The 138,403-nt window shown below is 51.9% G+C and overlaps 12 protein-coding genes across 12 annotated transcripts in view; 4 read left to right on the plus strand and 8 right to left on the minus strand.

Moving 5' to 3' along the window:
• The first annotated feature begins 268 nt into the window (after positions 1-268).
• On the plus strand, positions 269-4,747 carry LOC108863855 (sn1-specific diacylglycerol lipase beta). Its single transcript, XM_018638505.2, has 14 exons — positions 269-363; positions 1,082-1,193; positions 1,302-1,431; positions 1,569-1,848; positions 1,945-2,117; positions 2,209-2,338; positions 2,437-2,665; positions 2,836-3,023; positions 3,123-3,190; positions 3,332-3,424; positions 3,611-3,783; positions 3,876-4,070; positions 4,187-4,311; positions 4,493-4,747. The coding sequence occupies exons 1-14, from the start codon at positions 269-271 to the stop codon at positions 4,668-4,670; spliced, it is 2,169 nt and encodes a 722-aa protein (XP_018494021.2). The 3' UTR covers positions 4,671-4,747.
• A 17,564-nt stretch (positions 4,748-22,311) lies between these two features.
• LOC100905375 (electroneutral sodium bicarbonate exchanger 1) lies at positions 22,312-28,400 on the plus strand. The gene is made up of 13 exons (XM_029110738.1): positions 22,312-22,505; positions 22,798-23,023; positions 23,127-23,288; positions 23,388-23,574; positions 24,255-24,317; positions 24,798-24,910; positions 25,053-25,239; positions 25,355-25,661; positions 25,788-25,962; positions 26,098-26,304; positions 26,409-27,618; positions 27,773-28,085; positions 28,187-28,400. Exons 1-13 carry the CDS (start codon positions 22,321-22,323, stop codon positions 28,398-28,400), a joined length of 3,549 nt encoding a protein of 1,182 aa, XP_028966571.1. The 5' UTR covers positions 22,312-22,320.
• A 5,276-nt stretch (positions 28,401-33,676) lies between these two features.
• On the minus strand, positions 33,677-36,576 carry LOC100906295 (uncharacterized). The gene is made up of 12 exons (XM_003740739.1): positions 36,508-36,576; positions 36,253-36,418; positions 35,976-36,127; positions 35,810-35,895; positions 35,381-35,486; positions 35,155-35,253; positions 34,863-35,062; positions 34,674-34,765; positions 34,478-34,583; positions 34,201-34,365; positions 33,938-34,097; positions 33,677-33,836 (listed from the first exon to the last, which is right to left on the minus strand). The coding sequence occupies exons 1-12, from the start codon at positions 36,551-36,553 to the stop codon at positions 33,754-33,756; spliced, it is 1,461 nt and encodes a 486-aa protein (XP_003740787.1). The 5' UTR covers positions 36,554-36,576; the 3' UTR covers positions 33,677-33,753.
• A 1,279-nt stretch (positions 36,577-37,855) lies between these two features.
• On the minus strand, positions 37,856-38,215 carry LOC108863856 (uncharacterized). Its single transcript, XM_018638508.1, has one exon. It carries the CDS (start codon positions 38,213-38,215, stop codon positions 37,856-37,858), a length of 360 nt encoding a protein of 119 aa, XP_018494024.1.
• Positions 38,216-39,825: 1,610 nt separating this feature from the next.
• On the minus strand, positions 39,826-40,387 carry LOC100906438 (cysteine-rich PDZ-binding protein). The gene is made up of 2 exons (XM_003740740.1): positions 40,120-40,387; positions 39,826-39,939 (listed from the first exon to the last, which is right to left on the minus strand). Exons 1-2 carry the CDS (start codon positions 40,303-40,305, stop codon positions 39,826-39,828), a joined length of 300 nt encoding a protein of 99 aa, XP_003740788.1. The 5' UTR covers positions 40,306-40,387.
• Positions 40,388-41,546: 1,159 nt separating this feature from the next.
• On the plus strand, positions 41,547-43,539 carry LOC108863857 (uncharacterized). Its single transcript, XM_018638509.1, has 7 exons — positions 41,547-41,594; positions 41,726-41,911; positions 42,013-42,127; positions 42,302-42,515; positions 42,610-42,772; positions 42,846-43,125; positions 43,238-43,539. Exons 1-7 carry the CDS (start codon positions 41,547-41,549, stop codon positions 43,537-43,539), a joined length of 1,308 nt encoding a protein of 435 aa, XP_018494025.1.
• A 1,207-nt stretch (positions 43,540-44,746) lies between these two features.
• On the plus strand, positions 44,747-45,564 carry LOC100905521 (uncharacterized). The gene is made up of 2 exons (XM_003740817.2): positions 44,747-45,012; positions 45,169-45,564. The coding sequence occupies exons 1-2, from the start codon at positions 44,809-44,811 to the stop codon at positions 45,325-45,327; spliced, it is 363 nt and encodes a 120-aa protein (XP_003740865.1). The 5' UTR covers positions 44,747-44,808; the 3' UTR covers positions 45,328-45,564.
• Positions 45,557-65,195, minus strand: IntS14 (integrator complex subunit 14). Its single transcript, XM_029110713.1, has 9 exons — positions 65,177-65,195; positions 49,761-49,947; positions 47,643-47,813; positions 47,300-47,518; positions 46,950-47,208; positions 46,628-46,778; positions 46,342-46,480; positions 46,082-46,231; positions 45,557-45,957 (listed from the first exon to the last, which is right to left on the minus strand). Exons 2-9 carry the CDS (start codon positions 49,920-49,922, stop codon positions 45,721-45,723), a joined length of 1,488 nt encoding a protein of 495 aa, XP_028966546.1. The 5' UTR covers positions 49,923-49,947; positions 65,177-65,195; the 3' UTR covers positions 45,557-45,720.
• rdx (BTB/POZ and MATH domain-containing protein rdx) lies at positions 61,970-63,399 on the minus strand. Its single transcript, XM_003740819.2, has one exon. The coding sequence runs from the start codon at positions 63,182-63,184 to the stop codon at positions 61,970-61,972; it is 1,215 nt and encodes a 404-aa protein (XP_003740867.1). The 5' UTR covers positions 63,185-63,399.
• A 6,149-nt stretch (positions 65,196-71,344) lies between the features above and the next one.
• RasGAP1 (Ras GTPase activating protein 1) lies at positions 71,345-83,459 on the minus strand. Its single transcript, XM_029110712.1, has 10 exons — positions 83,402-83,459; positions 80,773-80,896; positions 74,976-75,153; positions 74,504-74,839; positions 74,052-74,354; positions 72,918-73,946; positions 72,462-72,804; positions 72,187-72,346; positions 71,844-72,020; positions 71,345-71,724 (listed from the first exon to the last, which is right to left on the minus strand). The coding sequence occupies exons 1-10, from the start codon at positions 83,457-83,459 to the stop codon at positions 71,646-71,648; spliced, it is 2,787 nt and encodes a 928-aa protein (XP_028966545.1). The 3' UTR covers positions 71,345-71,645.
• Positions 83,460-91,983: 8,524 nt separating this feature from the next.
• SPARC (secreted protein, acidic, cysteine-rich) lies at positions 91,984-98,681 on the minus strand. The gene is made up of 7 exons (XM_029110744.1): positions 98,622-98,681; positions 95,559-95,698; positions 95,315-95,430; positions 94,795-94,976; positions 92,559-92,726; position 92,327; positions 91,984-92,229 (listed from the first exon to the last, which is right to left on the minus strand). The coding sequence occupies exons 2-7, from the start codon at positions 95,674-95,676 to the stop codon at positions 92,137-92,139; spliced, it is 678 nt and encodes a 225-aa protein (XP_028966577.1). The 5' UTR covers positions 95,677-95,698; positions 98,622-98,681; the 3' UTR covers positions 91,984-92,136.
• Positions 98,682-124,056: 25,375 nt separating this feature from the next.
• The window catches only part of LOC100906110 (hemicentin-1), a 15,507-nt gene continuing 1,160 nt past the window's right edge, over positions 124,057-138,403 (minus strand). Inside the window, exons 2-15 of the mRNA XM_029110739.1 lie at positions 134,222-134,422; positions 133,973-134,098; positions 133,392-133,502; positions 132,404-132,622; positions 130,722-130,892; positions 129,762-129,893; positions 129,352-129,521; positions 127,599-127,716; positions 127,323-127,464; positions 126,864-127,030; positions 125,710-125,822; positions 125,406-125,598; positions 124,757-124,961; positions 124,057-124,298 (exon numbers count right to left, since the gene is read on the minus strand). Coding sequence (XP_028966572.1) covers positions 124,882-124,961; positions 125,406-125,598; positions 125,710-125,822; positions 126,864-127,030; positions 127,323-127,464; positions 127,599-127,716; positions 129,352-129,521; positions 129,762-129,893; positions 130,722-130,892; positions 132,404-132,622; positions 133,392-133,502; positions 133,973-134,098; positions 134,222-134,422 — 1,943 coding nt within the window. The 3' untranslated portion in view covers positions 124,057-124,298; positions 124,757-124,881. The remainder of the gene's footprint in view (positions 124,299-124,756; positions 124,962-125,405; positions 125,599-125,709; positions 125,823-126,863; positions 127,031-127,322; positions 127,465-127,598; positions 127,717-129,351; positions 129,522-129,761; positions 129,894-130,721; positions 130,893-132,403; positions 132,623-133,391; positions 133,503-133,972; positions 134,099-134,221; positions 134,423-138,403) is intronic.

Here is a 138,403-nt window from a genome sequence, read left to right on the forward strand (position 1 = left end):
CGTCCTCTGGTTGACTGACGCTCCATCGGACCCGCGAACCTCCGTTGATTTTGGTCCCTGTAACATCAAGGCAGCCTTCACTGTCGGTAGCCTGCTAACTTTCCTTCCACACCGTGAATACTACGCTAGAACCCCAGGTCCGCACATCCGGATCGTCCTATCCGCTGGGGGATACAGACACTTCTTTCGGGGAGACGAACTCTGACTTGTCATCCTCCTCCTACAGGTTCGCTTTCCAGACCTGCATAGCCTCTGATGAAAGGGTTCGATGCCAGGGATTTTGTTCGCAGGGCGCCGTTGGAATTTATCCAGTGACGATCTCCCGATTCCCGCGCTTATAGAGAGCCTGCTCAGGACCGCATGGTAAGCTTCGAGAGAGGCCGATTCCTAAAACTTTCAGAACTTGGAAAAAGCCAGACGATGCACCCGCTTCCCGATTGCGTGACTTCGTTGACGCATCCCCTCCGGAGGCAAAGCAAGCCCCCCCCCCCCAAACAGATCTCGCGAAGCCCTTCCCTCAGGAGGACTTTTCCGCATTCCTGCCGGAGCTGCGGTTGTCCCATGCGCCGACGTCGGTCGCCTCGACGTTCCCACAGAAGTAGTGACACGACGCTACAAGAGGAGTCCCAAGGCAGAATATCTCGCAACAATCTTTAACAGCGGGCCTGTGCGATGCTTGGATCACGGAAGAAGCCGTATTCTGGACACGCACTTGGGTATCTCCAGCTTTATAGAGTTCTGAGCAAAATATTCACGACCGTGCGCGATGTACTCACCGCGAGAAGCAGCCGAGAATGATTGTTTTAGATTCAGCGAGATGATGCAAATATCTCGTCGTGCAGCGTACGGAAGTGCCAACCCGCTGTGCTGGATCAGTACTGAGGATCGCAGTACTATCACTAGCTAACGAACCTGAAGTTCCGACAGATCTCCCATCTTCTCGCTCTCATCTGAGAGACTTTGCGAGGGCAAATAGAGAATGCCCTGCGGGTAAATCCTGACAAGACGCCGCTCTGATCTCTAGACTGAGGCAGGTTTCTGAGAGTTAGACCTCGCCTAATAGTAACGGTAATGTTCGCAGGTTGATCGTGGCGTGCGTATCCTGCTTTACAGTGCCACTGACGTTTGATTCCCGATGCGCGGTCCGATGCCGTCTCCTCTTCGGTTACCTAGTCGGTTTGCTGCTGCTTCAAGTAAGTCAATCAATTCTATTAATCTGGATGTGTTCTGAGAACTGCAATCGGCGACGGGGTATATAATGCGAGTAATTAATCTGTGGTATGTACTATTTATGTTCGCAGATTGCCACGCTGACCATAAATGCCTTGATTACCCATCGATCGATGCAGGGTACAGTTCTGCGGGAGCGCCCGCGGGAAGGGGTCACTCGGCTCATCTCGATCCGGGCTGCTCTTTTCATCCCAGAGATAGGTACGTACGGCGTCCCGCCATCTCGATTAGCGAATTCATGATATTTCATTGAAAAAGTTTAGGATGTAAAAAAATCATGGAAGAATTCGTTGATTCCTCGGAGTTATCAGTTTTAGATAATGGCGCACCTATTCAAGGTTGGCATCTAACCGGAGCTGTATGGTCTGGGATCTTGCGTGTGGACGAAATTCCCCCGGTCTGCGTCGTTCATCCCCTCTACCGTTCGGCGCAAAGTATGGTTTATTTGGGGCTGGCTATGACAGTTTTGATCCTCCTCGGAGTATATTCTGTGTTCGATCCAGCCGGCTCTATAAAACATTTTCCATCGAACGAGAATATCGACGACGAATTCGGCAGATTGTTCATTATTCCCACCGAGAAAGGACGGCAAAAACTCCATCGGAGTTGGCTCCGGCGGTGAGTTCCCGTGGCTCGTGATGAGTTTCCGACTTTTCAAGCCTCCTCTTCGACTGAGTCCCGAAATAGCATCGAGCATTAGTAATTTCATTTCAGAATCCAGCTTCTGTTCTGCTGCGTCTCATTCGACACAGGGTCCCGAGACGCGTACCAGGATGTTGCGGAGCTTTTCAGTGGCTGGTTCAACGACATTGACGTAGTGCCAAGCGATCTCCTCTGTGCGCTCGTTCTTCTCCGCAAGAAACAGAACAGGCTGAGGAAGGTCACCGGTAAGTTGTGCGATCTGTTGCTGAGTGAGCTCTGCTGCGTTTTGCGGCTCCGTGAAGGGCTTGAGCGCAAAAATCAATTGTCTCGTTCAAGGTCACACTGCTGGCGGCCAGAAGTACCCGCTGACTGCTTATCACAACCGTTCGATTCCGATCACCATCCAGCCTACGATGCTGCCTCCTGTTGACTGGATGACTCCCGAGAACGCTCTGCATTTCATGAGGTCGGAATTTTCGCCGAAAATAAAAACGCGATCTCTGGATACAGTTCGATCGGGATCGTATCGTATGCACGCCTGAGGTTCGAAGTTTTTCCCCGTAGGTTCGCTTGGGGTTCATATGGCTGGCCGGCCTTCATGCTGACGCATCTCTGCACGGGACTCTGTATAATTTGGAAAGGATTGAGATGCTTCTCGTGCTTTAGATCCCCCCTGGGGTTGCGCATGCGGGGAGACAACTGTTGCGAGTGTCATACGGCGACCGTGAGGACCTTGGCGAAGGTCTCCAAGCAAGATATTTTGATGATCTCATTCAAAGACTCCTTGTACAAGGTGGGCCCTGTTTTGAGAGGGACTCATTAACTTACGATTCATTCAATGCCAGCGATACGGGGAGGGAGCTCGTTTCACTCCGAGCTCTGAGGGCAACTGGCGGAACCGAGCTAGACTGGACCGAATTTTCGGATCGAAGTGACTCGGTGGTTTCCGCTTCACTCTTCCAGATACCGTTTTTTGTTTGTTACGATCACAGTACACGCTCAGTCCTGCTTGTGGTCAGAGGTACTTTGAGCGTAAATGATATTCTCACTGATTTCACCGGTGATTCCACCCGTATCGGAGTCAGAGGAGTTCCTCCTGACTCGAGGTGCCACAAAGGAATACTCAAGTGTGCCAAATACATCATGGAGCAGTGAGTTGACGACAATTCCTGATGAGTACTCTGAAAACTTCGCATAAACACAATTCGATTTCCGTCTTTCGAAACCTGATGTGAGACTCGGTTTTCCAGACTTTCGGAGAATTGCATTCTCGAACAAGCTTTCAAAAGGAATCCGACGTATAGACTGGTCCTAGCTGGTGAGTCGGAGAGACTGCCCCGGGGGAGAACAGCAAGTCGTAAGAGCGCGTCCCATGCTCGCGCCTAGGTCCCCTGACCTTGACGCTCTGCCTCGAGCTGATCACGTGCTCGAATTAAAAGATGAATAACCCTCGTTCCAGGGCATTCACTGGGAGCCGGGGTCGCGGCAACGCTTGGGATACTCTTGCGCGACAAGTTCCCGGAACTCATCGTTTTCTCTTTTTCCCCTCCTGGTACATTTCCCCTCGAGTCATGCTCTGGATGGCCGATGAGAGCCATCTTAAAGGCGGGGAAGACCTCTGATCCGAGTTCCACCGTCTCTCCATATTTGAATCGAAAGAATTTTCCCACATTACGGGGAGAGGATCAAGCTTGAGCCCGGGCGAATATCCCCTGAGTCCCCATCTGCGCTTTTCCAGGCGGGACGTTCAGCCGTGAGCTTTGCCGGTACACAGAATCATTCGTGTTCAGCGTCATCGTAGGAGACGACGTTGTGCCGCGATTGGGTCTCGCGCAACTTGACGAACTCAAAAAACAGATGCTGATATGTTTGATGGAGGCGGATCGGCCGAAGCACGAAATCATCATCGGGGTAGGAAATTTCCTCGCAGCCGTTCGGTAGCTCGGGTTTCACTCTCTGGCTCACCTCGGAGGACCATAAATCTCAAACGGCCGGAATTTCAGGGTCTGAACTCATTTTTCTTCAATTCGAGAAGTCGGAGGAACACCCCCCGCATGAGCGGCTCGCCGACGGCAAAGTACGAGGAGAAACAAAAGAAGAAATTCGAGGCAATCATCAGGAAACTCGATGTCATATCGAAGAAGAATAATGAAAGAACATCGTCGAGTTCTTATTACGGCCCACATCCTACTCCACAAGTACGTACGACGCTCCATCGACAGATCGTAAATTCTGATTATTATATTTGATCCCAATCAAAGACCGCTGCAGCGGTTGGACATAGAGGGAGGATCACGTTCGCCCATGTTGCTAGGATTCATTGCAGAACACGAACAACTTGTGTCTCACGACGGTAGTGAATGTTGGAGTTGGCAGTCTTTCCAAGCACAAGCTCTACCCGCCGGGGAGGATATTGTATCTGACAGAAGCCGACGAAGGGTAATGCCACTTCCACACCTATTTCGATACGTAATCAGAATATCGACGACGAATTCGGCAGATTGTTCATTATTCCCACCGAGAAAGGACGGCAGAATAATAATCAGAATATTGATACGATCTCGCTCTCGGCGTGCGGGTAAAAATTAACGCGGTGAAAAAATATTCCTGGTTCTTCTAGCTTTGAGACTTGGTGGTCTCCACCAGAGTATTTCGACCATGTGATCATCTCGGCCCATATGCTAACGGATCACCTCCCTGACGTCACTTACCGAGCGCTGAAGACGGTGGTAGATCGGCGTGACGTGAGAGCTGACAGCTTTGAGCTAAAAGGCAACAGACGGCGGACAGACGTTTAGTCGATATTAGCCCCGACGAGTCAACGTTGACATGTAACAAAAACCTTGTCGAATAAATTCATACAGGTACTTGAATGCGAGAGCTCTGCCCCCCGTCATTCTACCCTTTCAATGAAGAGAGGGTCTTTTTTCCGGAGCGGGATAGTCCATTTCGTTCAGTGTTTTCTTCTGGACGCGAACAGACGGCGATACTTCGCTCTCTCGTGACGGCCCAGCGGATCAGACTTGCTTAACCGTCTCATGGGAAGTGCAACTCGAACGAGGGTCTCAGGAGGTAGAAGCTGGTCCTCGGCCGCACTCAACAAGCTTCGACCGGGAGGAAAAATCGTTTTGCAGTTTATCTAATTCCCGAATATGAAAAATAGATGCTGTGAGCAGCGATCGGGCTAGGCCATCAATCCCGCATGATAGAGCCGACGTGGGAGATAGGAAGCATAAACAAGAGTATTTTAGTAAGTTCTCTCAGAACAGACAGGCTATTTGTAGAACAGCACCGGTCATGAGGTTCCCGGCCGCTCGAATTGAAGCTACTGAGCTTTCTCGACATACTGCATTCACTATACGGGCTGACTGACTGACTGACAAACAAACGAAGGAACGAGGCAGCCGCGTGGGGAAGGGAGGACTCCGCCGAACATGAGGATGTAGTGAGCATATAATCCGTACGTTTCGGTCGAGCTCCAGGTCTCCCCCAGCAGAGCTTGGACCTCAGCCGGTGCGCTGGCGGGCTGCTTGGCTTGGTGGTAAGCTCGTGAGACGGCAAATTGGCTTCAGCTGTGCATTGCGTCCGACGGCATTCGCAGTTACTCGCGACGGAGACACCAGTACAATTCCAAGTCGGCCCTGATCGGAACCCCCTCCGCTTTCCGCGGCCGTCTGAGTCGCCGGTTGGCTTCCGAGAGTGTGCCTCGGTCGCTGAGGCCTCGGAAAGCGAGGGGCCCTACGAAAACCCCAGGACGCTCTCTCGTCTTCCTCAAATCGAAGGGAATTCGCACAGCCACCTCTGACGGGGCCTGGATGGGAGGTCGTTCCTGGGAGATGAACGAATCTTTGCTTTCCCTCAGACGGAGTCAGCGACCCGGAGTTCGAGCTATGCTCTCGGATTGCGGCCCCTACTCTCTCGTCGCAGCCTCTCCCCCTCAGAGCTCTTACCCATACCGGTGACCTTCTTTCCCTCAAACAGACATCTCGGCCATCTTACCAACACCACCCCTACCACAAGCGAGCTACGAAAAATAAAACCTGCCTAGAAAACCTCTCGACGTGTCTCCTACAATCCAGATAGCTGCACCGTAGTGTGTTGTGATTGTGTTTGTGTTCGGGCGTTAGACTCTTCGTTCTGTTCTGACGATCTCGCGACTTTTACGCGCAGAGGCAGACCAGCTCTCCTCCGAAACCATGGAACAGGATAGCATTGACGAAGAGCTACTCTAGAAAGACTGCTGTTTAAGGGTAAGTTCCATGTCTTTCAGTGCGGTACGGTGCCTGATTGTCTCGGGCAGGATTTCGGGAACGCTCCCGAGATCTTCGAGACGAAAGACGGCGTGGGGGTTCAGGCGAACGGAAATTCCCTTTCCTGACACTACTGGACGGCATGAGAACGTGGAGTAAGTGCTCGAGCTCGCCGGAAACCGACTCCAGAAACGGAGTCTCCGCAGATGCCGATCTTGAATTCGATGTGAACCGGTGGGGAGAGCATAGTGACTGGGAAGGAATTTACTCGAGTTCGGAGGACGAAAAAAAACCGAGAAACACGGTTGCCAGTCGCGATGAGATGCTGCTATGGATGTTTGCGAGCATCTCTGAGAGCATCCTTCGGTTTCTCAGCTGCCCGAGTCGGATTACATGTTGCGTTCGCTGGAACCTCTTTTCCGAAGAATTTCGGAAGCCTCCGAATGTTCCGTGGCCCCCGAGCCCCGGGCCATCGTCTGGCTTCACGACGCGGATGCCGTACCACAGAGTGGATCGATGAGAAGAATCACGTGGGTGTTAGGCTGGAGCGCCGGGAACCCTTCGGATGGTGCGGAAACCTGTCTCCGCGCGAGGTTGATCCGCTCGTTGCGTGGCAGCCAGGTCCCTCGGAGCAATTATCTGCTTTCCAGTACAGCAGCCGATTTTCCTTCAATTCAATGAGGATGATTCGAATGGCTGAGCGAACAAATGAGTGAATTTATGTCAGCGGGGAAAAACGGGCTGAATCCGATTTGCATCCGATGAAGCTCGATGAAAGCAGCGCGGCTTGTCACTGTTGGTCTGGGCGAAACCGATTATTAACATTAAGTGAATTCAGTAACAACACACACTGAAAGCTATCGAGGCATGACGCTCTCGGCGAGGAAGAGTGTCTTCTCCGTTTGATAATGATCCCGGACATGCGAACGGGTTCGAAAGGCTTCGTGCTATGCATTCCAAGCAACGACCTTCAGAATCAAGAAAGCTGGACTCCTCTTCATTCAGGGACGGATCCGCCCGCATCGGGGCGACAGGAAAGCAAACAAGCTCGCTCCCACAGAAATTCACGTCACAACTTCAGTCTGATACGGTTAGATGAATTCGTTCCGTGCCGGAGTCCTTCTCCCTCCCTTGAATAAATGAGTGGAGAGATCGGTTCTGTGTTAAGTCGAGTGCCACGCATCAGATTGATCGAAATCGGAATTGGTTTTCCTCGATTGCGTCCCCGAATCCGGCGTGAGGGGAAAAGCCCACGACTTGCCAAAGAATCTGCTCCCGTAGATCGTTGTGATGACTTGTTGTCAACGCCGCCGCGCCGTACATCAGAGAGTCACTTTCAGACAAGGCCCGCCTTTCGCCTCGATCTTCCGGAATAATTTTTGCACATCGAACTCCGGCTCGCTATCTGTGACGCTTCCCCATTCGACAATCAGGGTCTGGTCCATTGCTGGATGAGAGTGCGACGCGATCATTTAGCGACTGCCATGCAATGACCGGGCTTCTTGCTTAACCAACCGCCCTCTGTGACAACGCGTAGTTCGAATCGCCTCCGAGTCAGACTAGAGGGTGAATGAACGACCGAGAGTCTTGCGAACCGTTTCTGCGCATTCAACATAACACCGGCCCACTACCTATAAGTCACGGCGATCTGCCCACAACGAGGGTACGGGGCGGTGCTCGCTGCGCGGGTTTCCATGCCTAAATGGATATTAGGCGTAATATGCGGAGAACCTCACATCGCAGATGCGAGCTCGGAGATCCGAGACGAATGCCGACCGACCGAAATCACCAATTCGAGGTCGCTCCTACAGACGAGCAACAAGCCCGAGAGCCGTCCTTCAAGATGATCCGCTCTCGTGTCCGTAAAATCCTTTCTCTCAAGATCGGGAGCATGGCAACGTGTTCTTCAGCTGAGTCCATCCGTCTGCCCGAGAATCATTGGGAGACCTCGCGCAGAATTGACAGCAAACCTAACGAAATTGCCGAGTCCCGCCTCCGCAGTCGAGCCCGACTCCGGCTGCTGAACGGCCTTCTCGATTTTGACATCAAGCAGACACATCGACGGAGAGGATGGAAACTCTCCCGCTCTTTCATTAAGAATGAGAAGCCCTACGCAGCCCGGAGGGACTCGGCGTTTGCCGTTGTCCCATGACGGCCCCGGCGTGGACGCTTTCCTTATGCCGATGTCTCAGTTCATTGTAATTCACTCAGAAGGGAATTAGATCCTCGGCGCAAGCAGCGATTACCACTAAGAGAACTCGATGAATACTCGTCGCATCCGGCGGCACGCTCCGACCATAAGTATTCACACGGCACGTCGTCGGCCGCCGATCTGCACAGAGAGCACGGGATACCCGCAGCGTTTATTTATCTTGCTCTGAAGAGTCAATCGCACCATAAAATAAGCGCCGTCACTGAGAAACGTAAAGCTAACCATAAAACGTTCCTATCGGTGCTTCTAGCTTCGGCTGCTCACTCGTACCCTTCTCGCCGACAAAACAGCCGACTGCGAGATTTGATTTATGTGAGTCCCTCTGCGCAATGTCCAGCTGGCTTCATAGGTTGCTAAGAGCTGAAAAGATTCAACTCCCCGGCGAGCTCAGGTTTCTACAGCTTCTCGGTTTCTCGCGTCCGCAGCGCGGTGTCGTGTTGCAAGCAGCTGTAGAGCAATTTCCAATTTCGAGACTAGGAAACAGTAGACGGAAGAGCGACTCCTGAGCTCCGGGGACCGTTGTTTCTCTGCGCGCTGAAAAAGGTTTGGATTGAGTTTCTTCTGCTCCAGCTCGTCATTGATGTATCGCGTAAATCGACGGTCCGCGTATTCATCCCCTGTCGTTAGGTCTTCGACGGCTCTCCATGACGATTTCAACCCTGCTGTCCATCGGTACCATGGTGTATCGTATGACCCGATTTTGTTCGTGGCCGTCCCCTCGTAGACAAGGAATGTTTCCCGACGTCGATGGTCAACTCTGGAAATTATGCGATTCCGCGAAGGGTCACGGGGAATAAGGACTTTGACAAACGTCGTGGTTTGATAAGTGTAGTTTTGTCGAGGGTGAAGACAGAGCTCATTCTGAGGTCGGATAGCTTCTAAGAACTAGCTAATCCGGCTTCTGAGTATTGTAGCTTAGCGGGAAAGAGCTCTCAGCAATAAATGTCAACAGCATTCGCTCTTGTTCCTTCTGCACGATTTGTTTCCGAATTGGTCATGACTCGCTCGAGAGCTTCTCTTCACACGATCCGGGATGAGCTTCCAATCCGGTGGACTGAGTGATTCCTGTCCTGTTCGGTCTCAGGTTCAGGGGAGACAGCGAAAACTTTGGAGCATAGGGAAGTAGATTCGATCGTCCTCATTTGGAGTTTGAGTGTGGCTCGACTGAGATGATCGTCCCACTCGAATGCTCCGATCGATGTATTTAATTCATGCATCGAGAATGAGAGCGAACTTGCTGAGGGATTCCAGCGGATCGGACGACGATGTTGGAGGATCCGAAGAGATTTTATTCTATCTCACAACGGACATCTCGGGACAGAGACGAGCGCGAATCTCACATTCGAATGAAACAGCTTGCCCGCGGAAACGTCCTCAATCAGGATTCTCCGCAGAAGCTATATGTATGCCTGATCCGCTCCCGAGCTTCGAAAGCCGAACAAAGGGCGAGGACAGAGAACGATCAGGGTCGCCGCTCGTTAGCAAGGGTCGTAACTCAACGAGGAGCCTCAATCTATCTAAGATGCTGAGTGACAGGAGGCTCATCTGAGACAAATTTCAAGCTCTTGGGATGCAAGTCTCGCTCGCTCGTGAAAGGGTCATTCTTCTCGCACCGCGGTGATACCTACTGCGATCACGGTAGTTTAGCCCGACTGTCATGCCGCACACCCCACCGCCCCCGACGAGCATTCGCCCTAGATGCAGCGCTGTATGGGTTTATGGGGGAGGGTCGAGAAGGATATGAACATCAAGTTTATGTACCTCGACTGACTGTGAGCCCGGAACTGAATGGGTCGTGTTGGTTCCATTATTTTCCTGAAGAGCGTACAGGGAACAGTTTACGGTCTACGGGGGTCACATCCCTGTCAAATGGCTAGTGAATTTGGCTCCAATCTCAGAATACTCTCCGAATGTCAGGAGCTTCCGGATTCCTCTCCGTGAGCGTCGAGAGTCTGGGCTTCTGCGATGTTTTCATATGAACCATTCATCACCGAAATTATAGGTCATGGGTCGAAACTCCGGGGACCAGGTTTCGCAGCGTATCGCGTTCCCCGAGAAATAATGCCCAAACGCTTTAGTCGACAGATTCATTCAAATCCCTGTTGCTCCGCGCCATCAACGGCTCCTCTGGAGTCGCCGCCGTCTCCTCACCCATCCGTACTGATTCCTCTCGACGTAAATGATCTACTGTGAGTCTGTGTGAGACTAAGAGAAGTTTGAGAAAGCTTCCCTGCTCCCTCAAGACTCTCCATCAGCGAAAACAAACACGGATTCCGTGGCCGTTCCTCGAATGGGAAGAACGAGCACGTTTAAAACTGATTGATGGAGTATTCGCCCCGATCTGAGGGAGCAGTCTGTTCATTCTGTTTCTGTTTGTCTCGTTCTTCTTCTCCGGCTCCCAGCGATACTTCCGCTTCCAATCGCTTCATCTTCAGCTACATCCATAATTGTTTAAATTATACGGAAAGGTTGAATGACGTAGCGTAGCCTTGGAAATCCCGTCGCATTTCGCGCATTCTCAGACTAACTAAATTCTAGTCTTCTTAAGCATCCGATCGGAGCTGTACCGTTCATTTTGCCCCTTCAAGTGCAAAACTCACCTCTGGGGCTCGATCCAAGTGCCAGTGGACGTTATCACCGCCGCAGACATTAGTGCTAAACTACGGCAAAGTATAATATTGAAGTCGTGGGTGCTGCTACGGCAGCATAAATCTTCAATACGGTGATACATCAGATTCCACACTCCCGAGGAACAGGTAGAACAAGTTGCGGCAATAGTGGTTCTCAGCATAACCCTAAAGGTCAGTTGAACTAAAATTGGTCAGAGCAATCGGTCTATAATGGAACGTTGGCAGGCTTGAACAATTTTGCCGGGCGGCGATTTCCGCGGTAGTTAAACGTCTCAACGTACGTAGCGTGTGTCGGGGGAGGCTGAATCGTTGCCCTCCCTTCAACACAGTACACTGCGCGACGCCGCCACCGCAGTCGGTCAGAAAGTGAGCTTTCTCAAAGCGAAGAGTTAGAAGAAGAAAAATAAAGTGCTGTCCATCAGTTTTGTCACAGCGCTACCCGGGTACGCAACGGAAATACCGAGTGTTCTATGCCTCACTCTTTGTCGCGCTCTCTCGTCAGAAAATGCGAATTGTTCTTCGCTGGTAAAGTTTTCGTATTCGCCTCTCTCTCTCGTGAAGTCAGGGAATCGCAGATCCAAATCACACCAGGGGGATGATTCGATGAACGTGAAATGAGCGCTCATTCGGTCTCGAGTTTGTGGTGGAACGTTCCGTGAGAGATCACTCAATCAACTCATTCATGTGATGTTCGTGCTCTTGTTGTGACGGGATTCTTTGTTGTGAAGTTCTGTTTCGATATGAGCCACTGAGCCAATACACCGATTGGCTAGAATATTCATCGGGGAAAAGCGCCACCACTCGTTGTTGACAGCGTGGAAAAGAGAGGAGAAACTCAACTCTGATCCCCTCTGAGGAACTTTTAATCTCGAGATGGTTGGCTCATGGAGACAAATTCGTCCGAAGTCCCGCAAGTGAGTACGACTTAGTTCACATTAGGACAAGGGATATGTCGAAGTTCGAGCTGAGCTGCGCGACGATTCTTTTTGCGAAAGGACTGCTTCGTGAGGTCCGATGACCTCCCGCGTTCAGTGCGTTGTTCGATCTGAGCTCACCATGAAGATTCGATTCGGAGAGCTCTCTAGACAGAGTTATCCTCAGATAGTGCTACTCCGGTCTCCAGGTATGTTCCGATTACCTCCATCTTTTCTTATGGAGGGTAGCCGTAAGAGATATTGATGGCAATGAGTCGAAGTCTTTATCAGCTCGCGTAACCAAGGAGTGCTAGTCCGAGCATAGTTTGGCCCTAATCGATCGGCTGTAATACGTCATATAGAATGATTCCGCCGTTGTAAAAGTCAGAAAATTATGATTGTGGGCGAATCCCGAGATGCTGTTGGGTTAGACTTCGTACTGAAATCCTCACCACGATCTTTAAAAACTTGAATGGAAGCTGCGCTGCGTGCTCCGGAGATCAGGAAGTAACCAAAAAATTGAACAGGAAATTGTTTCGGGGAAACTCAGTATCCTTCGAACAACAAGAGTGGCCGTTGTGACGCCAGCGGGAGCTCAGAGAGGGATTAAAATTTATTTCACACCTCGTCGCGGGCGAGACTCGCTCCTCAGGGGAAGGAATCGATGCTCCAATGAGGAGATCAAGGATTCTGGTCCTCGTTTAGCCCTCGAGACTCCCGGTCATCGTTTGGTTTCTGAGCCCCTCGCGAGTCACCCATCCGCGGAAGATTCAACCCTTGCCCCTATCGCAATGTCAGCGTGACCATAAATCCGAACACGAAGGCGGTGCGGACAGATCATCGGGAATAGCTGACATGAAGGATTGCGCGAGCCCGACTAACGGCGCGGATCCGCAGTGAGCTGTTTGCCCACGCCGCTGTAGAAGCGCTGACGCTTTTCTGGAGTTATTCTTTTCCTTTCGCACTAAAACTCCTCGCCTTTTTAAGAATGAAATCACTCCACGTGGACAGCAGAAACAGGTATATCATGTTCTAAAAGGCGGCAGGGAGTTCGACGAACGGTCGAGCGCGATCCGTTCGGCAAGGGTGGAGCAGAAACGAACAATTCGGTGGCCGGCTCGCGGTGGTCAGCGCTGAGCGGGACACCGGCTGGAATCGATTGTCTTCGACGCGAGGGTGTCAAACGCATAGTATCCCCGATCGGCTGCTAGCCACCATGCTGAAACGGCGAAATATATGTCGACCAAGAGCATGATGAATGAAATGAATGGGTGCGAACGACGTCAGCAGCAGCAGTCGATGCGGCGACAGGCCTGCTGCACTGTGATGAGTTCAGTCATCGAGTTTGCCATGAATACGTCGCCGATGGTGTCAAGCTGGACAGACTTTCTGGCTGTCGATGCGTCCACGGCAGTCAGTGCGTCTGTCTGTCGGTCGGTCGATCGGTCGGTCCGACCATCCATCCATCTGCGTATCTGTCACCTTCTGTGTGGCTAGTAGAAGCCGTGGCGCTCGAAGAGCAACAGTTCCAACGCCCTCTTGTGGCAGCAGTCGGAGTAGAACTGGCCAGACCGAAAGGGACCATAAGTACTCAACAGAAGGGAGCCAATTCCATGTGCTAGCCTTGTGTTCGATTGTTCCCAACTCATTCGATCAGCCAGTGATTCCGATAAAGTCGTAAAGCTGTTTAGTGAACGTGTAGCGAGAAATGGAAAAAGACGAGGACTCCAAGGAACCCTTGCTCCTCAATGGAAAATCAAAGAAACCAAAGTGAGTTTCGAACGAGCTGAAGAAATCCCCTCCCAAGCCCCAACCCGACCGGTGGGTGGCTAGTCCTCACTCGAGCGGGATTGATTTGCATTGACAACGCTGTCCATGTCGCTGATGGAGCGTCGTCAAGTCGGTGTGGCAGTCGAGTGGAACGCTATTTTCTGTGTGATATCATCTCACATAGAAATAAATATTATTTGAAAGTACCGCGCCTCCATCACCGCGTGGCACAGATCGCATATGTGGAAGAAGCCAAGCGATACCGGCGCGCGATGCGGGGCCCTCGAGGCAATCAAGCGGCATAGGGCGCCATGCTCGGGCCGACCAAAGCAGAGTGGCACCGGTTTCGCGCCAAACTTCTCCGCATGCTCACGAAACGAGGCTGTTCTTTGGCGATTTCGAGCTCTGCGCTCGTTCAACGTTTGACGAGACCGCGGAGATTCTCGTGAGGCAGAGAATAAAGCACGGATGAACGTCCAAAGTCGAGAGTCTGAAAGGCTCATTTAGCTCTCGGAACGACTGCCGCTCGTCGAGAGAAAAAGACAGAGCTCCTCTGGCTCCGGACAGGCGGCAGGACTCGAGGAGAAGCCGTGCTGTCGTAGTCTACGTTTTTTTATATCGTAGCGCCGTATCAAGCCCCGCACAGATAGCAGCAGAAAATCTCCAGAAATTCCAGCCGAACGATCACGCTGCTCAGTTCGAAGCGCACCCGAGGGAAGTTCAGGAGAGACCTATCGAGCAGAGCATCTGTTCGAGTTTCCGAATACCAGGACAGATCCTACGTTTCATTGACTCGGATTCTGCGCGCGGAGTCAGGCGCATTCCCATGCTTTGCATCAACGATTCATATCCTGTACGGAGATTGGTCGGAGATAGCGCTGAATATTAGGATCGAGAATAAATCACCCCGACCTGTTCCGGAAACGTAAAGACTGCAAGAAGCGAAAGGTGGTACGAGAGGGAACGTGTCTGCGATAGTTGTCCGCAGACTCTCGAGCGAGTAATCGATTGCAATGTCTGGAAATTAACCTCGAGCTCCGAGATCGATGGTCTGAAATCGCTGAGACGCTGGGAGCGTCAGACTGCTCGAGTTCCAGCGTGCGTTCCAGTTTCAAGAGACTTTCGCACTCTGACTATGGACAGTGACATTGAGTACGTGTGAGGCAAGCAGAGGATTCCCGCCGGTCATCCGTCGCCCACAAGCGTTTATTGCTACAAATGTGAATGCCGTGGAATGAGTCTTGAATCGCGGCGCTCCTACGAACAGTGTTGGATACATTTCGCAGATTCGACGACGTGGGCTGGGCATGCGTCCTTTCGGTCTGCTCGCCGATGCTGCCACATAATCAGCTGGTGTCAGGAATCGCTTTCCGCCCGAAACGAGAGCGTTGTTGCTGCTGATAAGAGCGGATGCGGTAGCGACCGGTATACAAGGGCGAAGCGCATACGTTCGAACTTCACCAAGAATCGCGATAAGCCAGAGATTCGGTCCGGAACGCACGAGTCGATAGAGTCGGGGAGGAAATTTCCGCGTTTTTCGGGGATATCCCCGATAAGCTCGTTGAGCTGGTATGTGCGATGTGCTCCGCTCGGCACGTGAGGTCTGCCCGGGGATTTTCCGGACTGGCTCCCGATGCCGAGCGATCTGCATGACCACACAGCCACGAATGACACACATGGATCAACCTCGGTGCTAATGAGCAAGAACTTGGCCCACCCTGACAATCATGGGCGGTCAGTGATGTCGAAGCCGACACCGATAATTATAATCGCGGATACGGTGATAAGATTGTCTCTGTCTGTCGAGTAGGGTTGTGCCGGAATCGACTCGACATAGTACACATATGTATGAATTCGAAATCATGCGCGGGGAGAGCACGAATGGCCCCCGATACTTCTTCGGAGCAAAACGCGAACCATGTCTAAATTCGACGAAATCGAATCCCGGGTCCAGCGGATACTCGCAGCCTTCACGTGTCCCCCCGCTCACCGCATTCGAATAAAAATATCCTTTAATCGATGATAGCTCAACCTCGAAAGGTCAGATTTCGGTCAGTGTGGTATCGCATCGACATGGTCGTTTTTTTTTCCGAATGGCTCTCGGAGATCCTGATGTTTCCTCAGAAAGTTGTGCGGGGCTTCATGGGGCCCTGTCATGTCTGAAATCCAGGACGCGGAATCAGATCGCTGTCACGTGGCTTACCGACACCTTTGCTCAGAACTCGGGGACCAATCATTCGGACAGAATAATTCTTCGCATAATCGTCCGGGGGCATCTCGTCCTGATCGTTTCGGTATGACGAAAACTTCGCCATGGATAGTCCAAACCATGATGATGCAGCTCCCGATGACGCAGAGCCGACCCGTGGATACCGCTGTCAAGGATTTCGAGAGATTGACTCTTTCGATTTTGGAGAGTTCCCTCTCATTGAACAGATGGATGTCATCCGCAACTCAAGAATAATGCCGCTCGAGAAGGCCGGCAAAGCCTCGGCTCACTAAGGCACATGAAGCGGAATACCAGAGACGCGCGTGCGTGATCGATAAGAGCGTCACGTTCTCTGAGGTGTGCCCGACGAACTCGGAATTCGCCTTTTCTGCTGCGTTTTCCAGATCCGTGTTCATCTCCTGCGGGACACTCGCGTCAGTCGTACGCATGTGAGGCGTTTACTTATATAGAGCTGGTGAAAGACGCAGTGAGAGTTCCCGTCCTCATACGGGGAGAAGCGTTTAATAATTGCCTCAATAAAATAAATACTCTTAAAGTCTCCATTCAGAACTCGGTGAGCGATGGCGGTCAAGTGCTGATTCCGCTCGGGATCTAGCGGTGGACTTGAAGGAACGTAGACCGAGTAGAATGGAGCGAGTTTATTCAACGAGCCGCTGCTGTTCAGCAGCTCGTTTCTCCATAGGAAACATTTCATGTCAATCCGCAGCTTCATCTGCCGTCACCCATCCCTATGGACAGCGGTGGGTCCAATGAACTGCTTCTCTGATTCCAAAGAGACTTTGATGTTGAGCTCACACATCGAACACTCGCTGGACTACGTAGACGCGTCATGACGGTCGGCTTGCGGTCGCGAGGCCGCTGTTTCGAGGAGTCGAGCCACGCGCGAACCTTACTCCCCGGCTCCCGGGTCCTTGAGGGAGAATGGTTTCCGAGTGCCCAACCGGATATGGAGGAGCGGCTACTTCGCTGTTGAGACTTCAATTTGGTTTCATGCAGTACTTTAACAATGCAGAATAAACTCGCCTTGCGGCGGGTTGGACATTTCAAGAAGAAGCGGTGTCAGCTTGCACCGGGTTCCGCATTGCTTGACCGAGCGATAAATTGAAAAAATGTTCCTCCTTTGTCCGGGCTTATCTTTGAAGTTGATTGGATTCTTGAAATACCCGCTCCCGCACGGGAGGTCCTTACCATGGTCTGGTATTCCTGACGTTTCCGACTAAGTGACTGAGCGGAACGAAGTTCCGACAGCCCTCCACGGCGGTTCTACAATTTCGAAAATTCGTCCCGACATGTTTCCGGGAGAATTCAATTGTTAGACATGCTTGATATTTAATTCTACTCGGTCGACGCACTGACCAACGTAGCGAATAATGAGTCAGAAATCATGCAGCCGCAGTTCTCATGTTTAGAGGTTGCGGCTTGAGCAACAGTATCCGCTGAGAGTAGAGCCGATGTATAAAACATCTTATTCAAACCTAGCTCGCGTGGCTGTGGTCGCAGCTGAGAGGGTTCGGATTCTTTCGTGGGAGCTCGAGCGGTTTGCATCGTGAATTCCTAGAATGGCCACGATCCGGAGAGGTTTGCTGATTCTTTGCCAGGCAATGGTTCTCACCGATGAGCTCCACGCAGCCTCGCCTAATTTGATGGAGACGCCGCGCGCGCCAGTGATGCGTCTCCCTACCTCCCAACAGCGTATTGAGTTTCTGAATCCGCTCCGAACTTATTTCGCGGAACGTGCCTTCCATGTTGGCATCTTTGATAATGCGAATAGATCACGCATTGAGCTCATCGCTCGGGCAAGGGATGTGATTTCCCGCAAGATTCCGTGGATGATTCCTGCAATCCGGCCGCATCGGCTCTCTCTCTCTAATACCCGAGGGAGATCTTGCACGAGCCAGCTGACCTCTTCCCGACGAACACAAAATATTCCGCGGGAAATATCCACGGGGCTCATTTATTCCCTGGATTTTCCTCTTCGATCGAGATTTCGCCCTTTGGACTCAGCAGGCTGCCGACACGAAGACAATTTACCCATGGCTCGCGTCGTCGACGGGAACGACGCTTGCCATTGATTGAATACTAAAGACCTCACCAATACGCAAGCATCGAGATCATTCTCGTCGGAGATACATTTCAGCTCCGATGTCGTCTTGACTATATCCTGCTGCCACGGGGAGAGCCTGGCAGAATCGAGAGCGTTTCCTCTTGATCGGTCAGGGTTAGAAACGATAGCGATCCGGAGATCGTCATATGCGGACGTAAGCGATTAGAAAGAACGTGGAGCGAGTTGATAGTCCATAGTTGAAAGTCGCAGTGTCCCGTTCGAGACAAGCTGACCGCTTCTGTGGTTTCTCCCCTGTGCCCTACGGGCCGCTCCGCGCACTTTTGCCTTTCTCCGTGATCCCTTGCTTGACAAGATTTCTTCCTTCCCCGCTTTCGGACATGTCAGGCTTCGAGATGATGATCTCTCTCGTTTTTTTCTAACGCTCTTGACTAGAATTATGGAGACTGATGACTTTTTGGAGAGTATACTGTCACGGCTCCAGGTTTTTTCGCTCGCGAAACACGAGATCTCCTAGTATCCGGCGGATTCTGTGCCGAGAAGCGTCTCGAGTGATTCGGGATTCGAGACTCTACTACCACGTAACAAACAACAAGGAGCATCGGCTGAAACTACACCTCCAGAGAACAGGTCGTCGGTCGACATTCTGTTGACCACCCACGTTGAAATCCAACTCACAGTGACCCGTGACCACGAACAGCCGGCATTCCGTGGACCGCGAAGTGTCGAGCAACAGCTTGAGAACCCGAGGTGAAAGGAAGTGAACTCTCCGACGGCTTTTGAATCTCGCTTAGGGTAAAGGTAGTGGCCGAAACCATATCGCTCTGAGATTTTCTCCAGCCAGTCTAGTGCAGGCGGCACGGACTGGATTTCACTCAATATTTCAGTCCGTGCCCTTGTGAGGATGCGCTCCTCCAGTGATTGTCTAGGTGTCTCGAGATGTAATCTAACTAAGCAAGGCACGACCCAAGTGTTGACCTGATTTTCGGATCGAAAAAAACCGGCCGAGTCCTCCCATTCCGATCAGATGACAATGGCTCTTCTTCTCTTGTAACCCTGATTAGCTTCTTCTGCATCCAACTTGATCACTGCGATCACTGCGGCCTGAGAATCCATGTTGTCAAATTGTATCAAATGCTCGACAGATCGAGACGTTGTACTGGTCGAGTACGAATTCACATTCCCTCCGGACCTCCACCAGATTGACCTCTCGCCGACGATAGTCTGGTCGGCCACAGACGGAGAGGTGCCCGAGCGTGTCTCTGGCGGCGTCCAGGACGACTGTGCTCCGCTTGTCAGATCGCTCAAGTCGTGCGTTTGACATTGCATTCGTTGTTCCCCCTATTCAGAGACGTACCGCCAATTGTTTGTTCGGCCTGCGCCGAAATTCTCGGTTAGAGGATCCATCAAGCAACGTGTCTTGATATTCTGCAGCCCTTTCCATGGAACAGGGCTCCCGAAGTCTCCTGGCTTCCAAAACGCACAAGCCTGTCGCACCGTGTCCCCATTTGGAGCGATTCCTCACGGCGCGATTCGACTGACAGAAAAAAGAAGTCGTCGTGAAATCTCCGGCTGTATCCAAAATTTCGCGATCCATTAATCTTTTGATAAAGGTTTTGCGGCTCGATTGAGAATTCCGAGTCGAGAATTCGTGAAAGATGCTTATCTGGTTCTGCTGCCTGAGCCGAAGGCGATTCTCAGGGTTCGCATCCGTGCACCCATTAGGGAGGCCTAGCATGTCTGACGAGAGTAGGCCACCGTACTCCTCGATTTGCTCCCACGGTACTCGGGATGGAAAAACGCACTCCAACCTTGTTATGCAGTGGAACTGAAATCGACGTGATGAGGAGAAGGTGTCTCTAGCTGCGCAGCAGCCTCTTCGAACGATGTGTACACCAGCTCGATTTTCGAATCCCGAAGGCCGAACACGGTAAAGATAACGGCGTTCGACGAGAGCCGGAACACTTGAAAGGCTGAAGCAACTAAGTGGCCTCTTGGTAACTCTGATAAAACTCATGTATTTCGAAGCCTGCATGAGAGTGAATAGAACGCATGCTCACCGGATGAGTGGCAGAACATCTTTCGAACAAGCGAGGCGCAGCAGGAATAATAATTATTCCGGTCGCAATATTCGACTCAGGAACGTCGGGATCGAACGGCGTCGAGGGAAGGGGTGACTTGAAAGGATCTCGAATAAAGGGCTTGTTTCTCAATCGAAGCGTCGATATCAACAACGGCAGCTATGACAACAGCGGGATATCCGGAATTCTTCAGGCTCTTGAGCTCTTTCAGCATCGCTGGGAGAGCTGATTTTTCGGTTTTGATCGGATCGGGGCAACGGGAGCGCTCGTCGCCGACAGAAAAACAGAAGCTGTCAAGCAGATATCGTTTCTCTCTGAAGACTCGGGGGAATACACGAGATCGTTTCGTGTCGCTGGAATGTTGCGAGAATATCCAGAATGTCACATGACATCGCGCGGATCATCCAGTCTCTTGAGACGCTTGGTCTACGTAGTTTGTCCTCGAGATGACTCATCGGCAGAGTTTGAGAGAATATCGGTCTCGTTGCGTCATCGTGTATGAGTACGGGACCTACCCTCTCGAACTTCACGCTCTGACATGCTCTCAAAGAGAAAATGATTCAAAACCTCCAGAGAATAAACGACATGCACCGTAGAGCTGGGGTCCAGTCCTCAAATTGTGGTTGATATCGACACTGCTTATTGACTTCGTACGAATATCGGAACTTTCCCAGATATTGAATACGGCACAGCTCCGACAGGCGCTTGTCAGCGGAGGTGCGTATCACCGTACCGGTCTGAGGAGATTATCCTTATCAAAACAAAGCGTGGAAGAAGTAGCTATTAGTTATCTTGTAACACCGGCTGCTGACGGAAAGACAGTGACAGTTCCGCGGTCACGCTCCCGCGTGCACGGAATGTGCCTTGCCGCATCGTGATAAAGCACGGATGCGACAGCGAGCGTCCCCTCAATCCTTGTTGCTCATCCATAATCCTCTGGCTTCTAGTCCAATCTCAGACCAGCGTGTCAGCAATCGGCGGAAGTGATTTCCGCCGCCGGCTGCAATCCTTTCGTTCCGCGGTCTTCTTGTCGAGATCGAACTCCTTATTTTCCCTCCTCTCCACGTTTTTTTTTCGGTCCCGGTCTTTCCTCCGTCGGAGATCGAGCCTATCGGGAGCGGTCTATCAATCCGTAGATTGTTTTTCCTCGCCCCGGATTAGAGCGTTTTTTTCTCGCCCGATGTTTTCCTCGATTGTAAAGTATCCAATACCGATTGCCACCCGACGGGACGCATTCAGCGTCGGTGGGGGCGACGGCTCTCACTTATGACGTCCGGGTCTGTGAGAGGACAAGACTTGTTGGTGGCGCTCGAACGTGCTCCCCGTCTAGCGTTGTCATCGGCGGCGCCGGGTAGACTTGGTCACGCTCGTTCGACGAAGCACTTTCTCCTTTCTTCTCCTGACACGCACGTTGGGTTTCCCTAATCTAATCGTGGTCGGCCGATCCTCTGTATCGCTGGTGCAGTGTGCATCTTGCATCGTTATTCAGCTTTTCGTGGCAGTTGGAGCTGGTGGCCGGCGATCTCTGCGGAGAACCGAGCGAGATTCGTTCGACCCACCGGCTGACCGACCGTTCGTCAGAGCGAGCTCGAGACCTCTCCGCAGTGTCTCACGAGCCCATGGCACCGTCAAGTCTCACTAGCAAGCTTCACGTGTGAGCCAGCCGCCAAATCTGCCAGCCTCTCAGCCGACCAGTCATCCCGCCAATCGTCCGGAACCCGACCAATCTCCTAGAGAGCTAGCGAACGCTTCGCTCGGTTTTTCCATGGAAACTCGAGAAGCGTCGTTTGTATAGAACAGAGTGTTTTTGCCCTGCTCGTTCCTCCGAGGTCGCGTGGGAGTGGAAACATCGACCGAGTCGGAGCCAAGTGTTGCGCAATCGACGTTCAATCGGAACCCCTCAGTGGCGACGGTGCCGCTCCGATAACTGAGAGGCGATGCTGTGGATGTGATAACCTGATATGAGGTTTTTGGATACAGTGTATGAATTGGGAGAAGACGACGTCGATCGCATCGATCACGTCAACCATGAGCCCCAGTGGATTCGGAACGTTTGGTGTACAAAGTGCGTGACGTCTTATGCGAAGCATCGTTACAAGTGTATCGGTTTTCGCGTCATCACTCGCATGACCGGGAATTCGATAGAGATGGAAGCTGACAATCGAAGAGTAGATCCGCGTTTCTCCACGATGGCGTCAACGCGTCGGAGACTCTATGGGGATCTCGGCCCGCGAACAAAGCCCTGACTCCGCTCTCCATTTTTTTCAGTGTGCTGTCAGGCCATAGTTGGGTTGCCGACATGGAGCGGGTCACAGACAATCAGGACGGGGCAGAGGCGCCGCGCGATCCTGGAGCTCTTACGTCGCACCCCAGCTACACGGATAAGGATTTCGAAGGACATCGAGGCCAGACGGTCTATGTCGGGCTTCATGTGCCCGGATATAGACGTCGGGCCAGCGCTTCGGGACCTTCAGGACACCACAGGTGGGTACTGCAGGAACTTCAGCTTTCAGTGATCTCCAGCTGGGAAAAAATCATCATTCTTGGAGGCGGAATCATCTTCACATCAAACGATGGGAGCAGAGTATACGGGGGGGGAGGGGTGCGCCGGGGGTTTCTTGAATCTCCTCATTAGGCACTCATTTTTCGGATCCCACCGTTTTTCCCCGTTCGGACGATCACAGGCATATCGCAATCTTGTAGTGAAGTTCAGGGGATGCCCAATCCAGTCAGCGAAACGGTGATCATGTTCACTTAGACTTTCGGATTCCCACAGACGTCACCGCCATCATGGCAAAAAAGGCTCGCCTCAAGGAAGCGGTGCCCCTGTTCAGGAAGACAGGATTCAAGCTCCGGCAGAACGAATCCATTTTCTCTTGGGCGAAGAGGATGAGGCTCACGAATCGCATCCCCTCTTCTCTGAAATGGAAGTTCTCACCCAAAGCCAAGAGACCGGAGATTACGAATGGAGGGAGGCCGCCCGCTGGATCAAATTCGAGGAGGTCTGTGCAAGCACGACTTTTCGGTTTCTTCTTCCCGTCTCATATCGGAAAACCCCGTAGATTTTCTCCCGTATGTATTGACCTTTCCCCCTCTTTGATTCAGAACGTAGAAGAAGGCGGCGACCGTTGGTCGAAACCACACGTATCGACAATCTCCCTCCACGCGCTGATGGACCTTCGTAGCTTTTTGCTCAACGGAACAGTCTTACTAGACATGGAAGCCTCCAGCCTAGAGAGCATCGCGGAACTAATCCTCGAGAACATGGTGAGTTCAGGTCTCATGTTCAGAGACAAGTGTTTATCACCTTGGATTCATCAGCTCCCTTCCCTTCAAGCAAATTCTGACGAATGTCATTGTCGCCAGGTCAATTCGAAACAGCTTCCTATGACGGCTCTGGACTGTCGCGATCGCATCAAAGAAATTCTTCTGAAGCGACATCGTCATCAACACGAGAAGCGACAGACAGACGCCAAGCGCCTTCCTTTAATTCGCTCCCTAGCTGATATTGGACGCAACAGCTCCAAGTCAATGTTCGGCAATGCCAACAACAGTACGTATCCCTTTCGATCCGCCAGATCGATGTTGTATCGAGCGAGATATTCCTCCTATGTACATACGTCGCCATATATCGATCGTAAGGAAAACTTGACAACGATCGCTACTCGGAGGAATCTTGAGTCGCGCCCGAACCTAACTTCGTAAGCACCCACGCACCGAGCACGGTCAATTCAACTGCAAAAATCACCCGAGCACCCCCTACGATAAATCGAAAAGTGATCCTAAGCGGGGAACCCCTTCCGTTTGTTCTCTTTCTACCCGACATCGTATCATCAGGCAGCCTGTAGAGAGGTCTCAAGAACAATATCCAGCAGAATCGTTTCGATCGGGATATTCTCCGATATGCAAAAGATATAAATCCTCTTTTTCATTCTGCGCGTTGTCTGATGATTGGTCAAAATCCTCTTCAAACTCTCCGTCTCGATTCGGTCTCCGGAACAACGACGACGCCGACAACAACCATTCGGGGTTCTCCGCGTCCCGGCCGTATGCGAGGATATCGCGGCTCTTGTCGCTCCGATCGATGATGCCCTCGCTGTCGTCGTCGTTGTTGTTGTTGATGTTGTTGCGTTCGTTGTCGATCTGCCCGATGATTTTTCTTTTGATTTTAACAAAACTATTCGTTTCCTCTCCCTTGTGCCTCCCATCGATCGTTGATGACGATATCAACAGGTGAAATGGATGCAGGGGCTACTCCCGCTCCGGCTCATGCAGGTCCTCTGCTAAGTGTTCCAGGTACAGCCAAAGTGGGCGTCCAGAGTGTGCGCTTGGACACCTCCTAGATTTAGCTCGGTCGTTCGCTCGGTCGAGGAAGAGAGCGGCCTTTACGCGACCCGCAGCTAAAGCTAGTCCGATAAATGTTGCAATGAGCGTTCCCTTGCGTTCGCGTAGTGGTTGGATGACCCGCACCGGTTGACGTTCGAGTTTCCTCAAGTAGCTGCATTTCTTTGGCCCTGTAGATGTTTTATTGCGTAGTGCTGTTTTCAACGGAGGCTCCGATGCTGTCCTTCACTGAAAACTCAATGGAGACACCGTATTCCCGACCATGGTGTAGGCTGTCGGAAGACCTGTTTTGCTCTTACCGCATTGTTTCTAGTTTATTCATACGCATTCTTCTCGGAAGTGCCTTTCATCAAGCTCTAGTAGTGTATCGGTCGCTCTAGCTCTGATCCTACATAGAGAACTTCTACTGACTGTCTATTTCCGTACGAACAGGTGCATCTGTGCCGGCGTGCACTGACCAGTTGCACGGTAGTCCCAGCTCCAATTCACTGCATGCGGGGCAGCATGCCAACAACGACAGCTCTTCCCCCGATCTTCAACACAGGGTAACTATCTTCAGTGATTTGTGTGAAGACCATATTTCGAAAATCTGGTGACTGGACTGACAGAAATCTCGTGACGACTACTCTGGAGAACTATGTAGAGCGAGAAGAGGAACTAAAGGAACCACTGACTTTATTTTTCTAGTTGAATCAAGCTTTCATGCGCAAAGTTCCGTCAGGTTCCGAGGCTGTGAACATTTTAGTAGGGGAAGTGGACTTCCTCGAACGACCTATTATGGCGTTCGTCCGTCTCAACCAAGCCATGTCGTTGGGGGACCTCACGGAGGTTCCTGTGCCGACCAGATTCTTCTTCCTACTGCTCGGCCCCACCGGTTCGTGCTGTCTCTTCTTTGATGTCCCAATTTTCCAATCGATCGCAGATCAAAGAGTATGGGTACTTGATAAACTTCGCCACAATGATCTCTTCCCCTGAATCGACGAAAACAGGTGAGATGGTCCGCTACCATGAAGTAGGCCGCTCCATGGGCATTTTAATGACTGACGACGTGTTCCACGACGTGGCTTTCAAAGCCAAAAACCGAGACCATCTTTTGGTCGGTATCGATGAATTCCTCGACGCAGCCGTCGTGCTGCCCCCTGGTGCGTGGGACCCGGCCACCAGGATTGAACCTCCTCAACACGCACCCTCGCAAGAAGCGAGAAAGAAGCAGGAATCAGATCTCACTCCCAAACTCAATCCTGAAGAGGAAGAAGAGAGAGAACGTGAAGAGAGCGGTTTAAAACGGACCGGAAAGTGAGTTCGCGGTGAATCACATGAGAATCTCTAGCTCCTCGGGACCAGGGGCCCGCTGCCTGAGACCTAAGGAAACTTGCCCTGTGTCGGATGCCTCGTAGACCTAACCCGTCTTTCATGTTGCAGATTGTGGGGTGGTTTGATGAATGATATCCGCCGAAAGAAGCCCTGGTATATCTCAGACTTCACCGACGCGTTCTCGCTACAATCGATCGCGTCAATCTTCTTCTTGTATTTCGCCTGTTTGACTCCGATCATAACTTTCGGTGGTCTACTCGGCGCGGCGACAGATAATCGAATTGTAAGTTCGACACTCTGACCCGAGCCAAGGAGCACATTCTTTTTCCTCTCATTCTTGAACTTGCGGAGTGATGCGCCCTCCGAAACTTGACTACTTATCTGAAGATGATTCTAAAGATTTTAATACTTTCGGCAGGCCGCTATGGAATCTCTCATGTCGGGCGTGATCTGCGGAGTGGTTTACGGTCTCTTTGCTGGCCAACCACTGACCATTCTCGGATCGACCGGGCCCGTGCTTGTGTTCGAAACGATCATGTACGACTTCTGTGAAGATCACAACTTAGATTACCTTTCGTTGAGGTTCTGGGTCGGAATCTGGACAATGATAATTTTAATTTACTTGGTGAGTTCCCGAAAATGATCATGCTCTTCTTATGGAGTCTTTATGGAGCGATGTATCAATCCAATCGGATATGAATATCTACATATCGTCTCTCTCTCTCTCAGGTGGCATTGGATGCCAGCGCTCTGGTGTGCTACATCACGCGTTTCACTGAAGAAAACTTCGCCACTTTGATTTCGTTGATTTTCATAATCGAAGCATTTAAAAACGTGGGGAAAATCGGCAAAGACAGCCCATTGAATCGGGACCTATCGGTCCGCTTCAATTGCGAGTGCCGACCGGGAAATAGATCTTCTAACTTCAGCGTCGATTTCCTGCGGGATCTCAGCCAAAGCGACTGTCGACGCTACGGCGGCGATTGGGTTGGGGAGGGCTGCGCTTACGTACCCGACGTGTTCCTGCTGTCGGTGGTGCTTTTTGCAGCGACATTCCTCCTGGCAACGTCACTCAAGAGCTTCAAAGTCACCAACTATTTCCCAACATGGGTTCGAAGCATCGTTTCGGATTTCGCGGTCGTCATCGCTATCTCATCAGTGAGCTTCATCGACCTCGCCATCGGACTCGACACCCCAAAACTCGAAGTTCCTGAGAAGTTCCAACCCACATGGTCCGGCCGAGGATGGCTCATTCCGCCATTCAACAACAATCCATGGTGGACGGTCCTCTTAGCGATTCCGCCCGCCCTGTTGGCTTGCATCCTGATTTTCATGGATCAGCAAATCACAGCTGTCATCATCAACCGAAAAGAGTATAAACTCAAGAAAGGATGCGGCTACCATCTCGATCTCCTCGTGCTCGCCATCCTCATCGGAATCTGTTCCGTATTCGGTCTTCCCTGGTTCGTGGCCGCCACCGTTTTGGCCATGACCCACGTAAACTCCCTCAAAAGAGAGTCTGAGTCATCCGCTCCGGGAGAGAAACCACAGTTCCTTGGAGTCAGAGAACAGCGTGTCACCCAAATCGTGATTTTCATTCTGGTCGGTCTCTCGGTGTTCTTCACGAAATTGTTGAGACACATTCCTATGCCAGTGCTGTACGGCGTGTTCTTGTACATGGGGGTCAGCTCATTGCAAGGCTCGCAGCTCTTCTCGAGGATTCTCATCGTGTTCATGCCGCAAAAATACCAACCGGACTACATGTTCCTGCGGAGCGTTCCCACACTACGGGTGCACATGTTCACTTGCATCCAGGTCCTCTGCCTGGCATCGTTGTGGCTTGTGAAAAGCTACAAACAGACTTCGATTGGCTTCCCACTCATGCTTGTGGTCATGATCGGAATTCGAAAATGTCTCGACTTTATATTCACTAGAAAAGGTCAGTAGCCGTGTCGACGTTCGGATAGGTCGTGACTCGGTGAACTCATTCAATAATCATCATCGACTCCTGACGGGGGACATTCTTGCAACAGACGAGGAGACAAGCCCTTGAAGCCCGATTCTGAATTTCGTACTCTTCTCTCTCTTTTCAGAACTTAAAGTGTTGGACGACATCATGCCAGAACACAAGCGATTAGAGGAAGCCGCGAAGAATACATCTGACCCTAGTCTCGCCGGTGGGACCGGCGGCGGCGCCCTTGAAATGAAAGCCACGGGCGGAGGCCTCGGTGGCGTTTCAATTCAACTCGTGAACGGCGACATAATGGAATGCAAAGAACCCGTCCCCGGCATCAATATCAGCGAGCAGATCCAGAAAACAACGCTCTGGAAGTCGATAGACCAACAGAACGCGGTTGAGAAAGAAAAACCGATATCCATCATCGTGACCGAATCCAGCGGCGGAAAGTAAGTTCTCTCGTACCGGTCTCGAGGGCATCCGACCCGATGAATTTGTTCCACTAGGCAGCGATCTCGGTGCTCACGCTGATCATCGATGCTCCTTCCAGGAAGAAGAAACGAGGCTCAAAGAAAGACGCTGTCTCCGAAGAAGAGCGGAGACGGCTGTCGACAATGACAGAAGAAAACAACGATGAGGACGAAGATTGCGGGATAACAATCAATGTCCAGTCGGCCACCCCAATTCCTCAGAGTTCGCCCCAGGAGGCCAAGAAGTCCTTCAGCAGCCCGGAGTCTCCAAGAGGCTCTGAGACCACTGTATGACAATAAGTTCCTTCAACCACCTCCCTTGTCCTCCAAAACGAGCTCCTTTAACTCCTAACCCACAACTACAGCCACCACCTTGTTCTATCAAAATGAAGCAGAATGATTCCATCCTGACAGCGATGATAGCAAAACAGCAACAACAACAACGATAGCGAGAGCATCAACAGAAGCTACTCAGCATGTTGCAACACGAACAGATTTGTTCAACGCACTGCAATTCGAATCTCAGCGCAATCGCTATCTTTTCTCCTTTTCATGAAAGCCCAACTCGAGCCATGATATTTCATGGAAACATCCGTCGTCAAGACCCCTCAACTCCAGCTTTCAGTTACCTACATGCAACGTCTCATATGAGTGGAATACTTAGGAAACTCGATTACTAATGCTCATCGTTTGCTATGTTGGCCCTGTGAATTCTTAACGCAAGCGCTAATCCCACTCGCAGGATATAGCCACCTGAGCAATCATTCATGAACACTCGTTTTTCGATCCGATTGGTTCGGCGCTCAGAGTTGGAATTGATTGAGGAAGGCTCCAGTCCGTTTCGCAGCTGCGGCGGCCGCGGGAGCGATTTTCGGATCTCGAGTCGCCGACCAATCGGAGATCACCCGAGTATACACTTCGAATGTGGTGTAGGCTGGATTAGCATCGTTCATCTCGATGTTGGAGCTTCCTCATCGGTCATTTGTGAAGCATTTGACCAGTGTCTACTTGCTAGGGTAAAGCTCGTTTCTCGTCTTGTCATCGAGTGATAGTGGCCGTGTGATAAGCGTGGCTCCTCAATCCAGTGGTTAACGACTCTTGGAGAGAGCCAGGTCATTCAAGGAATAATTCTCGTACGACTCACACGGGGTGCGTACCCGCGCTTCAGAACCAGATAGAGCGTATGGGGTCGCGATATCACATGCGCTGCGAGTTTTAGTCGCGTTGAATGACAACATGCGCACTTCGAAGCAGTATTAGCGCGGCTTCTCGGTCTATGTGAGCCCGTATGCGACAGAGTCCGTACGCGTCGCGTTAATCAACTCCAGGAGTTCTCTAGTGCTCTCGGCTCAAAGTAAATAACCATTGATTATAATCGTAATTCTAAGGAATCTACTTGCCGGGAGATCGCCTAACTGATCGAATAATTGGATACGCGCAGCAACGGAAGTCGTCTGGCAAGGCCCCGATTTGACCTCCTGGCTCGCGAAGTCGCCTTGCGAATCTCGGGATCGTGCAGAAACAACAAGAGCAGCCTTCCCCTGAATCCTGTTAGTGCCTTGACAGTTGCAGGCGATAAATCCAATCACTGAGAACTCCAGATGCCGTTTTATATAGCCAAGAGTTAGCAACAAGAGGTTCTTTTCATACTACGTGACGATTGTAACAGTTATTACAGACAAAAACAACAGTGATATTATCGACATGAAATATTTTCCGTCGAATCAATCGATTGTAGATACACGATAGACGAACGAGAAGACTGGAACCAATCTCAGCAGCCGTTCAATCCATCTAGATATTTTCTCGCCGTCAGCCGCGGTCGGGTGACGACAGACGCACGACCAGATCGCGCCCCGAGAGTTGAATGTGGACTCATGATCGATATACGTTCCTCGATTCCGGAGGCGTGCCAACAAGCTGGAATTTTTGTGAAGCTGTCTGCAGGGAGGGAGTCCTTGTGAATCCATCTCGAGAGTTCTCGCAGAGCTATGCTTCTGTAGTTGGGTTGAGACAAGTTTTCCGAACTTCTTGCTTGTGTATCATAAAGATCAAGGTTTTGTAAAATGGATTAATTGGAAGCCTGACGCTTCGCCGCTCGACCCGAACCTCGCTCCAGACACCAAATCCTTTTTATGGCATTATTCTGATCGTGGTGACGGTGTGACTGTTTGATTTCTCGATGGTTGATTAATTTAGTGACCAGAGAGTTTGCCGAACAAATCGATCATTAATTTTTCTTTCCTTTTCCGTTTAGGTCGGTGATGAGCCCCCGGCAGTGTAGCGAATGGCATGCACCTCCATTCAGCCTTCACCTCGGCCCTAGTTCGCAGTCGACTGTTGATTGACGGCTTTGACAGGCATCACTGAGAACGCATTACCACCTTCACTCGCTCAAACGAAAATCATCACCACCACTGAGCGCCCTAATCCGATGGATCTGATAGATCTTAATCTAAATTCAAACCGAGTTGACAAGGAGACAGCCAAAAAGGAATGACGGGAAATCGGCTTGTCGAGTGGTGATGATGCGGGCGTCTCCCCTTTCGTTCGTCAGCGATCCGACGTTGCCGGAGAGCAGCGCAGGCATTCGAGCACGTTTTGGTTTCTGATCTTTGGAGTGATCGACTGGAGGTTGATTGATTGATTGACCGATTGATTACTTATCTGCAACTATTCATGTTCTGGACCGCATATGAAGCCGTGTATCCATGTAGCCTATAGACAGACTAGTCATTATGAGAGACGCTCAGTCAATGGTTTTGAAGTAATTTCGTTTCACCATTTCGGTCGTTGTTGATTGCACTTCCCTTGTACCCAACACTCTCAGTTCTCGAAGATGAGTTCTCACCGACTTACACAGAACGTTTCAAGGAACCTCGAGCTCTATTGACCTGGCCTCATAACACCGCTCACATCGTCGCTTGTTTGGCTAAATGGGACAAAGATGAAAAGGAGAATCAGCATTTGATGCAGGAGTCGGAAAGAATCCGGCTCGACTCCAAAAAGGGTTGGTGGCGGACGCAATCCACGCACCGTCCTGGATTTCGTTGCGAGACACAAGAGAGTGCCCCCTCGGGCTGACTCGGGATAACGGGAAGTCGATCGCTTCTATTGCACCCCGCAACAAACCTTCCTGAGCTGATACCAACTCGACTCGGAAGCATCGGCCATCGGCCTTTTGAGAGCGATTATCGTCTATTCGAGAGGTCCTCGAATAGATTCCGCAAAGCTGACCTCGTCGAACGAATCCACCACGCTGAAGCTCGCAATTCGAGAGCGAATACCTAAGCGAGGGCTAGCACATAGCAGAGCGACTCATTGATTTCTGGAAGAGAGAGGATCAGCAGAACAGCAGTCTGGTGCGGACTGTCATAGCCAAAGCCTCAACCTACCCATTCGCTTTCAACAGAGTTCGCTGCCTCTCGGAGGACCAAGAGGCAGAGTCTCTGCTTAGCAGCATGTCGTTGCGTTCTGGATTGAATTATCTACACGAAATTGACGATAATGATAAGGATAAAAGGAAGTAGGCGAAGAAGTTGATCCACGACGAAGACCACGAGAACGATCAAGTTAACTCGGTAGCTCGTACCAGTCTCGGTGGATCATCGAGAAGCGGAACGATGAGCGAACTCGTCGTCGTCTAGGATGTGGTTATAGTGCAATCGTCCTTCATAGGGCTCGTCGTTGTTGACTTTCCACCCGAGTGGAGAGGAAGCGATACATATGTGTTTATCGGCATTCGAAGATTTGAGTGAAATTTGAGCTGTAGCGTGGCAAGCTTGGGGGGCGCGCGGAAATTCGCGACATGATCCTGTCGAGTTATTGAGCGGTTCATGGTTTGCCCCACTCTTCAGTCGATCGGACGAGCTATTCTCAAAGGAAGCGATTGTAATTGTAGTCAAAGTCCCCCATACTAGGCTGGGTTGGCAGTTAATCAACTAAGAATCGATAGAAGCTCTGCGTCGAAGGATGAACTCCGCAGACAGAATATTTGTGCGGGATAGCAGACACAGGGAGAATCTGTTCAAGTCCGGGAATCAATCTCGTCTCGTCAGATAAAAGCGACGACCGTGCAGCGATAGAACTGTCGGAAAAAGAAGAAGCGCGCTGTAAAACAGAAACGAGGCGACAATTTTGTAAATAAGTGTAGATTTCTAATTTCTTCTAATTGCGAAGGGGGACATGGACAGCTGGTGTTTCCTATCGACCTCCTGAACCACGGAGAAATTCCAAAACATGAATCGCGACCAAATTCTCAACACGTTGGATGCCGACCAAGGGAGATATTTCTTCAAGGATTCTGAGCTCCGTTCGGAGAGAAAGAAGCGAAAAAGCCCACCTGTCCAAGAGGGGATGACACGATGCCAAAAACTCATTTTCGAGCTAGTGTCTCAGAATGCTCCGTGCTGCGTTCTGAGAATGAATATCCAACCCGAGTCTCGATCCGGCTCGCCCTGAATTTTTCGAGTCCGACTCCCGACTTATCGGCGGCGTGCGATCCACGTGAGTGTTAGGAAAGAATCGGAAAAAACTAATTTCTCACTAGAACACCAGACTATCTTACCCCGCTCTGAACGAGCCCTGGGAGATGTCGATGGAGGAGTTGAGACGAAAGGAACGTTTTCTTTCGAGACGAGCAATAGCCGTTATCAATTCTAAAAAATACATGTCCCGAGAGCGACGAAGGATGACGTCTCTCACTAACATAAAATGGCGATGCTTTCTCGCGAGCTTTCTTCCGGACTTTTGTCTAGACTTGAGATTTTAGTCCTTAGCATATTGGGTGGTGCCATCGACCGAAAATACAATGGTTGATCGATTAGTCTTCATGGTGTTCTTTCATATACTTCGAATACAGTTTTCCTCATGAGGCGGCCCATGTCCCGGGTTCCTCACCAGCCAAAAGCGATCGAAGATGGAAGACGAAAACGATCTTGAGAAGACGAATCAGATCTGGTCCCTATCCACATTACCGATACATCGGAATTGCGACCAGTTCGACAGCAATGGAGACGATGGTGATGGCAGCGTTATTTTTCCTTTAGAATTTTCGAAAAATTGTCGGACTTTGAGGGATCGACTTCGTTGCAAGAATAAGGATTATTATAACATCGAATAAAGCGAACGAATTCATTAGAAGACGTTAAAGTACAAACGGTTTGTTTTCAATTTCACTACATACTAGTTATGGTCGGATTGCAGAGAGAAATCTCGAAACTCGCGACGCTGTTGTATTTTATGGATGAGTTGGTTAATGGATTTCAGATGACTTTTCAAATGCATTCTCCTGATGAGTTCGCTCAAGTACACGTTTCATGTTTTGTTTACCTCGTGTAGAGTGGCGGGGAGAGAAGTCGAAATCTTTGCGCGCTCACCGTATGATTGAGTCAAAGTCATTCTCACGAACCGAATCGGGATTCGACAAATAATGATGGAGCCCCAACTCTGCGCAGCTGGTCCGCGCAAGGAAGCCTCCGACTTGGAAATGTTCGATTCCGTCAACTTGTCGGATCGAGGCTTCGGATTCATCAGTGCCGAAGGATCGAGACAATCCTGTATCCAGGATATGGTAGTTAGACGCAAGCGCCTTTATTGAGAGAACATGGCTCAAGATCCTGGATAGCATTCAAAGATCCTGGGTTTTTCAGAGAAGCTTCGAGAGGAGACCATTGTCGCGTTCTTCGGGACGCATATCGCCTTCGATTTTGAGATCCATCTGAATTTTCCCTGCGAGCGAAATGATTGAACGTAAGGGAGAGCCATCCTTTGTCTATGATGAGACCTCACGACCCCGATGAATCGGCCTCGGGCTAATTGAAAACGCTCACCCGAAATATGCATGCTGTCGTCGTCTCGTTTCGGAGCCATCCTGATCACGAGTACTGAGTTATGGCTGTACGATGTCGGAGGAGCCCTCGAAGTCGATGCGGTCTCCGTCGTCGTCGGCGCGGACGTTGCTTTCATCGAGCGGAGCCTTGAACCTTCGATCTGCAAATCACCATTCCATAACATATTTGGATTGGAATGACGTGTTTTCAATGACGAAGAATTCAATATTCCCCTCATGAGACAGTGATCAAGGACTGGGTACCAGTTTTTGAGACAGATGAGATGTTCGAATGCTCTCGGCGATTCTAGTGATGATTTCTATCTTTCTCGTATCGTTGACGCCCGGCTCGAAGAAACCGTCTCGGCTCTCGGATAACTCGCGAAGCTCCTCCGATGTCAGCTTCTCCCCGGTCACCAAGGGTCGAACCTTTGAAGGAAAACTCTCCTTCGTGAGGAAACTGAAGCAGTCGTGAAACCGAGCCGAAACCCCTCAGTCGCAGACATAAACCGACAATCCATGATTCGGGAGACCAACTGACCAGGAGATAGATGTTCCGGAGTCGATGCAACTTCATTTCGACTGTTTCTCTTGGGAGTTCTTGAGGATTCGTCGCATGGTGGGATCTCAAGAACACCGGGGGGTAGCTGAAGAAGATTTTCACCACTTATATTCTGCGGCTCCGAGAATGTGAGGGTGGTGAGTAAGGAAATTCGCGAGAACACGCTCAGAATCACCTATTCCGGATCTCGTTGTGGTTTAGCTCGCTGTAGCGGCCAAGTGGGAACCTGTTGCGCAGGAGCGTCGAAATCCGTTGAGCGAAAGCGTTCTGGATTTGGGATCGATTTCAAATGAAAGTTTCAGTTTCGTAGCAATAGTTTACGGCTGGTCAGGCTCGGAGATCTACTGAAGTTCAGCTCCACTACCTTGCCATCCTCTGTGATCTTCGGGTCGAAGAGTCCTACGTCGTAATTGAATTTCGCCAGCTGATCATGAGTCAGCGGGGTAAAGTTGGTAATGGCGCCCAGGATTAAGAAGAGGTTCCGCAGTCTAGCGATTCTAGTTTCATGGGAAGTCATGTTCGAGGTTCCCCATGAGCTACGTTCATGCATTGTGTTGAGGATTCCTGTTGTTCGTGATGAGAGTCGAGATTGAGGAGAAATGAAATACCATCAAAGACTAGACTCCACGTCGGTTACAGCTCCGAGGGCTACAGACCTTTGATTTGTGACAGGATCGTGCGCAACTTTATGCGTTCCTTCTCCATTTCCAAGAGTTTGGCCTGGAGTTTACTCCTCTCATCGAATAGACTTTGCACTGGATTCGTGAAGGGAACTTTGCAAAGCCGAGTCTCCCGCAGGTTTGTCAGAGATCGATTGATCCCGAAATCTTGGAGGTACATCCATCACGGAGCGGAGAAATAATTCGATAGATAAAAACTCACAGAAGGGCGGCGAATGTCTCAAGACGCTTGGCCAGCCGACCATTTCCCGCAGTCTGTTGATGTAATCGACTTCGCTGCCTCTCACGGAAGTGCTTCCGTCGTCGGACTGAAGGTCGAATTTAATTAGTAGCTCCCCTCAGTCGATCCACCGCAAGGTCCACAAGATCGACCCGGAGAAATAAGCTAGCCACTGTCCCCGAGCTCCGCTCTCGCCGTCGACAACGACCCGAGATTCGAAGCATGTCGTCGCTCGGCTCCGAGTGAGAATCTCGTCAAGAATGCGCCTCTACTTCCGCTCGGAGAACTTTTCCAGACTCCCGAACTCACAGGGATCGCCCCCGCGAGGGACGGTTGATTTGCGTCTATCACGCCACGCCAATAGAGAAATACTAGAATTTAGATTGCTGATTCGTGGCAATAATTGATTACCTGATTGAATTCATCGTCGCCGTCACTCTGATTTTCGTCATCGTCAGCCCTGGACGGATAGGGCAGGCGGGGACCCCCTCTGCTTCCTTGAGGGAGAAATTTGATCGAACATCGCTTAGAAGATCTCACGCGGGACGAAGCCTTTGCGTTCTCCCACCAACCTTACCTGGACCTGATTCCGATTTAACAACCACTGGACTCTCGTCCGGATTTTTCGGTGAGACATCCAGGATATGATTCGTCAGGGAAGGGGAGATCCTCGGGAGAACTGTCGAGGCCCTAAGAGAAGGGCCCGATTCCTCGCCGTCTCGCTGGTCGCTAAAAAGAACAGAAGACCGATTTCGCGGAGCTCCACGGCGGGATAATCGCACAGTCTTCCACTCCTGGCCCTGTGGTGGCTTACGAGTGGTGCTACGTATATCGAGCGATTGCACTGGACAAACCTGTTCAGGACGGTCGTTCCGGTATCCGCGTCATCCTCCGAGGATTCGAAACCGTTCGAGTAATCCGTCGCGGAATCGTCTCCACCGGTCCCGTCCTCATCCGATGCGGATGCCGATTGTTCTTCGGGGCTATCTCGATACTGACACGATGCTCCGCTCACGAAGGCTGAATTCGGGCGAATCTATTGGTTCGAAGCTACGAGGCGGGGATCGAGCTCCACAAAAATATTCGGGACGTTCATAAAGTTTCGTTACCTATCACTATACAGAGTGAGAGAACTGTTGAATAGAGCGACTTCATGCTCTCGCCCGAACAACCTCGCGGCATCTGAAGGCCGATGAAGTAAGCGGCTTTTATACGAGGGCTCCATGCACAGCTGATTCAACAAGACCTTGTTTGGAATGGGTAATTTAGAAGGAAAACCCGCGCGCATTGATCAAAGATGTGTGCTCAAGCCGCGCATGGAGACTCTAGGAGAATCGCCACAGCAGGCGCTGCATGATGGTTGTCAAGACGATTGCGAGATCGCCAGCTTGCTTCCCTGCAAACAATACTCTCCTTACGGAATCGCGAGTGCCTGGTAAAATAGAAATTTATCGATGGATTCGGAGAGATCGATAGCGAAGTAGTTCCCCGGCGGCGAGAAACGCAGTCACTTAATCCATTCGACGCAATTATGCAAATTCGAGTAAGCCCGCAAAGACAGGGCTTCTGCGATTTCGGATACCTTCGCTGCCTCTGAAGAGAGAGAGGAAGGAATACTAACCGTAAGTATTCCAGTACACGCCCCTCTCCAATAGTAGCCCGTCTCCAATACAAGACTCTCGGCGGGATTCTCGAGTCGAATAGAAGTCCGTCTCTAATCGAAGCCCATCTCCAATAGTAGCCCGTCTTCGTCAGGAGCCCCTTAAGGGAATCGAACCAGATTTCCGCGAAGCTCTGCTCCAGAACATACCTCGAGTTTCAGAAGTCACCAGAAATCCAGCTTTCTGAAGTCTCCTCTTCCTAATCACCGTCATTGCACAACCGCGCGTAGAATTATGAGGAGCTCCCCTGTAATAGAAGCCCCTCTCCAAAAGAAGCCCCTCTCCAAAAGAAGCCCCTCTCCAAAAGAAGCCCATCTCCAATAGAAGCCCCCCTGCGAAGGGGTTTGAAATAATAGAAGCCCGGGCTCGTATTGGAATATTTACGGTATATCTGAGAGCCTGATAGGAAAGTCATACTTTCGGAGTAACCGAAACGCACGAAGAATGAGCGTTCCGCGAATGTGGGACAAAAGAGATCTCTTTTTCGAAAGCTTATATTTATTTAATTTGAGCAACTTCACGGCGACCATGTACTTCTCCATCAGGTTCGCTTGCATGTTGTAACCTCTCACGAAGAGCCGGACTGGTACATAACGACCCCGGGGGACGTCAGGAACTTCACGGTATGAGGACGAGCATCTTAGGCACGAGTGTCATTTCCATTCCGGAGGTTTCCTATGCTGGATGTGATAAGCGATATTGGCGACCCGTCCACAACCTTGGATTCACTACGTTCGCCCACTCAGAGCACCGGAAAGCTGCTGGAGCGGAACGCATCAGGATTGACTACCAAAATTTAATGCTCAAGGAACCACACCTTGCGCGTATTGCAAGAAGCCCTGGTCACGCAGTCTATGGGTTTCCAGCGTAGGTTGAAACACAAGTGGATCTCCAGCAACACGTCAAAATCTCGCATCTGACCACGGCAGACGACTTCGATTTTTTTCGGGAAGAGTTCCCCCAGGCCCGCTCGTATTTCATCGGAAGGAATCGGCGCAGAGTTGTTGGGTCGCACAGCCTCCCATCCGTGTAGAGAATAGTAGTTTTTGTAGAGATGAATTGCTCGTTCGAAGTAGCTGTTGGCATCTTCGATACCGTAGATTCTATCCACTGCACAAGATCCGTATTCGGAGAGCTGATTGCGCCAAAACTCCATGTCTCCTTCGTACGTCAGGCTTGGCCAATGAGCCTTCAGTGAGAGCCCGGAACGTTTCATACCCCTTGCGTCGAAATTCACATCCGAGTTACAATATGTAGGACCTTCGCTTCCTGCAGAAAAAAGAGACTATGTAGTAGAAAGGACGTGTGAAGCGTGTTCGGGCGAAGGATAAAAAGGCAAGAGAGCGTCGTAAGCTTAAGTGCAATCGATATTCACCATTTGCGAGAGCAGGTCGTAGCTTGTGAATCGTAAGCGGAAGGATAGTCCAATTAGCTCTCGTCGGCACGCATTCCGGGTTCTTCAGGCAGAATCCACCGTGTGATCTCAGACTGAGTACGAAGGAGTCGAATGGCGGGAATGGTGCGCTACTCGTATCAGTGGATACTTGCTTCGCAATCCGTTTGTCGGCAGTCAGAAGGAACGCGATGATCCAGAAAATTAAACGCCTGACTATTGCCAGCATTCTCCTGGCAAATCTGCGAGGGAATCGCCGACTCTGCTCAAGTGGAGGAGAAGAGACACATAGTAGGCACGGAGATTTTCTAGTTTGAGAATCATCACGAAGCGGGAGATTCTGGGACCGTGATTTTCACACAGATTCTGATGCTGAATACCTCACCGATTCCAGCTCTCGTTTGGGAAACGTTAGCCCGACGTCTGAGTCTTGAGAGAATGCATATCGGTCTTTGGCTGCGTCTCGATCACCACAGATCGCTGAGAGCTGACCGCTACGGGGTTTCCCAATAGGAACAGTTCATGTACTGTCGGTCAGGCTCAGCCGGAATCTTATCAAGCGTGAAATGGGTCGAGGGCGGCTGAGATTCCGACTTTCTCGACTGACGATTCTTGTGGCCCATTCGATGACTTAACTTGGGAACGTTCGGAGGCCGAACGAATGCTGAAGTTGGCGCCGGCGCCGCAAGGAAAATACACGGGAAAAGAGGCGACGAGGCTTCTGTGCTGTCAGAAGCGGGTAAGGAATAATTAATCCCCCTGAAGGAGGAGATCGCGATGTCTATCTGTCCACGAATCAGTTTTTGGCGCTTTACTTGTCCATACAGACTTCGAATTCCTTTCAATCGATGCCCAATCATCTCGAAGAGTTCAAAATATAATCTCCAAGCTGCTCAGAAGCATGCTTCTCGCTAGCCCTACGTGTTTCTCTTTTTATCGTTATTTTCTGCGAATCATTCTTCTTATTCCGTCTGCAGCACACAGAGTTAGATGGTGAGGAAAGAGCTACTTCCGAGCTCAGGCCGCATTGACGGATGGGAAAACAGAAATAAGGCAGCGACCCAGTCTAATCCTCCAGATTCTGAGAACTCACGTCGTCAATCATTCGGTGTCGTACCATCTCACAGGGTCGTAGCCTGCTGAATTCTCGGGAAGGAGGGGGCGGAGCCGCTGTTTCAGTTGAGATCAAACTGCTCGAACAAATTTTATTTACATTTCGACACAGAAAAAGTTATGTACAAGTTCTCGGCGCGCGATCAAGACGCGTGTGTCTATGCTGTGCTACCTCCCTTCCCCATCAACGCTGAAATGAGAGTCACGCGTCTCCCGGGCAGCATGGAGACACCAAATGTCAATTTTCGGGACCGAGACAGCTACGTTGAGCTCTGCCTGTAATTCTTAGTTTCAAGAATCTTCTTGCCGCACATGGCACAGATCCCTTTCTTGTAAGCACAGCCCTGACAGTAATGAGATCCGATCTGATGGACCTGCAAGAAATAACTTGAATGGGTGGACCCTGCAGCCGATGTGCTCATCATAATCGGCGAATGTCGTATCTCTTAATGCTGCCTTAGCGCGATCGTGTGGAGCGCCGCGACTTGAGTTCGTCTGGCTGTAGCATTTACCGCATGGAGCTTGACAGAGATTCAAATCCTTCATGAACGTACCTTGGTGCGACAGATCCGACAGATGTTGAATGTCGTAGTGTAGGGATTGAATTTGTTCTTTTTCTGTGACAGCAATTTGTTTTCGTTGATTTTCCGACCTCCTTCGTTTGTGTTGGATGCTCCAGCTTTCCAGGGATCCGGCGTGCAGACTTTACCTAGTTTCTTCTCACACTTCTCGCACACCATCTCGCAGCGCGGAGTCTAATTCTGCCACTTTTCGCGACTCGATCCCAGATATTCGAACGGAGAACGAACGCGTAGCATGCTTAATGCTCGGAAGGGGATCCTAAATGTCGGAGCCGTACGCGCTGAATCAACATACCCCCCTTCCATCATCTCCGCCCCCTCCATTCGTAAGACATCTCTCAGACGTCGGGGCGCTTAATCGCGCTACAAAATAATTATATCTGTAATACGGGTTAATCCTTACGAAGCTATACGCCGAATAATTCTTCGCATCGCGAGTCTCTCGAATTTGAAACAGTCCGATTCTAGACTTTATCGGGATGAGGTTTTTGCTGATGTCCCTCCGAAGATATCATCATCGTGCTGTCATCTCGAGAGGGTTTGTGGAGCTTGCCCCTAGAAATGATTGCGCCTCTTTTTAAGACCCGTAAGAGAACCATTCTGGGTTGAAATGCCCGGAACGGAAGACTCGCGGGAGCAGCGGCTCTCACCGTGATTTGCAGTGGCGTAGCGTGAGATTGGCATTCGCTACCTCAGGCAGTCAAACAAGTCCTGCTTCTCGGACTGTGAGTCTGAAAGCGCGATATTCCAGAAGTGGAAGTTGAGACTCAAGACAAGTACCCGAGGCTCCATCGAAAGTTATGGAATGGTGTAGTGAAAAATCCGGGCTTAGCCTGGAGATCCGAGTCCTGGAGGGGGATTCAGCGGGTTCTGATGTGAGAGAGGACTTCCAAGGTCAGAGCTCCGCCTGACCAGAGGGTCACACTCCGAAGCCCACCGAGACCGGACGAGATTGTATAAAGCCTTCGACGGAATGCCATCCACTCGATTTTGTATTTCCGGTACCGTCAAGGAAGCCAGCTGGAGAGGTCAGGTCAATGATCCAGGTTCGAGCAGATTGCGTTCCGTTTGCGAGGATGAGGTACGGTCAGGAAATCTCCCAGAGCCACAATGAGCCGGCTCACCTGCGGCGGCAGTGGACCCCATGATTAGCTCGAGAGCGAAAGATGAATTCATCGGGAGCCAATTGCCTCCGAAATCTAATTTGGCTCCGGGTCACTCGTACCGTCGATCGAAACCTGTACAGAACTCATCGATTTCAACGAATAGACCTGTCTGAGGCATCGAGAGAAGCAATCAACCGCCGCTATTTGTCCTCGCGGAATTCCCGTGCTCCCTCGTTAGGATTCGATCTTCGAGACCACAATTACTCCTGCGTCGATTGATCCTGGACATTCGAAATGGGGCGCTGGAACGGGACGCATCTGCGGTTCGTGAGCCCGCGGTCGGTAAGTCATCCTCATTTACCGAAGTCGCGGATAGGGGTGACTCGCAGGTGCTGACCCTACCTGGATTTTCTTGAGCTATTCACTCCATCGGCACCCTGAGATGCCACGATGTTCCGACAAATACTTTTCAGTTTCCCCCTTTCCTTACGCGCCTCGTCGATCGCGATGGCCGGATCACGCTGTACGGCATTTTCGGCTCCCTTATGTCCAACCTCACGAGCGTGATGGGTATCACGTATGAAGTCACCGTGACCTCAGATGGGGAATACGGACTGTCCCATTCTGAACCAGATAAGTTCACTGGCATGCTTAGATCGGTGAGTTTCTTCTTGTTATTCTCTTGCTTACGGTATCGCGGATAAAGTTTCTGCGTGGAAGTTTCCGAATCGATTCCCTCTAAGACGTTCGATCTCGAAAGCTTCTCCGGAACGAGGCCGACGTTGCCGTCTCGGGTTTCTTCCCCGACCCCAATATATTCAAGCATCTGCGATACGTCCCTTACACCCATCAGACCTGGACGGTCATGTGGACAGGTTTGTCCAGAAGTCGATATATACACTTATCCTGCGATTCTGCGGAAAAATCAAGGAAGAATGCCCTTCTAATCATCTGACGATGTTGTATGGACTGCCTCTTGACGGAATCACAGAGAGGCGCCCGGAGTGAATCCATTTGCCTAGTCGCTGAATCAAGTTTCCTATCCGAAGGTATGAGGACGGCTTTTGAGACCACTCCCACCCCCTACGTCAAAGCCTTCGAAGCGCCAGTCTGGCTTCTTCTCTCGCTTTCGATTATTGTCTTGACGTTGTTCCATTCCCTGGAGGCCTTCGTCCTCCGCCAGCAGAGACTGGGTGTCAGGGAGATCTTCGAGAATTTCCTCAGGGTTTCTCAATCCTTGCTACAAGAAGCTTCGAAAAATCGGTAATTAGGGTTACGGCTGATGCTGACAAGCTTGCGTGGATCCCGGACGCGTGTTGCTTGGAGGATGTGCCTGAGTCTTGCATGAGGATTACAGGTATTCTGGCACAGATCGGATCCTGGGAGGGGCTTGGATGTTGGCCACTTACGTTCTGATGCAATATTTCACCGGCGACTTGAAAGCGAATTCAGTTCTCCAATCTCCGACCCTCCGAATAAACACCGTCGAAGACGTCTACGCGCATCGAAAAACGCACAGGGTGAGTTGTACGATGCCGGACTTCGAGGGCGGGGAAGTAGCCAAGACTTCCGAATGACCTGCTCCTCTCGCAGTTGATGTACCCGATACAAACGCCAGTCGAGGACGATCTCCGAGCCTTCAAGGGAGAATTGTTGGAGAAAATGGAAATTGTGTTGCGCGAAGGAGTACCACTGAGAGTTGAACAGTATTTCAAACCGGAAGACCTCATGCTTTTGGTTGAAGAAAAGGCAGTTCTCTCTGGCGAAGAATGGGGCACCAGCTACGCCATAAGTCATTTTTGTAAAACGACCGACAAATTTTACTACAAATCAGATGAAGGCTTTCCACGACATTATTTCGCCATGGTCATGGGTGGGTTGACTGAAATGAACATCCTGCCCATGTATGAGGGAACGTAGCAAATCATCGCGTCGTCCCCGACGATCAGTGGAAAGATTCTGAAGTTCACCCTTTCCTGTCGCAGCGTCTCATCTTGAGAAAGATCTGACCGATGAGATCAATCGTCGAATTCTTATCATCACCTCCATGGGAGTCCCCTTCGTCTCATCCAGGGACGTTCACCCTGGTGGCTGGAGTTGTGTGGTGACCGATAGAAACAACGTTTTTGCTGCTGACCCTCTCGGGTTCGCCGATATGCTCTTCACCCTGATGTCGCATCTCGTCGCCTTGTCGATGTGCGTCGCAGTACTAGCCGCGGAAATATGCCATTCGATGTATTCAAATTGGAAGCTGGGTTTCAGCAAAATTATATATCCCCGAGAATGAGATGAGAGTCATCGAAAGCGATCTGGAAAACCTGTATCGTCTGGAGGTCATGGGAGAAAGGGACTCTCCGCTGATCGATCCGAAGGGCCTTGATGGTAAGTTCAGACTGAAGCTTCCAAAGACGCGAATTTTCGGGGGGAATCCAAGCATCCTCATCAGTACACGGTGAGCAAGCACAGGATGAAAGTCTAAACGTCGTAGGTTCTCTTGCGTGTACCGTACGTACCTCCTTCAGCATGAATTGGAGCCCGGCTTCCGAGACCCGAGTTCAGATTTGCCTCCCGAAGATTTAGGCGGAGGGGACTGTATCTGGGGCTGAGATGTGTGATCCAATGCGTCAAGTAACCCAAGCCTGATACTTTCTTGGAAGATCCCATTGGGTGACTCCCGGTCAAGCGTATCTGTAATCTGTGAACGTGCGTTCACAGAAAATGCTATGCCTTCCATAGCCTCACGATAGTCGGTCTTCTCGTTTCGCCTCTGCCCTCCCAGTGAAAGCTCTGTCGTTCATTGTGTTGAGAATAACGTCGATATGGAAAATATAGCACGATTTGGCATGACGACGCGACCCTCGGAGACAGATTTCCAGATGTACTTTTCGGCGCGGTGTGTTCGGTGGGACGAGAATCTGCAGATTCATCATCCTCCGCTCCGAATACAAGTGAATGGCTTTCTGCCCAATCATAGTGGGCGTTCTCCTTCGACTTCTCTCGAAAGATTCGACGACTCAGGCAGAGGGCTACGCCTCGACACGGTTGATTCTGTGTAAGGCGCAGATAAATCTCCCTGAGATCTGGATAATGAAAAGATTGAGAGAGGAATTGCGGCTGATAAAAAATTGAGGGAAGAGTGGAAGAATCCCTTCGTCGCGAGAAGAATCGGCGAGGACCCTGTTCCCGTTTGGGGATACGCTTATTTCTGTGTATCTCAACCGACGAATCATTAGTAACAGGAATGAGAGGGTCGAGATGGAAATTGATTCGTGAAATCCCCTCTCCGTTTAGTAAATCCGGCTGTGATGACTTCGAAAAACGTGTTTATCGGAAGCTTCAGGAGCTCCGTTCGGAGAGATACCAATAAATCACTGTCTCACCTCGAACGTCGGACGTGTTATTGGTGAGGGATTCTCGAATCACATTTCATTCTTGACGTGGGCTTGACATCGTCAGCCTTGGGAGCGGGTATGTAAAAACCTGCTCGGTTCGAGGAGCGAGTACCAGACGCGAGCCGACATCGAGTCAGTAAGGAACCGCTCTAAGAGATTCGGAAATGAAGCCGGCTCCAATCGTCCTAATCCTGGCGTGCGGCTTCGCCGCTGCCTCTGACGTTCCAAATGCTTGTTCCGAAGATCTGACTCAAAATCTAGTGAATGATCCTGTTTTCAAACAATGCGATGGGATGCTCGTCAACTACTTCATCCAACACCATGGCCTGACCCGTGACAACATCCGCTACGTGACTGGCAAGACCACGGTAAGTTCCGGTGGCTACGCAGATCATCGGCGGGAGAACATCTCATTCAATATTTCACTCTATTAGTATCCGACCGGCGGAGAACGTTTCTCAATCGAGGTCGCCGTCTGAGCTTCGTTATATTTTCGATGCCACTTATTGATGTTTCTCTGCCAGGCTTCGTCGACGGGCTCCCAAATTCTATCTGAAGATAAGAAATCCGGGAAATGCGTTGTCGCCGTTGTTGAAAGCGTTCCACGGAGCCCTCCCAGAATCAGTTCCCTATGCACCGTGCCGCTGCCGTGCCCGGGGAGCTCTGCGTACACTGAATGCTGAGCATCTCGAACGGAGCCGTTCCTGAGCTTTTCCCGAGAAATCATTCCCGTCATCATGGTGGTGGAGACAGGACCATTGATAGTGAGCCTCAAAACGGTGGTTGAGACACTTCGCCCCCTGAGGAGCAAGCATGACCTCACCGGACCGTCGAATAGCCCGTAGATTTTCTCATCGGAGATTAGGATCACTTGACGTTTGGAATAATTACGAGAAAACAATACGGAATGGCCTCTTGGACGATCATCTCAATGCGAATATTTATTTTTCGATCCCCATAGGCAGGGGATGGACACTCAGAAGAGGCAGACTCTCGCTGTTTGATACAGTATTATGAACAGGAACATTCTCAGAGAATATGTACAGTCTCGTGCGAGCGAGTGGGATACTTTGAGTTCAATCCATGTAACTAGAACTGAGCTTTGTTTTAAGCGGCGCGATGGGTGTGTCTATATCGGGCAGTTCTCCCGCAGTTACTTTCAGTTGAGACGCGGCGTGACTCAGCTGAAGGGCGGCTTCTGGATGTTGAGTACCTGGCAGGAGTGTGCATTCGCGCTCCAGGATCGAGGACATTGTTTCGAGCAAATCGTAGAATCCGTAGGATATGGCAGCTCTCCGTAAGCGATTCAACTCCTGGAAAACGTCATACAACCTCGTAGAAGATATTCGCTCATATCAATGACGATACGGTTCGACCGGATTCAGAAACCGCCCTATAAGCCTCCTTCGAGCGATCTGTACGCGGAGATGAACTCACTTTGTAAAAAGCGGACATCTTCTCAGGTAGTTTTCGGGCGTGCCGGAGAATCTTCTGAATGTCCGCTTGTAAGCCTGTAGTTCTTATCCATACGACGGAATTCATCGAGTAGCTCGGCTTCTCCGCGGGCTTGATAGGCAGTTTCAGCTTCTCCCAAGAAGACGGCGCCTGGCGAGGGGAAGAGAAATGAATTTCGCTCCGTTCTTCCGACTAGTGGTTATACCAGGGCATATCGATACAGATGTCAGCGCAGAGCTCACCTCGATCATGTTGCTCCCTAGGGAGCTCACCGACGTCCACCAGGGCACGGAGCCCTCCCCGGGTTCGAAGGTGGACAGCATCAGGTTCGATTTCTTCTTACTGTCCGCCCACGAGTACAACATTCCGTACCATGAAGCTCTGAGAATAATCGAAACTAGGGGTCAGATCACCGATCGAAAACCTAATCAATTGCGTCCCAATTGAAGTTTTCGATGTTCAACCGCCATCGAGGTTTCATAGAAACGAATCACTTAGGTGGACAGCTCATATGCCCAGTCTTCATACCCGAGCTTGCACACCGCGACCATCGATTCGACTTTCAGAGATCCATGGAGCAAAACGCAAAATGAGGGCTGTTTCCCGTCGTCAGCAGCTTCATCATCCATTCCGCCGTCTTCTATCCGCAGCTGAGCATTCTCCGGCGTCGGAGAGGTCTCTGTTTTCTCACATTGCTCAACGTTATCTGAGGAAGAATTAGAGGAGATCTCCGGCTTATGGCCTGATGCATGTCGGTCCTTCAACGAGAAAACCCGGTGGCCTGCCGGAATTCGTGTCGAATAGGATAGACTGAGAAACCTACCAGGCGGCGAACGTTGGGGAAGCGCACCGGATTGATCCGGTTTCGGCGCTGGTATCGGTAGGACCAGGTGACGGGAGACCGTAGCTGGATGAGCGACATCGGGTATGCTCATAAATCCGCAAATTTCGATTGTGTCCGACATCTTTACGGTTATCTGCTCGAAGTCGTAAACCCTTTTGATCTGCGGGTCGGGCGGAGGGCAGAGCGTGACATGGGATTCGAGGTGACCGCAAACCAGACGCCCCTGCCACGATACATAAGACGATTCTCCAATCGATACAAACGCCTGGAAGATTCGAAGAGAAGTGAGAACGAGCCCTCGGACCAAAGGACATCGACGCGGTCCGAAGTTATTTGTTCAGCAGCTGAGATCTTGCCTGATTGACGCTTTTTAGGCTGAGGCCTCCCTCGGGGAGAACTATAGCGCCGTTCCCGGTAGAGTCGATCAGTTTCTGGTAGAATGGGAGACTGGCTTTCAGCTGAGGGCTGCCGGGCTCGCACAGAGGGACGATGTGAAGTTTGCAAGGGAACGGGAACAGGGGTGAATTCAGCTGAGGGAGACACCGAGGCGTGCACCCATCGGTGACTAGAACAATCTGCAAGAAGGATCCAATTTCGTCATCGTCTCGAACCCTTCTCAGAAAGGACCGCAGGGCGTCGCGTCACATGGAGCAGGCCGACACATATCGTGATCCTGGACTGAAGATGAGACCATCGTACCTGACAGCTGCAGGATGCACCCCATTCCTGGAGGACGGCGTGTTTGGCGCCTTCAATGCCAACTTCGATGTTGGTCTTATCGTAGAATTGCAAGCGCGTCAAACGATCGCGCAAGGCGTCGAAGTCTCTCGTGAATGGCTCAACGACCTCCCATAATGATGAAAATACAACCTGAGGGGAAAAAACTCGTTAGCTCGTTCCAGTGGGTCCCTTGGAAATGGGTAGAGTCCAACATTTTCTTCGCCTCTCAACTCCTAGACGCTCAAGGACTGCCTCATCTGCAGTTCGATCTTTCACAATAGAGGTCTCTCCCTGTATTTAAGAAGGGTTGTTCCGGTTGTTCCCAATGACTGTTGAGTGACTGACTGAGATGAAAATACAACAGCGTCGTCCAGTTGGGCAGCGTTCTTATTCGCGGTACTTCCGGAAAGACTCCGCGATCCGGAGCAGAGAATGAGAGCGAGAAGAGCTTCCGACTCTCTCGGCCATCATGTGGAGCTTTTGGCCCTTCTATGCGCTAAGCTCGACGAGATGCGACTCAAGTTTCAGCAGCTTGTCATTTCCGCAATGTGGACCAGCTCCTGCGCAGCGCGGAAAATTCATTCATGATCCCGCTTAGTGAATAATTGCATCCCTGGGAGTCACCCTATCGATTATGCATGACTCCACTCGAGAAAGAATTGGAAGAAACTGACATCAGCTTGTCAGCTGTTTTCAGTCACGGACAGCAGAGTTCTGATTTATCGGCGATCATCATCGTTCCTAATATATGATCGGAGACGAATAATTTCACGCAAGCTTTCGAAACAGCTGATATACGGTCTCAGAGAAATTACAGAGCATGGTCCTTTGTTAAGACGGGAAACGTCCCTGACTGAAGAAAACGCTCAATGCTGCCAACACCCAGAAGTTTATCGTCCGCGGAAGCTAAGCATGGAGCCTTGCTCTTGTGCCGAAGGAACTCCCCTCTCATAACGAACGAAAATTCACTTATAACTAGCGCGATTGCGTATCTCTGATTTACGAATAAAACTAGGCAGGTCTGTTTCGACTGGCTTCTCGTCGAGGGAGCACGGAAAGAAACGGCAAACAGGTCTCATGCTCCATGCGGTCCCGGAAGTACTGGTAAATCACAAAGACGAGGGTCACTATGAGGAGACCCCGAAAACCTTGGAGCGTTTCCAGACTGCGAGAAGAGGAGCTGGAACGAGCAATCCCCCTCGCGCAGAAGCGTAAAAAACTTCGTGCCATCCGGCCGGAGATGGCATAAATCGGCACTTCATCTTCTGAGATTTCCCCGAATTCGATCGAGCGCCTCGTCCAGCAAGTCATATCGGTCGCCAGATAATTAGATTGAGCCAGAATGGCTGACAATAACCAACTGCGCTCGTGATGACTTCGAAGCGTCTACTCAAGAGGCTCTCTAGATTGTGAAAATAAAGTTGGACACAATCTCGCGGACTTCCAGCACATATATCAATTCTATTTCCCCGTTTAGACGATTATGAGCGTGCTGTCTTTTACGGAGAAATATGATATCCGCGCTTTATGCCCCCGTCGAAAACACAATTATTCATCCTCCAATCCTAAGACTCGAGAGCGCCACTCCGTGATGCTTGCAGGAAATGAATTTAGGAGGATTCCCATGACGGCGAATTTGTCTGTCCCGCATCCGCACCCAGAATAAATAAAATCCTCGTTATTTCAGACAGGCTGAACGACGGCGATGTTTCGAGGAAGACCCACCACACAGAAACGTTGGAGCAGCTGTACCGCCAGGCCCAAGGCAAATCACCTCCAATCGTATCTTCAGCGGGAAAAAAAAGACAGAACAAGCAGATTCAGAGAAAGACTCCCTCCGAGAAAACGATGGCAAGAGACGGACGATAGATAGCTCCTTCATTCTCCCGAGGTCGCAGCGACAACAGATGCGCACCAGTTCACGCACCTCTCTAGATTTTTATTCCACTCATAATTATCAATGCACGCAACTCATCTAAAGATAATGCCCATCTGATTCTCCGGCAATCATTGTGGTCATCCTTCAGGGGAATTATATTATGCCGATTCGAGCCGGACAATCCGGGACTCAAGAAACGCGGCACCTACAAAACTCACCACTGAGCAGAACTCGAGTTTACAGTGTATCGCCATGTACTGCAGAAGATGATTGAGGCCTTCAGCTGCGAGATGCCGGATCTGCATCGGCTCGGCCCGGTCTTGGAGGGACACAGGTTTGCACATGGAGAGCGAGGCGTCGACGAGAAACACCGTCGGCATTTTGCATTCGTGTCCTCAGCCTCACCTAAAAAAATGAAAACATTTGTTTTTAGTCCATCCGCTATTCGGCGAGGCTCGGAGACACCTCCCAGGAGCCCCTATCAACTGCAGGAGAGCATTCCAGACTCGTGCTCGCTCCCACGACGATTTCTGAGCGCGTGCATCGGGATAATTTTCGGCTGAGAACGCTCTAAATGTTCAGTATCTTGATTCGGTGATTGGACAGAACAGAACTCGAAAAGGTCACAGGCTTGTCGAGCGGACCTCTAGCGGCCAGTAATTATGCCCGAACGAGTTTCACCAGTCTGACCTCGTCAACTACGAGACCAAGGTCCTGAACTTTAATGGGTATGTGACCAACTGGATCGTTTTCACAGTACACTTCTTGCTCAACTATCATGAATCTGTTTTAGAGGAAGTCCGTAGCGAACTCCAGACGCTACGGCCCGTTCTTTCCGGAAGGCGCGTTCGAAGAGGGAGTAATACCTCTCGGAGCAGGTGAATCATATCAAGCCCAGACCGTCGAGGCGACAGGTTGAGAGGCTTTCGAAAAAAAGTTGCAACGGGATCGACTCGCTCTTATTCCTGAGGTCGCCGTCCTCGCTCAAAATTAAACATGAATCGAGGTCTCGGCTCGAGTGTCCCTCGAAGTGATTCACTTGACCCCTCCGCGTTCAGGCGAGCAAACGACCAACAGACCATTGAGGTCGCCATTGTCGAGGTCGGAGACCGTAGGCTACAAGGTTGAAGCCTCGACCCACCAGGCGGGCTCACGAGATACAATTTGAATTAATAACGACGGCTAGCTTATCATGAAATGCGTTGCATCAGAGCGACATACATACGAGGATATATCGCTGGTGCAAGGTCGTCGTCTCGCTCACTCAAGTCATCTCGTTAGAGACGTGAACTTTTTTCTTTCGTCTAACACCGTCAGATCGAGGTCGGAGAAGAAGTTCGGCGGCTGGGGTTGAGCCCCTGCCCTCCTTCTCGTCCTCTCCTCTCGCTTCATTTCTTTCTTGCTCGTTCTCAGTTCGGCGTAGGTGACGACTGAGGTGACCTTCTAACCCCAATTGAAGACCAGTGCTTTCTCTCCACGCCGTGCTCTCGGTGAGAAGCACTTCGAGGGCCTCTCCGTCAGACGGCGACCTATTTCTAGCAGACGAGGAGTTGGCAGCAGAATACATCCACTCGCGGTGTCGCGCTCCCGTGGATAGATGGACGGACCGACCGACCTACCGACGAACGGACGGACCGACCCACAGACGGGCTGACCCAGCGACAGACAGGCGGAAAACATTCATCCATAGAGTATTCACTATGCCTTCTCGCTCGAAATGTGGAGCTGCTCGCCCGAACAGACGGACTAGTGAGTGAGCGAGTGGGCAAACGGACGACCGGCAACCGATCCACTAAGCTGTCCTGAATCATTCGGCATTTCAGTTCCAAGGCTGTCGTAGGGATAAACAAAACACTCTGCGGTGTATCCATATTTCGATCTGGCGATTCATTATCGCCGGCGGTCTCGACAAGTCTAGTTTCGGGTACGGAGACCTTGCGCATGAGCGAGCTCATTCGGAATGAGAGCACATTCGTTCGCTGTATTCTCCGCTGAACATTCGAATACGATGCGAGTTCCCGCTCGTGCCGGAACTCGAGCGACGACGTAATTGCCGACTGACTGTGAGCTTCCAGTGATTCCTGATTCCGGGAGTCGTCGCCGAAACGGCCAGATGATCGAGTCTCACGGGAATCGTATTCGAGCCACCGAGGATTCCCACGAGCTTTTCGAAATAGGGAGATCCAGCTCGATGGATCTCTCACGGATATCGTCCGAGCCCGGAGTACGCATCCGATTAATGGAATTAAAAAAGTCGTCAAAAGCTTCGTTCAGAAGCCTAATCTCGAATCGGATTCGAGTTACTTCCGCCGAGTCTTCCATGCGGTCCGTGAGCATGGCAATAGTTCAGTTCGACCGCTGCGCCGCTTGCGTATCATCTGACAGCTTGAATACAACCCGTACAAAATGATAAAGGCAATGGTTACGACACCAGGGTTAGCGTCGATAGCACGATTCGGCACCGATTTGACGATCGCACAATCCGTCCTGGTCGGAGCGCCGTGATTGCAGCTGGCTGAAAAATTAGTCCGATCGACGTTTTCCGTCTTCGGCCGAATTTTGGCACGAGGAAATGGCGGCATTCGGACGGACCGGGAGGAAAATCCATACAATACAAGATCGCCCTGTATTTGATGCAAGCCTACAATCGGATTCGGGATCTGGGAGGATCTCGCTTCCCTCGTATGGGTCCAAATCGGTTATCAATGGATAAGCATTCGTCTGCGATACTGCTCGGAAGTGGATTTTCGAGACCTAGTATGAGGCAGGCTGCCGGCAGAGAAAACGACGGTCGTCGCAGCCTTGCGTTGATGGCGAGGGCGGCCTCGACAAGTTCAGTGCTCGGAACTCGCCTTGGCCGCTGCAGTCGCTTCGCCTTGGGACAACCTCGAGACCACGTGATTGCCTTGCTTCCTTCTAGACATTTGATGTCATTGGGCGCAGAGAGTTTCCGTCTGCCCTCGCTTTAATTCTGCATCGTTCGATTGCCGGAGAAAGAGACTTGGCCGAGGTCCGGAGTGGGCGTAGAAAAGAGTGAGGGCTCCCTGGCCATCACTTGAGCTGACAGCTCCTGAAGTTGTAACCGTCGATATCAATTCGTTTGTTATCTCCAATCCTAATAACACCACTACCCGGGAGCTTTTTGAATGAAAATTGTTCCAACTCAACAGTCTTGTCAAGACAACAATTCAGGGTCTGGGCGCGAGCGCGTGCCGACAAGCTCGTACGCAGATTCGATAAACGGAATGGCGATTCGGCTTACGACGCAAGGCTACTCCGTAAGGTTCAAGGAGCTCGAGGTTCTCGGAGACGATGTTCTTTCCAGAGTCCGCCTTATTCCGATCGATCACCCTCCTGTATTCACGTTTCGTGAGGAGAGACTTGAACTCCGCAGCTCAATTTAAATGCTCAACGGAGACGGCACTGTTCGAATTGAAATTCGCCGTTCACTAACGGAAAAGGTGGCTTCTTGTGTGAGGAAGTGTTTCAAGTGGCTCTTCTTCTCTCGAAGATGGGGCCCAAGGCCTCCTTGGCCTCCCTCCAGTCAAAATAGATTTCTCTCATAAATATAAGAATGAAGAAGTTCTTATGTATGTAGGTATACTTCGGATGCGGCTGGAATCTGACAGAAAGGAAAAAACAACCCACGCCCTGTCCCGTTCCGAATCAGAAAGTGGTGCACAATAGCGAATCCACCACGACACACTCCTGCAGCCGAAGACTGAACGCCGAAGAATCTCGCCTCATACGTTCTCGGATCGTTGTTCTCCCAAGTCGAGGACCACGTCCCGAGAACCCGCATGTCGATACGAATCATAAAGAAAATTCCATATTCCGAACTCGAGTCTGTCTTCTGCAGTCAACGGAAGAACAGCGCGGCCAGATTCTCCAGATGATTGTCGAAAATGTTCTACGGACTTCGGAGGGGATCTTTCTCCCGGCAAAGAGCGCTGATTTTTTTACCTGCTCATAATCGATTCTTGACCTTAGTCCCGGGTTTTTTCCCGTCCCCTGGGGGCCGATTTCCGAATCCAATTTTTTGGAAGCGATCGGATCCCACGCTAGGAATCCCTGGAAGCCGGGCCCGCTGAGAACAGCTCGCTGACCGGACGGCGCGGCTACAGTAAAAGCGTTGAGCGTACTCCTTGAGAGGGAGTTGCTCAAAGGCCACCGAAAAAATCCTCATATCTTGACTGACTCTTGGCAGTTTTTCCCTTCACGTTTTCCGCCGGCTTTTGCGCTTGTCTTGGTCTTCATGCCACCAGTGAGCAGCGGCGGCGGGCGCCACCGACAGTTTCCACGGACTGTCCGCACGGAACGATGTCGTATTTCGAAATCCAGATCTGACCTCCCTTTCCATGGCGACCTAAATGCTCTCCCCAGTCAGCGAGTCGGTCTGTCTGTCTGCCGAACAGACAGACAGTCAGTCAGTCAGCCGCTAGCCAACAAACCAAGCGGTCCGCCACCCACGGACTTTCTATCCTTGCGCCGCAGACAAAACACATTAGCCTCTTTCCAGCATCCTTTCACATTTCGCAGCTTCAGTGATTCGCAAGTGAGCAATGTGATGTCTCACATGTGGCTTCAATCAGCGGAATCGGAGGAGGGAGAGAAACGTAACCTTGACTCGATCCTCTTCACGATTCAGGCAGAACAGAGCCGGTAGAAGATCGAATCAGCTGGTACACGCGTATACGGGGCCTTCGATGGCTAGAGGCGCACAGGGGCGACCCTGTAGCGTTGAATGTCACGTCGGTGAGATAGCAAGTTCCGACAACAATGTAACTCGATGTAATACGAGACAATGACCTCTATGCATTATACGCGGGCGTCTTCCGATATGGACCGTATTCCGTTCGTGCTATTACTGGGGTTCGCAGCGAACGGAAATTCTCTACGAATAGAGGATTTCGGTGCCGATAGGCCCGAGATCCTGATCCGGGCGTTGACAAGAACTCATTCTAAGAAGAGGGCCGATGAAAACTTCGAATATCCAAGCATCGAGGGACCATACAATACCTGGAGGAAAATATCATTTTAATGGCTTCCATTGAATCGAGCGCGACGCCATTCCTCACCGCAAACGGCGGAAAGTTGCATAAATGGAGTAGTGGCATGGACGTAGGTGATCGAATCACGGGGGATAGACGTCGACGAAAGAATATGCTGCGAGTGAGTCGCAGGTGCCGTGACTCGCCATCTCGAGCCCCGTGGACCGCATAGAACGCATCTGCTCGTCGAGGCTACGCAGGAGATACCTAGGGAAGCGGAAACGTCATTCTCGTCGCGGCCACGGTTGCAGTGTGTTGGAGAAAAAAATTCCCGGACTTGCGTTTAAGAAAATATCCGGATCGATTCCAAAGACTCTCATAAGCAATCGAGAAAACCAACAGAGCGGCGTTTCCAAGATGCTGGAGGAGATCTGTGATCGCTTGTGAAATCTCCGATTCTCAATTCCTCTTTTTCAGACTGTGAGGAGTAGGCGTCATTTTTCCTCGAATCTCACGGAATGAACGCGGTCGCGTGACAGTCTCGCCGATGCATCGAACCCATGAAAATCCAAGTATTGAGAATATCAAGGATATGCCCCTGCCCCCCTGAGAGGATTCCGAATCATGGTGCCCTTCTTGTCGTTGCCGTCGTCGACGTAAGATTGCGTCGCCAGAGCCTCCCTCGTTGACTTCCGCCCCCACGGGCAACGACCCCGTCAGCTCGCTCGCTCGCTCGTTCGTCCATCCGAGCAAGCGACCGTCGCTTGAAGAAAGGCCCCTGAAAGGCGAGCGGTAAGCGATTCTCGTCGGGACACAGCACTCACTCGCCGAGCCGCCAAAAATAAGGTCCGTCAAGCGGGCACTCAGAAGTCGCCGGACATCGGGACAGAGTCCAGCGGGGCCCGACGCTCCGAGTCATTCAGATATTTAATTCGATCTGCAGGAGAGCGAAACGTCTTCTGTTGAGAGTATCCGCCAGTCTCAGTCTCTGAGGCGCCGTCTCACGATAATCTCTCGGGAGTTGCGGATCCATTATCGAAGCCGAGTCACGAGAGGGACCTCCGGCTCTCAAAGACGCGTATAGTGCGACCCCGCTCGACAATACGCGATTGCACTATGCCAGTCCATACCGATTCCCGCATTTGGTCGAATGTCTACTTCGCGTAACGATGAAGAAGACGCATCCGTTTGACCTCTTCCCAGTTTTTTCCCCTCTGGACCGATGCCGCGACATTTCAACGGCTCCACGGCGATCTTGGCGTTTTCAGAGGCGACGAACCGAATTTTCGTGCGACCCGAGTGTCGTCGACTGTGATCAGATAGGAATCCGAGACTGGTCAAAGTCAACCACCGGGTTATTCTTCATATCGCCAATGGAGCAACCACGACGAACAGCTGGCTTCGGTCGACTTCTCACGCAAACTACAAATCGCTGTGGCTTTCGAACGTCTTCGCCATATTTTTTTTGAGCCTGCTCCGAAAGCATCTTCTTTTCGGGGACAACTCATTCGCTCAAGCGAGAGGGGAGAAGGGCGAGTCGAGCTCTCCTAGGACTGCAGCGGAGATCAGTCGAGAAGCGGTTGCTGCGTGGAGTCAGGAGCTCGCCAGCTCGAACTGAGAACCTCCAGGAAGCCTCAGGTTCGATAATAATTTGTGCTCCCCTCGGTGCCGACAATGCCGACACCCGAGCTCGCATTCACATTGTCCTTTCTCAAGAGCCTGGGACTTGAGGCGTTGATAACAATAATAACATTTTCGTATTTTTTTGAGCATGGAGATCGAGGGATTGATGAATTCTGATGATTGCCCACACATTATCCATCGTGATATCAATCTTCTCAACCTCTTGATGAAGCGTGATTGGAGAATCGAATTATCTAGGCTCTGCAAATAATTCTCCTGAGAGCCTCCCCCATCAATCATCATTAGCATCATTGCGCCCCGGTGGACAGACACTGCGGAAACTTCGCGGCCTCAGAGAAGCCGCAGAAGCAGGCAAGCTGAACATGGAAAATTCTCCAGCCGGAGTTCAAGCTCCCATAGCCAAGCCACCCCCTTCCGAAGGTATAGCCGAATCGCTCGCAGTCCCCGTTTGAATTCCATGGACTGGCTCATCTCCCGCTGACCTCCAGTTCGAAGCACGGTCGATCAAAAGTTACCAGAGTATCGGGTCGCGTCTGTCTCGACGCTAGCTAATCTGCACGAGCCATTCATCCACTCATTCCATGATCTCCTATACGCACGCTTCTTTTGAGCAACAAATGGCACGACCCAATTGGGCGGCCCTTCTCGGCCCGGTTAGCGACAGCGGCAGCCGGCGGAGGAGGAGGAGGAGGAGGCCCTGATCCACAAAGTCTGTTCTACGCTTGCTGGTGGGCAAAGCGCTTGTCTGACTGCTGCGCCCGCCGACCGGCTGGCTGGCAGGCCGGCACTGCTGACTAGCTGCTACCGGTGACGCCGATGACGAGAGTTCCTTGCTTCTCTACAAACATCCAACTGACGGACGAGTTAACTCTCCGTTGAATCCCTTGCCACTGCTGGTGACCTGTTTCCATTTGCCACCGCATCCGTGGCATTTGGACCGCCGCAGCTGCCGCGAAGCAGGTCGTTGTAGCAAGCCTCAACCGGCGCGCCAACGTCCACGGCGGCGGCACCGGCCGATTTCCATCACTCACCGAACGCTCAACCACAGTATTCAAGTCTGACGGTCGGTCGGTCTGTTCAGACAAGTCACAACAATACGTCGCTTCCGTTGCTCTTCCCAGTCCCATCCATTGACTGATCGGATGTCTACACGGTTTACGCAAGCCGAAGATTTTCCGGAAATTCTCTTGCCGAAATCGTCGAAAGATCCGTCCGATAGAGCTCGCGATCCGCATCATCGAAAATGACGCAGATCACAGTGATAAGGCTGTGCCGATAGAGCCCAAGTACGCAAGCTTGGAATCTCGCTTTCAGGCACTTTATTCGCGAGTCCATCGCTTGGAAAAACAACTCGCCACAATGCCGACAATCGATCCCGCCCCCATTTCGCAGAGAAGATTTCGCATCTCATTTCTCCCAAAAATATTCCTCAGGCGCGGCTTTTCCCCCGGTCTTCCCCGCAATCGAGCGATGGAGGCAGGCATTCGCTTGCACAAGTCGCCGTCAGCTGCTCATGCTTCCTAGAGATAAGAATAGTTTCAAAAGCAATTCGTCGTCGAGACAACTTGGTGTCTTGCGTAAAGAACGCGTGCCGGCTCAAGATTTACATCAAGTTTAAGAACGCTCGGGGAGATACAACCCTTGCTTTCGACAGTGCCGCCGCGGCGAGCGACCCAGCGAGCGCCGACCGTTTAAGGCTCGCTCCGAGAAAACGTCGTTTCAACAATGGTTATTTCTTCCAATATATAAATATATACTTGTTATTATCGTCCGTACTTGATGCCCTGTGAACGTCGCGGCGGTCTGTCCGCTCGGATCGATCACTGAAGCCCCAAATCGCGCAGCCACCGGTGGCATCAGGAAGGTCGCGAGGCTCTGTGGGGGAGCGGTGACATGAACTCACGAGTTTTACGCAATCTTCGGGAGACTCCCCGCGTTCTCAGTGATCGGAGCCGAAAACCTCCGATTCATGATCGGGACGATCCGAAAATTAATTGAAATGCGGAAAACTTTTCCCCCGGATATGAGTCCCTCCTCCCCCCATCGACCCCGCAATCCCCTCTCAGGGCCGTGTCTGGCAGGAACGGTATCGCTCCATTCGAACCGGCACCGTTGGCAGATCCTGACGGAGAAAAGAGAAAATGCGACGCGTGAACGACCGAATGCGTGTCCGTCACTCCGATCATCGAGCTGAGATCGTGTATCCCAGCTCTCTTTTCAAGATGTCCAATATTTCGGAAGAGCACGAGAATGACGTTTCTTTGTCTCGCAAATCTGATCCGTGCCGATGTGCCGGTAGTGTATCACTGAATGCACACCTCGTCTTTCATTGTTCATTGCGTAAGTTTCCCGAAGGGGACCTTCGCTTGACCCTGAGCGGAACGCTGCTGGTGCAACCTTCGACTTCGGTCGAAGTAGCCGCCCAGCCGAACAGCGTGACGGACTCAAAACCGAACTTTAAGGTCTCGCTCGGCTCCCCTGGGACGGAGTTCCTCGCGATGATCGGATATCGTCGCCTCCCGAGGGGGGCTGCGACTGGCTGGTTTTGATCGGACTCCGAAGAGCGCTTAACAACTCCCCTGAGCTTCCCTGAGAGTGCCCGATCTGCCTCGTTGACAATGCTCGGCTGGCACATAATATGAACGGCTTAAAAGGAACCAGTATCCATGCCAGAAAAGCGCGCTGCATGGAGCTAACCTTGTGGACAGCGACGACGCCGACGCTGCTGGTGAAGCTTGCCGTCCAGAGCGGTGCTGTTGTCTGCTTGGCGTCTTGACGGAGGCAAAGAGAAGAGAAAAAAATGCTCAAAGTCATCCGCGCGAGGGACATCGTCGTCGTCGGTGGCGGGAGCGGCGGTGGCGGCTTGCCCGTTTGGATCGAAATTCGCTTGCGATACCGTCGCTCCCCAGTGCTTGCGTCGGTGAACAGCGATCCCATGACTCCCGGCAGTACATCACGCTCGTATACCGGCTTGTGAAGCCGTCCGGAGTGGTGTCTGACGGAGCTCTCCGCATGGAGCTCCTCAGGCGAACCACAGCCCAATGCCCAGCATGATTTCAGATTATTTATTGAAATAATCCGGAGGTGACCGTGGAAACTAATCCAAAGCATGAACTCTATCCTGAGTCGGGGAAGTTTTCCTGAAGTGAAATCACCCCGTCCCAGAGCCTATCAACGAAGTCTCTCAATGAATACACCGGCGAGTGTTTGAATGTTTTTCCTCCTCACTTTTGTTGGGATATTTCTTTATTTCAAAAAGTCTAGGCGTCATCGATCGATGGGTCACTCAGTTCCGAGATTCTGAAGGATCAGGCCACGCTACGTCAAAGCTACGTTACCCGAGATAACTAAGGAGAATGTCCGCGGAGACCATAAGCGGAAAGCCCTCCTCTCTATGGCGCCAAACCCCAGGGGTGCTCGGATAGGACGACGGCGGCCAAGGAGAGCCTGTCCCCAGATTGGGTAGCTTCGACTCAGTCAGTCCATCAGGTTGGAATTGCACCGAGCCGAAGTAGGGCAGCGGCTGCTACTTGAAACCTCCCACGCCTTGTCGAGACCCCCAAGTATCAGCAAGCTGACGGAAAGATCGCCGAAACCGATGGATAGATCGCAGAGACTTCGGCAGCATCTTTCTCGGTCCGGCGTTCCCAGCAGTGCCTGATGCAGCAGCAGCAGCTACTGACTGACTCGTTGGTCGTCGGTTGGATTGTTGGTTGGTTGGTTGGCTGCTTGCTTGCTCGGCTGGTCGCTTGGTTGCTTGACTTGCTTCATCCACAGCGGCTAGCTCTGACTGCGGCTCAGCAACGTGCGCGCGCGTCCCAAATTCACATCGGGAAGCAAGAGCCGAAAGAAAAACGAAGCCAACTATAACATCATTGTTCCACTATTCCAAAAGCTTCCAAATTCTCGTTTCCTCGTCTCCGTCTCATAGCTCGCTCGCTTGCTTGCTAATCCGCTCATCCATGTTTCAATGTACAATAAAGCACCGAGAACCGCGTGAACATCACTCGAATGACACGAAACTTTGAGGCCCCGAAAACAATTCCACTCCCGAGAACGACGGATTTAACTAGGTAGCCTGATTCTCCAGATCCGGAAATCGCTTCCCCGTTTGAAACATCGACTCCGTTATTACTATATGCTTGTTGTTGTTGATGGTATGTTCGCTGATGTTGGCTCCTCATAATGTACAAGTTATAATTTCTATACGGTAATTTGACTCCGCTAAACGTTCGTCGATATCACTCGATACATTGTAGATGTACAGCCTTCCTTTCATTTCTGCTTCGCATAATCGACACGAAAGCTCATCATTCGTTATCAGCAAAAAAGTTCGTATACGCGAAAGTTCAGTAGGTTCATCGATTTTTTCCTCACTCGCTTTCACTATTCATCGGGTTCTCTCAGTCAGACAGTCAGTCGGGAAGCTGTGGGTGTGTCTCCTAGGGTTTGCTTCTTTGTTTGTTTGTTGTTGTTCTCGCATGGTTTCGTGCCGTAGCTCAATATTGAATCCTACACTGTGCTGACGAAATATACGACCACAGTCGACGATTCCGGGAGGTGGAGGGCTTCCAGGGTTGAGAATATTTCCTTCGCTACTTAATATCCTCCATCGTGTGGAACGACACCCTCGAAAGCAATGTTCGTGACCTGGCTCCCGATCCGCTCTGGCCACGATAACTTCCACATCAATGAGAGACAAAGGGAGAAATAGAGTATACAAGGCCGGCCTTCGAGATCATTCATGTTCTACCCGGAAGAGTTCCTCCAGAGCGAGGAGTTCCTCATTCTCGTCCCCTCGATTCCTACTCGTTGAGTGATGCTTCTTCTCCTATCAGATGCCCGCTTTACATTGGCAGTTGTATTAGAAAACGTCGTCTTAGCCATCGTCGCTCTGCCGAATTGGGGTCGACTTCTCTTTTCCTATATTTTTTCCTCCATTTCGCTTCCCGGTAGGTTGTGGTAGGAGCCGTGGCAGCAGCTGGTCAAATCGAGATGACATCAATGGAACAGATGCTACAGCTTTGTCTTCTTCAATAAATACAGTACAGTACAAAATAATAAATAGGCAATCACCGTTGTTTCCTTGGCTTCTCCTAATTCAAAAGCGTCTATAGTTTCAATAATAATAATGGTATATAATAATAATAATAATATGGAGCCAGTCTCGATTCTTCGAATGACACATCGACAATCACCGAAATCCGCTGGTGATGGGACGCAGGAAGTGAACCGACTATCTGAGAAATCGTGAGCTCGCCGGATTCCTCGGTAGGCGTACGCGAACCTAAATCCATACTCAACTCAATTTGACCCACTAGGAGTGCCGGTGGTCCAGACCCACAGCGAAACTCCGTCTCCAGATGGAGAAGTCGACCGGCGATCTCGACTCTGTTAGCACACCGAGTTGGAATGGAAGCCGAGGCGAGAAATCGCCTCGGAGTCCTCGAGTACACGACAGAGCTCGAATTTCTCCCTGGCACGATGAGCTCCGCTGCTGTATGGTCTCCGATCGGGATCGACGGGTTACCGATCACGCGCCGATCTCACAGACGTCAGTTTGAGGAGTCGAATCCCTGAATTCAGGAGTCATTGGAATTTTGTTGGTGGTTCACTGGCTGACTGATTCGGCGGATCCTGGTCGTAGGTGGGCCCGTCGTTGGTCAGCCGACCGGCGACTCGGTCGATTTCCTCTTCAGTGCGTATCAGAATACGGTTCAGTATAGGTTGAGTTCGTTCGTCTCGCTCTCGTTCCCATAGTAAATATCGTGGAGTAAATGCTTGACCAATAGTTAATGCTTGAGACGTTTCCTAGCCGGACCGATCGGTGGTATCTGTTGCGTGGCAAGCGCCCGGAAAGCCTCAGCGACGAGATGCGGCGTCCTCTGTATCATCTGCCTCCAGCCGTCGGTTTCTACAACATCGGTTGCGTGCATGTTGATGAAATCGATAACGTGCGCTTTGAGCTGCTCGGCCGAATGCATGTCGGCGAGGGTCAACAGTTCGGCAGCCGTATCGACGGACAAGTTGTCGCAAAGAGCTTCTTCGCACATCACCTTGAGTCGTTCGAGGGCGTATTTATCGGCTGCGGCAAGTAGATCGTCGGCCATCTTGTCGAGGGCATTCGATTTGCCAGTGTAGATAAAACGCAGCATTTCTTTCAGAGTGTCCTCGTCCATGTCTGAAATTTCCACACGTGACGTTTTCTTCTCTTCGAGGTCGTGCTCGAACATGGCATTGAACACCGGCGAACGGGCGGCAAGAATAGCCTTGTGTGCATAAAACTCTTTTCCGTTCACTGCCAACATGACGTCGGAGAACTTCTGACTTTCGAACAGCTCGCCCAAGTTTTCCGACAGAGCGCATTCGGGCACTTTGAACTGAATCGACGAGTTCTGACCCGAAATGTTCACGCTGTCGGCCACGACCGACACCTCGCAGTACAGGGTGAGCTTGTCGTCGGGAAGTAGGCCGTTGGCTTCATCGAGAAGAAAGTCCCGTCGAATGAACTTCTTGAAACCCCAATCTTTACCCTGGACGAATCTGTAGGCCCGTTGGCTTTCCATGGCTTTGGTTTCTTCCCGTTTGGCGTTCAGGATGGAGAACTTGAACTTAGCTCGGACTTCGCTCTTATTACAAGAGACTAGAAGCAGGTAAAGGGAAAGATAGTCCTTGCTCTCTTCGTCGAGGCCTTTGGGGTTCACTCGGAGGCACCATTTTAGCTTATCGTTGGCCCCAGCGCTGAACGTCGAGCTTTTGAGGACCTCGCCCATTTCTTCCCGGCAAAAACTAAAGTTGTTGATGGTCCACATATAGCTGAACTTAATAACCTTCACTTGTGTGTAACACCAGCTTTCGGCAACTGGGGTGTTCGCCTCGACCGAAGCCGGAGCGCTGACGGACACCAGCGCGAGGTTATTTCCGTTGAGGTTTCCAGACGAGCTCTCGGGAACTTCGCCGGATCTCGCGGCCGAAACCGCATTCGCTTCATGATTCCGCATCGCCATTGCGACGATTCCACCGCGTCTATCGAGCGAACTTCAGAGAACCGTAGTCGAGATGGCGTCGATCGGTGTGTGATTGAGTCGATCGATAGATGAGACGAATATCGCTCGCTCGCTCGAATTCTGACTCTCGTCCGAGTAAAATTATTAACACGATACTCCGTGAATTCCTATATGGTGAACTTGAGTTCCGGGATAGAGCGTCGATGGAGCTAGCAGCAGTTTTCTCGCGATGCTAACTCGTTAAGGGGCCTCGCAGGCAAACAGGCATCGACGATAGCTGCGGCTGCTGCGACGACGACGATGGTACAGCCTTCAACTCAAGGCTGACCTTCGGATTCCGTTTCAGGTTGCTTTGCTTGGCTTTGCTGTCACTGTTGGTTTGCCGCTTGGTTCGACTCGGCTCTAAGGACCGTCAACGCCTATCGTTGGGCGAATCAGCCCCAGAGTTCGATCGTCCGATATAAAATATACTGGGGGCAGAGACGATCTCAGTCAGCCTCGCGTCCTCTTGCGCACGCTGCGATGTTTCCTTATGACCTCGGCAGCAATGGGTCGACGGCGTATTCCCCGGTAACCGAACAGAACAATAATGAACACGGAACACTACACTTCCAGTCGTTGAGAACCACTATGTTCATGTGGACGATAACGAGGGAGGAATGTCTGTCGAATTCAATCGTCCTGCTTGTGGTCGATGAGCAGAGTCGATGACGTTTTGCTATTCCCGCAAGTGCGAGAGGTTCACAATGGAGACATTTTCACGAATGCACTTCTAGATCATCCGACCGCATTGACGCACACGAGGATTAATCCAAAGCTTCGATTTCCAGTAACGCTCGATTTCGGAACAATCACTTCACTTCGCTTAACCATTCGAAATTACTTCGCACGGCGTTTGCGGCGATTATCCTGAAGCCAAACGAAACGAGGCTCGATCTTGACCTGAGGCCCAGCTGTGGTTCTGCAGCTGCACTCCCCGGAGTCCTAAGTCGACGTCTCGTGCTTCCCAAGCCGTGAAGTTCCTTCAGTTACCGCAGTTTTTCGATCTCGTGCTTGCTGCTGCTGCTGAAACAACTACAGCAACAGCAGCACTTGTACGAGGAACGGTGAGAGTCGTTTGCTGCACCGCCTGCCCTTAGCTGCTGTGGCTCTCAAATTCAGAAGAGCCAACTAGTAGCATTCGCCGTCGTTGGTCGTCCACGATTGAACGAACGGCCAAACATCTGGAGCTAAGATGGCGGCGAGGGCGGAGCCTACACGGTGGCGGCGGCAGCAGCTAGCCTTGAGAGAACCGCCACCACCAACCAACAGAGTAAGCCATAGATTCGCCGACTGACAGACGGACACTCGGGGCGAGCCGCTGCTGCAGCGGCGGCGGCGGCGGCGACACCCGTGTCGCTGCCGCACCGTCAACAACAACAACGGGGCCCCACCTCGATCCATGGATTGGGGACTCCTGGTGGAACGGAAAAGTGCTCGAGACCGTTAGAGTTCCGATTCCAGAGCAGGACCCCGATAAAGAGGAATTTCCAAAATAGCTAAGGAATAACGTGAAAATCGGATAACCTTGATTGCGGAAATCAGCCGCAGTCGCTAATCAAGCCCCGCCCATTTGTGAACTACGCTGACTCGGCCACCGCGCACCCTCCCGCATTTTCGGCATTTAGGAATCATCCCGATTAGACCGTGGACTTTTACCACGAGCTTCACTTGTGGGAACTCGCAGAAGTGTCAAAAGATGTCGAGGCGACGGTTCAACGGGGTTCGGGACTCCTGTTCAGTACGCGCGGGAAAGCTTAGACTTCGAACCTCGAATCGCAGCAGGATGGAAAATATCGAATCGAACAGCGCCCGAATGTTCCGCGAGCCGACCGGTGGTCGAAAATAAGTTGCGGGAATAATAACCGACTTGACGTCGGATCATGCTCGGTTACTAATGACCCTGTCACTATTCTGAGTGACAAGAAAGACGGAAGAATCAATCTTACTCACCGGCCGCCGGAGACAGAGTGCAGGCGCAGAGTAGATACCAACGTCAATGTACACAGACTAAATGCCCGCAGGGTCTTGGCAACAACGACAACGACTAGGTTGAAAATTGTAGGAGACCGTGATCTTTGCTGATTCTTTCGCCGCGACCTCGGCTCGCCGGGCGCTCCGCTAGGGTTCTCATTGTAATCAGGCGGATGGCGCTGGAACAACGGGGTCGGCGCTCGTCGGGCGATCGCGGAGCCACGGTCGCAGCGGGAGAACCTGGTCAGCATCGGCTAGCACCGGACGAACCCAGCAGACAGACCGGCGAGGAGTACAGCTGGCCGAGCGAGCCACCGACTGACGAGCTGGCTGGCTCACTGGCTGGCGGACAGATGGACAGACAGCTCAGAAAGCGACCCACATCGAATGGATAGAATAAACGAGCGGTCAGTTTCAGTCGTCGGGGACAATTGGAGCGCTTGGCAAGGCAAGGAGCGACCCGTGGGATCCGGATGATGGTGCCGGCCGGCCGGCACCGCGGCTGCGACGTCCAGCACAGGTGAAGAGACTAAGAAAGAGGAACGGAGCGAGGTCGGGTGCTGGAAACTTCGTCGAATGAGAACCTATGACAAGGTTCTCCAGAGGATTTTGAAGGAGCGGATAGCGCGAGAATTCCGTACGGGGGAATTATAGAATATGATTTCCACTCATAAGACAGGTACCTGCTTCGGGGTCCGAGCTCGACACGGTGCCCCATAATCGCTCTTAGAGAGCCCCCGATTGTCTGGTAGCGGGCGTCCCATAGCTGAAGAATTCTCCGTGGAAAGGCGAGCCTCCTCAGCGATAGGAATCTCGTTGAGTTCCCCACCGGTGCCTTCAGCCCGGCTCATTTCCTTCAGGCATCCCTCTTAGGGTGATGGATTCGATTATTCTGAGCAGAGGGAAGCTCTCTCGGCTCGTCCGATGCCGTTTCAGCTGGATATGGCGATGAATTTATCGGACATCGGATACTCATGTGATTCTGCTCTCCTGTTTTTCCGAGCGTACCCACGCGGAATCTCTAAGTGGGCTCGACTCGCTCCGGAACCCCTCCAATCTATAAGCAGAACCTGGTTGGATTCTCAGGAGCATGACGAAAATCTTGGAATGAGGACGGATCGAAATAATCTAAGGCGAGTTTCTGCTGAAGAGCGATTCCAGTTCACAAAGCTTCAAGGATCTTCGATCATCTTCTGCCTGGAGCCTCCGCTTCCGATGTCCTCGACCCGGAAGGAGAGCCTAGCATGGGAGTCCCAGTCCGTCTGCCTCAGCGCGACCTCGTCGGAACAGATGCTGCTGCGAGTGGTCGCGGCGATGGGAGCGAGAGAGGTGAGGCTTCGACGAAGGCCCCTTCACCACCACAACCACCGTGGACAGGAGAACACCGGCGCAGGCAGCGGCGGCGGCGGCAGCAGCAACAGCAGGTAACGGCGTTCGACCTGATATAGTTGCAGCTCTGACTGAGCAGCGACTCTCGGCGATTCCGCGAAGTCTCGCGCACGCGTGCAGCATCGACCGACGACGTCGGAGTAATTTTCCACGCGTTTAATGCGATTCGGAACAGTCGGGAAGGCGCACGATGAATGCGATTCGACAGGCTCCTCGAAGAAACATTTCTGTTCGCTTCCCGCCGGAAGACCTCTGATCCCATAGCGTTCGAGCTCAGTTTTGAAAGAAAATTCTAGCTGACACCCAGTCAGAGCTGCAGTCAACGGCGCAGAGCGTTCCGCATGGGAAGCAACCTGTTTTTCGAATCTCCGGTCTCTCTCGAAGAGGCCTCCCAGCTTCTCACGGAGCGTCGCGGTTTAAATCTCCACAGCCGATTCGTGAATTCGGATGGGATCCAAACTCGGAGGATACTCGCTACATATTCCTTCCGGGTCAGCCTGAAGACGCGATCGGCGTGGCGTCAGACGTCGTGAGCTCGGTGGATGACAAAATCTGTCTGAATGGATCCACATAGGTTGGTTCCTTCAGCTTTCCTTCAGCTTTCCTTCAGTTCCTTCTGTTCAGACGAGGATTTGCGGAAGATTCGCATCCGGTCTCATGGATGAACAATATTTTTGATCCTATCGAGCTCCCAGGCATTGAAGAAAGCTCAGTTCGATCGTCTCTGGAAGACTTAACAGGTGTTGGTCCGAACCACCTTCTATGATATACTTCTGTACGACGAAGGCTCCCAAGTTTTCGACCTTCCCAGCGACCTGAATATAATATGACGATTAAGCCATAGATATACCGAGTCTTCTAGCCATGGAGATTTGTTCAGTAGGAGAATTTTGTTCCATCCAGTCATCCAATTTTGTTCCATCCATCCAGTCTGGGTAGAATTATTACGTGAAATCCTATTATCACTAGGGCTGAACGTTTCATGCACGAAAAAGAGCGAAATATGCATGGGGATTAATGACCCATTTCGATAAGGGGGCGCCATCCCCACCTTTTCATTGGTGCACGTGAGGAAGGCAACGAGCACGGAGAAGCCCCGGAAAATGCTCGAAATACAGTCCAAGCCGAAAATTGCATTATATATTAAGATCCCGATGCCGTTGACATACGCATATGTGCATTGCATAGAATGCACAGCCCTAGTTATCATAAACGAGCGTTGCCAGCCCCGAAAACATCCTATCCTCGGGGCCGCGTCGCGACGCGGACTCTCAGAAAACCGTAACACAACGTGGAACGGCCGTCTCCCTCAAGTCATCGACGGAATCATCTTGCGACCGACGCTGGCACCACCGAATATTCGGAGGTGACGTCCGTTGTATAATCATTTCATGACATCCGCGTGCCTAACTAAGTAGGGTCTGACCCCTTATAGGGTAAGTGGGTCTGCCCTCATCTTGGTTCAGGCAAGCGTAATGTTAGGGGTTCGAACGAAAATGCCGCGAAAATCCCCATTCGGAAGTCGGTGCTAATTCTACAGTTGTAGAGCGCCACTTCCCAGCGCACGAAAGCGAGCGAAAACACTCTCGGTGTTCTCTCGCTCAAGGCCCCCTCCAAATGAGCCTTGGACGATCGTTCCTCGTCCGACTCGCCGCACAATATTCTCAGGGAGATGGTCTCGATGATTTCGGAAACGCTCCCCCGCCTGCTAGGCTGGAAATTCCCGATCCATTCCGAAAGCCGTACCCTTCTCTCGTCGCGTCGGGTCCACCGTCGCATTCGAATGGTTTAATGGTTTATTTGGATCAGATGGTATCATAGGGATCAGATGGTATCATAGATGGTCTGATTCGCTGATCGCATTCCGGGATGAGATATCCTTCATATGCGTCCACTCTTTTGAAGAAGCAGACTGGTAGCTCTGATTTCAGAGTGGCGCAAGTTTCAAAGCGAGGACTTTGCTCGATGCCGATCTGGACTGCGTTCGTTTCCAGCGTCGGCGTGACGTCAAGCGAACGTAACGTTTCATCCAGTGAAACGATCTTCTCGTGGCGGCCTTCGACGGCTTCGTCCTTGAGTGAAGTTTGGTTTCAAATGAGGCGCATGATGTCCTTGACCGTCATGGCGTAAAACTGTGTCAAACCCGATAACAATGCTCGGCCGATCAGAGGCCGCCGCCTTGATTCACGAGCGGAATTACATCGGAAAGTGGTGAGGAGATGAATTGTCATGCCGTCCATATTCGCGGGCTTAAATATCTTCCACGGAGAATTGAAATTCGCTGACGGAATAAGAGTGACGACCCCTATCGTCAACCCAATAGCCAGGGAAAATGAAGGTTTCCAGAGATCCGGGTAGGCTCCCGGCGGAATCGAGTTTAGGCTCGCCTCCTCGATATCCAGGACCAACGATTTCCAAGATAACGACGATACGTGGTCGACGTTTTCCAGGTGGATCGCGATCTCTCGCGGGGTGTTTGCCCCGCTGACCTCCTCTACCGATGGGTACGTGGCGGTCCCCGGTCATTAATCATCAGCGCTGATCTGATCCGCTCGGAAAGGAGATGACCGACCCCGGGAGGCAGAGTTTCGGACGGTTGAGATCCCAGGTGAAGCGAGTCCAGTGGTGCGAGATCCGGAGTTCGTTAGAAGATAAAACAGAGTCAGTCAAAACAGTCAGGATAAAACAGCCATTCCACGATATTGTCCCCTTGAAAGTATCGTGTCGTACGTTTCTATCGTCGGCCAGACACGCGCCACACTCTTCGCAGACCTCGGGAGGTTCTCCCCAAATCTCCCCGAAGTGAATTTCCCGAGGTCCGCAGCGGGATTTCGCTATTCCCTCGGCTCATCTAGATCACTTGGCGCGTAGATGTCGCGGCCGAATCCGCCGGAGGACTGCGGGGGGAGGTCACCGTCACCCTTCGAGGATAGCTGAAATTCCTCGGGATTTCTCGCATGGTATGTATCACCCGGAGCGTCAAGATTTTTCGAGCATAATCCAGGCCTGATCTGTAGAAGAAGCTGGGGTTCCTCCTGAGCGGCGATGGGGCTGCCGGGGAATTCCCTATAAGATTCGTCGAGCTCCCGTTCGTGAGAGACTGCAGTCTCGGCAGGATGTGTACCTTCATGTTGGCCGTGTTTCATGTTCCATAGGAGAAAGAGATCCTGCACGCGCGGGATAGCCTGCGAGAGGCTCGTCATTACGTCGACCTGAGAGATGTCTTGAGGAGAGGGGGATCAGAAGCATTGGTTCGCAAGTAGGGAAATATAAATTTCAGCTTGCTCCGGGGTGCATTATTTTAGAGATGTAATACGGTATCGATATCTATATCGCGATAAAATGACCTTCCTTCGAGGGTTCTGCATCGTCAGAGTCGATGCGATGTGACCAGACTGCTCGGTCGCGTGAAAATATCGCTAGAATGGTTGCTGAGCCGGCCGGGGATCATGAACATGGAGTTTTCGCCGTAAGTCATTTCTGAAGGAGCTTCCTGTGTATGAGCACAAGCTATAGAATCTCCGGAGTGCATGGCGAGAGGCCTCTCCCTTTGAACGGGGCAGCAGTGAGGGAGTCGGATCTCCTGGAGAGCCACGTCGAACGAAGTCCGCTTGGCCAACACTTCACGACGACTCTCAATCGGACTGAGAACATGGGCGCGGAGAGTATGAAATACGAAGACTGTCGAAATCCACGACCCGACCGTCGAGGCAATCGAATTCATACAATATCTCCAAAGCACAGACTTGCTCATGGACGACTGATTTCGCCGAAGTCGCGAATCATCCGCTCGCCGACGAAACTGATATCCCTCATCCATCAGGACACTCGGGGCAGTCTCCGAGTCTTACGTCTCGCGCATTCCCAGATCACCGGAAGGATTCGCTCCCATTCCCACCGTTCAAGATAAGTCGGGCCGCACGCGCTTGGGCAAGAGGCTTGTGTTACGTCTAGGACTGCGGGCAAAGTGTACGATCTCCCCGGTAGGGAAGTAGGTTGGCTCACTAGCTCCATCCAGACTCGAAGAGAGTTGCAACGGTTACTTAGTTCTTGCGACGCCGACGTATAAGTACGCGCTGCATAGCTGGGATGACAACTATTCAGAATGCTGGCTCGTTATGTTCGATTCCAAAATTGATACATGAGACTCATCTATAGCCCTGCCTCGATTAATCGACGATCCGCAGCGTCCATGTCTCCCCGCTTGAAGAGCTACATGCTGGAAAAAGAGTAGGAAGCATACGAAAGGAATTCCACACCGGTCCCACGATCAGGTTTGGCGACTGAGTGGCCAAGGGACATGAGGAGCACTCGCGAGGTACTTCGAGGAATATGGTCCCCTGTCCCCTCCCCGCTCTTGAAATAGATTTCGGTCGCGGTGCCGATCGAATATGCACCGATGTTCGCACATCGATGGTCGGCGAGCCTATGTATGGACCCGGACTATTCCTGGCGATGGATCAAGGCAAAGGCCTAATATTGACATTTATTGGACATTAACGACCGTTTACTTGGATGAACAAGGAAGAACGTATATATATATTTATATATGTATATCTGCTTTTCCGTCAGAAACCATCGACGAGCTCAGAGAGGGCTCCCCATCTCTCCGAAACGCGGAAAATCAGTACAGGGAAGGTTTTTACAATTGCTCCTTTCCTGGAGAGTATAACTGTAGATAAAATCCATGACAGCATAGTCTCCCAAGTCATTCAGTCAATCGGGCAGGGTCGATCATACGAAATTTTGCCGAAATTCTTCTTAATTGTGCACATCGTCGTCGTGAGACTCAGTCCTTATCTCAATAGTTCCGACCGCCTCTCACCCGACCTCATCCCTTTCGTCAGTGATTTCCCTATTTCTCCTCTTCAATACCGACCTTAATTCAATGTGGACATAATTTGAATTTTACATCAAACCTAACTTGTGTCTTTCCCATCACATATTTTAAAATGAAGGGGGTGAACCTATTTGATACACTTGGTGAATAATGAGATAATGGTGCTGCTCGTCGGAGTACTGAGAGCGAAAATGAAGGCGAGGGCTCATTCCGTTCGGATCATCGTTTATGAGATGCTTGTGAGCTGAGAACGGGCTTCATTACGATATAGTTATCTTCCAAACTGATCGGTGCTTGTCTGCAAGGCAATCAGGTTCTCGATGTTACTGACCAACTAATCGTCGGCTCCGGCAAGATTCCGTAGGATCAATCCCTACGGAGAGGGGGATCTGCCCAGGAATATGTTTGAGTACTCACTTCGTTCCCCTGACGGTCCCGGTTTTCTGATAATCGCGATATCTACGATGCCAGTTTTCCAACTCCTTTGCACATTTTGCTAAGGCCATCAGGGCGACTTTCATGGAACGAGCGTCGTCGATTTCGAATGATGTCTTCCTGCCGGAAACAGTCATCGCTCGCAACTCATCCGCTGTCCTGGAAACGAAAGCAGAATCAGATCACATATCTGAGATTACTCTTGAACGATGGGATTCCTGACGACTTCTGGCCTCAGAAGGAGACGAGAGACCGTCTTTTCCGTAACGGGAAGGCAGCTATGACTATATTGAGCAGTTACGAGGGAAAAAAACTCCATCCGTACTTATTCACATCCTCCTGGATATAGGTCGGAGTCCGTGCGACGTCCCCGTTCTCCAGATTATTGTTGAGGGTGTCCGTCAGCGTTGACGTCCCGGAGTTGCTCGCCACTGAGCTCTCGAATGAGGTACTCAGCGTGAAGTCGTCCTGCCAGGCCCTTAGACCTGAAATTCGGATTGAAGTCAAAAACAGCCCGAAAGAGTTTGACCCATCTCACAACCCATGGTGCAATTTTCTGCCCGAAGGTATTCAAATGGGGAAAGAGGAAAAGATATTCACCTCCTAAAGTTCCCTGCGACTGTGAGTTGAGAATGGTATCGCAGTTCTCAGTGAGGGCTTCGAAGTTGTTCCAGTTCGAGATTACCAACGAGTGGAGTCGTTCGAGCTCTCGATCGAGGTCCACTTGGGCTCCTAACTCGGTCCGGGAAACCGGCGAACATCCGCGCTCGCCTTCGAATCGAGATCTACAGCACAACCATTCGCCGTTTATGAAAGCATCAGGATGGAAAGCTTGAACTTTGTGCCGGTTCGAGGCCGTCAATCGCCTCAGAAGGTCTAACCATTCCTGCTCCTCTACGCAATTGTTGCATTGAATGTACAATATGCCGGAAGGCTGGACGATCTGCGGAAGAGAGAGACGTTGTTGCGTACAGTGATGACGGAGTTGGACCCCTGAAGTATTGAAGTCGAAAATCCATGTCTCCCAATGCTAGGTAGACAGAGGAAGACTCCTACCTGAAGGACATTATTCAGTCGGAAAGACTCCTCGCGAAGCCTCTCCACTCCGAGCACTTCGTCGAGAGGAATTTCACATAGAGGATTCCCGTCTTTGTTTTTCGAATAGCATAAAGCTTTTGACGTTAAGAAAAAATACCGCTTCTTGAATTGCTTCAGTCCGAGCTTGTTCCTATTCTGCGCTCGTTTCGTCAAGCTGCCCTGCTTGAGGACAACCGGCGGCGAGGAGTTATTGGATTCCCGCGGGAGGGCGGATATCGTTTTGAGATTTGACGAGATCATCTCGAGGAACGACGTCACTTTCTGTGGGTGACTCTCGTTGAGAAATTGTGAATAGAAGCGCCACATGTACTCCTCCTTGTAGGGCACGAAGTTCTGGCGTTCGCCGACGCGAGCTCGCGAAGCTTCAACGTTTTTCGACGTCAGGTTGCCGACGCTCTGGACAACCTTCGATATTAGCGTTAGGGTTCGATTCGCTTGAGGGTCAACACTGCGTTGAGGAGGACAAAGATCGAATAGCTTTGGATTGAGAATGGCAGCCGCGAAAAACCGAAGGAATACAAAAACCGAAACAACTGAGTACTGGGTGCGCGAGTTCTTGGGGAAGCGTTTCGCGGCTAGTCGTTTGAGTGCATTGAAGAGTTCACGAAGGATCGGAGGGCATTCGGCCGCACTTTTGGTGATAGCTTCGAAGGCTTCGTCCGCGTACGATTTGAGATTTTGCGTGTTGATCGGAAGCTGTTTGGCCTCATCGCTGAGTTTCGTGGGGTCGATTTCACACGGCTTTCGCTCGGACAGCACTCGATCGATCAACGAACGAAGAGTACTCTGCAAGTACTGCATGCCGACGAACTTCATGAACTCGTCAACGCAGCGGGAAAGCAATGAATTGCCTCGGAACAACGTAGTGGCGTCGCTCGTGTTACTCATTTCGTGTTCAGCGACCGCCCGCAGAAACTTCACGATCTGCTTCGTTTCTGACAGGACGCGAACCAAGGGCGTGATGGCCTCCTTGCCACCGGCAGGAACCTGAAGGGTGGAAGGAACCGTTCGAGAAGAAGTTTATCGATATCTCATGGGTCGGATCATCTCTCGCTCATAGATTGTTATCCAAAACTTTTTGGGATCACTCACAAGTTGAGATATGATGTAGGCAGCACTACATGTGATGGGCTGCACTTGCCAACTGGAAACGATCAACTGCCTCAGCTGATCGTACGTCGAAGACGGGAAGACGGTGTCTGACGTGAAATGCAGTTTAAGGCGAAGAGCCCCTAGCTCGGGATAATTGTTCTTCTTGGAGAACTCCTCTCGAGGTCCCAGATAATACCAGGCGGACACTGGCTCTTGCTGTCGGAGCTCCGCTGCGGAGCAGCCCAGCCGGACTTCTCCAAGAAAAACGCTCGATCCCAACTGTACATCATGATAAAGCGATACCTGTCGAGAAAGGGTCAGGAATCGTTTAGGTTTCCCATCGGGACACGGCTGGTCGACTCCATGCAGTCGGAGCTGTTTCGTTCTGAGAACGCCTGATTGATAAATATGGAATACAGAACTCTATCCCAGATCTGAAGCTCGAAGCTTACCTTAACCTCGAAACGGTCCCAATCTCTTGGCAGGAAAAAGTCGAACGTTTCCTCGAATGAGGGTCGTGAAGTTTTTCTTAGAGCCTTCGTTCTCTTCTGATCGACTTTGACATTGTCTCTGTACAGCGCGACAACCGCATATGGATCGCAATAGCCTCGGATCGTATTAAGATCGCAACACTCAGCTATCCTGAGCACTAATCGAGTTTCCGCTCCCGACCGGAAGAGCTCCTCTTCGGACAGCGGATGTATCGAGGACAATTGGAGTCCGTTCTGAAAGTGTTGGAGTGCCAGGAACAAATGAATCTTGCCTTGAACTTCGGAATCCGCGTCCACCTAGCAACGAGAACGCTTAGTTTAGAGGTTGCTCCCTTGTCCTGTCGATTAAGAATATTTCCGCGACTTCTGCGGGCCCATGACAAGCATGTTCTTTTTCTGTCAGCTTCTCGGTGGAAGAAAACGCGATGCTTACCGGCTCGATATTGAACCAATGTTCTTTGGCGTGGAATTTGAGGATGTCTCCTCTGCTCAAGCTGACGCGCCCGATGACCTTGTCCTTGTTGGATACCTTCTCGCGCTCGTTGACGTAAATATTCAGTAGGTGGAAGTCTCTCGGTATATCACACCGGAACTGTTCGGCGATGAATGGGCTGGAAGGAAGAGCGTCACAGTATTGTTTACAGTCGGAGCTCAGATTGCTCGTATGCGTCAGTGCCGGCCTATAAACGCGGGCAGTCGCGTAATTTTTTCTTGAACAGAGTGTTCCACTTTCACGTTTCGTCCCGGAGCGGAACGCGGCTGAAAGAATTGGGCATATGAGCTCGGAACGCTCGCTTGCTGCGTTGGGCAATTTCATTCAGCGGAGACGGCAGTCACAACAGTATTAGGCCTTCGCTGTCGTAGGCAATGGGACCTGCTCAGGCAATGCAGGTCTCATCGGGACGGCGAAGCGTAATGATTGCCTTGATAACTGGGCTACGTTTGGTTTCATTCAGAGAAGATGGTTTTATCAATGACGCGACACCGCGGCACGGCTCTCTCCTTCCAGACGAAGGTCGGCGCCATCATCAACAGCCGCCGCCGCCGCAGCTGCAGCAAGAGCCGCGGCAGCATCTCAAGAGTACGTGAAAGAAGAGAGCATCGAAACTCGAACGTTTAGAGGAGAAGCCGAGATAGAAGGAATAGCGTAGGTCGAGAGCGATTGTTGTAAACTAAGATCCGCTTTTCTAAGCACGAATTTCCGCTTTCGTACGTCGTTCTGTCTTGGACTCTAGCCTAGCCGATGCGCTGCTTGCTTGCTTGGCTGGTTGCTTGCCCGGTCGCTGAAAGCCTGTCTCCCGTCGAGCGAATGGCTCGCCTGTCATATACAGGGGAATCATCCGCGTTCACGCAGATCCAGATGAATGGACGAGTAATTTCCGAGTCATTCGTCGAGATGCTTGAGTCCAAGCTCATTAATCAAAGAAACGCCCGCCCTTCGCGTAGATTGTGGGATCACCGGAAAATGAACTCCCGATTAACCCTCGCATCTCACGCGAGATACGCTCCATTCAGCGATATCAGGTCGATCTCTTCCATCCGCAGCAGATAGGCCGATCAGCGAATGTGCCTGCTCACGAAAGATGCTGAGGATTTTTCGGGAAGCCTCCCGTGGAGATTGGCTCCCAATGATGTTTCTTCTCCACAAGGCTCGATGAATAAATTATTATTAAAGCATCATCCAATGCGTCGCATTCGACTCAGCTTCCCATGGCTTCTACTCTCTGTCGTTCGTTCGTCACCAGTCGGTGGAGACGAATGTTCAGATCGATGGCCGGAGGGGCTCGTCATCCCACTCGAAGGCTTCCGACATTCGAGTCGAATCATCGTCCCTGAATGGCCGAAGCTCCCGATGCACGGGGCTTGCTAATCATCGAGATCAATACTCTCCTCTTCGGAAAGCGGCGACGAGCCTCTGCCACGTCATGGAGCGGGACGCGGGCGAGAACGCTAGAATTCGTGGAAGCCGAATTCCGCTCTGAGAATTTCCTCGATCTTCCGAGAGCGAATCGCGCTCGTCATGCTTTAGACTCCAGATGAGAGAGAGTCAGAATGAGAAGGCCGCATCCAGGACATCCCTAAAAACGATTCAGTCCCGATCTCGAGGGGCTCTAATCTCTCGTTCTCGAGGAACGATGATCTCTCGAGCAGTCGGAACCTTCCCAGAGAGGAGGATCAGTCTCTTTATGGGGTAATGAGTATTTGCTCGATTAGGACGATCCTGTAGTCCATGATCTCAAACGGTCGGTCGTCCTAATTTCTGCCGCAGAAGCTGCACAACAAGCCGCTGTGTGAGGAGGGAACACTCATCTGATTCCTCTCCAGAACACTATGTCGCAATGTTATTCATTCGGATAGCCGGAGACTCATTCGATGTCAGCCAGGCTGTCAGCGGGGGCCCCTAAAGAGCCTATGCGGCCGGCAATGATGTGAACGAAACAAATCTTCGCTTCACGCTGTGCCGAAGATTGCCCCATTGAGTGTCGTTTACGCTGTCTAATAACAAAGCGTCAGATGGAATTCGGAGCTCGTCTCTGTGACAGAGAACCGTATGCGTGGTAGCTTTGCTTTCAACGCGAACATCTGAAATTCGAATAATCTGCTCGGAATAATTCTCGAATACCCGGCGAAACTTTCTCTGTGCACCTTCTCCCCATCCTCCTCAAACTTCTCTTCCCCGATCTCATTCATCGGCGCGAATGACGAACTACTCATCTCCGAGGCCATCGACTGGCGGTGTTTAATCCCTTCGCTACATTCATTCATTCTCTGCCTGCTCGCTGTGGCTCGCAATGGGACCGAGCGGCGCAGCTTCCGGCAGATCGTCGTGATCGGCGTCGACTCGCTTACGCCCGCCGACGTCAACACGGCAGCAGCAGCACCTTCTAGAGATGGAGGCATCCGCTGGAAACGACCAACAGAAAGATAGCGGAACAGCAGAAAGGATAAAGCTCTCTTGAGTCATTCTTAGACATCCGATGATTGCGGTTCGTATTAGGGAGGAAAGAACGATGGTCCCACAACTCAGCGGTGCCGTTTCGTGCGGTGGATCATACTGGGAATAAAGTCGCGGCAGGATCCAACCGAAGCCTGGCCGAACCTGCAGAGAATCCCAGAGAGATGAGATATCCCGAGAGCTTCGAACCGGAGCTCGAAGGGAACTATGAACTATGTAGGGGATCGAGGTCATGGGGCTGCTCAGAGATGAGGGTCCCGGAACGAATTTTTGCCCTCTACGCTGAGCGGACTCTATCGATCGAGATGATTCCGTCTCAATCTCCTGGAGGTTCCTCGTCGATATCGGCTGATTCGTTGTCTTCCCTTTCTTCCGAAAATTCCGTGTCCCGATTCCGACTTCGTTTAACCAATACTGCATATCGGCAATGCGTGAGGGGGACACCGATTTTTAACTTGGGAAACACGTTATAGTTTTGTCCACAATCCTATTTCGCTATTTTTATTTTTATTTTCGCTATTTTGCTATTTCGCTCCCTCGCGTTCGCTGATATCGCCACGATTCCCATTCGAAGCGTGATACATCCTCATCACCTGACGAGGTCGGCACTCATCGAACATTCCGTCAGCCTCTGAGATGGAGGAAGCACATTTACTCCAGGTCGGTCGTCATCGGGAAGTTCATTCATGGAGAACGCATCCTCTCGTTCCGAGTACGTGTAAGGAATACATCCGTTCAAGACTTCCATTGACTCTCCGGAACAGCGTCGGTGAGTGAGTGTCCGTGTGAAACTGTCCCGGCAGACGAACGCTGCAGAGCCGCGCCGTTGCCACCGCCGGACGTCATGACGGGAGAATCTCACCGGCATCGTTCCATTCTTGCATGCGAGGGCCGGAGGAAGAGTTGTGATTTTTTTCCTGCTAGACTCGCCCGCATTTCGGCTTGTCATCCAAGGGAGCAATAAAATACGCGATCAACTTGGCGTCGCTTACGGATTCCGTATTTTAACACTGAGTTCCCGACCCGACACCAGATCCAAGCCGCAGATCGAACGGAGTGATCCGGAGCTATCGATCCTCCTCCCTGTCGGAGGAGCAAAGACGGAGGAATAAGGTGATGGGATCCCGAGAGGTTCCCCGTGTTCTCATCCCGATTACGGGAATCTCGATCGAGTCAGAATTGTTAGGACTGCTCGCGACAGAAGTGTTCCGAGACGCCGTCCAAACCGCTGCGACTCTTTCCTTTTTGAACCTCTACTCCGCCACGACGGAAATCGCTACTACGAACACAATCATCGTAACGATTACTTTTACTACTATGGAAAGAAACTGAGCTTCCTTGTCGAGCGGATCCTTTCATTCAACGGCCACGCTTGCCAATGACAAAAGCGGTGCGACGACAGGAGCCGCAAGTATTGTTTGTCTCGCCATAAATATGAGTTATATTGTCTTGCCATAAACATATCGCCATTGAGGAAACACTATCCATTGAAGCCGAGCGAGCCATTCAACTACACAGATCACCTCGATGTCAACAATCGAGCCGAAGTCTGGAGTCAGCTGAGCGAGATACACTCGGTCACCGCCGGCGCCACGTCACGCTTCGTGGACACGTATAGCCAGCGTTCGTCAGAAAAGTCCTTCAATGGCGACGGGAAGACGCCGGCTCGCTAAAAAAAAGTCGTCGCTCCGGTAGGAAACGTTTAAATTCGAAAGCTCCATTTAAGCCGTTCTTCTTTCGATCCGCGAAAAGACCAGACTAATCCCAGGTTCTCGCACTCGGTGATCCCTACCAATATCTGCCTTTAAATACGACTCGCGTCCCACGGGCTGTCGGAGAGAATGTTCCCAACTGCAGGCCACGAGACGGAGCTCGCTCGACAGGCCGTGAGTCAGTGAAGGAAGCGGGAAACTGAAGCGTGCGGATCGATCGATTGGTCTCCAGCTTACTCGTAAAACAGACCGATGGGGAAATGTTGGCATGTTGACATTCCAATCAAACGTATTCGGCGACCTACCGGAAAAAGAACGTCACGCCATAGCCTCTCGAGCATTGACCACATGCGAGAAAATGAATATTCCTTCCTCTGTCGGAGAAAATTGCGCCGTTCCCCGAGGAGCTAAACAGGCCACGACGAGGCCGAACGACGTTTACTTTCATGGTGATGAGAAGTTCCGACTTTTGTCATTCGTCGCCGCCTTGTTTTCGTCCCGAAACTCGAATGACAAGTCCGAAGAACAAGGAGATGATGAAAAAAGGAAGGAACCCGCAGCGGACGGACGAGCGACCGACTAGCTAACAACACAATTGCGTTCCGGGTGACACGGTTTTCTTCTCCGGGTCCATTCAGGATAAAATATCGTCAACAACGCTCCGACATTTTTTTCGTATCATTATTCTCGTCATGATAGCAGTGGTCCGTCTAATTGCTTCCTATCAGAAACAGCGATGATGGAGGGGCTTCTCTGCCTGTGAAGATACACGGCCTAGTCCGAAAATTTAAGTCCCCGGACCGAAGCCCTCAGCCGACTCCGATCATGAATCAGCAGCTGCAATATTCCGTGTCTGCGACCCATACCTACTATCCCCGGTCCGGTTGTGTCGAGCTGATGCTTCCAATGCATACCCTATGTCGACTGCATTTCTGATAGATTTGACTCGGCGTAAGAAGGCGTGATTGCGTCTGAATCGCGATCGCTTCTCTGAGAGACCTCAGCATGAAAAAGATCCGGTACGAGACGGGGTGGGGCCCAATCTGGAATGGTGGGGCTCTCTGAACATGAGGACCCCACAGAACTCTTCGACCGGATGATTTCGGCAGACTTCTAGATGCAAATCGAAGGGCTCTAGATCCTGCGCATTTGTTCATTGTTCGCCGAAGCAGCGCTGTCTCCTGATTTAGCTCGCTGATTATTCGCCCGCTTCCCGAAATAGAGCTCTGAGATTCGGTCTGAGAGAGGACCAATTAACATGGACGGTCAGACCAGAACGCCTTTCCGAACTCGTTCGCGCACTGGAAGACGCATTGGAATCGCTAACAGGTACTATTTGACAACATCCACTCGCATTCGAATCGCGCGGGAGCGATTCGGGATTCGTCCGTCACGGATCGCGATTCGCGAACCTCTCGGCAAGATTCTGTGTTTCTGCTGCGACAGAGCTCTGCTCGTTCGACGTAAAGGAACACGATGCTTCGGACAGGCGAACTACCGAAGGGTTCCGGTGAATGTCTCGGGAGTTCTGCCTCGACTTCGTGCACCTCACGAATACTTACTTGAGAGTTTTCTCGAAAACGGATGTCCGGTAAATTTCTTCCTGATCGAGTCTGAGGGAGCAGTACACGTCCCTCCCGGAATCGGCATTGCAGCTCCCTTTCGGTGGCAGATTTTTCGCCTCACCTGGAAGAGAAACCTCCATCCGTCAGTGGAAGAGACACGAACCGGTATTGATAAACGCACGATGAGGACGGAAACGGGGGAAAATGACAATCTCAGCATCTACGGAAGAATCGAGCAATTGAATAAGGAGGGAAGAGGGGAGATCATGACAAGATCGATGAAGCGGTAAACGACCCGGAAACCCAGGCAGGAGGTTCAGGACCTGATTCGATTTTTCGTAGGCGCGAAGTTTCTCGATGGAAACCAATATTCTATTCGAGACGAGGATCCACCGGAGCCGTCGTAACTTTCGAGAGCTAATGCGAATGCGCACGCGAAGTCGTAGTAGCTCATCCGAACTCGGAAGAGAGGAACGCGTTCCATACTAGTCGGCCTGACTCGAATCCATCTTCGACCTGTGTCACCACGGGCATCCGCTCGAACTATTGATAGTCTTGGTCGCTTGCTCGCTAGCTAGCACCTGACGTGTTCGCTGCCGATATCAGCCCCCGGAGGAAGGAATGGAACTCGGTACGACGGAGGGTGCACGAGCGACACGAGTGGAGTTCCCGCTAATTCGGTTCCGCTTCGAGCACATCTCCCAGCTGTCTCGGTTTCATGATATTCACTCCCGACAGCGAAGACATCAACAGGAACACGCTCGGATGGATACCCTTGGCTCTGATGGATCGGTCGGGATCTCTGCACACCACATTCGTACAGTGACATTGAGAGCGGATAGGAATTCCCGATGGCTTCCTCCCGGAAATAGATTCGATACAAGCAAAGAAAGTCAAGGATCATGGGCAATACCGATTTCCGATATACGGCGCCGCAATACTGATCGGGTCCCCATGGGATTCCACTCCAGAAAACAGCCGGATTATGCAGATATCCCTCTTGCCGGAGGCTTCTCCCGGGCGAGCTGTCGTCGCATGCTAACGGAATATCGAGGCGACCGCCTGCCCCTCTATCGGCCGAATATATGTCGCCATTTTTTTCAGCGAAAAGCCAGCCGACGGAGACCACTCTCGGTCCTCCGAGATCTCGGGAGGATGTCAGCGCGGGGTTAGACTTGTCATGCATAGCTTTGAGCCAAGCTCACGGAAGCGTCGTTTCGTGGACTAGTACTTGGCTTCGCTATTCCTCTTTTGGGAAAGGCGAGACATTCCGCACGAAGACGAGAAAATTCTCATTCTTACGATTATGGTAGTTCTCTTATCTCTGATGGATATCCCGCTGCACTTGTAACGTAACGGCCAACTTTTCCCTACGAAGGGCTGATGGAGAAAAAGCAGCTCGGCTAACCGACCAAGCGGTCATTAAGCCGACCGCGCAGACGAGCTCATATAAGGCGTTGCTGGTTCCGGAGGAAATTCTCAATTTACGCGGCAGAAAATTCCACCGGTTGAAGAAAGCGAACATCTACTCTGCTGGTGAGGATCGATGAGCGGCAACTCGTCCAGCAGTGGAGAGTCATGATTTCTTTCATCTTCAAAATTGGAAATTCCCAATGGTGAATTTAAGACTGAGCGCGAATTTGGGCCTAGGGCGGCGAGAGTCCATCAAAGAGCATATCCTCCTGATACGACAATTTACTTCGCACGGTACGTCAAGAACCTTTTCAGGTCCGACAGATCTCCAGGAGGCCGTCGGTTGACCGAACGCAGCATTGTTATCACCGCGAAGAATGAGCTCATCTATGGACTCAGACCATGAGATCCAATGGTCCCGTGAGCGAACCAATTTCGAGTATCGAGGACCGTCCGTCAGGCGACTAAGTAAATGGAGGTGTCAAAAAACGAGCGTTGACACGACAGAGCGCGTCACCTTTTATCTCACGCAGGAGGGAATCGTTGCAGTCGTTGTTTTACTGCAAAGCTGAGGAATGATAGTCCAAGAAGGGGAAACTTCTCTACAATGAACCGATACTGAAACGTTTGAAGATAATGTCGCGTAGCGCGATGGTTCTAGACTAGACGAATAAATTGATGGAAGATATGTACAGTGAATTCGAATATGAGTTCATCGCTCGAGTGTTCTCTCACGGAACGGAATATCCTCTCGAGTGAAGAATCATCTCCCATTCCATCGAAGTAGCGAGAATCTGATAGTGAGCAACAGCTTGGACCGGAGTTGACCGCGAAGATATCGCGCGGGTGGGCGCGTCAGCGGACGATGGATCTCAACCGCTCAGCAAGCTACTCCAAAGACTCCTCTGATTTTATGAGTTTGGAAAGCTCTGAAGTTTCAGGAGAACAACTGAGCTCTCTGGAGACTTCGAAAAACAGTCCCACGTACGCGGCTGGTTCGCCACGGGAAGAATGACTCATCGAGAGAAAGTCAGCAATCGCGCCTAAATAACTCAGGATGATCAACAAGTGTCTCCGGCCCCGGACTCGCTCGGACCTACGGCTCCCGAATCTGATAGATGCTGGGGTGGTCTCGGTTAACAGTATAACCGTCTCTCCACGGACACGATGTTCCCTGATCTGACGATAGTATCTGAGGATGCTTTGAACTTACCGAAAATCACTGCCAATTTCTCGATGGTGCGAACTTGGTCGCCTAGAGACCATGCCATGGCGATCGGAGAGCTTCACTTCACAAAATAGAATGAATGCATGGTGCGTCGGCTTGTATACTAATCGGTGGGAAAACGAAGACTCCGTGTTCGGATCTTCCGTCCGAGAGGAGTTCACACACTTATAGGACCGAACCTCCACGCACAGTTTATGACACCGAACTTGTATCGATGAGTCGCTAGTGAGCGTTGCGATGTTTCAGAGTGAATTCGGGGACTGTATTTCTACGGAGCCGCCGATCGAATGACTGGTCAGTCAGTCGGTCGGTCGGTCGGTCTGTCGTCGAGTCTACTCCGAAGGTTCCACACTTCTAGAACACCAAGCACTCTCAGCTGGGGTGATTTTTCTGACGTTTCTAGAGGAGATCAAGCTCAGACAGTGAGGATTCGTTGCTGTGTCCGAGGGTTTTTTTTTCGTTCCTAGCTGTCCTTCTGTGGAGTGGCAGTGGTCGCCTTCGCTTGAGTTAGTCCTACGGCCACTACAAATGTGGGTGAAATTTTCGGCTTCCACATTCTCGACGCTCATCGCAATCTGGGGCGATCATTGGCAAAAGCATCAAGGTACGATGCTCCTGAACGAACCGCACAGGCTCCCATTGTGATGTGCAACCTGCCTGTCGGCTGATCCTCCCGCCAGCCAGCCTGCCCGCCCGGCCTTCCTTCCTCCGCGCCGACCTTAGTGGTCGAGTGACTGACTGACTGACTGCCTGATGCTTCTTTCGTCGCTATTGCCGTCTATAATCTATAATTGTACAAACGCAGAAAGACGGCTTATTCCAGGAGTCAGTGCTTCCACCGACATCCAAAATCACAACAACCAGAGACCGACGAACGATCAGCCTGTCGCCCAGTCAGTGAATTCGAATGGTCGGGCACAGTTCGCTACTGTACGGACGCTGCTGAGCGTGAAAACGAACACACAAATGATGTCGCACTCGGAGCTCCAAGTTTTTTTTTCGTTCGAGCTTCTCAGACGGATTCTATTGGACGAGTCTTCGGTTGCTTGCTTGCCTTCTTGTTTGCTAAGTCAGCTTGATTACTTGTCGGCCAGTCAGAAGCTACGGCTAAGCTTGCCCGAACGCTCACACGCTCAACTCAAACACTTGTTCACTTTCTCGATGAATGGATGAATGGATGGATGGACCGGCGGATGTCTGGACCGACCATCGCCGGGAAGATGTTCGGGGAGGAACTCATAAAACTTGTGGACGACGCATTTTGGTAACTTGGCAAGTTTCACGTAGCGTGAAACAACACACCGACGGTAGAACCTGCTGCTCGATGGTGGCGAATGATGAACTATCGCTAGCTGATGAATGACCGCTCAGTGGGCAGAACCATGAACGGGTCGTTCGTTTGCTCGGTCGGTCGATGGATAAGTGAACGGGTATGGGGACGACGAATGGGCGATTGGGTGGACGGATGCAAACCGACGAATTCACTTCACGCGACGATGACAACCACCTTCATCACTAGCTCCGCCACCGCCGTCAACAACAACAGTCACTTCGACTTCAGTTGCCAGTGCGGAATTCACGCGTCGCGAATCCGCTACTGTCGCCGATGGGAACGTGAAGACTCCCAACTTGCAGCATCGGCGTTCGTTCGTTGTCGAGTTTTGTTGTGATGTCGCTGCTGCTTCTCCCGCACACTACGATCGCTGCTGCTGCTGGTTGGTGTCGGCTGCCGCTACTGCTCTTCGCGTTCACTCCACTCGCTGGTGGTGGTGCTTTCTGGTCGTCGTCGCCGTCGTTGTCGAGGAGGAGGATTCCTTCGTTGTTCGGCTGCTGCTACTGGCGCCGCCGCTGCTGCCTCCGTTGTTGTCGTTATCGTCGCCGTCGGCACGACCGTGGCTCTTCATAGAGTAGACATTCGATTTATTCGACAATATTGGCATGCCCGGAAGTAGACTCTGGATTGCGCGCGAAATCACTCCAGGAAATTCAATGAGAAATGGAAGCGGAAAAACGCGGGGCAAAACTCCCCACAAAGGAATCTGTCGATGGGAGAGCGGAGGGATGATGCTTGTGATCTTTATCGGGAATTCGAGCGGAAACGGGCGGCGCCATCCGCTTTTTCTCAGCCTTCGCATTCGACCCCACCGACGCCGACGGTCACATAGTCAGCCCTGGTCCTCGGTGGATCGCCCTCAGCTCGCGCTGGATCGGACCTTCAACCAGCTCGATAAATCTCGGCTGACGCTGGGAGTCTAACTCAGACAGAGGTTTTCTCTCCTTCTACGAACGGGCCGGAGTTCGAGAAGCGTCGGATCTGAGCTGAAACTGTTCATGATCGAAAAAGTCCGCTCGTCACAAGGACATAGTTCTTGGGGGCAAAACATTCTCCCCGACCTCTCGAACGACAGTCGCGAAACGCTGGGCCACTGCAGAGGCGACAGGAGAGCCTGGAAGTAAGACAATGATCGACAGAAGAACTCGTCGCTCGGAGTTTTCGGTTCCACGCGCCTAATCATGAGGGAAGTCTCATGTTTCTCCCCGATCATCCCGATGAACCGTACGCCCTTGGATTGAACTAGATATATATCTGTCCTCGAAGTCTTGCCTGACCACAGTCACACGGGGAACCCTTACCAGTCAAGAAGCTTGCTGGACAGGCTCCGTCGCGGGAAGATCATGCGCAATAAGCACTATAGAAGTGGACAGCGGATCCGGAAGCAAGTAGCAATAAAATGGACGGCAATCCCTCGACTCCTCCAAATTTGAGGAAGGAACCTGGCAAATCCTACGCGCTGCGAGAGGGGAATTCGATAAGAGAAGGAGGGTCGTGGAAAATCGAGAATAATCGGGGGACCTTTCCAAGGGAGCGGCTCCCAGAGTGGTCCCTATGAACTTTCCACGGGCGTAGCCATTCCGAGGCTGCCGTATGATTGGACAGGCGTGTGTTCACCAGGTCTGACGAAAGCGTTCGGTAAGGAGGTCTACGGTGATCTATGGCTTCGAAGAGCTTCGGGACCTTCACTGAAGGGGCATCGGGGAAGAACGGAGATGCGTCGTTCCCGCCCCGGGCAAAGCCGCACTAAAGGGCGCGGCGTACCGTGTACCTCTGATGCTCAATTCTCAGGCTGAAACCTCAACTCAATAATCCCTCTGGATACATTTTCGAAAATTATCAAACCTCTCTTCTTCCGATTTGCATTTCGAAAAGCCGATGAAGCTTGACCCAATGAGTCGAAACTGTTTTCCGCATAACTCTTCTGGCATTTCTCCGGGGCATTCTTATGTCCCGAACCCTCCATGCCCGGGTCGAACCCAGCGTGCCTCTCCCCCTCCCCGGCCGACACGCCAGTGCCTCTTCCCCACCTCCACACGTTTCGATTAGACTCTCGACTCAGTCGAATGTGACCGAGATCCCTGGCGTCCCTGGCGCACCCAGAAGTTCTCATCGACGAGAGCATACGGATGATGTCAGACAGAAGAACAGGGCTCTTCACTCAAAAGAATTTCAGCCTCTGCTACAAGCGAGAGCTGTCCTCCTTTCTTCTACAATATCTCATCACTAGAGTTTGAGGAATCGGTCCGGAGAGTCGCCTATCAGATCCCTCGTGCCAAGCTCCGTAATAGGCCTTAATTGTTCGATTCGACCGAAGGCTGCTCGGCCAAGGCGCATCTGCAATAAGGCTTGGGAGGCTACTATAGCCTGCGGCGGCGGATCCCCACGGGCAGCATCTTGGCATCGCGATGGGTTCCTGACCTCTTGTGTTCTGAAATGATATTAATCCCTGCGTATGCTCGAGAGAATTTCTCATCCATCATCTCGGCAGAACTCTAATTTCTCAATAATTCGACTCCCCTCATGATATTCTCCGTGCCGATTCTCCTTGTGGAGATCGCTAGATGGGGGTCGCGGCAGCGGCGTAGCGAGGGGGAGCGGTTCACCACTGCTCCGGGGGCATCACAATGCTCGATGGAAGTACCAGAAAGCCAAATATTCCTCGAGGTTCGGTCGTAATGAATTATGAATGAAGACTTATATTGATTTCCATCGGTATCCATATCACGGAATTACGGATTTGGGAAATTTTTGAAAAAAATCTGAGGGGGGGAGCATCATATCGAGGTCCCGGCACGGAATTTCAGGATTCCGCCCCGGGCATCATCGAGGCACGCTACGCCACTGGGTCGCGGTTCACATCGGGGATGCCGCCGTCTCCGTGATCGGTAATCGTGGACGCTTGAGAGAGGGGGACCTTCTGTCCGAAGATCGAACTCTTCTGTCAGGGAAGGAAGGACTCGGCTATAAACTCAAATAATTTCGTCCACCTCATGATCGATGAGTAAGGTCTCATAAGCGATTCAAAGATCGAATCCCATCTTGAAAGCATTGATGGGCAAGCATTTCGCTCCAGGGAGATGCGACGTCATGAATAAGGTCCGGAGGCGTATTCGAAGATTCCTTGATAGATATCTCTTGAGGCTGAGGGTGTGACAAGCTTCCATTTTCTCTCCCTCGTGGATGGTCAAAGGCTTTGACGAATTCGTCTTGCTGAACGACACAGTTCATCCTACGCACGGTGAGCTTCAGGCAGATTCTGCATGTTTCACGATGAAGGGACTAATATTTTCCGAGTGCCGTTTCCTCAGTGAAAACGATTTAGTGAGTCGTCCGGGAAAAAAGCCCGAGCTTTTCAATGACCAGCGGCGGATTCAAATATTCGGATAATCTTGGTTCATGATCGTCGTAAGCCCGAAATCCTTGATGAAGTTCCCTCAAAGAAAAAATGGAAGAGTCCTTTGTGAGTCGTGAACGAGCGATTGCGCTTGAAAAAGCAATGAAGTTGCCGACGAAATATGTTTGTAGAGGGTCTGGCTATTTTGTGTGACGGCGACACAATAAGTACCCTGCGTCGCCTTCAGGAGGGAAGATGCGTAATAAAAACTATAACAATGGAGCCGTTTCTCGCGGAAGGTGCCACCGTATAATACACGCAATGGATTTTGATTTTGATGATAAGAGGGTGACTGCTCGGAATAGCTGCTATGTCCCGCATTGGATGAGAACAAAAGTCACTTCGAGCCTCGGTCGGAATTTCCCCGCTACACTGGAAAACATTAAAGCCTACAGAAAATTACCCCCCTGAGTCAGCCCTCCGACCATGCACCCGAAAAATGTCATCGAACCCCGAGGGATCGGTGTGACGCCAGCTGAGAGCTTTGAACTGAGATTCCATGTCCCCGGTTTATGCAGAGGGAAAAATTCTAGCGTGATAACAGACGCGCTGCCCTCCGGACGATGTTCCTGGCGTCCGATTCTCGTTAAAGCAAGTTTTCGTCCAAGGCTGTTCTACGATGACCCTCTTTTTGAAGTCGGTGATGATCGTCGACCAGTCGGATTGCTTACGATGGTCGAGTGACTCATCTTTGCATCCGAAAAGGCCGCAGGAGCCAAGCGAGTCGCGGCGGTTTGACAATGACCACACCTCTCACCCCGGCAGCGGGTGTGAGAGGTCGTCACCTGAAGTTTTTGTGGCTGAGTCAAAGCGTGCGGAACAACGTCATCTGCGTCTGAAACTGCGCTGAAGCATGGCGATGAGAAGTTCATCTGGCGACAGATTGGTCAGTCTCGAGTGCGATCTGCCGTTCACGGATATCCTTACAATCCAGATATGATCCTAACGAGTCCTGAGTGTCTCGTCCCATAATTGATTTCCGGCTCCTTAAGCTACCGATTCCAAATCAATCGGATCGATCATTGAATTGACGGTCCCCTGTTCTCAAAGAGCCCGGCGATGAGCAGCGATCAGCGATTAGCCCCAGTGCTGGAGAATGCCACGAACCTCTGACAGCCTCGATATAGTAGAGCAAGTCTCGGCCAGGTCCCAGTGTGCGATTCTCGATTGCGATTATTCCCCGTGATCCCCAGTCGAGTGAACATAAAACTCCTCCCAACAGCTACGTACTTCTTCTCAATTTCTATTCCTTCATCAAGATGATCGAATTTCGCGCGACTCAGGCGAAACCGTCCCACAGATCGCAGGGCTTTCAGAGTGTCGCAGTTGCCGAAACTCCGAGCATACTCGGAGCTTCCGGAGCGGCGCCGCGATCACCCCTTTTCGCACGGGGTCTCCCTCGGGATCGAGCAATATCTTGCTAAATGGGCGCTGCCCGATGCCAAGCTCACACCATGGACGATGCCCGGTGCTTCGGCGGAGTAATTATTTATAGATCCCACCGAATTCGCAAGCGATCAACTTATTTCTTGTCAGATCTTATCGGTGTAGCACTTTTGCATCGCTCGCTCATGATCGAGCTTCTCAACCCGCTGTCGCGGAACTCTCACGTTCTGGACAGCTGGACCTACGGAGCGATTCCGAGGTTCAGATCTTCTCTTCACCGCTCTCCCATTCATCTACCTCCCGAAGCTGATTTTATAAAATTTTCGCGGACACAGTCAGCTCGCACTCCTCATTCTCCGTTGAGTCCGAGAAACATGGGAGATCTTCATCCCTCGAAGAGGTCCCCGATCGACAGATCGTCGATGCCTCCGCCGGCTGTCTTCAGGGAGAATGTTCCCCTCCCTTTCTCTGACCCAAGGAGCTGAGTCGATAGCAATGGATCTTTCAGCAGCGTGCCAGCCTGCTGCGATTGTTGCCTAAACCTGTTTCGACTCATCATACGTAGCCGATTAATCGAGCCTGCAATGCGATCGTCCAGGCAGAGACACAATAAGGATAGGAAATAGGAAGATCAACGTACAGTGTTCCAAAGATCGACGAACCAGCCCACTCTGCCTCCATATCCACGCGCGATTAGGAGGCCCGTCCTATCGCGATTTCCGCATCCCGAAATCGAGTTCTCGATACCGAAATCGTTTAGACATTCGGCTATGCTTCATGACAATCGATGGATCCGATCCGACGAGTGGTCGAGTGCTTAGCGCATTTGTCACTCCTCGTGCAAATGTGCATAGCCGCAACGACGTCGCTCGCGCGGAAGGTCTTGATCCTCCTGGGTACATTTGCTCTATGGATCCGTCCTTGGGAGCAATGTGTGTAGCAGTACCCGGGACGTCAAACATTGGCCGTGTAATCCAGGTCCAGCCCGAAAGAGTTTTGTTCGACGGATCTGATCCAAACCCACACCGGATACAGTCAGCGCAATCGCTAAATCGAAGAGCCGTTACTGCACATGCACGAATGCAGACCCAAATATCCCTCGAGCCCGGAGCTCGACACATTGGCATTCGCAGCCGACGTCGGGCATGATGGCTCGAGAGTCTAGAATGAGATGCGCTCGGGAGCATGGTCATGTTGTGAGTTGTGAGCGACATTCGAAGTGGAACCAACACATGGAAACGCTCCGCTCAAGAGGGAAGGGGAGTTTCGGGAGACTGGAACAAATTCATAATACGCGGGGACGGCCCGCATTGGTTTCCTTTTCCCTCCGCGAACGCATTCGAGATCAGGGACCCGGGATCACCTCAGATCTGTGCGGGCTCACGAGTAAAGAGTATTCGTGTATCGCTGTTCGAGACGCTGCTATGTACCAACTTTTCGTTTCCGAGGGTGCTCTTCTCGCACGGTGGGGAGCTTCGGGAAGTCCTAGGTCACAGTGTTCTCCGTTTTCATTGGGAGTGAATAGTCGAGACGCAACCGGATTGGTCTGAAATTAAATTTTGCTTGCTCGCTGCGAAGAAGACGAAGTGGCTCAGAGACGGGAAGAGCCCTGATTTTCATCAACCACGAGTCGAGAAACGGGAGAGCTGGAGAAAGTGACGAGAAGTTCTTCCCGCCCTATCGGTACCATGCGGATCCCCTGGTTGAAGCTGGTCTTGAGATCGTGACACGATGGATCACTGCTTCAAGGATCAGAAGCTGAAGCCGGAGATTCGGGGAAGAGCTCTTCCATTTCAACCCATAACTTCTGTGGGAGAGGGGTGCCCCAAAAGAATCACCCTTGTCGTTACTGCTCCGATTGAGGGTTGGATCGTAACCTTCGAGCCGCTGTGTCTGGAATTCAGTTCGCGGGAACCCCGTAACCCGTAATCGTTCCCTGACCCTGACACGATATCCCGCACAGTTCTTGCTGAGCTATCTCCAATTTAATGATATGAATGCCAGTTCTGCATCGTTCTCGGAGCTGAATTCAGCTCATAAACTCGGTCACTACCACGTTCGCGACAGAGCTTGCTTTTACCCGTAATTTTTTTCGGAAGCGATCATGAGATCCAACTCGGGCTCAGGTTCGTGCACCTCTCACGTAGCAAGTAATCATCACAATGGGCTGGATCCTCAAACTGGAGGACAGTCGATCGTGGGGCTGGCGATCTCTCTCCAGATCGAGCATCAGGAAACCGAAATTCTTCCTCGGGCTCGAAAAGTCGGAGACGGAAAACTTCCGCTCGCTTGTAGTCGGAGAACGATTTCCTGCGTGCATGAGACATCAATGGGCTCCGAAAAACTACGTCCCTCAGGGACGGATGATCCGACCAGTGATCCTGCCAGGGGGAATAGAACTTGACAGCAGAACTCCCCGTCCTCAAATATCTTCAAAGAATCGCAGTTGTCTTGAAGTATATCAAAGCCTCCTTAGTCGAGACACAGCAAGAATTTATTCCGAGGAGGAAGCAGCCTCTCGGAGAGCACCGATATGGCGATAAGTATTCCATGTTTGACCGATAGAAATCCAGCATGGTCGGACGGGGGAATCCCGCAGTCGCATCAGAAGTCTCTTCCATTGTGCATACTCTGGCATTTGTCTTGAATTTCGTCGACCTCGAGGCCAAGACAGGTCCCCCACTCTTGAAGAGTTACCTGAGGAAACAATGAGTCACATAATTAGACGGGTCCGTCATTATTAGGCTTGATACTCACTCGATCAAGTATTTCTCAGGCTCGTTCAGACCTGGACCCTCGAGTCGATGATTTACCTGATGGTCGTTGTTAGCATCGCAAGAATCCAAGAAAGGTGCGATGCAATGTTCCATAACCATTAGAGGCGCTTTGAGAGGATAGAGTTCGTGTCGCGAAACGAACCTAAGGGCAACGTCTCTGGTCAGAATGATCGTGAGCAAAATTGGTATCGATCATCGTCAGGGAGGAAGTCGCTCGAAAATTTTCGCTCGTGATCTGGTTATTCTCACCGGTTCGTGGGCTCTTTGTCAAGGTCACAGTATTTCCAGATGACTGCGTTTACCCACTGACGACCATGATTCTGTTCGGCTTGCCTCTCCAGCTTCTCGTAATTCGCGTTCAGAGCCTTCTTCTTGGCAAGATCCTTCATGATGTTAAAGAGCCATTCGCGCATCCTCCTGAAAGAGCGCATTTTTGAGTTTTTCCTCTTCCGCCTTATGGTATTGTCCTCGATATATCTTCCTGAGAGAGGGCTTTCCTCGAGTCCTACATTCACGAACGGAAATCGCAGCCATTCCTTCCGCCTATCCGACTGCGGGAAGTTTTACCCGTCGAGCTCACTGAAAGTGCTCCCCATGATCGAAAAAGTGTTCCAGCGTACGAGCTGCCGCTATTCTGGGTTTCCGGGTGCGTGAGTGTGAAAATATGACTACAGTAGTATATTGACGCTACCAAAGTTCCCCGATCGCAATGATGTGCGGCAAAATAATAAAGACAAATTACTGGCGTCCTGCCAGCATGGATGTCGCTCCGGCATGGAGCCATTCCCGTTTTTTTCCACCCTTTTTTCTTTCGCTGGTTACGATCCCGGTGGCATGACGGTCGGCCGCCTGGCGTTATCGTCGGCCGCCGACTCTGACCACTACGAGCAATTTGGCAGAGTTGAGCGCGGCTTGTTGAATTCTTCACATTCTGTTAAAAATGAGAGCGGAATCTCGCTTCCATTTGATTGAGTACACTGTAACAATGGCGGCCCGAGAGCCGCAGAGAAAATCGTAGTACCACTTTCGGCTGACTGGTTGCATTTTTCACAGAAGCCCCGTCCGTTCGAATGTGTCTCGCGGCTTGACGGCGGCGATGATCCGAAAATGATCCGAAAATGATCGGGCCGCTGTCTTTCATGATTCGCTTCTGCCGGCGTCGTGCATCGGCATTCGTACTTGACCCTGAGGACAGCGGGCATTGTTCTCGAATGATCTTCCTTTCGGGCCTCCAAGTCAGTTAGTTCGCAAGTACGCCCGCCGGCGGCAACTCGACGCCATTCCGGCGCGGCGGCTTATCATGCGGTCCGGCATGGTACGGGACATACAGCATTCATGGAGCGACGCAGCTGAGTCGAGGCAGCCGTAAAGCTTCTTGAATTTCCCTCCCACCGGTCTACGACATGAAACGAGCAATGGCTTCCGCACGTCCGTTCATACGCGCGGCTCCTTACCACGCGACGGCACACGGAGGTCTTTGTCAACGTTTGCCACGCGATCCCCTCGAATGGAGACGTCGACGATCTCGCTCCGCGCACCGTGCGATCCGTTCGCGCTCGAGTCGAGAAGCATAGCAATTACAACACCACCCTTCGACTCCGTGTCCTTCCGTCGTACGCTCGTCAGACGACGACGACGCAGCTTGGGTCGGAGAATAAGCGGCCCCGGTGCGGAACCGTATCGGGGGTGCTGACCGCGACCGATTCCTAACGCCGCGCCGCGGATATTCTCCTGGGGGTCGGCGACAGCCTCCGCCAGTCGTGTCAGTCCCGAAGGCGACTGCCAAAACCCTTCCTTCCGCTAAGGCGTCGGCGTTCTTCCGACCGATTCGCTGTGAGTCTGCATCGGGAGGGCTCTTCGGAACATCTCTCGGAATATGCTTCGGAACATCCTTAGGAAGACCCTTCGGAGCATCCCCACGGGACATTCCGTGGGGACATCCTTACGGAACGGAAATACCGCAGTTGTCGTCCTCAACGTCGTACTTCGCCGACACCGAGTCGACCGGCGGTGGCTGGCTGACTGTCTGTATGGTTCCGCCTAAAAGTGTAACGGCCTGATTTCCGCGGCGACAAGCGGCTGGCTGGGAGTGTCGTAGACTTCCTCCTTCAATGGCTGTTTAGCGGGATGCTTGTGGTGTGGCAAGCATACGAAGCGTTTTTTGCGTCGCTGGAGACGTTGTCGTAGCCGCAGACAGTTCAAAAGACGAGATCCGAAAAAAATTGCTTCAAATGCCACGCGTTGGCCTGAGCGATCCCGCCCATTCTAAATCTGCGAGTTTTTCCTCGAGCCGAGACCGAAGCAGCATTTACATCGCGCATGTCGACGAATGCTGAGCCGCCCCCGCGACTCCTTTGTTATCCACGAGCTAGAAATTCACCGGAAACTCGAGAGTACGAAAATCAGAGGAGGGGCGTTGAACTTTTAGCTCGCGGCGCGGGCGAGTCAACTCCTGAGATAATTTCGTAAGCTGTGGTCCGCCTACCTCGGGAAATCGGACATTTCCTCACTGGAACACTTGGGTATATCTCGGCAGGTGCCGAAGTAGTCGACGTGCGAGTGTTCGTACTCCTCGTCGATACAGCCCTCGGCGCTCTGACGACACCAGCAAGCCATCTGATGCAAGTGGCACAAGCTATCGAACGTTACGTTGTAGTTCGAGCATACCTGCCAAGGAACAACATTGGAGCTTATTACGGATGCAGTACCTACTCTCATTCTCCCCATTCACTTCAATGGCTCCGAAAGAGACGAATGCATCGTTTCTGGGGGTCAGCCCGGGGGCCAGTCGATAGAGCAAAGAAATTCCGACGAGGAACATCTGGCGCCAAAGAGATGCGGCTTCGAACTCGCACTAAGGGGCCCGCCTCCCTCGAACTCGCAATGAGGGACCGGCCGCCTTTGAATTCGCAATTAGGGACTTGCCGCCATCGATGTCCTCGACGAGGCCGCCTCAGATCAATGGGAGCGCTCATGATTTTCTCTAGGCTTCGGAGTTGACTCACTTTCCGACGATCGTCCGTTTCTGGCTTACACTCCTTCACGCATTCACAAGCCGCGGAACGGTCTGCGTTCACGATGCATTGCGTTCCCGCATCGCAGACCAATCCGTCGCAGGGATCTGAAAATCACGAGGGTTCATTCGTCCAGCTCGAGCATAGACAGAGATCTGGATACTCGGACTCTGGGAGCGGCAACGAGTCGCTACCTGCCCGTAAGAATATTTAATTCAGCTTTCGCCGAACTCACGTTTAAACTTCTTTTCTTTGAGGGTGTTATGAGCCGTTTCGGCATTTTGCGCGCACTCGCCGTGCAAGGTGCACGACAGCAGCACCAGGATCGCTAAATTTTGCGCCGGAACCATCATCCGCTCACTGGCACTCGGAAGCCTGCGACAGAATATGAAAATATTGAGAGAAAATATTCCTCCCAGCAACCTGTGTTTCCAAGTATCCTATCCCACAAGCATAGATGGTATGATTCATTTCTACCACTTCTACTGCAGCGAAGGTAGGAGGCCCTATCGGAGTGAACGATGTATCCCAGAGGTATCAACTTTTTGTAAGCAGAAACTCTCAGCTGCCGGCTATGCTGCAAGAGGGTTCTGGGAAACCTCTGCGAACTGTTTCGGATTTCTTCGACACCATTCGGGCCATATAGCGCTGGCTCAGAGGTGACGTCCGACTACCTCTGATCCGGTTCGATTCTGTCTATACGCAATGCGCCCAAAATTTTTCCTCGATGCCGTTGGAGGCTAGCACTCCAGTTTTGATTTTGGAGACCACAATTATCAGCGAGCCGCGGGAATCGAACTCGCAACCCTCAGCTCGGGCCGCATATTTCCGGGGAGCGAAATTTCCGAATATTCTGCAGATCGAAGCGACGGAATAGGCCCGCGAAAAGCACACTTAGACCGGACACGCCGTGTGTTCGGCTGACGCCCTCGAGCACTCCTCGGAGGGAGGGAGGTAGACATAGGCCTTAGGAAGTTTTCCAGGGCCTGGAATCCCTAAACATCGCGAGCCGTTGGCTCTACACGATTGTGAGACTAAGCGACGCGACTCAACGCCGGGAGTGCTCTTCGTTCCATTCTCCGACAATTTTTTATCGTACGAATCTCATGTAGACGACACGCTCCGCGGAAACCGAACGGAGGTTCTTCCTGGATCTCTCAGTGTGGCCTCTTAGCTGCCTTATCGTGAAATTCGAGCCTTGACGGCAAAACGAACAGACATATAAGGATTGAAACAATGGAATTCTTCTCGTCACAGCGGAAAGGACGAAAGAAGAAGAAAATCGCGTCTTGACGCCGACCGCGTTCGGAAATCGATTCATTTCTATATCTAGAGCATGAAACTCTAATTTCGATCCTTCAGCCCCCATCAATCGTCAATTATGGAACCTAGTACCGAAGTGGTAGGCGAACACGACGTCCGAGTTCGAGGGTTCGAACTACCGGAGCTGCGGCTCTCAGTGACAATCCGGAAGATGACAATCGTAGACAGAGGAGAGGTTCGCAAACATGTTGTGACTCTGCGGTGAAAGATGAGTTGGCACAGAGGCAAATAACCCCTTTGGCGAAAGGGACGATTTGCATAAGTGCTGGATGGCGAGCATGCAAAATGAGCAAGAGCGCAAGGCGTCTCCGTAGGTACTATGCGCGTTCGTGCAATGTCTGAGACGGGGGAAAGTGTTCGGCTGGGCGTTAGTTGAGGCAACGGGAATAAGGGCTGGTCTCGTCGCTGTTTAAGCCGGCCTCGTCGTCTGGATCGTCGACTGTCAAGCAATGGACCGAGCGAGCAAGCAGCCGACCCACCGACCGACCGACTCAGCAACCGTCGACACCGTCGGGTCATGTCGTCCAGATACGGTGCTCCTATAGAGAACACATGGGAATCATTTGTGAAGCGATGTTTTGAGCGCGTTTCTCGCGAACTCGAAAAAGAGCAGAACGAGGATGTCCGGAACCGGTTGCACGGAATGACGATCGATGTCATTGATATCGCAACACGTGACGGACGAATTTCGTCTTTTTCTTGCGCGCCCCAACGTGATCTGACGAAGTCACGCATCTCGAAAATTCAATACGACCGCCGGGCAAAGAACAAGGGACGGACTCGTATCGAATCCGAATGGATGGACAGCTGACTTTCTCTCGGAACGTCAAAAGAGCACGCCGGCACTGAGAGACTTGAGAAACTCGTGGCGGTTCGAGAGAGGAGGGAGAATCGAGCCCGCGGAGTGGCCGAGCAGGCAGCATAGACGCGTAAGCGAATCGAGAAGTTTCCAAGGACAGTCCGGGGGCAGTCCGAAAGCCAGCCGACACTCTCTGATTCAGATGTGTCTCAGACCTTTCATTCGACTTGAACTCATTTCAGAAATGAAGATTCGCACACTTGGAAAGTTGATCCCGCGCGTCTTCCGGAGATCTACATGACATACACGGACCGCTCACCGTCGGCACACGTGTCCGGCCATGCTTCATTTACACTGGTTATTCAACTAGAAAAAAAAAGGTTCAGTGGACGGTCATAGCTCCACTTTCATCTGTTTCTCCCGGAATCGTTCCAAGACGGTATTTTCCCGACGTGTGGGAACCTGCAACCCGGTGCTTTTCGCCGCGCGTGAGTCGCATCGAGGGGACGAGTCCCGAACAACGGGAGAGGGCTGTCGAGCGTTTCGCTCCCGGTCAAGGCTCCGAAACAGTGATAAGGCTCGGGCGTTGCGCCTCTGAATAAGTATCTCGGGAAAAAGAGGAAAGTCGCTGGATGTTCGACGCCGCCGTTCGCAGAAATTAAACTGGACCTCGACGCAAAATCGTCGCATCGCTTCGGCTGCGGTGAAGGCCTATGTTCCCGCAGCACATGCGAACCATAAAAAAACGAGCGAAGATTTACGACGAGCAGTTATCCTCCACTAAGCAACATAATGTCATTAAAGATTGCGTCGGTCGTAAAGCAGAAAAAGGTACAACGCACTCGGAGGCAGTGAGAGAGCTGAATGACGATTTCAAATTGGATTTGTAAACTCGGTCGTTTCGGGTTGCACCGTACCGTAGGCAGTTTTTCTCGGCTTCAGTCAGTCAGTCGGTCGGTCGTTCGGATGGAGTGTGTATGCGTATGTGTTCTATGTACGTATGCATGCCGCGCTTCCTCGTCCGGCTGAATCTCCTCTCTAAGGCGAGCACACACCCTCAAACACTCGCATGGAATTCGACGACGACGACGCTCGAGTCTACCGCTAACTGAAGCATATACGGGCACGCGCAAAGGCGGTCGCTCTCGTGCGGCTTAAGGAATGAAGGAGACTCACCTCGCAGAGGATTTCTGCGTCCCGGAAGAACGGGCTCGTGACTCAACGAGCTGTCACTGTTATAGGAACACGGTCACTTGTTGGAAGAGGCTCGTTTCCCTCTTTCCGCTGAATCTTCCAAGATGTCTTATCAACCCAAAACTCTCCTCTTCCTTGGATGAGAGTCTACCTGTTCCACCGGACAGCTCGGTTACCGCAACAATTTCCACGGTGTAGTAGTTCCTATCTTCCCGGCCGAGAGTCATGCACGCATCCCGTTTAGCGGATTAATCAACGAACTCCTCAGAGGAGTGACAAGCGACGCAACGGTCGGAGACTAGAGAAACTCTCATGCGGGACAGGGCGGTCGGCGACGGTGTTCGCTGATCTCAAGAACGGGATGCGTTGCATCGTACGGCCCAAGCGGTCATCGCGGAGTTCTAGCCCACATCACGACTCATAACTGCAGCGAAAATCTCTTAAGAAACATTCTGTGACAGACGACGCATCGGAGTGCTATGCACTGACCCGTGTATTCATTCGGAGTCGACGGGCATACGATGCGATGCCAACGCTGGGATTCGAGGAGAATTCTCGAGCTCTCGACTCATACAAAGGGCGAGGGGGCTCTCCATTCTGTGCAACAAGGAAACGACTCGGCAGCATCGTTAGTGAGGTATTCCACGCTGTTGCAGCCATCGAGGAGAAAGATTCATAATTGACACTGCACCTAAGGAATGCGGAGCGCAGACTTTTTCCGCCTGTTGCATGCGGAGATTTCTGCCTCGCACCGTGAGAATGCCTCTGAGAGAACTGATGGGCAGCTCGCAAGTCGCTTAGTTCGTCTTTTCCGCTGTTGACAAGCTCCCCAAGACCGGAATATCTTAAATTCTGCTGAAAGTCGTCCATTCTGCATGCATGCGCTGCAGTTCGCAGCTGTAAACAGAGGGAGAACCCTCCCCTTCGGCTCGATGTTTACAGCCGCATGCTGTGTCATCATCGATTCTTGAAGGAGTTCCATCGGTCTGCTAACAATGATCTCTGGCCGAGCCGAGTTCGGAAAGGCGTTTTTCCGCTTCATGGGAGCTAACGACTCGTCATGAATCAAGGTCAAGTCCTACGGGACGGAGGTAGCTCACAAGCGTCTCCCAAAAAGGCTGATGCCAGCCCAGCCCCCTCCCCGGGCCGAGGAGACTATATGTGTCGATCGAATGTGGGGGCGAATTCTCCCCCCGACGAGTCTCCAAGTCAACCCAAACATCGACGGAAAGCAGGGAACTCCGTGAGAGGGCTACAAGGAGGTCCTCAGTGACCACACGGCTCTCTGGGTGGGCCGTTGTAAGTTTGGGGGCCGGACGCGTACCTAATACCTCAGCCCGACAAACCTTCATTCCCATCCAATAAGCCAACTACATCTCGCTTTATCGCTACATGCAGTCGAGATATAGGCGTTGTTCCCCGGAGCGTTTCGGGCCCGAGGCGTCCCTCCTTGGCGAGAACTTTTTCCGCGAGATGCCCGATATTCCCCGTCCAAGCGATTTAGTCTCTTGCGGCGCGGCGAGTTATGCGGCCCTGGCGCTCGGGAAACTGAAGCGGAGACACCGATCAAGGTACGATTTTCCCTTTATCTCCAGAAAGAGGCGCTTGTCGTCGGTCCCCTCTCGGACATCGGGTTTGGATTGGAATGGATTCCGTGGGTCTTTGCATCGTCATGCTGCGACAATGCTCCAGAGGCAGAAACCCCACCGTGTAGAGAACAAGGTCGTCTGTTCGCCCTCTAGTACTTGTGCTATCTGAGAAGATTGAATTCGGATGAGACAGTCTAGCATCGACGCCGGCATCACCGGCAGCCGTCTAGCGGTTGAGACACAGACATTGAGGTTCCGTAATGAGCTCTGTGTTGAATTCAAATAACGTTTTTCTACCGAGACCATTGACTCCGCACACGGTCGGGGAGACCCGGTCGATGTCTGAACGGAAGCCAGCGAAACCATTCCGGATTAGAAAGTTACTTTCTTGTCGAGATCTCTGCTTTCTTCTTTCGGAATGGGTTATCGCAAGTCGCATGTGTACAGCGGATACAACGGTCAGATATATGAGGAGTGAGCGCCGTTTGTTGTCGGATCGATGAGCCTTTCGAATGCGTTTGCGTGTCGAGGTGAGAATCAGAGCTGATAACTTGTATTCATGAATGTGAATAGAGCGAGAGCGGGGAACAGGGGGAGACGCTCAACAGCATTCGTCACGGTATTCGTGTAGCTTCGATTCAGCAGAATCTCAATGGAGTGAGAATCTTAATCACTCGCTGCACTCCATCAACACCGGCCGGCGACATGGGTTTAAATGATCGATTGAGCACTTTACGCATAATCAAAGAATGATTGATTCGTTCGCGATTCTAAGATACTCGGACGGAACTCATGGAGGACCTTGGATGACGTGCGAAAGCTCGCGCTAGGTATGCTATGGAAGTTCTATGCAGAAAAGATCCTAGAGACCACTATTTTTTTAGAAATCGTCCCGTGGAAACGCTCAGTCCCGTTGGCATCGACCTGGATCACACATGAGAGTTCCGTCACTGCGTCAAGGCAGAACAGAAAATTCAGTCGCGTACGCACCGAGATGACGCGAGGGGGTGAAACCTGGGAAAGAGCAAGCTTCGGCGGTTCGGACTTCGACGGATGGATGTTTGAGTTTTTCGTACGCTTCGTGGCAAACAACAATACAAGCCACACCGACGATTGCTACAATAATACCAGCAACAACCGCGGTAGCTTCTATGGTGGCAGCAAAGGCGACGGCGGGAAAGGTTACCAACCCCGCCATCTGGCAAATCCTCCCATTGGATACCGTCGGACTCTTCCGTGGAGAATTGTGCCTACGAGCCGGACCGAGAAACCGTTGGTAAGCCAGGCACGGCATGGCACCCTGGGGACAAACGAGGGCATACAAGAACAACATTTCGACATTGGCTTGGAAGGTCATCCGAGCAAACCTTTGTCAGTCTTTGCATCTTTACCATCAACAGCATTCCGCCGGAGGCAACACGAGCGTCTTCGTCGTCCTTCTCAGCGGCGGCCCGTATGCCTTGCGAACGACAAAAGAGCTTCGTATTGCTTGTTTCCCGAGAAAAGGAACGCTCCACCGTGCGTCAATCTGTTTCCTTCGGATAGCACCCAACCGGGTGGGATGGATGCCAGCCTCTCCCTTCAGGCTTAGTCTTGATCACGATTCTCTCTCGATTCTTTCGTGAACTTCATTCCAACTACCATTTCCGAATAAATCAGCCAATACGTTCGGTGTCCAGACGCAACTGTGACGAATGTGCGGCTATGTTCCTGCAAATCCAAGAATGTCCCGGGTAGAAATCGAGTCCGGGGGGGGTAAGGGAGAACATCAAGAGAAGTTTCCGGTCTCGCTCACAGAGACCAACGAGCTTGCCACATGATGAGAAATTTCGCCACCTTGAGTCGGTACGAATCATTCATCCCGCTCCGTGGGATCTATGCTCGACTCGAATTCGAGAGATTCGTGAGGCAAAAGATTTCTCCACAGAGGGGTCTCCAAGATTAGTACCGGCTGATATAACTGGTGCCCACAGGTCTAGAACAACGCGGGCAATATTCTTTGTTCCATTCCTTCGCATGCAAAATGTTCTGGCTCGTCCGCGTTTACCTCAGTGTTCGGCTCGACTAGCAGCTCTCTGAACCTCGCCCTCTTCTCATCGACGGCATGGCCTGCTGAGCAAACGGGCCAAGTCATGCTTGTTCAAATGAGGCGCAATTTACATTCAGGCCACGCAAAGCCGTTCGGACACTCAGTAGCTCTGCCCGCCTGCCAGGTCGCTCGCTTGCGAGCTAGACAGTTAGCTGGCCTTCTGGCCAGGCTGCAAAGGGCGTTGGAGGGCAACTTCGGATGAGTTTCACTCAAATACCATTTGCTAGACGGTGACTCACTACCGATCGCTCTCGGTCTCCCTCATCGATCGGATCGTCAGCGGCTCCTTCATGTTCGTGGGACTTCAGAAACCGTCTCGGGGTCCCGGAAGTCTCATCATCCTTGACATTTTGAGTTGGTGTTCTGGATGGGAAGCCTGGAAAGCATCCTGTCGGCCCCCTATTCCCACGACGCGACGCGGACGTCGCTGGTGATCATGCGCAGATCCTTCTATCAGTTTCGCCGTGGATTTCCACTAATGCTTGTATCAGATTCTTGAATTATTTTTCCACTCGAATGGGGAGACACGAGAGATACGATCCGTGTACCGAGAATCCCACCGACACCCGCTCTGCTAGAGATTCGGCTCGGAGAGTCACGGAATTTCGGTCCTTACACAACGTCCCGTGTCAACTCGTATGTCTCCGGAAGGCTCGAGCCTGAATTTGGCAAAGAATGTACGGAAGAAGAGTGAAAAGATTCCGGCACATTTCCCTGAGGACGAACCCATCCGGACGATTACAACTTTTTCAATAAGGAACGAGCAAACGCCACTGAGAGTATGAATAATGAATCACGAACGGAAAAATATATCACCTCGATGTTACGCTTCGCCCCGCGGGTCCACAAAGGAGAGACCCCGGCAGTGCGGAATTTCAACAGCGCATTTCGACATTTGATCTCCGGAGGCCGTTGAATTGGCTCGGATGGCTTCTCGATTCCGACAAAGAACTCTGTTTCTGTTCGGTCGTTTTTCCTGCCGTTCTGACGCAAGGGACGAGATGTTTTCATGGCCCCGGTACTTCCATTGCACCCCAGGGAAAGGAGACCTCGGTCTAAGCTCAAGATGAGACCCCGGCTCGCTGAAGCTTCGCCGAGAACGATCTAAGGAACGAGAATTCGTTTTTTGAAAAGTCGAAATTCCTCGTGAGGGGGTCAGTGCCGATCACCTCTGCTCTTGACCCGGCACCTCTTCTGTCTGGGGAGGGGCGCGAGAGGGCTCACTAACTTACAGATCCGAAGAGATTGAATCATGAGCATTATCCGCTCAAAGCCAAGCGTGAGAGGGAGAAATAATGTGCTCTCGTGCAACGATTACGGTCCCAGCAGGCTTCTGACTGAAATTATCGGTACCAACAGAGGGGACCTGGTGAGCTTTCGAAATCCGGAAATCGGAGCTGGTCCGTAACGGGACGTGGTTGCAATGTACAATGGGCGATCGCTTCAAGTCAGAAGCGGTCTGTGTTAGCTCATCTATGTGACTGACCGAGTCCCCATGAGCCCGGAAATCGAGTCCAATCCGATTCGGCGATGTCTGCCGTGCCGTCACGGAAATATCGCCACACGACGATCACTCCGCCGTTCCGGAGCAGCTTGTGGTAGCAAAACAGACACCGACCGAATGGAAGGCCGTCCGGACGCAACTTGTGTGATTAAATCGAAACATTCGATGAATACTGATTTGGACCATCTTGGTGGAAAATTGTTATTTCGTCACCTGGATCCATACACGCAAATGTCAGGACGTCGTCGAACTACTCTCGAATACGATTGCATAAATTTTTACGATTCACCCGGGAGCCCAATCGCGAAGTGGCGGCGGTAGGCTGTCCTGATGACAGATAGTTCTCGACGGATCGTCCCACAACGGAGCGAATTCCGACATCAACGAGACCCTCTGTCCAATCGAGACCTATCGTCCTCGCGGATCGCGAGTTCTCAGCCATCTCACCAATAAGAGCGACATTTTCAAACACTCCTCTTTCTTCCCGACCTTAAGAGCTCTCAAGCCGTCAGCCCACCGACCTCGGCCAGAGATCTAAGATCGGCCGGAAATCTAAATCCAAAGCAACCTTAACATGTTGGCCATTAACAATTTGAATCACCCCACTCACATTGGTATTCACGGCGGACATTTCGCTATCCTGCAACATATTTAGCAATTTCCGAGGTCTTCGCATGAGTCGCCGTTCTGAGTACTACAGGTGAAAGAGAGGCAGATATCTTGCTTTCGCGTGCTCGAAAAGAGGATCTCGATACCTTGTCGATGATCTTTTGTACCCGGTAGCTCCTCTCGAGACGAGACAAAGGCATTCCCCCCGAGTCGATTTCTCAAGAGGAAGCTCTTCTCACGGAACGACCCACCTGCATCACCGATGCCACAGAGCCAGGTAATAATGAGCGGAGCAGACATTTTCGGATGCTCCCAGCTCGCCCTCGCGACTCATGCCCCCCTCGTGGCGTTCCGCCGTGCTCAACGGAGTTCCAGTTCCAAGAAGATACGGGCTCGTTCCGGGAACATCGCATGATTAGAAGAAATAGTTCCGCCTCGAGCGCCGAATGAATGACGCCTGGTGGGCGTTTTTATTTTATTTTGTTGTTTCCCGACGGATTCGCGATTAATTCACTTGATTACACGCAGGCCACTCAAGCCCGTCAGCTTGCGGGTGTTAAGAAGCATCACGACGAAAGAAAGCATTGCAGTCGGCCTACACGACAGCGGAGGTGGATGTATATTATAACTCGTCTCCGTGACATCGTCCAGAGTCGCCGAGTCGACTTTGCCCTCGCGCGCCCGGAGTGGCCCCTGATTTTCTCAGTCGGTTGCCGCTGACCCAGCCGGGCGAGCAATCCCCACGCGTAGTTTCATGAATATGAAAAGTGGTAGCTACTGACTGAGTTCACACTGGTCTTTGCGGTGTGAGGCTCTCACTTTATTACGTCGCAAATGCTGGGAATTTCCGCGGAACAGGGGTCATCAAGGGCGGCGAGGGGAGGCGAGTCCCGGAGGAGGAGCAGATTGCCAAAGCGGGAATATGAATAGGCGTACGGAACGGTTCGGAATGGAAATTACTTGAGTTCAAAGACCGATGAGCTGCGAGAGACTCCATTGAGGTCACAAGGAAACTCAACGCGACGATCGCTCCGAGTCCGGAGCCGCTCCGTATGCCGTTTTTGAAAGAAGCTCCGCATGGTGACGCTCAACAGATTTCCATTGCACGGGTCGTCGAGAGCCCGGCTAGACGGCGGTTAGGGCACGCCGTCGAAATTCATTATTTTCATCCATCACTGGAGTCACGTAATTGTGATTTGAGAAAGTGCATGTGACTCGCGAAGCACGATGCGTCTCCGGTTGCACACATACATACATACGTCCGTACATACATAGTAATCGCCAGCCCGGAAGCTGCAGAGCCGATACATTGTGACGTTTCCGAGATGGATTGCGAGCATTGAAGTCTGCTCTGCTGTTGCATTGAACTCTCATCGCTCCACCGCGTCTCCGATCGGGATGCTGTTGCTCTCTGGAACCGTCGACGTCAACTTGAATATGAACAGACATAACGCTTCTCTGGGCAGCGGGCAGAGAGCCCTGCAAGGAATCAGCGCCAACCACTTCGGGACCCGAACTCGACCCCGCGCGAACAGTCATCCATTTCTCTCTCTATTCATTCGCATAAATACTCGAAAGCGATCAGCGCGTTCGGATGACGGAGTTTTTCATTTAGATTCCCTAGAATCGTCCGCCCGCCGTCCTCCCGAACAAGCACTGGGATGGGGAATCGTGACGGATGCGAAGGACCCATTCCCTTATACCGGCTCAGTCCCCTGGGTCCGGCAGGGGCGAGCGTGCTGCTGACATCGGGGAGGGTAGAATTTCGAACACGGGGTTCTTGATGACTCTAGAAGACAAGCTAACATTCAAATTTCAGGACTCTGGCTCGCGCGTAGAATTCCCTGACCAAGACGAACACAAGGCGCGTGTGTCGTGGTCCTGCGGCTGACAGAAGACGTTCCATTCCCACAACTTAAATGGGCTTTCTTCCTGCAGTTGAGATAAAATCGCGTTCTTCAAGAGGCCTCGAGCGGGCGCCTTCGAGGGACGTCGGCGACGTCCAGTGACCGTCCGCCTCTGTTCCCTCGACCGGGGGGTGTTTAAAACAGATACAAAGCCAAGTGATCTGAACGAATCTGTCTGCTCTCGCTGAAAGGGATTTCCAATACTTCGCAAGATCGGTTCCATCCTGCTGGCTTCCCCGGAAACAGCCGAGAGATGGCAGGGAAGCTTAGCAAAAACTTTTATGAAAAGCGTAGAAGGCCCCCGAAGCCTGAGGGTCGTCCTCGGCGTGTCCGAGGGGTTTCGAGAATTTCTCGAATCGCCAGGAATCACTCAGGGACCCAATCAGCGAATATTCTCAGAACCTGCCAAGTTTTCAGAAGTTAACGGTGGCAGGAAACCAGGAATCCCATCGGGGAGTTGCGCCGGCGGCGCTTGACAATTGCGTGATGGAGGGTGCCATGCCTATTCTGGTATCGGTTCGTAGGAGAAGGTCGAGGGGACTATGCCTCTGCCCCGGGATTTCTTCTTCCGAAGGCTGAAGTATGGACCCCGGAGAGGCGCGTCATCATTTCGGTCCTCAGACCCCTGCCTGGAGTCAGATCGCTTCCCACCTCCCCGAAAAGAAAGTTTTCCCGCGCCCCTGTCAAGCTCTCCCCCTGACATTCCCGCATATCCTTCGTCATCTGTGACGTAGGTACGTTCTTCAATAAAATACGGATCCTTAGGCGCGAACTCACGTATCCGTACTCGTCGAGGCATTGAAGTCGAGTCTCGGGCTGTCGAGACTTCTGGCATACTGCGCTCCGCTCGTACCCCCTGGGACTTGACAATTATTGCGAAAACGAAGCTTCTCGCTAGTGGTCCGAGTCGAGCATCGAACTTCTATCCTCTTTCCAGACGGAAGGATCTCTTGCAGTGAATTCTCTTTCGAAAAGTTCGAGTTCCGCAGCTGTGAAGCAACGTAAGTTGGGAACGCTTCGTACATGGGTTATCGATCATTAGGATGACAGGACCTACTTAGATGCGATCCGAACTTCGCTCGTGATCAGGAATCTCAACACGCGGGAGCTTCGCTCGATCGCTCCGATATTCCGCGATGGCCCATGACGAATGCCTCGGGCCCGACAAAAGGCGAGCGTCCGAATCGAAGGAGGGATCTGGAAGATAAGAGAGAACGCCGCTGTGAGAAGTTCCCGCTTCAAACTCATCCGAGAAAATGAATGTGAAAATTTTCAAACGAGCAACCACAATCATACTGAGTCGATAAAATCATCCCCGGTTTACGTCACTGTCGCCTTGTGGGAGCAAACTTGAGATAGGTATACCTCAACATGGATAGTAATATTCTCAGTGCTTTGCTCATGTATGTCTCATGTATGGCATTGGGAATTCCGCGGATGATATCTTGAGATGCTGTTCCGGGGAACGCTTGGGTCAAGGCGGTCTGGAAGCCTCGAGCGCCCTCCAAGCTATGCGCCCCCTACAGGGTTCTCCATTGAATTCGCCTGATTACTTTCTAATGCGTCGCTCTCGCGATTTTCCCCCCTTCGACCCTGGGACTGCTCCAGTATCGACTGGCTGGATCTAAAAGCTAAGAAGTTCACTTCCGATTCTCGTTCCGCGAGGAGCTGACATATCGGATGGATCATAATAGCTCGTGAGAGGGTTCCTGATCCGGCGTCCGTCCGAGCTTGGACTCGGTATGAAAACATCCATAGCAAGTCTCATCCGGAGATTTCCGGTTGAGAGCCGAGACGTGGCCGTGGGATTCCCTCTCTTTGAAGTCGGAGGCAGGTCGGAGGTGCAGCACCGAGGCCGCTTGCCGGCGGGAGGCTTTCATGTTATGAGATGAGGCCTCGCACATCATTTGAGGGATTCTCTCACACCTCAAGTTTTCGTTTGCTCGAGTCCGATCCATGGGTTAGAGTCGCGCTGGATGTCCTTGTCGTCGGTCAGGAGGGGAGCGCAAACCTTTCCTCTTTTTCTTTGCTCCTCCTGCCCGAGGCCAACAAACAAAATGAAACTCTCCCGTTAGGGTGTTTTATGCTGAGCTCGTAAATCAGCCTCGAAATTTTCCCGACAACGAAAGCGCAATAACGCTAAGTATGCAACGCATGGATGCATGCATGTATATATGAACGACTGCGCGTTCCGCACGCGCTTTCCAAAACGCGTCCGCGCCGGCCGTATCGAAGATCCGCGCGAATAGACCCCGGAGAACGCTTCGTGCACCCACGTTCTGTACATCTTTTCCCTATCGTTCGTACGGTAGCAGTGTGTTCCTCGCCTCGTTCAGGAGCCATCGATCGGGATCCTCGCCCCCGTCTTAACCTTGTGGCGTCAAATCTCGATCTTGCCATTAACTTACGGTATCACGTAATTCCTGGTCTCGCAGCGTCATCGTGTCGTCGATGACCATCATCTGTGGACTTCTGTTGACGCTCACGGATCACAGGCCGCGAGCGAAGAGGCGATTAGGCGTGGACACACGCATGTGGCTTCCATTATTATCGATTTTCGGCATTGAGAAGTGAATTCTATGAGTTCCCAATCGCCGCTTCATGAGATAGTGACTTTGATACACCTCCCGTCTATGCGCTGTGCGGAGCAGGATCAGACGGAAAGTCACTGATTAATTCATTCAAATCACAACACGATCACATACGATGTCGCTCGGTGTGCAAGAGAATAACAACGAAACAGATTTCAACGGCGAATATGACGTCAGGCTAATGTAACATGACTCTGTTTTCGTGGCAGACTTGGCGGTGTTGGGACTCCACCCGATTCCGCGAGCAATCCAGAATTTATTATCTCGTATCTCACGAATGCTCGAGCTTTGTCCACGGCGGTCGAGATTCATGGTCAAATAACACCGATGGGATTTTCTCACTTCGGTAAGAGCGTTGTTCGCGTTGAAGCCCGGGTTTCCTCAATTGAATGGGCAGCAGACGGTCGGCGCGATTAAAGAAGCTCGCGAGTCAGGGGCCGTGCTTCACGTAACATGAGTAAAGAGTCCCGAAACTCAGTCAGTTCGATTTTTTGCTGTTTTTTCGTCAAGGACCTGGAGTTTTATATCAGGCTGTATCTGGCGCTGATTGTTTCTAAGCTTTTATATTGTTGTGCAGTCTGGCTCCCCTACAGAGCCAAGCACATCAGGCGCATTGAGTCGGTGCAGAAATATTTTATCAGACGACTACAGATTCGATGTTCGGTTCCCAGGGAAACCTTCGCTTTTCCCCCAATCATGTCAATCCTGTCCCAACAGGATCCACGGGCACTCAAACGAATTTTATGGAACGAGAATTCGAACCATTTCTTCGAGATCGGGCAAAATTGTTTACGGAGACAGGGCTCGGTCCGAACTGAGTCAATTGCCAAGACCGATCGTATCAACAATATGTTTTCATGGAGAATCTGCTCGAAGATCCATAGTGGACTCGAGCCCAAAAATCTACTTTTATGTACCCTCTATCAATAGAAGCGTTATGAATGAATGAGTGAGTGCCGATTCGCAAGAAGACATCGGTGTCGTTCACTAGGCATGAAGCCCACGGAGTTTCCTGAGCTCACGGATAAAGGAGCTTGGCGACGTCGGCGTAGAGCTCAAATCCGTAGATCCGGTGCAGCGTCGGCATTAGACAGGACCTCGAGGGTTTCCTCGAAGCGGACCCGCGTGGAACGAATTGAAGTTATGGTTCCGACGAAATGGACGTTCGTCGGTTCCGAGGCTCTCGAATGGGCGGACTTGAGATATAGACCCGAGGCAGCGAGTGACCTTTGAAGTTTAGGCTTCTAGTGGCGAGCTCCGGGGACGAGCGCCTTGGTGTTGAAACACCGAAAACGTTTATGCGTTTCGCTCGTTTGAGGGGATTTCGAGATTCTCCAGAGTCGAACGAACGGAACGGAAACGCAGTCGACCCGGGTCTCCGTATGCTCGCAGCTTTGTTCCTGAACTTTTCCGGAACAAGCTCTTGTCGGAGCTTTCTGAACTTCAGCACCCCTAATCTTCACAATAAGGTGGATTCTTCGTGTAGGATCCCGGATCGAGCGTGGAGAGATTCTCCGTTCGGACGAGCGCATGCTCCGTCGAGGAGAGCCGGGAATAGATTTCCGGCGCACGAAATCCAAGTAAATCCTGACGTGGAATTGGAATTCAGAGAATCGACGCTTCCTGGGTGGGACATGTCGAAGGAATGCATCGCTCCGGAAACGGCAGCGGCACAGGGCGTGTTCGGTGAGTGGGAGTCGACCGGAGATCATCGCGAACGGCGAGACGGCCCCCTTTTTCGGTACGGTCATCATGGCGTCGCGTCACAAATTACGTGTTTATTGATATTGCCCTCAGCTCGGGATGTTCTGCGGCTTGAAATATTCTTCGCTCAGAGCCAGTCCCAGAGTTCTCATCGCGGACGAGGGACGCTACAGGACGGAGTCCCGAAGCAGAAATTCGCGAAAATGAGGCTTCTGCTGTGTTTGAGCGTATCTCCTAGACTGCACGATGTTGGTCTGGCCCACGATGCGGTTACTCATTGCGGTTCAATTAATCATCTAGTTCACGAACCGAGGGCTCGAATCTCAGAGGAGGACATTGCGGGAATCGCCACCGGCAGTGCAGACGGCAAAAAATCGAGGGAAATCTCGAATCGATCCCAAGCTGCATCCTTGCAGACAGCTCTCAGTCGTCGCAAATATGTGGACTCCTAAAAAAATGTCCGCGACGCAATAGAATAAGATCCCCTCGAATTGTTTCGCGGCAGGGTCCTCATCGCAGTCGAAGCCGACGGTCGGCTGGTTAGCAACCGAGTTCAGGCGGACGGACGGACGGACGGGCGGGTCGGCTGACGGGCGGCGAAAGTCAGTCCTCAAAGAGCAACTACTTGAAAGGCTGCTCTGAGTACTGGAGGGATGCCAAGTGGCCTGATTTCCACTTTCAGAGACGATGCTGTACAACCGAAGGTCAATGAAACTTCTCGAGGATTCCGAGACGTTTCAAAGTTCTCTCCGCCCCTCGCTAACCGAGTCTGACCTAACCGGCATCGGTTCGCTTTTAATCATCCGGGGCACAGCTTGTATTTTCATAATGGTGTCGTGTCCTCCGCTAGGGAGCCGATCCTACCTCTCGCTCAGAAAAGGCAAGCGCAAAGATGCGGCAGACGGGAGAATGTGAGCATTTTAAAGGGTCAGAGACTTTAATGCGAGCATCATCTCGCATCGGTCCGACGTCGACCGTTCGGCCCTCTGTTATGTCACTCGTGGCAGTTCCCGCGGCCGACGAAGAAGGACCGTGAGGTGTGGTCTCGCGGCGCCGGCGTTCACAGTACAGCCACAAGGCACGCCATGCGAGCGTTTGTAGGGATTTTTGCGAGAGCTCATTATCTATGCGTTGCCATTGGACTCGGGGAGATTTCTCTCGAAAAAACCGAAGTCTTCGTCCGGGTCCCTCTGCGAGAATCCTTCCCTCTGCCGGTCCGCGAGCTCTATTGCTTGTTCAGTCAGGGACAACACATGAGAGTGGAGTCCCCGACCGAGGTCTGTATTAACCAAAATTAATGAGCTGCCGGAATATACGAGTTAGTGGGCGGTCGCGCGGACTGACGAAACGCGTATTATGTACTGAATTCTAATGCTTCGGGCTGCGGAACAAGTCAAAGGGGAAATAGATGAATGAACGGGTGGACAACTCAATGACAGGCTTCATGGCTGCGTGAAAGCGTCGAGCGAGCGTGTTGGAGAGGCATAACCTCAAAGCACTTGAGGGGGCGGCGGATCTCGTTCCCGGTGAAATCGGTCGTCACATACCGAAAATCGAAAGCACGGCTCTTGAGCCGGAGAACCGGAGAAGGCAGACACACAAGTGAGCACCCGCGCCGGGGGTCGAATGAGTCCGCGAGTCGAGAAGGACTCCGGCGGAGCAACATCCGCCACTAGCCGCACCAGCGGGAGGCTTCACCACCGCCCCTCATTGATTATTTTGTCGCACTGTAGCCAACGAAGCGCTGCCGGCGGTGGAGTAAGTGATGCCTAGCAGTGACGACATCTCCATGTTGCGGAAGAGTGTTTGTTGTGGTGGTTGCGACACTCGCAAACATGCGTGGATCTCGTCGCGGTCCGTGAACGGAAAGACGAGGAAGAAGGCGAGGAACAGGGAACGAGGGACGCGCCGGGAATCGAACCAAAATTCTGCTCCGTGGTCGCGACGGAGGGTTTCGGTACAAGGGAGACAAAAAAAAACGCAATGGGAAAGTAAACGGAACGGGAGAAATAGAGAGCAAAGGACGAGGGGTGCGGGAGGAGTGAGGGGCAAAGAACGCCCGGTCGGGCCCAAACTCCGCATTGACGCAATTTGCAAAGCGCGGCTGGCGAACGACCACCGAAGCCAGACTCGGTGGCGTCTTCGCTCGTTGTGGCCTTTTTAGAAAAGACGAAAGTCCGTCGTTTCTTCGTCTGTACGTCGACTGCGACAGACGTGGAAGGCGGCTGACTGACTGAGATACGTGGACTGCGCGGAGACGAGCAAGTCAGGGAGCGGAAACCATCGGTTGCACATCCTTCAAGAGAGAGAACGCGTCTCCGAACTTCGGGCGGAGTTCGATTGGCTTGCGAGAATCCGGACACTCATTTAGGCGAAAATTGAGTTTGCTTGTTTTGTGCCAGACGACGCAAATGTCGACTTTGTCCCCGGAGGTCAGAGCAGGCAGAAAACATTATCTAGGAAGGCGGAATCCGTAGCGAAAAGCGACCGCGTTCATGCGGCGGGCGAGCGTCTCAAATCGCGGGTTCGTTGACTCCCGATAACCGGGCACACCTTTCGGAAATAAGAGACCCGAGTTCAAGCTGCGTTTCGAAATGAGCGCGACATCGGACCTCGGAAAACGTGATGATGAACCTCGGCGCCAGTCAGCCGGAACGCCAGAGCACCCCTTGCGCTCTTGCTGCTGCTGCTGCTGCTCGTCCTCCGCCTCCCTTGTTCTCCTCCATTTCGTGCGTCGAGCAGAAAATCCCCGGGCGTCCCGCCAAACGGGATTCATTGGTGAGACCGACCTTCGTCGGCAACTTGTTCGTATGTGGTTCGCTAGCCGGTTTAGTCCTTCCCATCTTATCCTAATAGGGCCTGAACGGAGACAGATTTAGAACTCAACGACTTGAGCAGCGAAAGCAGCCTTTCCGGGCGACCTACGAAGCTGACCCACCGCCCGTCTGTCTGCCCGGCTGTCCGTTCGTCCGACGGGCCGGTCGGCGGGGGATCCCGTCGTCCGCCGGCCCGCACGCCCGACCGAGGTCGAACCAAGAAGAACAAACCTCAAGACCGTCGGTTTTGTCTTTTCTGCTCACTCCTCAACCTCGACAGCCGACCGCTGCTCCGTCTGCTGTGACCTTAATTTTGGTGACACACTGAGACAAACTGCTCGTTCGAGGCTCTCACGGTCAACACGAAAATGAAACAAGCCGAGAATTTTCTTCCCACTTCTCTGCGCTTTGTCCATGCGGCTTCTTTGGGTCCTATGTGGCCATCAACAAAGACTCCGGCTCCGACTCCAAAGTCTTAGGGGACCAGGAGTCGACAGAGTCTCTCGATCAACCGGTCCATCAACCGCCCGTGTCCCTCACCAGGAGCTATCGTTGTGACCAACGGAATGAGGTGCGATCCTCAGCAGCTGAACGCTCGAGATCGCTCCGCGGTCGAGCGCGCAGCTAGATGCAACAGTTGAGATGGAATAAGCAGGAAGACAAGAACTGACTCGATGAGGTCCCCACCACCGGAAATCGCTCGATTTGTAGGAACAAGGGACAAGCGCTCAAGTCGCATCGTCTGGACATTCCCCGATGCAGGAACGGCGGTTCGTGTAGCAACTTGCTACATAGCAAGGATCGAGCATCGGGATCCACCACGATCCCACTATCGTCACCTATGTTTATGGAGTTGCTCCCGGTCCATCATGTTTCAGCAGGGGTTGAAAAATTCGTGAGAAGATGAACCACCTTCTCAAAATGGAACTCACCTGGCGAGCCGACGGAACCTAATTGAAGATATCTCATGACTTCGGACAAACGAGGACAGAGAGCTCTCGTCGCTTGCTAGCTCGCGCGTGCAGTGTCTGAAGTGTGTTTGCAGAATTACCTCGACGAAAGATGGCTTCACCGACTCCGGAGGTCCTGAGTCGGTCGCGCCGTTAAACGAGATGGCTTCCTTCCGGTTGGTCGGTCGGTGTGGGCCCGACCGCTACCGGCGGCAGCCGTAGCTGTCTTGCTTAAAAGGCCACGCAAGCCCCGAAGACGACGACATTATTTTTTTTTCACGAATTCTTCTCCCGTTTCCCCGTGCTGCTGTTTCTCGCGTCTCCTTTCCTCTTCGGTTTGGTCGGATGAATCCCGATGATGACGGTAAGGTCGTCACAAAAGGCGAATGGAGTTTACAAGGACTTATCGAGGTTCCCCGACCTCGAAATAACGTCGTCGGCTCTTTCTTTCTTCATCCTCTCGACGTCACCATTTTGCTGCAACAGCCTCCTCATGAGATTCGAGCGTCAGGAGCTCGCATCTCGATTCGGTGCCACAACCGGGAAGAGAATGGAATGACGAAATCATATATCCTGATGGTGCGGTGACCAGAAATGCCAGATATCGATCTGGCGACCCTGCCCGGGGACGCTCGTCTCGTCAAAGATTCTCCGTGATACGGGTATGGCTGACTCTTCCCGCAGTCGGCACTGAAGAATCTAAATCCAGTCAGAAAATTCCCTGGAGAGGTCGAAATTCGAGTGAGAAGATGCCGTCTCGACCACGAAGACGTTCGCAGATAATGATGAGCTAAGTTGATCTCCTTCGAGGGGCGGGCGTAATCCGTCCGAAAAGCCCTTCACGCCTGGCAGCTATAACTGATATTGAGCTCGCCGAGCTTCGCTCGCTCCGAGTTGTCTGTCCGCCAACCCACCTGCTGAATATTGCATCCGTTCGCAGATCCGAAGTGAAGTGAGGGCTTAGATGGCCAAGTTATCAGGTGGTCGCTGATTGCGTGATCGCTAACAGTCTCTCTCGGATTTGCTTTCGCGCGTGTGTGCCGATACCCGCGATTCCTGGGAGAACTTCACGGGTTCCCTGCGCTCGCGTCCACTGTTCAGCTCACTCCTCTCCAGGGAATTCCGTTCGAGGCCTAACAGTCGGGAGCGTCGTCTATTTACACAGGTAATGAATTGCGAGAGATGCTCACCGCACATCGCGTTTCGCGAATTCGGTCGACGTAGGGCTCAGACTTTCTCCATTGAATTACTTCCCATTGCCTGACTGCGGCCGATCGGGAAGTTCAGCCCCATGATCAAAGGATGCGGGGAACTTATTCCTCTAGCGACTCTTCCTTCCACGGTCTGGACAAGACCGTGCTAGGAGCGCCCGCCTAGAAATAATCTGATTTATCTATGTGGGTCTTCTGCTCCCTCTAAACAGGGATCCTGTCCTGTAACGAATCAACGAGCTAAACGGACTCGCAAATAAGCAAACACGCACAGAGAATGTAGCAGGCACGCTGTGCTGTGATCGACGCCGCCGGTCGAACGAGATCGGCTCCAGGAAGGAAGAATCGTGTATTTCCGTTTCCTGTTCTAGCATAGGCAGCAATAGCTACGACCCGGCCAGATCTTCTTCCAGGGCCCTTCCAAACGTCGTCACACTCTCTCTCGCTCGCTCCCTTTTGTGGCCGGGATCGTGTGAGCACAGTACTTGTATAGGATCTAGTTCCGTCCGCATGGTCACTCGCTCTATCGTTCTTCTGCGGGCCTCGGCCAGTCGGTCGGTCGGCGATAATTCCCTCACTCCGTTGTGCCCGTGTACGGAGTGTTAACGCTAGTGGCGACGGAAACGCAAACTGCAGACAACTCCCGTCGACCGATGGAGCAAGTACGCAAAGAGCTCGCGGACGCCTCAGCGGAGGCCTGCGCACAGGACACGCGTATCGTGTCTACAGCCAATAAATGACCGTATTGGAGGCAATCGCCCCGAGCCAACTCGAATCGAATTCTCAGCACTCCAGTCCTTTTCTTCGAAATTTGATTCGCGGTCGACGGCTGCCGTCAACCGCGCGAAGTCCGACCAACCGGTCGCAAGTCGGCAATAATCGCAGGCTCAATACGAGTCGCCGTTCTTCACTGACAGATTGCCAAGCACGAATTACTTATGCTCACAGGCGCGGAGAAAGGGGGCTGCTCGCCATATGAAAGCGTGCGGTACATGCGGCCGTATGCAAACACATTGGAAGAGTGTATATGTATGTATATCAGTTTCCACTCGAGCCTGTTTTCTATTCGCTCCCCGGGCGAGCTGTGATAACAGGAATAGGTACCTCGATCTGTCTGATAGCTCAGTCGACGATCTCGGCTGAGAGCATCGCGCGGACTCTTTCGGTCATACTCGGTCGCTCGCGCCTCCGGATGCCCAGATATTTTTTCTACTCTCCGAAATATACCGGTAGGTCGCTTCTAAGCTCGGAGCCGAGTCTGGAAAGATTGGGTGACGAAAATTTCGATACAGCCCATCCCAGAACCTCTCGATAGGAATGATGAGCCAGCTTTTCGCATTTCCGGACGATATCCCAGACGCAGATGATGGCTTCATCGCCATCGAAAGCGTCTGGGGCTGAGGATGCAGGTGTCTATTGCCGCGGAATTCGGACTCGCGATGCTCTAACCCTCATTGAGCAACACGACCCCCACACGGAGTTTGTCCGAAGCTCCAATTTCCCCGCTCTTTGCCCTTGATGCTCGTTCGGAAAACGTACGAAGAACGTCTAGGGCAACGAGGGCTCGTCCGCATGAGACGATTGAGGGAACGTCTGGTGCCGCCGCCGTTGCGCCGTAGTCACCATACCGTATAACACCATCAAGTCGGCGTTGCCTTTGAGGGAGCCGGTTTGTGAACTTAAGGTTTTCCCTCTGCCCGCGTGCAGCTTTTTCTTCACCCGCGTAGAGGAGCCAATGGCCAACAGAGCAACCAGCGCAGGACATCTCCAGGGAGAAAGTCACATTGCTTCACAAAAACTCCATGCTCCGCAGTCAGCGCACGACTGTTGGTCGATTGGATTTCAACAACTATCAATAGACACTGCGTCGTCAGAGCAACAACAATGTTGCTCCTCCGGCTTCCGAGCGAGGAATGCCGAACCATATTGGAGAAATCGCGATGGATCTCCATCACGACATATGAGCTGGTCGCCGCTCTCCGCCGACTACCCCTTTTCTCCTGGACATGATCAATATTCGGGGCGGATCTTCCCATGGGGTAATATCGCGGACGGACTCCGCTCCACCGAGTCCAGAGAAAAAGCAATCGAATTGAAGAAGCTCTTCCGCTGGATCAACGCACAATAGAAAGCGACAACGACCGCAAATCTATCTCTAATAGATTCTTTCGAGTCTTTCCGTGATCTTCTCCGGCTCCTTTTTTTCGTCCGACTCGCCGGGCTCGTCGTCCGCGAACCCGATCGATTGTCAGATACTCTCCTCGCCTCTCTGGCCGACCAGTACATCACTTTTAATTTCGGTGTCGATATTCGAGCGGGTCGCTTGCTACTCCGACGACTCGGAACTCGCCGAGGATCCAACCGGGCTTTTCAAGGTTCCTACGGGAACAGAGCTCCGACCCGTACTCGGTAGAGGTCAGTGGTCCCTTTCGGCCGGAAACGAGTGAGTTGGGCCCGATTCGATTATGAGGAATGGGTCACCTCGCAGAACATTGAGTTCGTTTCCGGCTGGGAGATCTCCTCATTCTCTGGTTGGAATCTGTCGCTATCCCTCGATATGTCTCCACCCCTATCGCCGGCTTTGTTCCTCCCTATCGTCTCGCTCTTGCCCGTTCAACGTGAACCCATCTCCCTCGGTCAATCCGCCCTTCTAGGAGGCGGACTCGAATGACCCGTCTCGACCGAAAAACGAAACCACTCCAGAAGCTCCCGACCGGTCCCAAGACGATCGTGTCGCCCACGTTTCCCGAGAAACATTTGCGCCATTTTCGAGGGAGAGGAGCGGCAGCGTATGTACTCCGGCCAACGGGGGATTTCGTCGCGGGACAACGTGGAAGATCTCGTTGAAGGTTGACAAGATGGAGAGGACGGCTAAGATGCTGAAACGGGGAACTTCGCGCGAGGAGGGATTTCCGAGGGCAGCAGCAAAAAAAGTAGCCGATCTGTCGAGAGTTGACTGGCCGCTTGTTCGTTCGCCGGCCGGCCACCGAAGGAGATAGTGGCGGAAGGAGTCGTGACGGAGAATGTCATGCAGATGAGATGGCCCGACGCCAACTCGAACTTCCGTTAGATACGGTGTAGAAGAAAAAACGTCCGAGACTCGACTTCGGGAAATAACGAGAGAACTAAAAACGCCGCAGCTGCGTTTTGAAGTAGCTCCACAGCAGTCGCTCATGCTGCGCGTGTTGAACTTCCTCCTTGAGCGTCGCCGACGGTGTGACCGGGGTTGAGCGGGATGCCGCTCAGGCACGCAACTTTGGGAGGTATCCCAAGCGCTATCTCTCTGAGAATAATTCGATCACGCGAATTCAGGAATAAGCATAATCTTCACTCACGGAGAGATGGGGACAGCGCGGGATCCCTTCAAATCAAGCCTCCCCCTTCTACCGTTTTTCATTTTTTCGGTAGGGTGTAGGCGTCGGATGATGGCTTGCCATCAGCCACATCCATTCAGGGTAAGGGCTGCTCCGGCGAGAATCGGAACTTCAATGACGCTTCCGGCCATAAAAACACAATCTTTTGTCTCCTGCTGAGCGTTTCGGATCGCCTCAGGGTCTAAGACTGCTTGACGAATGGGGCCATGCTTCCGCGACTCGTATTTACTCGGTTGAGGCGGCGAAGTAGAAATTGACAAGCGAGTGAGATTTTCGACTTTCATCCCGTTATCGGAGCTCCAGGGATCGAGGCCGAAGCAGAACCGCCTCGGATGCGAAGTCGATCCGTTCCGCATATATCTACCGGGAAATTATCGTCTTCATCCGCAATCACGACCTCAGCCGATGTTTCGGCAACGAAATTGCAAAACAACTTCCGGGAAACTATGGTCGGGCTCTCGACGACGATTGCGGCCACGGAAACAGGCAATCGAGGTACTTGAAATTTATTTTGATCCCTTCTGCAATGTTTGAATATTTGATCTCTCGCGGGATCGGAAACCGCTCTTACTCAATCGATGTTCCACAATGCGATGAGATTAAATATGCGTTTGCCGTGTTCCGCGTCCTGTGGTAGTCTGGCGATAGTTTCAGCTCGACTCCCACTCGACATCGAGCGAATGCCATCGTCGTAGAGGCCAAATCCGCTTTCAATCGGCCCAAATTGTTACCCCCACCTATTTGAAGCTGCTGGGGATAAACCACCAGATTGAGTAATACTCCCGGAGCCACCTGCTATTGACAAAAGGGGGGAGGATTGAGGGAGTTGAGGACAGGGGGACGCCTGGGTAGACGAGCGAGGGCCCACCGGACAGCTCCATCCGCCCTCCGGTTGGAATTCGGCCCGAGAAGCAGTTAACCCGGCATGGCATCGGACGACGCATCCGAGACGCGGCTCAGCGGGGACTCCACTTCGACTCCAGAGTGTTCCCAATATTTATTGAAGCAACTCTGTCGATGTATTGGGAACGGCTCCGATGTACGACTCTTCGGGGAAATATGTCGAGGACCGCTTCTTGCCCTTTGCGTTCGCGGGGTTCGGCGACCCGGCCCGTCGTATTCACTGCGCGACAGAGACAATGTTGGAACGTGCGCTCCAGCGTCCAGCTCGATGACTCCCGGACAGACCGAGACCAAGAAAGGGACGTGAGCATTTCCCGTCCGCTAGCTGAAATCCCTCATTCCCCACGACCCAATCGGTGCCTTGATTCACTAGCCCATTTTCGGTGGCGACTTGAAGACATTCGCTGGGTGCTGTCATTTTTGCCCAGTCCGTCTTCCGTATCAGTGCGTCTTCAAGTGGGTGTGTTTGACAAATGAAGGGATCCTCTCCTTTCAAATTTTTCATTCATTCATGAAGGAGACGAATGACCTCCAGCTGCTGACCTCCGATGCGGGCATCGTTGTCCCAACGCATGATTGCACCGACTCGACGACTCGTCTTGGTTTCTTGCTCTTGGTTCCGATTTGATGAGCCGAGACGGCGGCGGCGCATCGTAAGCTGAAACAAAGACAGAATGCCTCTTTGAAAGTCACTCCGTCACAATTCTCTCCGGAAAGTTTCCTCTCCCCAGTCGGAAAATCGTTGGGAGTATGACGTCAGCGGCAGTCTCGAGGGAGCAGAGTTATACTGCACCTACATCGCGACCAGTTCCCCACGACAGACTCGAGTAGCTGGAGTCGATTGTTTCCTTGAGGTTGGGATGGCCCCGTGTTTTCCTCCACCTCCGACGGAGAGCTCTGGTCGGCAGATTCCAGCCTCGAGTTCTCCTTGGAAATATTTCCCTATCTCCCGAGACTTTCGGAGCTCCCGTCTGTTTCGCTGGCTGAGGAGCTCAAGCTCTACGGAATACGAAGGCAACAGACGATAGGCTCCACCTCCAGTCTGATGCGAGCGGTCGAGACCGCGCGCAATGTATGTACAGTTGTACAGCGAGATATAAGCCGGTTGTTGACCTCCTCGTCGTTGTCGCCGAAAATCAATCGGAGTCATCGTCGTCGGGGCGAGATCTGTTCGGTCACTTACGAGAGCGGGCGAGCGCTTGTTTTTTGTCTCTCCGTAGCCGCCGCTCATGGATTGTCGTCGTCCTCTATCTATAGATCGTTGGCAGACGCTGTCTTTGGCTCGCCCAGTGACCAGTTATAGATCGTCGATGGATTTGCCGATGACCCAGGGTGCATCGTCTCTATCAAATAACACTCGACTTGATCGATTAGGCCTCGTCGCAACATGTCGGCTCGTTGGACCACCTGTCGGAGTCGGGTCCTTCCTCCGCAGGTTACCATTGCGGGAAGGAAGAGTCCACGAGCAAGCCTCACTGCCATCAAGGGAACGGGACAACTTCACTGTTGCCGGCTCCGCGAGGGTTTTCACATTGGCGAATCACTGGAGAGAAGCTGCGCGTTGCTCGTTGCGCTCGAAGTGGAAAAACCTCGCGGTCGCTCCGGAGTTCGGAAAACTCTTGAACGAATTAGTCTTGGAGCTAGACGCTTCTCTTCTCGCTGCATACGGTGCCAGTCAATTTCAAAGAAAGCTCACTTGGTCCAACCGCAAGCGGGATGGTCTGTCTCCGTGGATACGTCCCACCATTCTACGACAACAACATTGCTGGTTGAACTCAGCCGGAGCGAGAAATAATCTCTGAAGTTGAAAAGGATCGAGAGTTGCGCAAAATCCAATGCGTCTAGGAGTGAGATATGCTCCGAGGAATATTTTCAAAGGGAACGCGTGTCTTTTCGCATCCGAAATGTTTGCCGTAGCTCCGCACATCGAGCAAACTGAAATTTAAATGAGCTTTGCGGATTCTGTCCGCGCGGCAAATCGCAGACGTCGGCTGACCTACAAGTAAACTGAAAGAGATTCAGTCGGCGAAGGGCAGCGAGGCGAGATGGCCGACCCAGCGCAGAGAAGGCGTTCCAGTGTCGACTGGGGACGGCTGACGTTCCCGAGCTTGATCCAGCTGGTTCGCACGCAGGCGGAAAGCTTGCCGCCGTATTCCAGAGGAGCCGCATCGATATATCACCGAGTGGGACGAGCGAACAACAACAACAACACTCTCAAACGAGCCCTGAAGCGCTGCAACAGGAGCGACACGACCGACCATCGGTCCAGCCGGGAGCAACAACGGAATGCAGTTGATAACAAGAAAGAAATGCCTAAACTACGTCACAAAACATTGTCGTTGTTCATCGATGGCGACGGCGCGGCGGCCGCACCACCTCCGGGCTCTGACAAACGAGCTACGTGACGTTGTATACGTATGTCTCCGTTGAGGCAGAGCTCCAGAAGAAGCGGTGCGGCGGTCAAGCAGGCGACCGACGGACCGGCCGACTGGCCGCCCGCCCGGGCGGACTCTCGTACAAACGAACAGTCTTACGTTCGTGCCAACAGACGGAGAGGATCAGACACAGAACTCGTAAGCCGATTCCGAGCTGGAAGCCGGCATAGGTGCAAATAATGGTATCGCAGCTCCCCGGAAGATGAACTGCGTCTCTCTCCGAGAGAGAGCAACAAGAATCTTGGATGAGTCTTGCTATGCTTCAGGGTGAACTGCATCGAGCGGCCCCGGAGAAATTTTCGGACGAAGCCGCTCACCACGGGGGCTGTTTTGCTCCGGAGGCTACTGCCAGCCCGGAAACCCATCAGCTAAAACAAGCAACAGTAGCGGGGGGAACAAGCTGTTCGGGGTTGATGCCGTCGTTCTGCAACGTTGCCTGGCGTCTGATGCTCCATTTGTTGCGTTATGTTCTTCCGAGTTTGAAAACGGAAGTATACCGTCTGTCTCTTGGCGTACGTATTCCTCAAAGCAGCCGGGACTCGAATCTTTGAGACGCGCGCAGTCGCAAAGAATGCACAGCCATAGCAAAATAACACAATTCGATTTATTGATTTCTTAATGCTCTTTTCCTCCGTGATTCTTATGCACACGGTGTTTGACTTTGGTCTAGTCTTGAACAGATCGCTAGACGGACGTGTTCCCCCAGCGGACTCTTATCTGGAACGAGGCGTCCCGGATCCCATGGAGAACATTATCCCTTTACAACAGGCGCACAACCCTTAATAATCAGTCCGGCGGCGACCAGGTCACCCGACTGTGAGATGTCACTGAAATCACCAGCTCTTGGGGTGCGCTGGCTTCGATTCACATAGTTCTGAAATTATTCCGCTGCGAGCTTCAAAGGTGATCTCTCGAAGGAATGCGATATCCCGACATTCGGTCTGGATTTGTCGGAGATCGGCAGAAACACATCCGCTCATGCAACGGATGGATTGTTCCGCCAGAAGGGGGCGCCCCTCTCCCCCAGCACTCGAATGAATCGGCGTTGGAGAAAATACGAAAATCATATTTTGTAGAATGAATTGCCCTTGCGAATTCTCTCTGCCGATCCCAAAGAACAAGGTGCCTCGAGGATTGCATTACAATGACTCAATCCGAACGGAATTGAAAATTCTCAGTGATGGGATAGGTTGCTGCACGAGGGCAAGCTGCGCGAAACAGATGGGGAGAAGAATATGCCGTTGATAACGACTCCGATTCCCGATAGCCTTAGGACAGTTTGAGCAATAAACTTGGAGAAGTGGGAAATGATTATACCGCTCCACATGTAATGTCTGATATTCACTTTCGTCCATGGGACGAATTTCCTGGAGTGAATCTCCGGAACTAAAAGCATTTGTTCTCAATTCTCCCAATCGTGACATGATATTCGCACGCACGCGGTCAGCTGCGTGCGTGCAGCTGACCGCGGTCGTGCACACAGTGACAGACGGTCGAGCGCACTCGCACCAAAAGACGTCGCACAAAAACTCTCATACATTACCAAGATCGAGGATCCTTCTGCGCTCATATAACTCATTCCTTAATTGATGATCCCCTTGGCTTCCTTCGTGGCTCTATTCTTTCGTGGCTCGTATGAATAAAGCGTCTCCATATTCTTCCCGACTTCCCTCAAAGCTAGATTTGTTCGATTCCCTTCAGTTACTCACGCTCATGGAAATCTATATCTGTGATCAGGATCGATCGGAGATAAGCAGGGACCGAGCGGACAGACACCGATCAACTCCACAAAAAACTAATAGGAGTCGTTCGGAACCGTTCCATCAGCTCTCTCTGCAGGAGGCGTTTTGGCAACAAGGTCAACAACTCTGGCGAGTCTCACGGCTTTGAATCAGTCTTCATAATTTCTGGTCTTCTGTAATATCCTGGAGAACCGTGACAGTCCGTGGTTTGTGGCTTCTGAATAAGGCACTGGCGCTGAGGGGAAAGGAAAAATTGCAATTTTAGAACACAATCCGCTCGTAAACTAAGTCGATTCCTCTCTATGAGACAATGGAGATTGGGAACCGGAGTGGGAGAAACTTCTTGACAGCAATGAACATCCGGTGTCTTCGAGGAGAGAAGAAAAACGGAGGAATGCCGATATAATGAGGATATCAGGAGGGCGTTTCTGCCAGAGACGCCAAAGGAGAATTCCAACTCCGAAATAGATGAGTGGCCAATGGTGAGTAGAGCCACCAGAGATTCAACATATCGAATTCCATCTTGTTCCGGAGAATCCTCATCAAGAGGCCGCTATAGGATCGGGGTGGCCAGAACACGACTTCGCAATGATCTTCGTCAGATCAGGTTCCTAGTAAGAAGGACTCCGACGGAAATAAAATTGCAAGGACAGTTGAGCATCAGAGCCGAATTCGATCTGGACGAGCCATTACCTGCGAAATAGTCTGAAACGCTTCCCGGAAGAACGTCTCTTCGTTTTCAACTCTGGACCGATCGCTACATCGGCAACGTCCGGTGGCGGAGCGGGGGGTGGCGCCCTACGGCGCCGAAGTTTTTGTTAACTGGCAGCAGCAGATATCAGCACAATGAGAGCAATGATCACGATGCCACCTGCAGTGACGGACGTTTCCACGACACCTGAAATAGGGCGCTCTCTATTCGTACTTGGAAAGGAAGAGAGCTCGAAAATTCCATTCGAAGTTCCCGCCGCGAGCCCGCGTGCTGCGACAAGAGGACTTCCAAGGAGGTCACGCTGCTCCCCGTCGAAAAGTGATAGAGTGCGAACGATCGGGGCGCTTTTTGCAGCGCGCATCCATTTGCAATAATGGCGTTCTAGGAAGATAGAACTGTGAACAGCTCCGAATCCCGCCCAAAATACAAGATCGAATCTCCACGAGATCGTAAACGAGAGCGCTCGAACTGGGAGACGAACGTCTCTCGATCCCGGTCAAACCGTCCGAGGGAGAGGGGACGGCGAAATGGAGCTGACGGTAGACCGTCGTCGTCGGTCGCCAGAGCATCGATTTCATTCGCAGAATTCTGCAATTCGATCGAGTTCTTTCCACACAGAAACGGACTCACTGTTGGTCAAGAGTTTCGATGGAGGCGAGATGGCCTGGATCATGACCCGGGTCGGTTCGGATCGACCTTTTTCGTTGAAGGCAAACACCAGAGCGATGCACTCGGTCGAGTCGGGAATACCTCGCACTTGGAAAACCGCGTCGTTCTGCGACGTCAGGTTGGCTAGAAGAACATTGGTATCCGCGTGTCGAACCTGGAACGAGGCGCGGGAAAATCTGAGCAATCGAATTTTTCCTCCTGGTCTCTCCCCACTCGCTCGATTTCGTACAACGTCGACCGAAACGGAATTCTCCAACAAACGAACCTCGAGCTGATAAGATTCCGAGAGGTGCTCCCGTGATGAGGTGTCGCACTCGAGAAAGAACCAACTTTGAGCCTGGTTTACAACCTGACAATCTCCCAGGACCGGCGGCGCTCCTGGAACAAGTCCCCGGTTAGCGTTCGCGCAGAGCACACATCGACGTTCTCTGTTGAATCTTTCCCGAACGGTATTCAGACTGGAGGTCCAACGATTCGTCTCGAAATGTCGAGATCTCGGATTTTTTCGTATCCGAATTTATTCGAGGCTCAGGACATTTGTCCGGGTAGAGTCGGACGAGAAAACTCTTGGAGGAATCGGAACCCAGACTTCAGGTTTACACGTGATGTTCGATGTTCCCCGGACTGCGATGGTGCCTAATTTCTCCGAGTGCGAATATAGGATCCTGATACCTGTCGTCGTCGTCGCCGATGCTTGAGCGAGGTACGCAACGACGCCGACGACAAGAACGTAGTGCACGACGGAAGGAGCTGGGGAGGCGAAAATCCCCGGAGGTGAGGGATGCGTTGAGCGAATCGGCTCTCGAGCGGTTGACGGTGTCGAGTAACTCTTTGGTTTCGAATATCTGACGTCACCGACATGTGTGAGATAAACGAACGACTCATGTTCCACCTTGGGCTCGTTGAGTTAGAGCTCTCGCGTCGCGATCAGTCCAAGCAACGGGACCCCACGATGTCTTGAGTGAAACTAATGATCACCGAGCACGTCAGAGGCTTCGAAATCTACGTTCAGTCGACCGAAGTCTCTCGAAATTCGTGGGAATGATAGTTTCCACCAAGCTCGTCGAAGGCGGGAGTCTGCCGCGGAAATAGCTGCGACCAGGCGCTCTAGCATTGCTTCCAGGTTCGCGCTCAAGTTGTTTCTAGCTTCCGTAAACTCCAGAAATTGATCTGATCGAGACGATCAGAGAACGAGTTGTGTTCAAATACAAGGAAGATATGTAGGGCGATCAGGATACTGTGCCGGGAGCTCAGAGCTCCCGTCTTGTTGGTGATCTCGAATCGCTATGCTCTCGTAGAAAATTAGGGGGGATTAACGCAAGCTAGCGAACTTTCCGACCGATTTTTTCCTCGCGAAGTCCGCGAACGACCCTCGTCCCTTGTGCTCCTTCATGTTGGGCTCTTGCTGTGCTCACTCACCGTAGGGTTCCACATGAAAGACGCAAGGTTGCGCTCGATTTGTTTTGTTCAGCGAGTTATTCCCCGAGCACTCAATGGATGCAACTTCAGACATCGATGATGGAGTGTAGAAGAGAACAGAAGTAGAGTCATTCATGAGTTTGTGGTCTTTCAAGTAACGGCGTCCCCTGGAAAGAAGAAAAAACGAGATGATCGACTCAGGATTCAAATACAAGAGAATCCAAATTCGGCCCGACAACGCAGTTCATCAGTCACATGTTCACTTAGGCGACCGCCTCCCGGAGGTTACACGTTGAAATGCTTGGGAGCATTCTTCCGAATGAGCCCGGGCCGGATCAATTTTGAGCGAGCGCTTGATGATCGACCAGATCGCAAGGGGTCCGGAGCTCGGTATTCGGGTGGCCTCAGATTTGCGGAGTCTTCCGGGATCTATCTCGGAGTATTCACCCGAACACTCACCCGGAGGTAGAGTTCTTGAGTAGCCACACGAAGGTGAGCTTGTCGCGCGGATCCGCGTCCATTTGGCAGCGGATTACGACGGGTGATTTTATGGAAGCGAAACGATGAAACCTCTCGACTTCTGGTCGACACCGCGGAGGATCTGCAAGGACCGGAAACCTTACTGCCCTGAATCCGCTCCGGGCTGGTTCCTAAAAGCTTGACTTCGTGAATTCCAGTGCTGCCCTCAACATTCCGACGATCTATCAGAAAATCGGAAACCGCTGGCGTTCTCACAGTGGATCCGCAGCTCGACATCGTTGCTCCTGACGCTTCCGACTGGATTCGTGACATCACAATTCAGGCGACCGTTGAGCTTAGCGGCTGAAACATTTCGCAGAGCCAAATACGTTCCCTGAAAAAGGATAGCGGATATCGGTGAGAAATTCGTCTGAGTCCCCTTCCCGTTGATTGACTAGATTAGCTTTGTCGAGAATCGTGGTACGGACTAGGAGTCCCGGAGTTCAAGGAGTCTCCCACAGGAGGCGCCGCCGAAGAAACAGGTACTATGATTTGACTGTCTCCAGGTCGATCCGGTTCGAACCCAGAGCGACAGCTGGCACGAAGCCACTGTGCCTGCAGGTAAAGGAGCGTGACAGGGCTCGTCTCCCTTGTTTTTCTCTCCTGTTCGAGCTGGTAGTCGATACTGGAGCATTCTGACAGTATGAGGGGACGATGAGCACTACCTACTGCTTGCGCTCTTGAGGTAAATAAAAATCACTTGGGCGATACTATCGGAGCCAGGGGCGCCACCTTTAGGCCTCATCCGACCCGATTTTGGAATCTCCTCGGGGCTGTCAGCAGCCTGCTCGACCGAGCGAGGGAGCATGATAATGATAATCATTATCGATGTTGCAATCTACATTCAATTTCCAAATTTTCCCCGTGGGGTCATCCGCTTGATTATTTTCTTCGTCGGAATTAGACCCAGGAGCCTTGGGTCCGCTCGATAATCAATGGGAAATACGGCCGAGCGAGCACGACTGGGCGCCCTTCTGCGCTACGGCGATCACACCACCCTTAGACAAGGTCTCCGAAGAAGCGTTCGAAACGTCACCGAACTCGTAAGGGGTTCGGTCTCTAGTACACGCGTCGAGAAGCACAGTTTCCCTAACTCGGGCCACCGAGTGGGTACCACGCTGAGTTGCTTGTCGTGACGGAGTTTTCAATCTATCATTCGAGGTCCTGTGAACTCGACAGATTGCCCGGACGATTCTGCTGCCGAGAGGCACAAGAGAGCCTGACATTGCAACCCAATCGAGACTCCCGTCGAGTCTTCTCTATCGAGCAACGGGAAGAGCGCTTTCCTGGGGGCCTGAGGGCGGGCCTCCCCGTTCCTGAATTCGACCGCCGAGGACGCCGAGCCGTCATCACGTCGGTCTTTGAGAGAATTCAGAGGAATCTGGGAGGAATTACCAAATTCACGAGGTTCCTACGACACTTGGAGTGGACGGCCTCCGGCCTACTCTGCTGCTAATCAGTGGGCCCTCAATGAACGTTACCGTATCGATTCACTGTGAGGAGGCCTCCTAGCCGGGAGATTTGTTCGCCCATTTGGGCTTATCTGCACGTCCGCTGAGCCACCGAAAGAGCAGATGGGAACACGAGACGGACGCTCGAGCAGTCAGACAGACGGAGAGATTGTCTAACGAAGCGAGTGGTAATGGGTCGGCGAGCGATTCCATTCTCGGAGCCTTCAAAGTCGAGCGGGATCTCAGCGTGAAATGTTCGAGCGCGTCTGAGTGGGCGGGCGAACGCGCCGGGGGTTCCACAAAGCTGGGGGAACAGTAGCTCCGCTTATGCGCAACCGGGCTTGCGTAACGACGGCGCCGGCGTGACTGTGACGCTTGCTTGTACTGCGGATTTTCCGCGCCGACTGTACGCCGAAGTCCGAACTTTGGTCGCTTTGTTTCGTATGCTGCTGCTGCTGCTGGCCTGTGGGAACGGGAACACGATCATCCCGACAGTGACTCGCTCGGAGCCTACTCACCTGAACAATAATGTCTTTGTCGTGTGGCAACTCCCGGTCGTCGAGTGTCCATTGGATCTGACTCAGAGGAGGATTTGCGGCCACCGAGCACTCGAAGTAAACATCACTCCCTTCTTGGAGCCGCTGCAGCTGAAGACCTTCACCCAGCTGCAGATGCACGATGGGCCGATCTGCAAGAGTCGACGTTGGCGGTATTTCCCGGAGAGTGGCAAGCAAAATCGAAACATTGAGATAAAAAGTCAGCTTGGGTGAGGAGTGGGTGAAGGCGTCCGAGACAGGCGTCAGCAACTTTGGAAATCTATTCAGAGCAGGATCTTCAGGCTGTTCCTCCCCCACAACAACAGGCATCCAGTTCAGCGGCTCATTAGATACAGCTTAGCCAAGGATCAGCGAGAAGGAGAGCGACTTACGCAGAACGTTCAGTACCACGGAATCGTCCCAGGTACTTCCTGGAAGCTGGTGATTGCTAACCCGGCAGATTAGTTTTTGTCCGTTCTCCTGAGGGCTCATCGTTAGCAAGAGTGTTGACACAGTCGTGTTTCCTGTTAATGGTTTACCGTATATGAGCGAAGCCTCTGCCATCCCTAATGATTTCCCCGCATAGAGGAGCGGACGACGCGTTATCAGCACGAGGAAGGTGGTATTCAACAGAATCAATATCGTCCGTACGTCAATCGGGAACGGCCATCGAAAAGAGGCTGAATAAGACCGTAGCGATTGACGAACGCCGCGTGATTCGCCTAACACTATCTGGATACGAACATGGAAAATATTCCAAGCGAGAGGCGGGCGATCACTTTTGCCTCATGATTTTCCAAAATACACTATTTGAGCAGAACGACGCATCCAGGGCGGTAGAGATTATTGCCGGCAATGCTTTTGATTTTGATACGCCATCCTGTCTGCGTGTCAGGCCGTAGTCGAGTTTTTCGCTCCGAGTTTACAGACGGGCAGCAGGTTCGTCTCTCGTCTCTGCGACCGTTGTCTGTACCACCGAGTGAGTCGGTCTCTCCGGATTCGAATGGATTCCGTATCATTCGGTTAGACCCCAGACGCAGTCAATTGGAGCTAATTCACTCTGAGGGCCGACCAGAAGGGTCCATCGGCGTACCAGGCCAGACACAAGCGCAGAACTACCGTGATAATGTCTGCCGTTTGTCCGGTCATGGCCGCTCAGGAAAAGATACGAAAACCGGAGTAAGCACGTTGATGTTCCCGCGCGACCGCGGGAAGAAAGCTATCTCATCCGCAGATGGGGAAACTTGTCCTCAATGATAATAAACCAGATAAGCAAAGCTATTCCCGGAGTCCACGAGAAATTCATCCATATCCGAAATCCCAGCGCATGGCTCGACGTCGGAGAAACTCACCGTCGTCTTCGTTGCTGATGTCATTGAAGAATGATTCTATTTTGCGAGTTGCGAGGATCCAGGTAACAACTGGAAACGGTCTGGATCCACTCACTCGGCAGCGAAACTCCGCCGAGGTGCCGGCGTCGTATCGGGAACCCCCCTGCTCAATTTCGACCGAGAGGGGCGGAACTGCAAAATGAGAGAAATGAGGAAGGTCGACCGGGAATATCTTGTTAGAATGCCGAACTCCAGGCTTGCCATATATCTATGGTACGTTTCCGTCTTTGCGTGAAACGCTCGACAAGTCGACCAGGCGTGGGGTCGCTCCGCCATTCGCCCGTCTCCTCGTCGCTGAATGGTGGAGAGGCTCACCGCTCGGCTGAACCGAGCCGCGTGTGTCATCGGTAAACAGTGAGGTCCAGAAGCATTTGTGCGAGGAAGCAGAGGCGCCGACTGGCTCACTAGAACGGAACGAATTCCAGTTTTGACGATGGGGCTACGCTGTCCGAAGCCCACGGGTGAAGGGAACAGGTTTTTGTGACCCCAAGGAGCACTGCAAAGGGTGCGTTTTCGCTCTCTGAAATCACCCTGGACGGATCTCAGAGCAGCGACAGACGGCGCACCATCTTCCTGGGAGACTAAAATAATGACTGGGATTTGCATGCAAACCCACACATTTTGTCAGAGGAGCTTGCATTTCACATCGTTCATGTAACCCCCGGAAGTTCCATTGATCTCGATTATATACTCGCGAGCTATTCAATCTCCATTAGGGGAGGACGGACCAAGGAAGCAGGCTGCGAAATTCATCCGAACGAGCAAGGAACTCATTGACAACGATGCCTCGGTCCATGATTCACGGGAACGATGTGATAAGACTCCCCGAGCTGGGAGTACGTGAGCCTGCGACACTCATATTCCCATCGGTGGTCGGAGGATAAGCCTAGAACAATGCTTCTGGATACCCCCACGTCAAAGTATAACAATATGCCCAACGGGACGATGCCAGGGCGCTTCCGGGATGCGACGTGACACGCGGGAAACGGAAAACTATCATTGTTCGATCCAGCTGCGGTGGAATCGAACCGAATCTTCTCTCCAGTCAACGGTGTAATTTCGTCAATATTCCCAAGCAGCTGTAGGAGAACTTCACTTCGTCTCGCCCGTCGTCGAGAAAGATCTCTGTCGCAGGGAAACGAGTTTTCGTCCTCGAGCGCAATATTCACCCAATCAGGTGAGGAGAAATGCTGAACGGAAATCTGGGTCACGGGATTCCTGCGTGGATCACTGCTTTGGGGCAATCTCAATCGAACACCCCCGGGGAGCTGAATGGCATATTTAGGAAAGAGCGGAGCGAGTTCAGTGGCGGATATCAGAGGCTGTCCCCAACGCCGCCGGAACAGATCATCAATTGAAATTGTCGGGAGTACGTCGCCCCAGATCGAGAGGGACTCTCGAATTCCCGAATTGAATCACTCGACGGCGAAGCCTCCGGCAAACGACAGCCTTTAGTGCGGTCGAGGATTTTCGGCGCCTCTTGGCTGAACGTTCTTTGATTTCGCCTACTCCGCGAATGATCGCAGCAAACTCAGGGAAGAAATATTATGGAGCTGAAAACGAATTCCTCCAGCAGCGCTTCAACGAGGTAGCTGATTATTCTGATGCGCTTTTGATTCTGCCGAGAGAAAAAACCTACTCACGTATGAGGTCCACGGTCACTGTTGTACTGAGCGATTTCTCAACGATCCTATTTGTTGCTTCACACGTGAACGATGCTTTGAGCTCGTCCCGGACCAGTCTTCCGATGTCGAGGACGAGGTGTACTCCCTCCAGCCTTTTCTTCGCGTACAATGTATATCGTCCACCATGTTTGACCTCGATGCCATTCCGTCGCCATACAACTGTAGGCATAGGATCGCCTGTGAACGACAATTGAGATAAGCTCTAGGACGTTCTGAATCAACTCTCCCGACCGTATATAATCGTTGGAGCGAGGTTTCTCCGGCCAGCGGGGCAATCTGGTCGGAGCTTATTATCGAATCGGATCGCGTGAGGGGTCGGCCTCTTTCTTTCCAGAGGGTTCAGGGGTGTCAAACTATCGGGGGCGAATCCCAGATGTTCAAGGTGGGATTCCAGGTCAGTCACTGATATACCGTGTCTCTCTTGAACTTATTTCCCGGAAGGGTCCTCTACCTTCCTTGTTTCCGAAGTTCGCCGATCCGGATCCCCGTATTCGGAAGGAGCGACCGTGAAGCTGACGCAGTCGATCAGCCAGGATCAGAGGTAAGGGTTTTCGTGACAGCTCCCGAAAAGTTTACCGTGAGGGTGAAAAACGGGTTCCCGTGTGAGAAATTGTATCCGCCCCTAGAATATAATAATATTCGCCCAGAAGATGCCGAGGTCGAGGTCGCCGGCTAAGGAGGGCGCACACCGCTGTGTCATCAGCGAAGTCTCGATCAGCTCTGACACAATAAACAGATCCGATGCCGAAGATTCGGAGGACTTCTCAGCAGTTTTGAGCCCGATTCCCCAGGCGCGATCGTGATTGGAATTTTCGATCTTTGCAAGGGATTTCGCAATGCAGACGCTGGACTTCGATGTTCATCGGAGCCCGTCCGATACGTGACACGCCACAACAACACCGACCAAGCTCCATTAGTCCGTAGATCACATTGTGTCGCTACGTACCTCTTTCGACGATACAATTGAGTCGGAGGCTGTGTCCGACGTAGAACGGTCCAACCGTGCCTCGAAGAAGCGTCCCGTCGCCATCGGTGATTTGCGGCTTGCTCGGTGACACTGCAGATGATACGGGGAGTCATTGACTTATAGAGAAATCAAAAAAAACGTAGACCCCCCGAACCAAGATTTATTGAGCCTGCGGAAATCGCTTAGACGCCATCCACTTGCTTCGGCTGAGCTGGACGACTCCTCTTCCCCGTGGACGACGACTGAAGTCGTTTTCTGACTGACTGGCTGAGATAGACGGGAAGTCTATTGAGGGAAACAAGAGCAGAGAACAGACTCTGGAGGACAGGTTCTCGATTGGATAGGAGGGTAAGCAGTCACCGGAGAGGGTGCTTTGCATAGACGTCGTCATATCAGCCCATATCAGGCGTTCGTTCTGAAGAGCGGATTAGAAACGAGGGGAAAAGCGGGAAAATAGGTATACCTAATCAAATCAGGTACCTACTCCTATCGAGGGCATGAATATTATCTCAATTAGGTCTAGGGCGATGAGCATAGCATCATTAATCGAACTCACTCACCTCCGACGATTAGCGTGATATTTTGCGTCCTGAGCTCGCCTCCGTGGAACAAAACTCTACACGCGTATTTTCCGGCATCCGCGGTTTGGACTTTCGAAACTTCCAAGCTCGATGGACTACTCAAAGCTGAAAATTTCAATCAAAATTCATATGAAACTCATATCGTTCCGATGTCACGAAGACGCAGCAAACAAAAAAAACTTCGCTATGGACCCATCGCGTCGTAGTGTGAGCCATGGATAGAATTACCGGAAAAGAAGGCTCTGCCGGCCCATTCTACGCTGATGTCGTGATTGGCATTCCAAATGCCGCGTCTGCGGGTATCCTCCAAGATGTAGAATGGCGACGATGTATTGTCCTTGAACCACTGGATCTTTATGGGCTCATCATCTAAGTAGGATTCGATGTCGCATGGAAGACGCACCGAACCCCCTCGTTCGGCTTTAACGACTAGAAGAAGAGCATAAGAAAAGTACGGGTGAATATTTCACAATTCATTTTGTTTCCTGTCAACCGCAACCAATGTGAGTGGCGGGAGAGCGCATGACCCCAGCTGCTGTTTTGTATTCTGATCTGCTCTCGGTTTGCTTCTTGAAACCGACCCGGATTCGGGATCCGGGCTACTATGTAGAGTGGAATTTCCAGAGATAATTTTTTCTGCTGTTTAGAATTCTCTTCCCGCCCACGATCCGTGCGCTCCTCCAGCATTTGCGACGACGGTGGTGACGCACTTCATGGCCGGGACGCTTCTATCCTGCTCCATGGCCGCGTTCGTCTGACGTCACACGCTCCCGGTCTAACAAGCAACGAGCTGTGAAATCTCAGCGCTTCCGTATCCCTCGCCCGCCGCTCCCCTCCGCGATAGGGAGCGTACGGGAAAAATCCGAGCGAATTGAATTCCTCTCTGAATGAGCACTTGGTAATCAGGCTGACTTAATGTTGATAAAGTAACATTGTCGCGAACGGCATAATAGTGCGTGAATCGAACCACAAGTAACCCGTCGAGCTATTAGCATCAGCAGAGGTCTCCGCGATGATTATGGGATCGACTGTTTGGCGTACTGCCAGTCTTTTGTTGAAGCCGACGCCGAGACTCGTACCGTACCCTTATTTTCCCCTGGAATCTCTCCCCTTTAATTCTATGGAGTCCCCCTCCTTCTGCGCGCCTCCCACTACTCCTCTGACGGTGGTCCTCCTTCTTGTCTCGTTTCTTCCCTCCGACGGCGTCGTCGACAGCTATCTCGGTCCGTCGTGATTTCAAGCTCTCCAAGCGGAGTCATGCAGGCAGACGCGTAGACCGAGCGACCGCTCGGCCGACTGGCTGTCGAGCCGGCAGGGCAGCAGACTTCAGGCGAGCGAACACACTGCGTGGCCTCGTAAAATGCAAATTCGAGATGCAACTTTTTCGCTCGGCGATTCTTTCCTCTTTAGCTATTTCTTCTTTCCGGCGGCCGTTGCATAACCGACCGGCCAAGGCAGCACACTCATAAGATGCACTTACTCACTCCGATTCTATTGTTCGCGTGAGCAAGTGCTTCCTCGCGAGGCAAAGAATGATTGCCCGCGGCGAGTCTGCCCTTCTGGCGATGCAGGTCAGGATCCGTCGAGAGACCGCCCCCCCCCCAATCCTCCCCCCTCAGCAGACGTAGGATCACACATCGATGAATGGAAACATGGCTGCGCGATAGCCATTTACGAGGCCCATCGAGTGCTGTTGCACTGACGAGTTCCGTCGACCCCTCACGGCCAGAGCGAGTCATTCTGATCGGGGAACTTTTGTTCTCTCATCATGAGCTCGAATCATCCATTGAAACCATTCCGGGCCTTCCCTCTCAGACTCCCTTGCAGATATTTTCGGTTATCTCTGGAGAAGCAGACCGAAAACGACTTTGGCCCGGAGCCTGGGGCGCCGTGCCGACGAATCAAATCTGCGTGTGCACTTAGAAAACAAAATCAGCATCGGGGCTCAAGGCGCTGGAGAATCACGTTGAGAGGCGTGGGAACGTATTAGCGGACAATGCGGGCACGCTTGACTCGACGCTATATTGAAACGTGTCCGTTCGACTCCGTTGTGTGTCTGTCGATGAATAAGATTCGCCCCCGCTGCGATGACGTGGTGCCACTTTTCGTTGATAGGGTGACACTATATTGGCAGTTGGCTTCTTCTTCTTCTCTCGAGGACGATTCTCTGACTAACTGGCCGAACGTCTGGCCGTCCTAGCGGCCATACTGCTGCTAGGCTGCGAGTCCTCCTCCTTCGCGACTCCTTGGGCCTAATGAGAGATCAATAGGCATGTTATCGCAGAAGCACACGGCCTTTTCTGAACGGCTTATTGCTTGTTCCTCTGCCGATCTCTTCTCCAATGTAATGGAACAGACTGTGCGCATAGCCTATACCAGGGGAGTATCCGATGGGGCTTGCCGACTACTACCGCCACGTCCAATGATCTGATTGCGTAGCAAACAACAAATATCAATCGACCTTACACGAGCTCGCTGACTTCCTTATCCTAGCGTTCATCGAAGCGGGAAAAAAACATTGACCGATCCGCGGCCGGATATCTCGCCGAACGTGGAATTTCCCTCCATGAGTGAGCAGCGAATTCCTTCCTCCGTTCCTCGGCATGGAATCTTCTCGCAAAGGAAGGCAATATGCCGCTGGGAGTCCGGCAACAGAAAATCAAATTTTCGTGAATGATCATCATCATCATCCATTAGTGTCGCCGCCGCGCCACCACCACCACCGAGTTTGGCTCTGCGACATCCACTGTTATTGTGGGAAATTGCTCGAACTTCCGAAATCACCAAAGGGTGAACGACGAAAATAGCGACGGAAAATGAGAAGCACTTCTCAATAAACATCTAGAAGAGCGCGCGATAGTCCGACTTGGACTCGTTTTTCGCCAAGATCACTATCGCACTGCGAATTTTGATCGAGCGACGAGTGGGTTTCCAAGTTTCGTTCCAATCCTGAGGGACAGAGCGATCCTGTAGAAAACCCGAGATTTTCGAATACTGCTGCCGCCGAGAACTAAGACTGACGAGAGATGGAAAATCAGAGTCAATCCCATCAATATAGTGAGAGATGTAGTAGATCGAGATCAGGCCGCATATCGAAGGTGATATTGAATCATATCTCGAGCTCCCACGGAGGGTTTCAGAACACCCAAAAATGACAATGAGCGACCCTCTGAGTCCGCGATCTCCACCGAGGATTTCGTATCCCCAACATACAGGGATTCCGAGGTGATAAGCTGATCTCGTGGGTGCCGAGGAAACGAACCAACCGCGCCTCAGGAGTGATTCCAAGGCTAAGATTCGGGGAGCGATGTCCTATGCCCCAGGAATTAGCCATGGAGCGGAAAAAGTCTCAAATCGCACCCAAACGATACCTCTCGCCTCCTTTTTGTTTCCGGAGCAACCCATTTGAGCGCTGAGAGTGGCGCAAAATACAGGATGATGTAGTTTGGATCCGATGCGATACTGTATACGTCGCCGTCGTCATCTTCTTTTGTTTGCTTGGCTTTTTCGTCCCCGATCGTCGTGTCCTCTCGTCCGCTCACTTTCTTGGTCGGTTACTCGTCCGTTGATGTTCTCCGCGACATCGTTTAAAGTTGTCAGTGAAGAAAGCACACGCCTCATTGGACCCTCGGAGGAGCATTGCCCAGCGCTGACAAAATGTTTTTGTGCGCCGAGAACAGTTCTGTCAACTGTTGTGGTGAAGTGTTGAGTTTAATCGCGGACACGAGCTTTCCGGGGAACGTGAAAAGCCTAACAACTTTTCGATGCTGTCCAAAGCAAACCTAGCAATTATTCGAGGGGTCGGGCACGCCATTTTTTTCCGGCCATGCGTGCATTTTAGTCAGGAATACACTCGCGAGAGTATTCCCAGTAGGCGATTCCAGGGTCACGCAGAGAGCAACGACTTGCTGCTCCTAATTTGAATGAGCGAGCGGACTCCCTCGACACTTCACACAGATGGAGGGGACGCATAAGAAGCGGACGAGCAGACGAGGTGGAGCCGGCGGACAGAGGGGAGAAGCAGAGACAAACCTCTTCATCCCACGCTCAAGCAAATCATTCGTGCAACCAGTGGAACCCTTTAGCGAGGGGTCTAACGAGGCGGAAATGAAAACCGTCGTTGCGAGAAGACCACACGGAATGGAGCCAAAGTTTGAGTGACTCCGCTGAGCGTCGCTCTGCACACAAACAATAAGCGGCATTAATAACAGTCTCTTCGGGCCATCGTGCAAGTGTACGAGAGTCGGCTTCCCTCTGTCAACACCGATCGAATACTGTCATCTTAATCGAATTCTCGCCCAAGCACAGAATACTCTCTCGGAGGAGCGCGATGCGTGACCTGGCACGCCTGAGCGCCCGACAAGCCGTCTGAGCCGATATGGCTCGCTCATCGGTCGTTAGATCGCGATT

The sequence above is a fragment of the Galendromus occidentalis genome, unplaced genomic scaffold, assembly GCF_000255335.2.
Source record: "Galendromus occidentalis unplaced genomic scaffold, Mocc_1.1 scf7180000077086, whole genome shotgun sequence".
In the NCBI taxonomy this organism is placed as follows: Eukaryota; Metazoa; Arthropoda; class Arachnida; order Mesostigmata; family Phytoseiidae; genus Galendromus; species Galendromus occidentalis.

What these genes read in the sequence shown, in the direction of transcription:
- LOC100906295 (XM_003740739.1), bottom strand. Translation starts at nt 36,553, where the DNA reads ATGAAGTCGCTCTATTCAACAGTTCTCTCACTCTGTATAGTGATAG. An exon ending in CACAACGAGATCCGGAATAG is followed by an intron (nt 34,584 to 34,673) that starts GTGATTCTGAGC and finishes AATCTTCTTCAG; the next exon opens with CTACCCCCCGGTGTTCTTGA. An exon ending in CGACAGCATGCATATTTCGG is followed by an intron (nt 33,837 to 33,937) that starts GTGAGCGTTTTC and finishes TTTCGCTCGCAG; the next exon opens with GGAAAATTCAGATGGATCTC.
- rdx (XM_003740819.2), bottom strand. Translation starts at nt 63,184, where the DNA reads ATGGCGATGCGGAATCATGAAGCGAATGCGGTTTCGGCCGCGAGATCC.
- IntS14 (XM_029110713.1), bottom strand. Translation starts at nt 49,922, where the DNA reads ATGCCGACGGTGTTTCTCGTCGACGCCTCGCTCTCCATGTGCAAACCT. An exon ending in GTGCATCCTGCAGCTGTCAG is followed by an intron (nt 47,519 to 47,642) that starts GTACGATGGTCT and finishes TCCTTCTTGCAG; the next exon opens with ATTGTTCTAGTCACCGATGG. An exon ending in AGATGTCCGCTTTTTACAAA is followed by an intron (nt 45,958 to 46,081) that starts GTGAGTTCATCT and finishes GACGTTTTCCAG; the next exon opens with GAGTTGAATCGCTTACGGAG.
- LOC108863856 (XM_018638508.1), bottom strand. Translation starts at nt 38,215, where the DNA reads ATGGAGTTTTGGCGCAATCAGCTCTCCGAATACGGATCTTGTGCAGTG.
- SPARC (XM_029110744.1), bottom strand. Translation starts at nt 95,676, where the DNA reads ATGATGGTTCCGGCGCAAAATTTAGCGATCCTGGTGCTGCTGTCGTGC. An exon ending in CAAAGAAAAGAAGTTTAAAC is followed by an intron (nt 95,431 to 95,558) that starts GTGAGTTCGGCG and finishes CGTGATTTTCAG; the next exon opens with ATCCCTGCGACGGATTGGTC. An exon ending in GAAATGTCCGATTTCCCGAG is followed by an intron (nt 92,727 to 94,794) that starts GTAGGCGGACCA and finishes GCGCTCTTTCAG; the next exon opens with GAGGATGCGCGAATGGCTCT.
- LOC108863857 (XM_018638509.1), top strand. Translation starts at nt 41,547, where the DNA reads ATGGGGCGCTGGAACGGGACGCATCTGCGGTTCGTGAGCCCGCGGTCG. An exon ending in CTGGACGGTCATGTGGACAG is followed by an intron (nt 42,128 to 42,301) that starts GTTTGTCCAGAA and finishes TCCTATCCGAAG; the next exon opens with GTATGAGGACGGCTTTTGAG. An exon ending in CGCATCGAAAAACGCACAGG is followed by an intron (nt 42,773 to 42,845) that starts GTGAGTTGTACG and finishes CTCCTCTCGCAG; the next exon opens with TTGATGTACCCGATACAAAC.
- LOC100905521 (XM_003740817.2), top strand. Translation starts at nt 44,809, where the DNA reads ATGAAGCCGGCTCCAATCGTCCTAATCCTGGCGTGCGGCTTCGCCGCT. An exon ending in ACGTGACTGGCAAGACCACG is followed by an intron (nt 45,013 to 45,168) that starts GTAAGTTCCGGT and finishes TTTCTCTGCCAG; the next exon opens with GCTTCGTCGACGGGCTCCCA.
- RasGAP1 (XM_029110712.1), bottom strand. Translation starts at nt 83,459, where the DNA reads ATGGCATGGTCTCTAGGCGACCAAGTTCGCACCATCGAGAAATTGGCA. An exon ending in ATTGGTTCAATATCGAGCCG is followed by an intron (nt 74,840 to 74,975) that starts GTAAGCATCGCG and finishes TCTCGTTGCTAG; the next exon opens with GTGGACGCGGATTCCGAAGT. An exon ending in GGGACCGTTTCGAGGTTAAG is followed by an intron (nt 74,355 to 74,503) that starts GTAAGCTTCGAG and finishes CTTTCTCGACAG; the next exon opens with GTATCGCTTTATCATGATGT.
- LOC100905375 (XM_029110738.1), top strand. Translation starts at nt 22,321, where the DNA reads ATGGAGCGGGTCACAGACAATCAGGACGGGGCAGAGGCGCCGCGCGAT. An exon ending in GCTGGATCAAATTCGAGGAG is followed by an intron (nt 23,024 to 23,126) that starts GTCTGTGCAAGC and finishes TCTTTGATTCAG; the next exon opens with AACGTAGAAGAAGGCGGCGA. An exon ending in CTTTATATTCACTAGAAAAG is followed by an intron (nt 27,619 to 27,772) that starts GTCAGTAGCCGT and finishes CTCTCTTTTCAG; the next exon opens with AACTTAAAGTGTTGGACGAC.
- LOC108863855 (XM_018638505.2), top strand. Translation starts at nt 269, where the DNA reads ATGCCAGGGATTTTGTTCGCAGGGCGCCGTTGGAATTTATCCAGTGAC. An exon ending in TCGGTTTGCTGCTGCTTCAA is followed by an intron (nt 1,194 to 1,301) that starts GTAAGTCAATCA and finishes TTATGTTCGCAG; the next exon opens with ATTGCCACGCTGACCATAAA. An exon ending in AACGCTCTGCATTTCATGAG is followed by an intron (nt 2,339 to 2,436) that starts GTCGGAATTTTC and finishes TTTTCCCCGTAG; the next exon opens with GTTCGCTTGGGGTTCATATG.
- LOC100906438 (XM_003740740.1), bottom strand. Translation starts at nt 40,305, where the DNA reads ATGGTGTGCGAGAAGTGTGAGAAGAAACTAGGTAAAGTCTGCACGCCG. An exon ending in GTCGGATCTGTCGCACCAAG is followed by an intron (nt 39,940 to 40,119) that starts GTACGTTCATGA and finishes TATTTCTTGCAG; the next exon opens with GTCCATCAGATCGGATCTCA.